This window comes from Haliotis asinina, chromosome 1 (assembly GCF_037392515.1).
Source record: "Haliotis asinina isolate JCU_RB_2024 chromosome 1, JCU_Hal_asi_v2, whole genome shotgun sequence".
Classification (NCBI taxonomy): Eukaryota; Metazoa; Mollusca; class Gastropoda; order Lepetellida; family Haliotidae; genus Haliotis; species Haliotis asinina.
Window position 1 is genome coordinate 56320928 of NC_090280.1, and position 144179 is coordinate 56465106.

Sequence of the window (144179 nt, forward strand, 5' to 3'; positions counted from 1 at the left end):
GCCTCACCACATCCAAACCTACGCATGTATAACATGTACTCATCTCTCCTGGATATGGTTTAAAAAGAAAAAGCTTAATCTCTTGCCCACAATCATGACCTATGTGAGCCAGGGATGGCATCCAGCCCTCGGGAACATACATAATTTTTAATTCTCATCCCGGCCAAAGTGTAAGCCTCACGCTCTGCTGCTCACACTCCGGGCACAGACATGACTAGCCTCGGGCCAGTTGGCTTACACGATGGAACCTTTCAGTAGTCTACAACATATACGGCTTACGTTGATTTACGTGTAAAGGGGATTGTCGAGCTGATGTGCAGCTCGAGAGTGAGACTATAGTGTAACGGGGGAAGGAGGTGTCGATTGTTTGTTGAAGATGAACATATGCTATCATACCTGTGCTAAGTATGTTTGGATGGGTTGAAGGACCAGCGTTTACCGCCTTACTGTAAGTCACCTTGGGGAAGGTTGTCCGACGTTAAACTAACAAACAAAATATTATGTTTACTATTTTTCCCTTCTTGTACAAATGACAGTTTAGGGGTTAATCTAAAAAGTGCACGAATTAGAACACACCGCCTGATTGTGTTGACAATGATTGCGGTTATGATAAACAAAGGGAATTGTGATCCTAACATAAACAGACCATTAGAATCATTTTTGCTACGTTCTGTTTCCAGGCAATGGGGAGATTTATAATGATAACAACTTCTTTATAATTAATGCGAGCGACGTTTCGGTGTGGCAACAAAACCCGTTATCAATATTAAGCAAGTGATCATTCACAGAACAGGGCTGCGGGGTAGCTTAGTGGTTAAAGCGTTCGCTCGATTCACATCCGGGTTCGATTCCCAACATGGATACAATGTGTGAAGCCCATTCTTGTATCCTATCCTTGATATTGCTGTAATATTGATAAAAGCGGCGTAAAATAGAATCACTTATCCACAGAACCCTCCCCGGTGTTCATCACACCGACTTCTCAATGCTACTGAAGATTTCTGTTTCTAGTCATTTTGAGTTATCGAGTCTGGACCAGACAATCCAGCGATCAAAAGCATGAGCAACCACCTACGCTACTGGGATGTGTCCATCAAGTCAGCAAGTCTGACCACCCGGAAAAGTTAATCGCCTCTTACGTCAAGCATCGGCTTCTAAAGACCGGATTGCGGGGGAAACACAACACCTTGGTTGTGTCTTACTCAGTATTAAGGGTGGAATTAACACTTGCTCATTAGTTATTTTAGAATGTTACACAGGATGTCGAGATAGCTGAAGTGCCTGTTGTGCAACATTGCGCCCCTTTGTGTACACCACAGTAGTAAATGTTTTGGCTTCCCGCAGTGAATGGTATTGTAGCGTTTTACTAATCGATGAAACAAACCACCGCATTATGGACACTCATACAACTTATAAAGGGTGTTTGTAATGGTTAAAGCGTTCGCTCGTCGCTCTGAAGACCCGGGTTCGATTCCTCAAGTGTGTGTACATTCTCAATAATCTGTTTGTTCCTGCTGATTAAGTTTTAAAAAAAGCTTTAACTAAAAATATGTTTTTTAGGAAATGTACCTTTCAGACATAGCTAGTCCGACTGGCAAGCCAAATTGGGAAACTAGTTTCGCACACTGTGTGAGAGGAACACAGATTGATACAAGTATTTCCTAGTTTGGTGAAACCCAAGGGTTTGGTTATAGCGCTCACACGCCTGGAATGGCGGACCGGGGTTCGAACCCAGGATCACTGATTTCACCCACGCGTAAGGCACGCGCCATTTCTCAACGAATAGTGTCTATGCCAGCTGAGACACTTAAAGCTAAATGATGCGCGCGACTTTGATATTGTTATAAATGACATACATACTGTGATCAGCAGTGATCGAGTGTCGGTGCCATTATAACGTGGATTATTACAGAGTCAATGTTAGACCACTAACTGTCATAGGCGTCGTGCGAGGTGCGCGTCACTAGACAGAAAGGAAAATGTTTTCAGTGGAGTGAGTATAGTGTTACTCCGCACTCAGCAATATTCCAGCTATATGGTGGCGGTCTGTAAATGAGCGAGTCTGGACCAGACATTCCAGTGATCAACAACAAGAGCATCGATATGCGCAACTAGGAACCGATGACATGTGTCAACCAAGACAGCGAGACTGACCAGCCGATTCCGTTAGTCGCGTCTTACGAGAAGCATAGTCACCTTTTATGCATGGCAAGCATGCATGGGTTGCTGAAGGCCTATTCTGCGGGTACCATTCTACGCCGGAGCTTCACGGGTATGTTATCAGTGGAAAGAGGATCAGTGGGTAAGGTAAGAGAGGGACAGGTGTGGGGCATTGTTGTTGTAAGCACGGTGAAAGGGTCGTCTCGATGGCCTATAGGGCTGTGCGAGTGAAGCCCATTCTTGTGTTCTCAGCCGTGATATTGTTGTTTGAATATTGCTGAAGGCGCCATGAACATGCTTGCATTCAGTCCATAATAGAGAAATTTACCTTTGTTCTTTCAAACTTGCCTTGAAGCCAGAGAAATATACAACATATCCATGCGAATCACAGGTGTGCCTGAGCGTGTGCGTGTGCGTGTGCGAGTGCGTATATGCTATCTTCACTCACCTAATTACTATGATGGACGTTACTTTGTACTGCCTCTGCGTTTCTCTCTCTCTCGATCTCTCTCTCTCTCTCTCTCTCTCCCTCTAACACACACACGCGCGCGCGCGCGCACACACACACAATTGAACGATATATGCTCATTTGAAAGCTTGCCCATGAAGGTGTGAATTGTACCCTTTCACATAATTTCAGATGCATTTTTTCTTTTGTTTTTCTTTTGCCGTGTTCTTTACATACATGTTTCACAAGTTAATCTGACAGGAATTCATTATTAGCTGCGCGTACGAACACATCAACCGATTGTTTGCTTTTTCTGATCAGATTTTACGATTTATTCGCCTAAAATGATTATCGGCTCATTGAATTTATCTCACGAATCTGACTCAATTTTGTTTTCGGTCCATATCTAATATGAATGATCTCTGGGGGTGTGATATCAACCCATAGACTATCTCGATGATGTCATATTGTGAAGAGCCAATCAGAATTCAGAACCTAGAATTAATGCGCATACATTGGAACCGAGCTAGCATGCGTGTGCCGACATTGAGGTTTCAGGCGGAAGAAGAATTATAAGTAATCTTTTCAGCCTACCGGCTACGTGCAGACAATATACCACTTTGAAGAATGAAACCCGAATAATGTGGACGACAGTAAGCACTATATAACGGCGGAGGAATACCAAAACACCTGCTCGCTCTGACCTCGGGGTGATTGTAAACAAAGGTGGATGTCGGTATATTGTTATCCTTCTTTCAGCAAGTGCATATGCAGAGCACGTGACGAATATTATGTAACTAACACAAGCCCTTGATTGATTGATAGTTGGAGCGTCATTCTATTGCTGCCCAATTAACGCAAGCGTCGGGCGACGACGGTCACACCATCGCTAACTCCTGGAGCATACGACCTCACAGAAGCCGTCTCACCACCCATCTTTGATGTATCAGGAGGCCAGGCACTAGATGTAAGTGCATATATCCGTTTTATGTATCGTGCACTCTGTTGTGTAGTTTAGTTGTATGACTATAATCCGATGACCGACATCCAGTTTAAAGGGTTTTGACATTTCCTCTCCTGTGTCCGCCATTATTTATATGATGCGACTGACCCCCGAAATAGCTCTCTCTAGGAAAACACCCTCTCTTGTTTGGAAACCACTGGAGATTATACGGTGTGAGCGATTTCTTGTTTTGAAACAGTGATGCATTATGCGTAGTACTTACACAAGTAAAAGACACATCAGATGTTACTGCTTTGACACAGTGTTACTGTTACAGTATGACAGTCAGACACATAGAAACTGGCAGTCGTTGTATGTCTGTGTATCCGTCTCTTTTTCTTTATAGATATAGTGTGATACAGTGATAATGATCAAACAGTATTGTATACGGATCATGCGATTTGTTGATGCAGAGTTGCATGCATTGTCTTTGTTCATAACTCCTGGTTTTGTATGTTATAAATATGTGTCATGCTGACACACTATGTGTTGGGGCAGATAAGGCCACCACATATACCCCTGCTAGTTTGGGTCAGCTGTTTTGGAGAGGACTATTACAATGTGTGACCTTGGCACACTGACATTATCCCTTAAATATGTATGTTAACCGATAGGGCTAGCAAGGCTTAAGGGGTCGTTGTCGGCACAGGTACTACAGACATGAACTCCAGGTACCTATATGTATACAGAAATGTACCCTAGCCAAAGTACAGAATCGTACCCTAGAACAATCCCATTCTGCATCATGAACAGCAGTGAAACAGTTTCTCGAAAACATGCTTTTATTCCTGCCTTTCGTACTGTGGAAAAAATCAACATGGCAGTGAGTATTAGTCAGGAACACCAATATACCTTCCTTCAGCTGTTAGTTGTAAAATGTCAGCTTCATATTTGATTACATTAGAATACAAGGCGAAAAAAACCCAATTTTTTAAGCCCAGGAAGTCAGGCGATCTGGAACAAAACCACACTCAGGTTTTGGTTTGGGCATGAGACAAGTGGACTGTCTGCATGTACATTTACTTTGGCTAGGGTACATTTCTGTGCACAGAAAAGTACCTGTGCCGATGATCCCTTCAGCGCTGGCAAGCGGATACAATGTATACCTAGTGAGCATTATGCCTCTGTTTGTATTCCTGGTGGCATTATACCAAATGTGTGGTGGTGGAGTAGCCTAGTGGTTGGAGTGTTTGTTCATCACACTGAAGACCCAGGTTTGATTCCTCACATGAGTACCATGTGTGGCATGTGTCAACCAAGTCAGTGAGCCTGACCACCTGATCCTGTTAGTCGCCTCCTACAACAAGCATAGTCGCCTTTTATGGCAAGCATGGGTTGCTGAAGGCCTATTCTACCTCCAGACCTTCATGGATCCCACCATTCAAAAACAGAAGACATTACAGCACAAAATACAAAAGCAAGCAATTCATACTCTCCCTCATCCTCGATATCTCCAGGGTATACGTTCAGAACAGTCTCCACTATACCCTGGACGCATCTACGGCTCTGCCAGATAAATTTATTACCTCCCTTGACTGTCTTTTGATCCAGTCAGATGTCTACGTTGGGAAGTTGAGCGAACCAATCACAACTCACTTTCGTTTTTTTAATTATCTAACCGATTATACTTGGCAACACAAACCATGCAGGGGCTGTCTGGAAGAGGTAGAAGGCGTTCTTGCATAAGTTGTTTTAAAGTTTCGGACCTGTCAGTTTGTTTGTATGATTTCTCTAAAATGTGGGACGCACTGCGAGCAAACCTTTGCAGTTGCGACCGCTGCCTTTGTTGACACTGGCAAGCTCGGTTATAACGGCGGCCTAGCTGATTGGCTGCTGTGTGAAGGCGGAGCCAGCGAAGGGAGGTAATAAATTTATCAGGCAGAGCAATAGATGCGTCTAGGGTATAGTGGAGACTTATCGGAACGTATACCTTGGGGATACCGAGGATGACTCTCCCTGTGAAACAACAAATTTGTGATATAGGTCAACTTCCCCCCCAGCTGAAATTTACAGCCAGGTGCCTGCTCACATGGGAAAACAAATCTTTCACAACATAATGTGAGTTACTTGCAGTTGAGGATTCAGGTTGGAACTGGTCTTTAGCAACCCATGCTTTTCACAAGATGTAAATAACAGGATCGGGTGGTCAGGCTCGCTTAACACATCATTGTATTGTATCCCAATTGTGTTGATACTCATGCTGTTGATCAGTGGATTTTCTTGTCCAGGCGTGATTATGTACAGACCATCACCATATAGCTGGTATATTGGTCAGTGATGTGTTAAACAACCACCCATCCAGGATATTAGGGGTATGCTCTTCATGTATCATAAAACATCATTTGCTCACACTGTTGATTTAGAACAACTTGTGTAAAACAGTTTAACAAGGTCAATGAGTTTTAAAACTTAATTTGTTTTCCAAATGTAAGAGGTTTAATGGACGTGGTTGATAGAAGTCTCTTTAACCAACTTGGTCTGTTATATCTAAGCTAAGATGTACATCAAAAACACAGTTAATCATACAGAGAGACAGGGTCTCATTGCACTAATTGCTGTGTCTAGAATTTGCACCAGCCTTTCGTCATGGGGTCTGGTTATGCTTTGTTGTACAGATTCAAAGGGATGGCATCAGCCCTATGTTTCAGGCACTCCAGTTTTCAGTCTTCATGCACCAACAGGGTGTAGTGATGCTTTGTTATGTGGATGGAAGTTATTTTGGATAAATAGTCAGACAGTTTTTGTTACCATTGCTGTTTTATGATCATAGGGAGGTGAGTCTGTCTGCCCCTGTCCCTGAACTGTATTATGTTTCCTTCAGCCCAGCCCACCCATCCTGTAATTGTATATCCATACATGAAGGAAGTCTAGATTTTGGTTGACACATATCATCACTTCTCAATTGCACAGTTCGATGATCATGCTGTTGATCACTGGATTGTCACATCCAGACTCAGTTACTTATAGACCACTGCCATATAGCTGGAATATTGCTGAGTGCGGTGTAGAACTACACTTACTCAATTCAGATCATTCGTGTAAACCAGTCGGTATGAACATGTAAGGAATTCTGTTCTTGTAAACTGTGTCATGTTTTAACGTATCATTACGATTGAATCTACTATCTAAAAGACATTAAGGATCATGCAGTACTAAGTAAGAATTAGGTCTTCTGTAATTTCGTTGAGTAGTAGTAGATTTTTTGGCTCCAGAGTCATTGTTAACTTTTCTAAATAAAGGGATGCCATCTGCATTAAAAGAGTGTTACCCGGTATATTGATAGTTTGATGCTCAAAGAATTATCTTTAAAAGGATTCTAGGGGCGAGGACAGCTTCCCCCTGGGGATACCTACAGCCAGGAGCTCCTTTTAGATGTAAAAGGAATTATTTGTTTGTGTCAAATTGATGATTATTCAGAAACAAAATATTAATCCATAGACATGGTTCTCAGCTTGTTATTCCATTTGTTTTCTAACCATGATCTCTTTTCCTGTGACCTTGTGCAAACTAATTAGTTTCTAACATGTAATGATGTCTATTTAAGTTTCTCCTGGTGAGCCATTTTTGGCCATGACAGTAATTTTATATATTTACACATGTCAGTGGCACCACCATTTTTTCACAAAATTTAACTTCATGACAGAATGGTGTTGCTGTAGAGATTAAAGTACTGGAGGTTAATGTATGAAGTATTCTACTGCAGTGACGTCGGAGAAATTCTGTTGCTCCCAACACTGACAAGTCACCAAAAAGATATGTTCATAGACTGTACTTTACCCTACAGGTGAGATACAGTTAAGTAGAAAGTTTTAAAATATCTTTATCAAATACTGCCATGACATATTTTATGTGCTTAGGTTCAATGATTATTGGCATTGATGTAAGCAGTTTCAAACATTTGGACCCATATGTCAAATTCTTGAATTTAGTCGGACTCTGAGGTACGTAAGACCATTTGCACACTAAGTGACAATAGTTTGAATGTATTTAAACAATAGTAAATCCCTAGTGAGACACCAGGTGTTCAATCATTTAAATTAGTCTGAGATTCTTAAGACATCTAACTATTTGTACAAGTGACAAGAGTTTAAACCAAACCAAATTTTGCATTAACCAGGGTTAACCCGAGGTAAGACTCCAATTCCTAATGCTCTCAGCTATAATTAGAAAAGAATTAATGTCTATTACAGCCAAGTATGCAGGTGTAATAATCAACCAAGGTAATAATGCATTGTGTAATACAGGTAGCTGAAGGTACAAAAAACAATCAGTGTTAGTGGCTGGTTGTTTCAGTTTTATATGCAGGTGGGATTTGTTAATTGTATGCTGAGGAGAAACTTGTCAGGTATTGATTGTGCAGCCTTTGGACACTTTGACTTGCCTATCAGTTTGCGTGCACTGGTGATGAGGATGATGGTCCAACACTTGTAGGGCAGGTCCTCAGGGATTGAGGAAGACAAGTCAAAGTTAAAAAGGAACGCTTCAGCTGAGAGACATCAAGGAAAAAGGAAGGACTTGTCAAGGGATTCGTAGAGGTAGGGAGGGACACGTCAGGTAGGGAGTGACTCATGTTTGGGATCAATCTCTCAAGGTAGAAATTGACCTATCATGGTAGAGATTGACTTATCAAGGTAGAGAAGCTATGTCAAGGTAGTGAGGTCCATTCCAAGGTAGGGAGGGACTTGTCAAGGTAGAGAATACACGTCAAGGCAGGGAGGGACTTGTCATTATGTCAAGGTAGAGAAGGACACATATATTAAGGTAGAGGAGGACTCATCAATATTGGGACGGACGCTTCAAGTTTGACATGTAGATTTTGCTGTATATGTGAATCAGGATAATCATAACAGTTTTATTTGACAAGTGTGATTTAACCATGTTTCAGTGTAGTAAAAGTTACATTTGGATCAGGCTCACCTCTTTTGTGTATAGTATTAATAGTTGTGCCATTTCATGAACTAAATAACAATACTGTTTGACTTTTTAGTTGACTCTTAAAGATTCTTCAGATCTAATTGTGATTTGGATTGGGTTACATTGCTTCGGAAAAAGTTTCTAATAATTGTATTTGGAGAGGGATATTTATTTTTAATGAATGAAGATTATTTTTTCATCACATCAGGGAATATTTTTTTATAGTGGCTGTGAAAATTGATACGGAAAACTTTGTTATTTCACATAGATTTACCGGTAATTAGCCTCAAGCATTTCACCTAGTGCTGCACAGCGCACATGTATTGCATACACAAGAGACATTACACTGTTTGCATACACATTCCACATCTGACTATTGAAATTGAAAACCTCAGGGCTTTTGGAGAAGGAAAACTTAAAAAATATGACAGCCTTTTGACTACTGTTTCTCTATATATACACTTCATTGTTCATTGTGGACATAGTGTGTGTATCCCATTTCTGTTGTCCCCGTTTGATATTGTTGGAACAGAAGGATGTAAAACTCGCTCACCCATTGCACATTGACTTTTATAACCTCACCATCACTCTTGGTGAAGCTAGATGCAATCTTGGAGAAACCAAAGAGGGAAATATGCAAAACACATCCAGTGTACCAATGTATGTCAGTATGGCCTCTGTTTTCAAATCTCCTCATGTTTAAATTGTACTGGTTGATAGGGTCAGGCCCTGTGAAATGCTGATCACATTCAGTCAATTTGCAGTTTCATGTTTCGTGGTTTCGTTAATAATGTCCACATAGCTTTTGTCACATTTTCTTTGACATCTGTCCTGCTATTGTGGAGATGCAAGGTTCCTTGGTAAGGTATTCGGTGATTGTTCTGGAATTGTAGAATATAAGAGGTGTAATTCATTGAAAATAACAACAATTCTCATTATCATTGTTTTTGTGTGCATGACTACAGATGACAGCTGGAGCAGTCCAATTTTCCACAGGTAGATGAGCCTGGTATCCTTGGTACAGTCCAAGTTTGCTTTATGGGTCGAATTTGAATCACTTTGCTGCCAAACTGCCATGGAGGCACCAACAAATCTTCTGTCCTAGAAAACATAGAATTAGTCAAGTGTTATTCTCATTTATAAAAATTACATTGTTTCACAACTAACTATCAGGAGGACATATTTTAACCATACCTTCCACTAGCACTAGCATGTTCAATAAACACTATTTAGCACATGTAAGTGTCATGTTAAATTGCATCTGCAACTAGTTATAGATCAGGAATAATCTTGTTAGTGTCTCTCTCTGAGGGTATCCTCATGGTTTTAGCGTTCACCCATGATACTGAAGACTGGGTTTGATTCCCTACATTTCATTTCACTTAAAGTTCTCACCTACTACATACACAGAAAATTTATCAGTGATATTGCGAGTTAGTCTTACTCACAAGGTTTTGTTCACAATGGTTGAAGTGAAACATTTATTTAGAGGTATGTTGTTGAGGACCCAAGCCTGACACTGAATAAGGCTGGTGTTTGTGAGCGAGTGGTACTTCAGTGGTAGGAAGATATTGGCAGTGATGGTATGCAGGTCTTGTATGGGTCAAAATGACATGACATGCTCAAGTCGCACTGTGACACTAGGTTCGGTTCATCAGCATTCGTCTTAAAGTACGTCACTCGCGTAGCTGTTGTCAGATGGTAGAGCAAGATCATTTGGCAAATTAGAGCAATAATACTTCTCTTTGTCTTTTATTGTTAAACAAATTAAATGTAATATTCCACGACATTTAATTAGCAAACCATGCTAATGTTTTCATTTGTTGCCTTAAAGTTAAAGCTAGAATACATTCTGTTAGACATTCTCAGAGATTGCATATTCCTGATTTGGTGAATATGGTCTAGGCAGGACCCTTGACTTGTTTTTGCACCAATGTTGTTACTGATTTTTGTAATGCGTACACTGGAAGATATAGTGGACTTGTTTCTATCTCAATAGCAGTAGTATATGAATGGAGGGATAAACATGATATTGATAATGTGAAGAAAGTTTGGATCCTGTGTAACAGCAGTGCATTGTATGGATTTATCAAGCATCTGATCAAGTGTGAATCCATAAATTTTTATGTTTTTGGAATATTGTAAATAAATATATAGTTCAGCATCATATGAGGTTTTATGTAGCAAAATAGATATCCTGTCGGTAGCTTAAAAATTTGTATTTATTCACAGAAATCCGTTTATCCGTATAATCTGAATGTTAATTATTATTTTAAGTTCCAATTTTTACTGTGAAATAACTTTCCCAGAATCAGCTGTATACCGTTTCTCCAAGTTGCCATGGCTACCTTAATTTAAGCGGTAGTTCATTATTCCAATCTGTAATGAATACTGACATCTGTTTTATGGTGTCTATAGTCTGTGATGGCCATTTTTAGCAAGACAGGAAATTAAGTATCTGTTCTGGTAAATCTGTTTTAGCCACCAGATATACTGGAAAATCCATATTTGATTAGCACACACTGCGCTGAACAGATCAAGAAATTATATCTCTCTGGTACATTTTGATATTACTCTACTCCCAGGAAGTGATTACTGTCACTAATCAGACATGTTTATGTACGATAAAGAATCAAAGTAAAACTTTTTTAGATGTTTTTTTTTTTTTTTTAGGAGCTACTTATTTCAGCCTTTATTGTTTGTTGTAAATTTTGACCCAGTTGGCACAGGCGATACAGTTTACTATTTGTGGTGTGATAAAAATTGTTATTCACCTTCTCAAAATTGTCATGACTCATTCACAATTATCATAATGTTATCTTCCTCAAAACTCACTCACTCAATCTTTAATAAGTAACATTAACTCCCCTTCCCTGTGCAGTTGATTAGGTATTTACCCATTTAGCACAGGACTCATTGCAGGCAATATCTTCATGCATGTATGAAAGGTGTGTGAATTTAGTCAGGTACTAGAGAAGAAGTATCTGTGCATGGCACATTTGTAAAGCACTTGTTAGGATATGAAACTGCTCCGACTGTGTGTACACAATCTTACTGTCATTCAAACCTTGCAGGATCTTCACAGGCTTTTGTGTACATACCTTTAACTTAAATACTTCAGTCATTGAAATGCAATCAGCTTGTTTTCAGACCAGACATTTTGTCCATCAGAACATGCAAATAAACCTTTGAGGTTATAGAGAGAAATGAATATTCTCGTGCATGAGCCAGGAAGGTTAGGAATTGTTGTCATTCAGTGTGAACACTTTGATGACTTTGATCAAATTTACTTTGATTAGAAATTGACACCCTGTAATCATCAAGATGGCGTCTACGCCTTCTTGTTAACCAGCTTCAAGCCTACATCCAGACAGCCTTAGCTGGGGCATGACAAACTCGGAAGTGTTTCCAATCATGAAGTAAACAGTTTATAGCCGAATGTTTGAGGACCTGCGAGGTGTGATAACTGAAGCCAATCAGACTGTCTCGGCAGCATCCCACACACTAGAATGTTGACAGGTTGTGAGGACCCATGTTCTAGATTACCCTGGGGTCATCCCTGGGTAAAATAGATGGAAGACCTGGGTTTCATTCCCCATATGGGTACAATGTGTGAAGCCCATTTCTGGTGTCATGATATTGCTTGAATATGGCTAGAATCTGTGTTAAACTAAACTAAACTCACTCACTCACTCACTCACTCACTCACTCACTCATTCACCCACCCATCCACCCATACTCTTTCACTCTATGATAGGGGCGGAGGATGGATACTTAGCATCATGTGCAATTTGATGGATGCATTAAAATAAATGACTTGGTGTGTAGTGTATATTATATTATATTATCCTGCATTTTCCTGTCCATGGTATAAATAATGGATCCAAACATGATGTCTGAAAGGGAGTGCTGTTATAACTGGAATGTACTCATCCTTGATGGTTTCGCAATTCCTGTAGATAGCACCTTTGCAACAATAAGCTATGCAATAATTGTAATTCAAAGTGGATGTAAACTCTGTTTGTCTGGTGGTTAAAGTGTTTGCTCACAACTGATTACCCTGGTTCTTCTCCCAACATGGGCATAATGTGTGAAGCCATTTCTGATGTCTTCTACTGTGATGTTGCCGGAATATTGCTAGAAATAAAAAACACCTCACTCACTCACTCACTCACTCACTCACTCACTCACTCACTCACTCACTCACTCACTCACTCACTCACTCACTCACTCACTCACTCACTCACTCACTCACTCTAATTATATACCTGATTGTTCTCAAGTGATCTGAAACACAACTGAGTGGTTTAATCATAATATCTTTTTGCCGGAAAACATGCCATTCAAATTTTTCATGCAGAGCACTCCAGCTATTTGGAGGTTTATCTAAATTGCCTTTGTGCGTACATGTTGATTTTGCTCTTAGCCGTTTATATTAGGGGTTTATCACCAATGAAGATGTAAGTTGTATGCTCATGGCAGAGGTCACATAGGTCAAGGTAAAGAAAGACACAGTATCCATGGTTACGCTTTGTTAGTGCTTGGTATGTTCTACACAGGGGGTAGTAATGTTTGGGGAGCGCATTCATTGTTACTGTACTAGGTCTAATATACCAGTAAGTATTTAACCTCTTAATTTCTGCCTTAGAGACTTGTGCAAGGCTACAGAGAGGGTTATTGAATCCAGATCTGCAGTGATTGTTGTGGTAAAGTGATTGTGGATTGTGAAAAAGGGCTTTTTGTTGTGGTGAGGGGATTGTTTTTGTAAAGTGATTGATGCAACATTGACTTTCGACTGCTTTGTGGAATCCATTGGCTTAACCCTGGGTTCCCTTTGACAACGCTCTAGTAGGCTCAAGATCTCATAACTTTTTCTTGTAGCATTCGTACATCCTATCTTACAAATATAGGGGTTGCTGAAGATAAATTCCAACTTCATGGGTTTGGTCCAGGTCAGAACAAACATGTAAAGACTGCTATAATTAGGGTGGAATTTTTAAACCCACTGGGAGGGGCACATGACACTGGAAACTGCTGTACAGAATGGCATGGAGGTATGTGCAAGGTGCTGAGATCACAGATTTTCCTCATCAGTGTGAATTGGCAGCTGATATGACTATCAGTTTTCATGGTCGGATGACAAATGTTTTTCATGCAAAAGTGTTTACTTGACCCTTGTTCAAATGAGCTATTAAATATGACTATTACGGTAGGGGGATGACAGTGCCTCATTAAGCAGGGATAGGTGTGGCAGTCTTTTACTCATTACATGGGTAGGTATGAAGCCCATTCAGCTGTTCCCTTCCGTAGTATTGCTGGATTATTGATAAAGGCAGGAAAACACTAAACTCATTAACTCCTAAGGTAGTAAGAAATATTTTCAAAGTAGTTTTAAACCCAACTCATTTCACTCAAATATGCTCCATACAGAAATATCCCTTTTATCTATAATGAGTTATGTATAATAACATTAGGTTTTTAGAATTTATACTTTCTTTAAAGTTTCAATTATATTTTGGCATGGTGAATTTATAGATAGAATGTGCATTAACTGGGCATTGAGGGATCAGCCTGAATATTGATGTCATGAGTTAATGTGTAGACACCATTAGTTAAAGCCAATTTATTTACATTCTTTTTACCTTGGAAGCTGCATATGAGTGAGTGGCTTTTGGGACACTAGTTACCAATTAACTTGCATCTGGGTTTATACCTGGTATAAGAATCAAGTAACCTCTCCAGCACTGCGCCTATGAACCAAACGTAACAAGGCTGTGCTGTGTGGAGCTCAGATCACACATACCGCTGCAAATAGTTCTAGAGCAGTTGTAAGTTTGTGTCAAACTATGAGAGCTGTTGCTGTCATAGCAGTAAGTTCATACATTTAGTGTCAGAGCAATAGGGACCTGTGTGAAGATCCGTGCTGGAATTGATCTTCAACAGCCATGCATCTTTTAAAAGATGACCAATGGGATCAGGTGGTCAGGCTTACTGACTTGATTGACATGTCATCTTATCTCAGATGTGTAGGTCGATGTTCATGCTGTTGACCACTGGGTTATCGGGTCCAGACTCAATTATTTATGGACGAAATGCAATTTTTCTCAAGTTTTTAAATAGAATACATACGCATAACTGCTTTTTACTTTTGCGAGATTTCATTTTTTCAAAACTTGCGTTGCTTTTGCTGTTCAATATACCTGCCAACGATAACACTGGGATTTTAGTGCAGAGGACACTTTACAGAACGTTTCCAGCTGGTCACAGCTGTGAGGAAATATCGATGTGTTTTGTTACTGAACAGGTATGACTGTACATTGAGTTAAGCCGATGTTATGCCCTATTTAATAGATAAAACCAACAAGCATCATTTTTTAGGACCAGCTTTTTTAAGATGAAGGTAGTTTCAACGGCTTGTGTGAAATGTCGATAACATATTTTTGTGACTTTTCGGAGATATGTTCATAAAAAGTGGTGTTTACAGTTCTGAATTTTTTTTTTTGTTCATATGGTTGATTGTCATCAAGACTGTATTAACCTTTTGATTATTTACGTAGATCATAATATATAATAATCTTAGATATATAATTCTGATATAACATACAAACGTATTTAAATTAAAAAGGGATCCAAAGCCGACCAGAGATTGAGAACCTGGGGAAATCTGGACTTGCTTTAAACCTTAGCACTACAAGGAGGGCTAGGCTGTAGGGAAAATAATGAAATATAGCATAAGATGAGGCCTTGATGTTTTGAACTTGATTTTGTGTGAGTTGTTTGCCGCTTTGAACAATATTCCAGCAGTATCACGGCAAGGGACTCCAGAAATGATTTTTAAGTTTTGTAGCCAACCATGGTCTTCAGGGATATGAGCAAGCACTTGAACTACAGGGCCACTCCACCTTCCCAGATTTTAAACTAGAGTCATATGAGACAGAGCCTGCACTGCTATACCTGAACAGGTATTACATGTTCAGTCCTGGAGCTGCCAGAATATTGCTTAACATAGAAATGGCTAATGCATGTACAAGCTATGTAAGGATAAAACCAGTCCTTTGCTTGAGGGCAAACTGTGTTCCAATAGTTGACTTTACCCACAAATCCATGACATTCCAGGTCAGCTTGTGATAAGCTCTCAACCTGCTTGTCCAGAACCAGGAATCATCAGCCCTTGATCATGTATGGAAGGGGAGATAATCTGCTTATGTCAGATGAACTTGATCTAGTAGGCTGTCTGAATCTGTGCCAGTTGTCACATGATATCTGCAAAACCGCTGACTTGTGTCAGGGTCAAGATCTTTGTTCATCAACCAGACTGTAGTTTAATATTCTGCTGTGCCAAGTTATGCCTTTTCACTGTTCCATCTTCAACAGAATGCAGGTGTTCAGACCCCAAATTAGGGACCAGTGAAGATCCAGGTCAGAATGGATCTTCAGTGACCCATGAATGTTGTAACAGGCAACTAAGGTGATCAAATGGTCAGACTCACATACTTCTTCGACACATTCCATCGTGTCCCAGTTGTGTAGATTGATGCTCCTGCTCATGATCATAGGATTTTCCTGCTCCAGGCATGCTTATTTACAGAATGCTGTCATATAGCACAAATATTGTTGAGCAGACCAATTAAGATTGACACTGATTGTGAGGCATGTTCATTTGTCACATTTCCAGGTTTGAAAGCTGTGTTTGTTGTTTACGTCTATCATGTGAGACCACAGGGATATACTAGTTGGAAGAACAATGAATTCAGTAATTTGAACCTGTTAATGATATCTGCCGTATGAAGGGGATGTACTAAGTGGGTGGTGGAAAGAGGAGTTTAGCACATTCAATTGGCTGGGAAAAGCTTATAAGAGTAGACCATGTGCATGAACTCTGCGGCAGGTACTGTCAAGATGTTGTAACAAGCCATGATTGATTTTGGTGTCATATCACACTTATGGTTTCCATACATGTTCCTGGTAACATATTTCTAGAATGCTGTGCATTAGGCTTTAAAAAGAGATTAAAGATAAATTAAACTTGTGAGCACTGCCAGTTTGCCTCAGCTTTGTCTTAAATAATGTCTCCGCAGGGAAACCACAAAGCATCTCACTCAACTTGCGTTTGTCTTGCAAACTGAATAAATAACTGTCAAACATCATCAGTTGTGTCAGTTGCATGTTAAACAAACATTGAGATTAGGAGTTCGTTTGCAGGATTAATAGAAGAGGCCATTATAACTGTTGATACTGCTATGGGACAGAACTTAGTTTCCGTAGCCACATTTCCGTTTAGGTTGCACCAGGACACTCTGTTCGATCTGAGACCTTTAGTTTGGGAGTGTCTGGTGAAGTGTCTGTGCCACATAGCAATGCTAATGGGATGATGAGGCACGTCGAGGGCTTCACACGGGGAAATGGCTTCTAAAACAGAGAGGAAATGACAAGCGGATTGCTACCGAAGTGTTGACAAGCATATTTCAGGTTAAAGTTCATGTGGGTAAATAATTGTGTTTGGTCAGCGGATTTAACCAAGACAGTGGACATAATGCTGAGTCGTTTTTGACATTTGCTTTTGTGTTCAAATCCTGAGAAGTCAAATCAACAAAATCTGATTAAAAAAGAGTTCAAACTTTATTGTATTCTTTAGCTAGTCTAGTTTGAGATGGCTTTCGGATTTTATTGTCACATTACTTAAACAAAAGATATTTTTCTCTAATGGAATATTTTTAAGCATGAAGAGGTAGTGTGTGAAACGGCAAAGCATATCTTGGCTTGCAGTGCATTGTGTGGCAAGCATGTTTTCGTATATGTTCAAGTAATTTAGTAGGTCTACACAGATGATCCTGAGTGCTGCATCATTACCAGCCCTTGTTTGATGTTCTGTTTTGCCATCAGTCACAGCTGTTTAGGAAGTTAAATAGTCTGTGCATGATGTAAAATCATTCAGTTCCAAATAGATTTTTGTTCGCAAAATGTAAGGCTATTTTCCTATCATACAAACAAGCTTTGTTTTCTCCCATTGCCATCTGACACAATCAAGACAACTTATTTTGCCAGTACCCATGATGGTCCGGATTAGAATATTGGCATCAGCAACCACTGCTTGTGGTAAGAGGCGACTAATGGGAGCGAGTGATCAGGCTCGCTGACTTGGTTGATAAATATCATCAGTTCCCATTTGCTCAGATTGATTCTATTGCTGTTGATCACCAGACTCGATTATTTACAGACCATCGACACATATAATATAACTGGAATATTACTGTGTGCAAAGTGAAAGTAAACTGTTTTAGCAGTTATCTCTTTGGTTTTGATCTGTGATGGCATCACAGATGTGATTTTCATCACATGAAACATGTCAATCCATCTGTGTAGTCAGTTGGACAATGGATATCAGCTGTGGCTTACAATTAACCCAGATTCTATAATGAATATCACTTGCTACTATAGTGTTGATCTGAAGTAAATCTGATAAATGCACTAAACAAATAATCCTGTGAGTCATCGGGTTCCACCTGTACAGGTGTGTTGAGGTTGGAAATTAATTCTCATGCAGACAAAGGTCTTTTTATCCTGTTGATCCTGATATTGTCGTGAAATGTCCCAGTTACACACATTCAGCTGATTGGTTCATGGATAGAAATGTCCCAGTTACTCTTCCAGCTGATTGGTTCATCACCAGGACAGAAATGTCACAGTTTCACACATTCAGCTGATTGGTTCATGGATAGTAATGTCCCAGTTACTCTTCCAGCTGATTGGTTCATCACCAGGACAGAAATGTCCCCGTTGCACACATTCAGCTGATTGGTAAATGGACAGAAATATTCCTGTTACACATATTCATGATTCAGCTGATTGGTTCTTGGACAGAAATGTCCCAGGTACTCTTCCAGCTGATTGGTTCATGGACAGACACAACCTATTTACACTTCCAGCTGATAAATTAATGAAAAACATGTCCCAGTTACACTTTCAGCTGATTGGTTTTACAGATTCCTTGTTATGAATAGAATTAATTTTATTGTCTAAAACTCTGTTCTGGGAACAGGAAATATTGCTTTTGTGAGATGTGAACAATATCTCCTAGGAGATTCCGTTGTGACAGACTTCTGTACAAATCCCTACCATCACATGGCACAAAATGCTATGACGTCAAAACCTGATGATGTCACAATGCTATGACATCACTGTACTGCAAGTCATATCGCTCTAATATGTTCTTATTGAACACTACTGAAGAAAGGTTTTTGATGGTAAATATAATCTCAGCCTTTTGTATTCTGATATCAAATTTATCAAGACTTATTGATACAAGTGAAAATATTCTAGGCAAGCCTCAAGTACTGTTAATCACAATTCTTTTGCATCGTGATATTTTTGCGAGTGGTGACCAACAGACGTTTTTACGATATTTTTGCGAGTTGCCTAGTTCTCAAAACATTGTTTAGTATGACAGTTTCAAAGCTTACTTGCATCTGAAAGTTTTATGTGAGGTAAATCCAATCACATATTAAAGTTTGCCACTAATCTTGAACACCATTCAGTGGAGTACTTCCGTATGTATGCATTCAGTGATGTTTTCCTAAATACAACACTTGCTGCAGAGGTCAAATAAGCTTAAAACAGTTCAAAGGGATTAAATTAAATGGAATGACTCTGATAAATTGGCACTGATGAAGGACAATTTTAGTCAGTGTCGGCGAAGCTGTTGATCTCCAGATAAGTGTCATGAAACCTATCCAAGCCCGCCTGTATCCATTGTTTGACATGTGACATGTGAGTACGAGTAATGCTAGTAATTAGTCATTCTTCGCGTTGTTGTCATTGCTTAATATATGTATTGTCTAGATCTTTTGTTAATTATATGAACTGGTGGATAATAAAGTGAAGATAGGACAGGTTGTTTGCTGATTATTCATTGCATTTTACCAGCAAATTGTGTCATCATATTTTTTGCAAGCTCAAGCAATTATTGCAAAAATATCATGCTCACAAAAATTTAATGATTTACAGTATTTGCAACTTTGTCAACTCATGGTGATATATTTGATATCAAAGACTTATGAGAGATTCTCTATGCATACAACTCATAAAAACACATCATTTTAATAATTGTACACAATATCATTATTGTGGCTATGTTAGATTTGTTCAATGACCTCTATTCCAACATTTATGAGTATATCGGTATCATATTTGTTTTATTTTGAAACATTCATGTTGTTTTGTAGTCAGTTTGATGTATCAAGAGGTTATTAACTGTGGCAGTATATCTATTGTCACTGTGTGTGGTCGAGCCCATGAAGGGCCGAGGTAGAAAAGGCCTTCAACAAACCCATACTTGCCATGAAAGGCGACTATGCTTGGCATAGGAGGCAACTAATTGGATCAGATGATTAGGCTGATCATCGGTTCCCATTTCTGCATTTCAATGCTTATGCTGTTGATCACTGGATTGTCTGGTCCAGACTCGATTATTTACAGACCACCGCCATATAGCTTGAGTATTGCTGAGTGCATCATAAAAATAAATTCACTCACTCACTGTGTGTAGTCTGGTTCATTGTTTTATGGTTATACCTTTAAATAGGCATAAACTTTACAATAAGGCCTTTGCCAGTCTGGGTCCAGTGGGGTAGTCGCATGGTTAAGGTGTTTGCTTGTAATTCCCTACAATTTACAAAATATGTGATGCCCATTTTCATGAGTCACCATTGTGATCATGTTGGGTTATTGCTAAAAGTCATGTAAAACTCCACTCACAGAAGTTGACTTACATAAAATTCCCTCCCCTACCCCTCTCAGTTCCCTTTTTTGATATGTGTCATTTCATTTTGTTTATTCCAGTAACCCAAAACAGAGTAAGTCACTATACAACAGTGACAATTGATACGTTAATTGATTGTCAAGTCAAGTATAGGTGACATTTTCTTGAGTGTAGAGTTAACGAAATTATTAATTTTAGTAAGGCCAAAGAATTTGATATAGTCTGCTTGAGTTGCCATGCATTACAGGTTTTGGTCAGCTATATCTTTGCCCCTTTTAGAGCAATGGCTGGTGTGCATCCGCTGACTTGAATCTGTGAATGGCGGGCTGACCATGGTAAAGTACCCCCTGGCAGAAATATAACTGGCAAAATTTAAAGATGGATATGTCCTGAAGAGACTCCGGTTGACCCAGATACTATCCACATACAGAGTGAACAGAAGTACTTCTTGCAGGATGTAACGCATTGTATGTCAAAGTCCCCAGCTTGAACATGACAGAGCACATTTGTCCCGTAGATGGATGATTATGGAGAAGAAATAATGAAGGGGGGGGGAACTGGTTGTCATAGCGATTAGCCTTTTCAATTACTTGGGTACATTTGTGAGCTTACCATTGAAAAGAATTGTAGTTTCAGATATTCACCATGATCATTGAGTGTCTGTTACTGGACAGCTGCTGTTTTGTGAAGATCTGATTAAGAAATTGTTTATTGGATCTTTCATCACATCAAGTATATGTGTTTATGGATTGTTGTTTTCAGTTTTGGGTTGCCCCAGGTAACAAAACTCTGTCAAGTCTCTTCTTACTCTAGCCTGTCATCAATAGATACCTCTGCTACCTCACCATAACCTGACAGCTTGGAATGTGCTTGTGCTATCACCCATGAACATTTTCACCTCTGAGTGCAAACAAAGGCATCTGTGTTTGGTCTTCAGGAGCACATGCTTGTTGTAGGAGGCAGCCACTACTCAGTGGCGTTGCAGTGTAGGACGATGGATGCGTATGTCCATATGACTGTTTGGACAGAGTTGACTATTTACAAACTGCTGATCTAGCCAATCTAGCCATCTAAAATGAAGTCGAGATTGGTATCTTAGATTAATTTACTTTGGGGTTATGGCCTTTTTCAACTTACCGTAAATTGTGTGAAATGGGGACAAGTTTAAGAAAAAACTATTGGAGTTAGATCAAGACCCAAATTTTAACACTCTAATGCTGCTTATCATAATTTATAATGTTTTTCCTGAGGTTTTTGTTTACAGAGTTTTGGTCTTTACTCCATGTTTTGCTCCAATTTGAAGCAGAAGCAGAACTCGGAATGTGATCACACATGATCAAGATCTGCATTCGAACTGAACTGATTTCAAGAATTTCGCATCATTTTAGTCTCAACTGACTAAATTGATACAAAATTCATCAAGTCTGTTTTACAACATGTAGTGCATTCATCTCTAACCAGTCATGGGTGAACAGTATCAAGAGGATATCCTTTAATCTCCTGGCAACTCCATTAAAAGTAACATCTGGTTTTACAACAAAACCACCTCACATCAGGGGAGATAACTACACAATTTCCTTTGTTTGGTAGTGGCCAACGAGCATGTGTTGTCAGCTTTAGTATGGATTCATCCAGTTAGACAACAGATGTGGAGGGTATAGGCAGCAGATGCCTGCTTGATAATATGTATTAAGTAAAATCTATTTTGTTGTAACAGCTTTTAAGGTCATGCTCATATTGCACAGACAACTGTCTTTGTTCCCAGCCATGACAAGTGAAATATGGTATGCCTGCAAACGTTTTATTTGAATTCTGTGGTGAAGATAGTGTTTTAAACCTCAATGAATGGGTCTGTAATATGTATATGAGAAGGTGGCCAGTGTGCTGTGTCAGATGAAACACATTGAATTCAGGGGTAAAGAAGCTGTTTTGTCATCTTCTTCAGAGGGGTGACATAGCCTGGTGGTAAAAGCAACTGCTTTTTACTCCAAAGGTCCAGGTTCAATTCCCCACATGGGTTCTATGTGTGATGCCCCTTTCTGGTGTCTCATGCCATGATATTACTGGAATATTTCTAAAAGTGGAGTTAAACTCACTCACTCGTCTTGTTCATGCTATCTGAATTGATGCACAGTTGTTCGGTGTTGAAGCAGGTGTCAAGGAACCCATATTTGTTCAGTAGTCAGTGAGGATGGTTTTATGCCATTGTTACCAGTATCTAAAGGGACACCAGAAATGGGTTTCACATGATACCCATGTGGGAAATTGACCCAGTGTTATCAAGTGTGATGAGCAAATTCTTTAACCACATGGCTACCCACCTGAACTGGTCATAAGAGGTGACTGAATGGTTGAGTGGAGACTGGGTGTCAACATTGTCAATGGCTTGTGTGAGCAGACGGTGCTCTTTACAGGCTGTCCTAATAAAGCTAGAATATAAATGACATAGCAAACTAGAGTAATGGAACCATTTTGTGACCTATGTTATGAATTGTAGAGGGGAATGTTTTCTGCTCTTCGGGTGAACGTGTCATGCTCCAGTTTGCGCAGAATTATTGACCTGTTTCATCATAAATCAGACGTCCACATGTGACCCACTAGGTCACTTGCATATATACTTCTGTAACTGAGGCAGTGGGATAAGCAAACCGTTACAGCATTCATTTGCCATGCGAAAACATAGGTTTGATTCCTGTCTTCGGTACAATGAGTGAAGCCTGTTTCTGGTGTCCTTGAAGTGATATTACTGCAATATTGTTTTTTAACAACACTCACTCACTCACTCCTGTTGTAACCTTCCAAATTGGTAAATTACGAAAATGACAAATTCTGCAGGTATTATGCATAAAACTGTGTTTTCTACAGAAAGGATGTTTTTTCTGCATCAAAAGATTATTTCCAAGATTTATTCTGCAACCGCGGAATTGTGGAATTCAGGATGTCAGGTTTGCTGATTTGGTTGACACTTGTCATTGTATCCAGTTGTGTAGATTGATGCTGATGCTGTTAATCACTGAATTGTCTGTTTCAATCACAGTTATTTACAACAATATAGCTGGAGTATTTTTGAGTACTGCATTAAAAACAAACAAGAATATATTGGACATGAGTTAAATTGTATTATCAATATTGACAGTCATGCCAATGCAGTTTCTTCCCCTCATGTCTATACAATGAGTGAAGCCCATTTCAGGTGTATTCCACCATGATATTGCTGGAATATTGCTAAAAGCATTGTAAAACCACACTCCCTCACTCATATCATGGACCCGTGAAGGTCAGGGGGTAGAATAGGCCTTCAGCAACCCATGCTTGCCATAAAAGACGATTATGCTTGTCGTAAGAGGCGACTAACAGGATCGGGTGGTCAGGCTCGCTGACTTGGTCGACACATGTCATTGGTTCCCATTTACGCAGATTGATGCTCATGTTGTTGATCACTGGATTGTCTGGTTCAGACCACCGTCATATAGCTGGAATATTGCTGAGTGTGGCGTAAAACTGAACTCACTATTTGCATTAACTGTGCCATAATGGCCATGTTCGTGATTTGTCTGATATATAATTGGGTGATATATGGTATGATTATAATTGATGCTAATGTGGACAACTGGAAAGAACTATCTTTGTTTTAAGGTAAAATTTCTGATTGATTTAGAAAACATACAACTTACTGAAGGATCAATGAATTACAGTATTATATGCCTTCATTGAAACGTGGCAGGTGTCTGTTGCAGTATAATATTGATACGCTGATGCCAATGTTTCAGCATTGAAATTGAGATTAAGATTTTTCTTGCACAACTTTACAAAACCATTAAAATATTTAGCTCTAGCTTTAGGAGCTTTCAAAATGTTGCATTCTTTGCGATATACCTAGTCAGTAAGACCCTGGTGGCGATGAAATTGCCAAGTGGTTAAGGCATTTGCTTGTCATGCTGACAACCTGGGATTGATTCCTTATATGGATACAATGTCTGAAGCCCATTTCTGGTGTCCCCTTCCATGATGTTGCTGGAATATTGCTAAAAGTGATGAAACCCTACTCACTCACAGTCATACAGACCCTGAAACAAATATACAGATTGCAGCCCACACAAGTCTAGAATACTTTGCAAGTCTAAATTACCACAGTTGCAGGCTTGTCCAATATAATGTTACGAAGAAAGTCGCAGGGCTCCTCTTAGTATATTTTGTTTACTTAATTTAGAAAACATTTTTTTTTTTTTTTTGGTTATGGTGAAATAATGTTGATTTCAAACACTAAATGTTTGTCTGTGATATCCTTGTCTATTTACTTGTACTTGCTGTGTGCTGTGATAGCTTCTCGAAGTGGATTCCAGGTTGAGTTAAGTGGTATACCAGATGCCTTGAGGGGTGGGACCGGCATCTTCATTGTGGAAACTACAGTCTTACATATCCTGAAGAAGTGCTACAAATATGCAAGATTTCAAAATTCTTAATGGTAGTTAAGATCACCATGTGATAAACTGTATATTTTAATAGTTCTCCCCAGGTGACAAGTTCAATGACAAGTATAAAACTGGCAGACAAATTCTTGTGTGTATAGCAATCTCTGGTGCAGACTGTCAACCTTGATCTGATAACTTTAGATAATTATCCCCTCTGGGCACTTCACATCTGACCCTTGCTACACACTTACACAAAGACAATTCCTGGACACTGCTTTGGGTGTGCCCCATGCTTTCTAAGGATTGCTGATCATAAATATGTGAATATGCCTTAGGTACTTCACTAATCCATTCCCTTTTGGGGTTCTAGTTAGGAATTAATCAATGGTTTATCGTGCCTGTATATATTCAATGGACAAAAAGGAAGACAAAAATTTTAGTTCACTCATCTCAGCTGTTGCAGAGGACCAGTTCATATAATTTGCAAAAGGGTGGAAGGGAGTTTATCACTTTAACAATCTTACATTTTGAAATAATTCATGTATAGCTGTTTTATCATGGTTAATAAATGTAGTGTCTGTGCTTTTTAGAAGTAACCATATGTTTAAGCTTTATGCATCAAGACTTATTGAAACATTTGTAAATATGCCCTGACACCCCTCTGACTAGTGGACTCAACCTGAGCTAAATATAGATTACCCATAAGCCCCAGACTATGTAGCACATGGAGAGATACAGTGGTCTTTGTTTACCTACTCTGAGTTGGGAATACCTCCATCGTCCAATACATACTTTCAGAGAACACTATTTGGACAATTTGTGGTGAGTTCATGAGTGAGAAAATATTCAAAAAATGATCTGTGTGGAGCTGTGTATTAACTGATTCTCTCTGCCTGACCCATCTCTGACTATTGACAATCTGGTTTTTTTTTACAGTCATATGACTATATTGACCTATTTCTAAGTTGTTGTGACCAAGGAATGTCCCACAGAAGGTGGACAAAGATAGTATGATAGATTGTTGTTGCACTTATCTCTTGTATTTGATGTCTATTTTGTATTGACAATGGCCATTGTCAGTGGTTTGGTTGTAGTAAACAGACATATCTGAAATATAATTTTTTTTACATATGGTGTGCTTTTAGTAATTGTGGACAGCTGGAAAGAGCTATCTTTGTTTCAAAATTAAATGATTTCTGATTGATTTCTAAAACATGTGACAACTCAGTGCAGGACCAGAGCATCACAAAACTTTGTGCCTTTGTTATGATGTTGAGTATTGATTCATGTATATTCAAGGACCACTTGTCATATGAAAATATTTATTAGTTTGCAAGCTGTTATTAGTTAAAAATCACTTCAAATTTTTTCCCATTACATTATTATGATGGAGCTTCGGAAGATTGTATTGTGGATATATTAATATGTAAATATTGTGTCATTTACAGAGTTTCTTATTAAAAATGCTGTTCACATAAAAAATGGCATTTCATCTTAACATTCTGACATTGCTTAATTCAGTAGTATTTCAGCAATAATCTAAAACTCACTTCATTTCTGTAATTGTAAAGTGCCAAGAAAGTCCATTGCTCAATCATTGTCCATATCAGTGAAAAAATTATCTCCTCACAAAGACATATCATTAGTTATAAACATTACCAATGTAACTTAGAAATATTTATTTACAGTTTTGGAAATGTTGATGACATTTGCAGACCAAGGGTGACAGACTGGCCTCTGTTTCACTATCGTCAATGTATACAACCTAGTTGACAGGTATTGATGCTATTTCCAGCGATGACAGATTCAGTAATTCCTAGTCCTGACAAGTTACTTCCTTCTATACTACCAGTAGACAAATAAGTAACTGACACCATTAGTCACTGTTTCAATAATTACCGTCCTTCTTACCTCAGAAACAGGAGTAATGAGTGAAGGTTGGTGGCTAGTCTTGATTTATTTGAATGGAGTATGTACAGTAGTATATACTGGGATATTTACTTGGATATATACTGTGGTATATAATGTTGTATATACTGATATGTATACTGGGATATATAATGTGGTATGCACTGGTATATATTGTGGTATAATCTGGTATATATACTGTGGTATATAATGGGATGTATTCTGGGATATATTATTAGTTACACAGTGTTTTGAAAGGGTAATTCTGTATTTCTTGAGGTATAGCTGAAGAAAATATGGAATTTACAAGGTCTTACAGTCCTGTAGACCTTTTCAAAACACCATGTGATGAAATTATTACCCTTAAAATCTTTTAATTTAGCTTATCTTTAATCAACAACATTCAGCCTGTGGCAGAATAAGCCACAACACGTTTCACCATAATTTTTCCTGAACCATCATAAAGAGAGATAACACGTGATGGGTAAGTTTATGATTAAAGTGATCTAATTTGAGGTTTTGTAAATGAGTAATGAAATACAGAAACATTTTACTTTTTGAATGCATTTATTGACACATCCAAATGGGAAATTATGGCAACGATTTCATTACTCAGCTTATGCTCATGATTGTACATGGCAACTCTAAAATTTCAAAGTGATGAATGGTGTGTTGGTGTTTGGCTTGAGTGCATTCATGGCACATATGCATAGGTTTATGAAACTGATTCGTCAAAAATGATAAGCACTCAGATGTTTTGCTGGCCATTGGTTAGAAACGGTGTCAGCTGGGAAGAGTAGGTAATATCATTGATCTCAGTGGCTTCATAGAAATCCAGCCATCTAGTGATACTGATAGTGATTCTCAGCTTAAATCACACTCTTATGAAGGCACATTGCCTGCCCATAGGGCTACATACATTACTATCCCCCATCACACTAAGACCCTCCACAGCCAGCACATCCTCATGAAAACCCATTTTACAGCTGGATGAACTGTGATGATGTGGATCTAAGTGTCTTGTCCAAGGATATTTTGCAAATGTGCCCACTGCCGGAACTGAACCTAGGTGCCTCGTGTTAAGCTAAATGCCCGGGTTCGATTCCCCACATGGGAACAATGTATGAAGCCGATTTCTGGCGTCTATTTATTGCTAGCAACTCACTATTTCTCATCTTTATATGTGATCAGTAACACATGTTTGCAATCAGTTTCCATCCTGTAAAGAATACAAAAATTGAAATGATAGTTATGAAAGACAAAAGGGACTTGTTTCCTTTTCTGAATCATAATTTAAGGAACATGACAAAGCTATTGGTGATGGCTTAAGATTGTACACATTGTCTGGATAAGCTGGGAAACATTTTGGCCTGAGACTTTCCCTGACATCCAACTTACATAACTAAAAACTACTATGTCAACAGTTGTTTGAGACTTAATACCATATTACAGAATCAAGTCACAGCTATCTAACTCACTGGATAGTTTGTCACGACACAAACCTTTGGCCATAATCTCACCTTGACCTTCCCCATGATGTTTCGGGATCTGTGGGCCTATTATACATGTTCTATTGTGTGTGTGTGTATGTGTATGATGTATATCCTGGTGTATTCATATGTATTTATTCCATGCGTGCTACTAGAACATTATTTACTGATTGCTGACTGAGAAATTAAAGTGGCAATGATTAGCTGAAAATTTAGTATTGTGTTTTTAACCTTTGATAAGAGAATGAAAACAATATAACCAAGGCAAGCTTGCAGCTTACTTTACTGCTAAATTTGTATGAGTTTGGATTAGGAAATAGTACTTCACAATGAATTATTTGTAAGTTTTTGAAAAAAGGCCTTAAATATTATTTTTTAATTTTTTTTTATTAGTTTTTATTTACTTTTTATTCACTTAGACATTCTAATTGCGTCTTTTAAAAGCATATGAAGTTTTAGGGAGAAGAAGTGCGGAATATTCTTTGTTGTCATTATTTGCTCCTTTAGATAGTGTTTTGCATTGTCTTAAGAGCTGGATCTATTTATAAATATGCCACAAACAGGCAGATTTGTTGTGTGTGATTTTTAGAATGGTTAATAGTGATTGTTAAGCGTATATACATTTTACCTTTTTGTTAGACATTAGCTTGTGGGTTTACAACATGCATGATCTTAATGGCCACGTGTGCCCCAGCTGTGTCATTTACAACCTGTCTGATATTTTGTGTGGTGTGCCTGGTTAGAATAAGTCATCAGTAACTTGTTTCGAAGAGGCCTTTAATTGGATTAGGTGCTAGGTCTGACTAGATGGCATGTCATTATCCCCATAGACATAAATTGTTCCTCATATCAGTCACTGGATTGTCTGATCCAATGAGCATCAGGGATGGTAGGGTAGCCAAGTGTTTAAAGCACCTGCTCATCACACTAAACACTGTCATAGGTATTATGTATGAATACCCTGTAGTTTTAGGATTTTGCTGAAAGCAGCATAAAACTCTTTTCACTCACTCATTCACTCACTCGCTCATTTACTTATAGGTAAAATTTCGAAATCAGCTGCAACCTCTTATTGATCTGGGGGCAAACAACAAAGACACTTGATTTGCTGAACATTCTATTGTGCATTCTATTTCCAGTTCAACAAATGTGACTTGAGATTATATTACAATATTGCAGATGTATATCAACCTTTACTCTGGTACTCAAAAGGTCTCAGGCCTATAGTACACTATATACATTTGCTTTATACTCGTTCAAGAAACAATACCTTTTCTGTGTTCAGAGGCATAGAAAATATACATGAAGGGGTTTTCATTGTTTTCAGTATTTGAACTACATACATGCATTGGGGACTAAAATATAAATGTGACTAGAGGTTATATTACAATATCGCTGATGTGATGTTTTGTTGTCAGGCTGGGCGATATGGTCATACAGTAGTTTGTAAAACTCATACAAACCTCACTATTGAGACACTATCATTGAAATACTTTCACTACAAGTAGCACAGGCTGGAGTTTCTACTGGTGGAGATTGCGATTGTATTGATCTATCTATATACATTTTTATTATAATCAAAGTCTCTACCAGTAGAGACTCCCACAGCACTCACTACAGGAAAAAACATAAGTTGTATCACAATTCTATCACAATATTTACCCTGATATATACATGCTTTAAGAAATAGTTACATGGAGACAGTACATTTATCGTTGGCAATAACATTGTGCATTTGTGTTTACAGGAGGTGGGGTCTACCAAGATGGGTGAAGAACAGTTGACTGAGGCAGCCACAATATCGTAAGTTCCCCTATTGACTGGATCCGAGTTGTCTTTCTAACATTTTGCTGAGTAATAGTTCCTCAGCTGTGCTATTCCCTACCACCAATCCAAAGGGCAAAATAAAGCAAATAATTTTTCATGCTCTGAATTTTCCGTCACAACAGTTTCTTATAGGGTTAAATGTAGTTGTTTGTGTTTTGTGAAACATACATATTTTCAGAGACTAAGAATAAGTCTTTGAGCCAGTAATTTTATACTGTAACATGAGAGACTTCACCCACAAAACAGTTAGTTAAATCTATTTTCCACTCAGTACAGTATATTTTTGTGTAGTCAAATGGTTAAAGTATTGGCATGATGTCGTAGGTCCAGATTCAATTCTCCACACTGGGACAATATGTTAAGTCCATGTGTGTTGATCCCCACCAATATGTTGGAATATTGTAACTGGTGTAGAATGTACGTCTCACCCACAGAAACAGTGTCAGTCCTTGTAGATGTGTACCAAGTTCACTCTGGTCTACTGACCATGCTTAGCAGAAGTCTGGATGCTTAAGTATGATCTCGATGAAAGAAGAAAGCAATAAAATATTATTCGTATTGACAGTTTAAAGTGAGTGAGTGAGTGAGTTTAGTTTTACGCCGTACTCAGCAATATTACAACTATATGGCGGCGGTCAGACAATCCTGTGATCAACAACATGAGCATCGATCTGCGCAATTGGGAACCGATGACATGTGTCAACCAAGTCAGCGAGCCTGACCACCCGATCCCGTTAGTCGCCTCTTACGACAAGCTGAGTCACCTTTTATGGCAAGCATGGGTTGCTGAAGGCCTATTCTACCCCGGGACCTTCACGACAGTTTAAAGGATCACAGGGCACATCCATAGGAATATGTCAGCTGATCAATAATATATTTGGCTGATTAAGTGAAACGACCAAGAACTTCAGATCAGTTTTCAGTAGTAACGTGTCCCTTCTTCACATGACCATTACCTTTGGAAATAATTGGCTTCACAGACTGCTTTGTTCATGTATGAGACAAGTTTATACCAGGGATCAATGACCAAGGTCCCATGTCAATCTCAGGACTGATAAACAATAGTCCTAAGTGGTTTGGAGAAATGTGAACGCTTATCAAAGCCACCTTGGGAAACCTTGGGAAACATGCAAATAGGAGAGATCTTTAAGAAATACCTTTTCTAGCCAGTGTGACTCAGATGCATGATTTTCATTTAAATGGTGTTTATATTTGTTTCATTTTGTTAAATACACTGCAGGAAAAAGTTGAGGGATCACATGAAGTGTTTTCCTTAATTTTTTCCAGTTTTTTTCTCAAGTAATTTGATACAAAGCTTATTAAGAAACCATGGGAAAAATGAAGAAACACTTGCCCTTTCATGTGATCCCTACCAATACCAAGTTCTGTATAATTAACTTCTTTATTGTTGATATTGTTGTGATGTACATGGTTGTGTCCCTTAGCTGTTGGGGGATGCAGATCCTTGGTTTCCTCAAATCCTTTTCCTTTCTGTTGTCAATAGCTAAGAGTAAGAAAATGAAATCTCACATTGTGATTGGAGGCACACATTCTGCAGCATTCAAACTGTGTGCCTAATATGATGACAGTAATTGACTCCATCTATTCGTATTAGGGTGTTATGAATGGATATACCCCTTTAGATTTTGTACACATTGTACAACAACAGGGAATATTTGTGTTATAAGCATGACCTCTGTTAATAATAATCCAGACTGAACTGTGAGCGAAATGTTTGAATAGTATCGTATACAGTATTCTTCAAACTAAGCTGGATTTGATTGGATTTAGAATGATTGAAAAGATGAGTGAACATTAGTGAAGGAAAGAAAGAGATATTGTTTTTAGTCAGGAGATATTTCATGCTTAATTCAGTTCCTTAATTATATCAGGATAAGGTCAAAATAATTAAACCAAATATAATGGGTTTTGTCGAGCTGGAACTCTTTGATGCTTGGTAGTGTTGTATATGACCTCACAGCATTCCGTTGATTAACAGCTAAAGCCAGGGTTTGGGTTGAAATGTTATTAGTAGAGTGAAGTCATCAAGGGTTTTAAAGAGGAACACAGAAAATAGAATTTGCAATATTTGTTTCAGATATTTTGTTGAACATTGTTAACTCAGTCAGTGTTAACTAATTTGTAAATTTGTTCAATTTAATTATCTTATCTCAAGAACTGGTCTCTGGATTTTCTTATTCATCACTAAACTTCATCTTGGGAAGGTACATTTAACTTCATCTAAAACTACCACCTTCATTTTCATTACTTTTTAAGTTTAATTTGATAATTTGCTAGTTAAATGATAAAATAAACAGTAACATTCAGTTTAAGTTACATAAGCACATGTTACTTCCCATGGTATTTATTGTTATATTAACAGAGGTCCAGATAAGCTGCATGTCTGGGTAAAATATGCATAGAAAATTTCCAGTCAAACATAAAAAAAATAGTTGTTGCATACCAATTACGCATTTAAAGTGTTAGATACGCAAAAAGTTTAAATATAAGTGTACAGAATATCTTTATTAAAATTGCTTGTGTAATGAAAAAGACATCGGTTGCTATCAAGTTAGTAAAGGAGTAGTGTTGTACTGTCAGTGTAGGATGAGTAATTTTGTATAAAATCATTTCCATTCTCTTTAAGTTTGTTTTGATTAGGTATGAAAAGGCAGTACATACCTGCTTTGTAAACTTACTTAATGGTGTATACTTAGGTGAGTAGAATCACTGAAATACCCACATATTTGAAAGCAGTGGGTAATGAAAAATGACATACCATCTCAACATTCATTATATACAGTAGGTACAGTTCTCACGTGAGCAGAATCTTATCTGGAGCTCTGACATTATCCTGATCATGATGGTAGAACATCCTCCTATAGACCCTCATGACTGACAGCTTAAACCATGATTGACAGTGTATACCATGGCAGGTGGTTAAACACACACCCAGCAATTTACAACAAAAAAATCCATAACATTTGATTTGTTAATAAGCACAGGGTCCATATTGTCAAGTCAGTGGCCTTTTCATATTTTGAACAATTAGGTACAGCAAATTTCATAACAGAATAATTAAATTTTTATTGTGTTCATTAAAATTCTGGCAATCTGATTGGTTAACTGGGAACATTTCTTTTGATTTCATTTCCCAATGAATCTGAAAAAATAAGCCACGCCCACCGAACCGGGCTACTTTCGGACCTGAGGAATGTCGGGGAATACCTTTACACAGCGAGGGAATTCCCTTGCACTCGGGTACCTTAATGAACTTTGAGTAAACATTCAAGTGATACATTGTGGTTAACATAAACAAACAACTCAAGATTATCCGTGAACGTTAATAACGTTGCAACGCCTCGACAGGAGCATGTGCACGTTGGAACATCAGTTCATGGCATCGCAATCCCAGTCACATCACAGCCTCTTTCTACTTAAGCAAATACTACAATCTCAGTTCCACTAACTTCATATCATCGGGCTTCATTTCCATTTCTCACTTTTCAAACTGTCTCTTTCAGTTCGCAGGTAGTAATTCAAACGTTTGAACTTGAAACTTTGCCGATACCGGGACGCGTCACGTTGAGTTGTTCCACTCTGATTCGGCCGACCGATGTTAGCTTGGTTGATTGACAGCTGTTTGGGGGGTGCTCTATGCTGATTGGCTAATGCTTTGGTAGGCGTGTCATTTTATGTAAATGAGTCACCTGAGTCATGTCATGCCATTACCGAATTCTTACACCGAAAATGTTAATCGGTGGTAACAAAGATGTCTGTTTCGATGAATTTGATTATGTTTAAAGAAAATATTGTTAACAGGGTATAGTATTTGTTGCTGAATTTAATTATAAGGATTGAATTTGTATTTCTTTCGTTGCATTGAAGTATGAAACTAAAAACCAATGTGCAAACTTCATAACTTAGTTTCATACTTCAATGCAACGAAAGAAATACACAGTCAATCCTTAAGTGAGTTGCCATATTGATAATCATTCTTAAATGTACAAGTTATCCACACACCTATCCAGAGTAGTTAGAAGGACATTTAATGACTAATGTTATGTTGTATAACTTCACAGTCTGACATAACTGAACAGCATCTCATCAACCTTGTAATATTTACACAATGAGAGGCACAAAGCGTTAAATTTGCGTAACAGAGTAAAGCGCCCCCTGCAGGATCCAATCCATGAAGTCATGTGGTAATCTCTGGAGAACCTGTTTGATGGGAGAAGAGAACAAGCACCTGTTTATCGTTTATCCTGGCTAGGTTGTTTCTGTTGATCTCCACTAGGCTGTAGCCCATTAGGTCCTGCAGTACACACGTGGATGTTTAAACAGGGCTGCCAGTTATTATGGGTTGAGATGATTTTTTTCCATGATGCAAAAATCTGTGACTTCACTTAGCTAAATAACAGACATGCAAAGGTCATTTTGGTGTTTTGTTGAGACATCAGACTGCCATATTAAACTTTTCTTAGTTACCAGTCATATATTACAGGGTTGTAGAACAGACGGCAGGTGCTTTCCAGTATAAAACGCCATTAAGAAATGGATGTTACTTATTAAAGTGTAAAATGTTTCGTCAATTTGGAGAGGGTTGGAGAGGTTTCAAGCAGGGAGGGTTATTCCAAAACTATGACCGGCACGTTGGTGGCATATCTTTTCCATTACATAAGTGCATCAAAAACTTCTACAGACAGCCATCCCTGTATTAAATGAAAAGGTCTGATGGCACTAATATTCTTTAAGGAGCATTATATAATTAATTATCTTTTTGATTTCTTCAATTTTTCTGTCTTCTTTTGAAAAAGGAATGCTGTACAAATGATGTACATATTTAAATAACTGTGTGAAATCTGTTTGTTATTATTTTTGTTATTGAAATATATGTCAGTGGTATTTTCAAGAAACATTTCACATATTGCAAATTAGCCATAGGAAACAGTTGTCTTCTGGCCGTAACAAAGAAGGTCATAGAAGCAAAGCCTGTTTCATTTGATAAACTGAGTATACCCGTGATGGCAGTCAACATATTAAATTTATCCAAGTCACAAGAGCATGTTGATAAAGTATTTTTCATCATTGATAAATATCCCGCTATAAGTCATACAAGTCAGTGATCCAGCTTAATGTATTTCTTTCTAGTCCTTTCAATGTCAAGTTGGTCTTTCTCCACATCCACCTCTGAATACTTGAACACTACCTCTTAACCTGCCTGAATCCTGATTAAATAAATGTCTGCTGTCACTTCTGTGAAGGAGCACCAAAATATGGAAATTTTAAAAATGTTGACAACTTGTCCCTTTATTTAAGCAGGATGTTTGTATGGATAATTGCTTGATGACGTTCACTGTTGGTCCATGATTCTTTGGTAATAAATTCACCGGTTCAGGTGGCTGTGTTGCCATCAGCCTCCATACTGTTTGGAATATTTACTGTCCAGGTATTGTTGTTTCCATGACAACTTGATGCACTGCTGCCTATTTTGTTGATGATGACAAGCTCCATTGATCTTTCGTATAAGTATCTGTAGACAGTGCAGACCCTAATGATTGTTTCACCAGAATGGTGTTCTATGTTTGTCTCACTGTCATACCGTAGTTAGTCTAAAAATATCACCCAATTTATACACACTCTGGAGTATTCACATTTTTCAGATTGGTTGAGTAGCCTGTTAGTTCTGTTTCCCCCCTCCCCATCTCGTCAAACCAAATACCCAAGTTTTGATTTCCCACATGTTTGCAATGTGTGAAGCACATTTCTTGAGTGCCAGTTGTGATATTGCAATTTGCAGGAATACTCACTCACTCACTCACTCACTCACTCACTCACTCACTCACTCACTCACTCACTCACTCACTCACTCACTCACTCACTCACTCACTCACTCACCCACCCACTCACTCACTCACTCACTCACTCACTCACTTTGACTGTTATCATTATTCTAACAATGTAGTGAATCATTAAATCCAACTGTACCATTTATACAATCGAAGAGTGAAAATATGGTTTTGTTAATTGCCAAAAATATATGTATTCTTGAGAGAAATAAATAGTGATTGTCGATAATTAACTGAATTTGTTCATTTTTTCAGTGCCTTTTCAATTGTGGATACATCCCGCCTCTCAACTTTTGTCATCTCTATCCTGCTCATCGTCTATGGCAGTTTCAGGTAAGAGATGATGATGATGATGATGATGATGACGATGATGATGATGATTTCCAAATTAAACAACCTATCAAAGTCTTCCAGTTGAAACAAGCATACATTGCTCCATTCAAGAAATATAATGGAGCAAGCAGACAATGAAATGACATATTTATGTAATTTAATGAGACATTTATTTAGAAAGAGTGTCAGTGTTGTTGTTTTTTTTTGAGTATATATGATTCAAGATTCAAAAGATATACTATTCAAAGCATAATATCACCTGTTTGTCCCTGTTTAAGGTATTAATCATGATCTTGTGTAGCAATTACAGCGTGGTAAAACTTTTGTCCTTATCATGCTGGAAACAAAAAAATATTGCTGCGGAAAGCCTGCTCAAACAGTAGTGTCGTGCAGCTGCTGAAATGTTTCCATGGTATACCACGGTCTGTTGATGCAAAAGGTGCATTGATTTGATATACAGGTTTGACATGCTTTGTTAAGGTATTCCATCATTTCCCTGGCATGTTTAACATTGTAGTAAACTTAATCACTGGATTGTTTGGTCATACAGCTGAGTACAGCACTAAACAACATACATTCACACAGTCCACTGTATTGACAAAAGATCCTGAATATTACCTATATATGTGCAGTGTTTTTTGTTTTGTTTGAATACAGCATATGTCTGCAATGACTATCACTGTCAAGTCTCTGATCCCTCTATGAATCATTAATGCCACACTCTACCAATCAACCTTTACCATAATGTCAGTGTATACAATATTTATACCCCAATGCAAGTCACTATTAAACACCTTGCTATCTGTAAAATCATTTATACAACACTATGCCAGTCAATCATTCTGGAAAATATGTTGTAGTGTCTAATTGATCGGGTCCATTGTTGATGTGTGTTAAACACAGGCTGATATTTTCTGATTTGTGAGAGCATTTGAATTTTGAGTAACTTTACAGTAATGAAGTTTGAAGTGAAAGTTTGCAGTTATACATTTAACATTTGTGCTTGCAATCAGGTTTCATTGTATTGGTTCGAATACCACAGTTAAGCATTCATTGTAGATGTCCGAAAACATTATCCCAATATGTATATTATTAGGAAAATATGGATGTATGGCGAAAGGTAGACTAATGTTTAGTCTCTGAATATATATATATATATTTTTTTGATAGTAACAAATTAAAGCATATAAATTGAACAGTAGCCCCAGGGAGACCAGAGATTCAGAGGAAATCTAGACTTGCTTTATTTAAGGCTATATATATAGCACTGCAGAGAGGGGTTTGAAGTCGGGAAAATTGTGTGGTTCAGGGACTGTAAGACTGACTAGGAGAAATGTGTCTTGCATAATTAGTTAAGAAACAAAACTGCAGTTTATATGTTGCCAAAGTAATGTCAATAGTTCAAATTAGCAGGTGACATGAAAGATTAATTTCAGCCAACCAGAATCTTTCATTCATATAACAGGTAAGATATTATGTTATGATAAGTGAGAAATTATATCAACATCTGGTGGTTTTATATGAGCATGAGCTCATATCTCATGCAAACAGTTTTGATTAATTACCTGTTATAGACTGAAGCAACCCACTACTTGACACATTCACAGTACATGAAGGATTAGTGCTCTTAAGTTTCATGGTGTATATGGAAGGTGTATAATAATGACTGTCAGGGATCTCATTCTCTTTTGTTTTCCATATATAGCACAATATGGCAACAATGTCCAGCATTGCAAGCAAATGCTGGTGGGTGTCATCGAAACAAACTTCATAAAGACAAGATTAAATATTACCTTTTACATGTAAACATGTCACTTTATTATCATTGTCAAATTGTATTTACTTTGTTGATGACATTAGGTGGTTCAGTGTGAAATACAATTCTTCTGAGAACTAAGTCATGAAAGTACACTTTCTTGAGTGGAGAACACAAGGTTAAACAAGTGTGGTGGAGTATTTTCATGCTTACAGAATTATTAGAGAGTAAATCAACATTTGAACTGTAGGATTATCTGTCCCTAGCGAGTTATGTAGTTAATTCCAAACCATGGCTTGTTGAGTTATGTCGTTCATCGTGAACCATGCATCCTCTTAAAGCGTGATGGAGAGATACAGTCCCTCCATACATGATGGAAAAATAGTCCATAAAAGATGATGGAAATTTTTGGAAATTTTAGGGTTTGTGTAGGCCTTATTTGTCATGGATAATTTTATCATGTGTTACTCTATGGTCATCACTCACTTTATTATCCATTATTGGCTCTATTCAAAATGCATCAGCACTGCCAATATTACCATGCTAAAACCAATATTTGTCATCTTTCTTCTATAGGTAATCTAATGTCATTGATGATATTACCCTTTCGGAGAGTGTTGAAAATTGTATGCATAACCCAGTCAAGAAGCAAAAGACAAGGGGAATTGTGACAGCTGCAGTATTGACAGTAAAGAAACTATTGACATTTCATCACTGACTCCACATGAGTTGGGAGTCTCTATAAAGTCTGTCTTTGTTATTCATTTAGAATGTATGACTTGAGGTTCATTTTACATGTATGTTTATTGATAATTGATGTTTACAAAGTAAACAAAGAACGTTTTTTGTAGAGCATGACAACCATGTTTTATAAGTCCGTCTACTTGTTCCACATTTTTGCTGTTAACACATTTCATACAAAATACTGTCTCAAATATGGACAAAGTTTTAGATGTACAATCAAGGACTTGATGTAAATGGCTTGAACAAATTGCCAGGATTACCGATGAGAAATCTCCTGCAAGGGCTTCATTTTGATGGGAACACTGTTTTTGTCCAACACATGACTCAGCAATATTTCAGTTATATGACAACAGTCTACAAATGTTTGAGATTGGAGCATACAGGCATCATTTCTATAGTATGCATTGACATGACTTCAGGTAAAACTGACAGTCTACCAAACCAGGACTGGCACCAGCAAGGTTAAAATGTGTCAAATCCAATTCTACCATGACTTCAGTAAATACTGGATTGTGATTGGCTAATCTAACACATCATGTACTTGTTTAAAATCTGAATAACATGGTTATGGTAGAATGGAGATAAACATATTGTGTTGGAAAATCAGCGGTATATAATGAAATTATAATAGCTCTAAATTTGATTTAAAACTGACTGCGTAATCTCTATTATAATTTCGTTATATACCGCTGATTTCCCAACACAGTATGTTTATCTCCTAAATCTCTCACTCGTATAAAGGGACCATACAAAATGTTTGGATATGGTGATGATCATCATTTCTATGGAAAAGCATGAACGATGTGAACGACACGCATTCCCCTCCCCAATTTATGTGCAACGTATGTAGCCCTAGCTGCAGTTGATGTGCAAAATCAATGGACCCCTCATCCCATACATAAGTATAACTTTTAAATGTATTTATGTTATAAATTACTGATAATATACTGGGTGATCTGTTAATGTTAAATACAATAGGCGATTTATTCCAAGAAAATTTCTACTTATCTTCAGTGTGACAAATCTCCAGTAAGGTAAATCTGAGTGTTTTTCAGTTTGTCATGAACTGAAACAAGCTTCCTGTTGTTGAGGAACTTTTTCTTGTGGAAATTAGCTTTAAAACTTTATTTTGTCATAAATGTGGGGACATATTTTTCCGAGTGTCCTTACCACCATTATGTGCAGCCAGAAATTGTCGTAAGCACATACTGTGTGCGTGCGTGCGTGCGCATGTGTGCATGTTTGTGCACCTTCCCTAATATCCGTTCTCTGTGTATGATTTTAACCCTATGTCATGTTTATGCACTGTGAAATCCAACGACTACCAGTATTGAGTAATCAAAGCACACTGCACGAAGATGAACAAGATGAAGTATCCTGACTAGCAGACTGATAAACACGCTCAGTGAGTTCAACCTGTGTCTTACATCAACAACCATCAGCCAGTGACTGATGCACGTTATTGATGTTTGCCATTGACAGGGGTCACAGGGTGTTTACACAGAGATCTAAGTAGATGTGGGGTCCAGCTTAATTACTGTGTCCGTCACTAATTACCTTGCCACCGGCAGATGTTATAGCTATTTCACAAGACAAGGATATAAGGCTTTCCTGCCCAGGGCATGGTCAATCATTATATTCTCCCTGTACGTGATGCTATGTTCCATCTTTGATGTAGAACATGCAGGATATGCTAGACTACATAGACACTGAATGAGAAATAGTTTATCATGAAGAATTATTTTGAGGGAAGTTTTTATTGAATTGTGTGCTCAGTCTTTACAGTGGAAAATGTCTCCAAATTTTCATGATACCTGACTTTTTTCTGTATGTATTGAAACATTATGTGTTTTATTTTGTATAATAGACAACGCCTTCTTTGGTGTGATTAATACCTTTATTATCTTGAGGGGCATCAACTCATGCTAATGGAGTACATTGTATTTACCATACAAAGTAACCCATGAAGTTCCCGGGGCAGAATAGGCCTTCAGCAACCCATGCTTCCCATAAAAGGCGACTATGCTTGTCATAAGAGGCGACTTACAGGATCGGATGGTCAGGCACACTGACTTGGTTGACACATGTCATCAGTTCCCAGTTGCGCAGATCTGTGCTCATGTTGTTGATCACTGGATTGTCTGGTCCAGACTCCATTATTTACAGACCGCTGCCATTTGGCTGGAATATTGCTGAGTGCGGCGTAAAACTGAAGTCACTCACCCATACAAAGTAAACAAAATATGGACATAAAACCAAAAATTTTAAATAACATTTAATTTGACAGATGTTTTCATTGAATTGTGTTCTCAGTGTTTACAGTAGAAAATGTCTCCAAATTTTCATGATCGCAGACTTTTTTAGTATGTATTGACAGAGTGAAGGAGTGAAGAATGATTTTTTTTGTTTTTGCAATAGTCATCACCTACTTTGGTGTGATTAATACCCATTTTGAGGGGCATAAACATGTACTTATGGAGCACATCATATCTACATACTAAAGAAACAAAATATGGACTGTGACTATTTGAGGCAGATTGTTTTGTAACAAACATAAACATGATTCTTTACCTTTTTGTTCATTTTATGTTACATTTTATGTTTATGTTGTTTGATGTGCTACTCAAAAGAACTTAAGTTTCAAGGTTGTCATGTTGGTCACCTGGTGTGAGTCAAATTTGATTAAGCAGCACCATTTTACCTGCACTGGCCATGCTGTTAATGTTTATTTTTTCATAATTGTGATATTGCCTCTTCAGGTCGCTCAACTTAGAGAAGGAAAATAAAGAAAAAGATAAGGAGAAAGACAAGGCGGGATGCTACGCCAATCCTCCAAATGTCGTGGAGACAGAAAATCGTAAGTGAACCTCCCATCTCCCCTTTAAACCCGTCCCCTAATAACACTATTACCATGGAAACATGGGTAGTACAGCCTTCAATGCAGTTATTTCAGAGGGAGATCTTGTTTGTTCTAGGCTTTGAATCTTGTTAGTAGGCTGGGTGAAATTGATGATTCTAAGATGTGCTTTGTTGTTGCAGAAATCAAATACAAAGTTAATTGATTTGTTTTCGATAAATTTGTTGGGAATGAGTGATTCATGTGCTTACCTTCATTATGTAGGGGTATTTGTAAGAGGACAGTGTAGTGAACATGTGATAAATCAGTTTAATCTGATATTAATTACTGCTTGCCGTGAATTACTTGTGCATGAACTAACCTTGTTGCTTTAAGGCTGTTGGTTCAGATAGCAAGTACCCGCACTTCTCTTATTTTGTTGGGACGGTGGTGTAGATCCGTGATGAACCGGTTTCGATTCCCCAAATGGGTACAGTATGTGACGCCCATTTCTGGTGTTCCTTAACAGATATTGCTGGAATATTGCCTTTAAAAAAAGGCGTAGAACTATTGCTCACTCATCACTCAAACTTTGTTATTTCAGTAGTTTTTCTGTTTTGGGTTTTTATCCCCCCGGCATGTAATGCGGAGGGATATAGTAGACGCCTCGTCCGTCCGTCCGTAATCATTTTGTTTCCAGAGCATAACTCAGAAACCGTTCAATATTTTTAGACCAAACTTGATAGACATAATGATCTCAACCTTTAGTTGTGCCTTTTGCTATTTACAGAGTTTTGGCATTTTTGTTTGTTTGTTTTTTTTCCATGGAACATTTTGGTGTTAGTCTAGTGGTGGGGCGGGCTTTGTTTCCGGAGCATAACTAAAAAAATGTTCAATATTTTTCTGCAAAACTTGGTAGATATATGTGGCAGACCCCAAAGTGGTGCCTTTTGCAATTTACAGGTTTTTGTGATGTATTATTTTCTTGGTTTCCATGGAAATGTTTCGGACTTCGTTTCTGGAGCACAGCTCGAAAACCATTTCATACCTTTCAAAAGATCTTGGCAGATAAACAAGACAGATCTTGAAATGGTGACTTTTTCTGATTACAGATATGTGGCATTTATATTTTTCATGAATTCCATGGAAACAATTCAGTCTAAAAACACAATAAGAAACTGTCGGATGATTTGTCCTTTCAAATATGTGGGGGCCGGGGGATATGTTATCTTCTGATGACTTTTGTTTTATTTTCATAAGACTATCTGATGAGCATTGCAGGTATAAAGAACCGGTTCTTTGATTAACATTGCTGCTATTGATCCTTACTGACAAATGTCCATGTGTGATGCCTGATATACCTAGCTGACCCATCAATAAAGATGCTGAGTCAGGGGCTCTATCATTATGTTTATTGATCCAGCAGTCATGGAAATCAGGTGGGGTAGCCTTTTGGTTAAAGCGTTCACTCATAACACTCCAGACCTGGGTCCAGTTCTCCATCATGGGAATTTATGTAATAGAAATGAACTGTAGAGTAGAGTAAAGCGAGTGAGTTCGATGGGCTAGGGCTAAAAATGTTTCCCATTTTTGCTGTCCCTCACCATGATATCACTGGAATGGTACTAAAAGCGTAAAACAAAATTTACTATTTTGAATTTCTTTTTCATTACATCTGAGTATGAGAAGCATATATAGTAATGAAAAATATCAGAAATTGTTTTCATGCATGTCCTCATGCTGACAACTACACCACAGCATGACTCTTATTCTGGATTTTCATCATCACGACGTTGAATGATAGTGGTAATGATAATGAATAAAGTATCTTTAGTCTGTATGTAGGATTGGGTTCCTATATTCACACTAAAGATATTTTATTTACTTCTATGTATCAGAGGCCTAGCAATTAATGTGTCTGCTTGTCATATCGAAGCCCCGAGTTCCATTTCACACATGTGTAGAATTTGTGAAGCCCATTTCTGACATATTATTGCAGTCTAGATTAAGAAACAAGCAGTCATGAAACAGAACTCTACTTTGTCCTCATTCAAACATGTATCATTCTTAACAGAGATGCAGACGATCGACACATGTCAAGCCATGTTCCTGCCTCTGGGGGCGTCTGCTTCATTGCTCATCATGTTCCTCTTCTTTGACTCTCTACAGATGGTGTTCGCCATCTTTACTGCCAGTAAGTAGTTCCTGTATACGGTTTCCCTAAGGATCCTACAGAGCTGGCTAGCTATTCTCGAAACGTTCGTAGTGCTACGAACTTCTTAAGCCCATTCTTAACACATTGGCTACGATCAAAGTTAAGAATTCTTAGGACTACAAACGCTTCGAGAATAAGGCCCCAGGGTGGCAGAATTGGCACCCGTATTCCAACAGAGGCATCCACTGACAGATGTCCAAATATTATAATAAGGTGTACATGCTTATGGTTGTGAAAGGCTGAAAGAGCACAGTTGTTTCTTGCAACTTCAACATGATGTGGAAACTAAACTACTCTACAGATGATGTTTGTCAATAACATGTACATCATAAGGTATTTGGGGTTAACTGTTTCTTAGTCATGGCTAAAATGCCTTGTCACAAAACAAGACTGCAGTTACAGTCTGAAGGCAATGAAAACGTACTGATAAATTTCACTTTCAACAAAAAAGTACATAAAAAACAGTGAAATTAAGATTGCGAATCCTCAGAATTTTAGCTTGCCAATTGCACTTGCAAATTTGAGAATTTTATTCAGCTTAGGATAAAAGTTGTTTAACAAATGATCATAGTTTCAAATCATTATTATTGGTAGCCCAGTGGTTGAAGCATTCATCATGCGGAAGACCCAGGTTCAGTTCCCACAGTGTGTGAAACCCATTTCTTGTGACTTGTCACATTGCTAAGAACAACGTAAAACCCACACTAGCTCACTCTTAATTCTTTTTACAAGGAACACAGCCCAACAATTATTGAAGTTGATGGGCATTGCTCTCCTGTGTTCTAATGAATAGTTTGTATTTTACTATAGCTTGTAATTAACACTGAGCTGTCTACAGCAATAAGGTTGGGGAGTGGGTCGGGTGTTTGATCCCTCCTAATCTCACCTTTTTTTTGTTTGTTCCAGTCCTTGCCACGGTAGCCTTTGCTTTCTTGCTGCTGCCGATGTGTCAGTATATCATCCAACCCTGCTCCAGTGGTCAAAAGTAAGTACAGAAACTCTGACAAACAGATGGAATATTGCTGGCTCCTTTGAGTCATCTTGCCATTGTGTTACGATATTTACATCCTGGACACGTAACCATGAATCCATTGTTCTGGAATTGCTTTGGGATAAAAGAAATAGCATAGATGTTTATTCCCATGTAGCCCATATTCTCCATTGTGCCATGATATTTACACGTTAGCCATCAATCTCTTTTTAAGTTGATGCTAGTTGGCATACATCACGTAATCATGGCTTCAGGATAAAAGAAATAGGATGAATATTTATTCCCCTGTAGAGCATATTCACTCGCTCAAATCACCCAATGTATTGGAATGATCTTGTAAAATCTAAACAATAAATAGGTTAGTTGTCATTACATTTCTATGAAGTTTCATTTGATTAGCTTTCAAAATATGCAGTAGGTCAAAAGGAGGCAAATGGTGAAACAGTTCCTGATTATAGATTAAGCATGATCTGTCTGCCTTCAGAATTTCCTTTGGTTGTTGTGGGCGGTTCACCGCAGCAGAGATCGTATCCTTCTGTATGTCCTTCTTCATTGTGTGTGTCTGGATCCTCACTGGGCACTGGCTACTCATGGACGGTCAGTACTTCAGCCCTTGTAACTCCTACACCAGTACAATCATGTTTCTGTCAAAAGAACTTTTTTTATTTGTTAAAACAATGTCAGTGATAAATTAGGAAGATAGATTTGTATTTTGAGTTCACCCTCAAATTTAGAAGTATTTCCATTTGTATTAAACTCACTGGGTTAGAGCATTCGTTCATCATGCTGAAGACAATACCTGCACAGTGAAATGACCTGTTGTAAATATCATGATGTATCCCATGTTGCAGCACTTGGTATGGGTCTGTGCGTGGCTTTCATTGCGCTGGTGAGGCTACCAAGTCTCAAGGTGTCTACGCTGCTGCTCGTTGGTCTTCTAGTTTATGATGTATTTTGGGTAGGTAGAAGCACTAAAGTGTTTGGGATCCTTCAGTCACCGTGTGCCTTAGGCAGCAATCTCCACCTGCCTATATCAAAATGCAACCTTACAACGTCAAGCCTAATTTTTTCTTGGCTCAATTGTGGTACAACCAGGTGTGTAACATGACATCCCGAGGAATCCAAGCCAATTGATGTACCTGTTTTTTAATGGTTTCACAAAGATATTACCATACCTAGTGAGCAGTTAATGAGATAGGGCAGAATTTTGACTCAGTGGTGTTTGAAGAACAAGAAAAGCAGAATGTGACTATGAGTAGCTAACAGTTCAATTCCCAAGCACATGATCTTGAATTATTCCTGAGTATACGATCATGAAGTACTCCCAATTATGTGATCATGAGTATTCCTCAGTATTGTTTCTTGTTTCAGGTATTCTTCTCTTCCTATATATTTAGTGCCAATGTTATGGTCAAAGTGGCAACCAGACCTGCTGAAAACCCAGTAAGTATGCTGAGAGATTTCCTCAGAATGGCCCTTCTTGGGATTCTGTCACAGAAGGTGTAGCAGCAGTTGTAGTAATACTAGAATATAGAGAGAATAGTAACAATAATGGTAGTAAAGTAGGGATTCTGGCTTAAAAACATTTTGGCTTGTTGCAGCTGCCTGTGTTGTATAAGGTGTGAAAAAGAGGTGTTAGATGCTGACATTTCATATCTCATCAGGGGCACACCATGTGAGGATTCTGACTTAGAAGATGTTCCCATGCATCCTGATCTTGTCTTTAAAGAGGACTGATTTGATCGTGTGGTCAGGCTTCAACACTTGGTCGATTATGTGTACCTGGACCCGTTCGACAACGCCTTAAAACGCAAAAACTGTAGTCTAACTTTGTCAAAGTTAGGCTCACCGTCATGCTGTAATTGCTTTGTGAAAGAGATCTCTGGGTATCTGGAAAAATACATGCATCATGCTCAGAGTGCATGTTTCTGAGGAAAGCACACATGTCGTTGAATGTAGGTTCTATTCATTGTAGTCGCTTTTGCTATGTTTTAATTGGCCATGAACCTAGTTATTCAACTGTGATTCTGTTTTCAGGTGGGCCTATTTGCCAAGAAGCTTCACTTATCAGGCCTAGTTCGAGACGCTCCTAAATTGTCATTGCCTGCCAAATTAGTGTTTCCAAGGTATAACCACTGACTGGCTCAATTTTTCATAATAATATAATAATATACTGCTCCAAAGAAGATACGAACACTCACACCTGGAAATCAGTGAGGTGTCAGGTAACCTGAAGTCATGTCGAAATCTCAGGTGTTACCAAACTTCTTTTGAGTAGGGGGCGATGGAGAAGCCTAGTGGTTAAAGCGTTCGCTCGTGACGCCGAAGACCCGGGTTCGATTCCCCACATGGGTACAATGTGTGAAGCCCATTTTCTGGTGTCCCCCGCCGTGATATAGCTGGAATATTGCTAAAAGCAGCGTAAAACCAAACTCACTCACTCACTCACTCACTCTTTTGAGTAGTATATGAACTTGTCTCAAACACAATGCAGATGGAAAACTAGAATTTAAAACATTGTTTCCGTAGCCGTGGAAACACCCCTGTATATTTTCTGAGATGTATTGATTGTGTCAAACATATTTGTATTTATCATGTAGTTAGATGTGTTACAAGAAGCATTTACTATCAACATCAAAGTTTACATGTCAACATTTTTTTTTTTCAGCACACAAAATTCTAGTCACTTTTCAATGCTCGGCCTTGGAGACATTGTAAGTATTGTGTGAAAGTACATACAAATCTGACCTAGTATATTCTGATAAGGGCTTTGGCCAAAGTGAATCATGCAGTACTTTCTCAACAGTTTTTATCTTAGCTAGGATGGGGTAGCTTGATGGCTGGAATGTGGCTAAAAGTGGTGTAAAATCATACTCTCTCTCTCTCTCTCTCTCTCTCTCTCTCTCTCTCTCTCTCTCTCTCTCTCTCTCTCTCTCTCTCTCTCTCTCTCTCTCTCTCTCTCTCTCTCTCTCTCTCTCTCTCTCTCTCTCTCTCTCTCTCTCTCTCTCTCTCTTTTGACAGAAATTTGTGGGATGTTGCAAAATGATCTGTTGTTGCAGGTGATGCCTGGCTTGCTGCTGTGTTTTGTCCTTCGCTACGATGCATACAAGAAATCCCAGACTAGTTCGGCAGAGGCAGGCGTGCCACCCCCACCCACTTATGTGCAGAAGATCACCTACTTTCACTGCTCCCTTTTAGGTTACTTCTTAGGTGAGGCATCTCCCAACTAATGCAGATGCACCTTTCAGTTGTATTTTTGGAATTTACCAAGCTGTGTGAAACCTCAGTCACTCACTGGTGTAGAACTTCATTGTACAGAAATTCTTCCCTTTGCCAGCCTCCAGCAATTACACGTTCATACTATGATTCATGTGTTTGTGAGACGTCATGCTTCACAAAGTGATATATCTAGGGTAGATGTAACTGTTTGGGAAAATACTTCCCTTTGCCAGCTTCCAGCAATTATAAGTTTATACTATGATTCATGTGTTTGTGAGATGTCATGCTTCACCAAGTGATATATCTAGGGTAGATGTAACTGTTTGAGGAGTATAGATCAACTGTGTATGTGTATTATATGTTATGTTTGTGTACATTCAGGACTGTTGACAGCCACCGTGTCCTCTGAGTTATTTAAGGCTGCCCAGCCAGCTCTGTTGTACCTGGTGCCGTTCACTCTGCTTCCACTACTGTGCATGGCATACTTGAAGGTAAATACCTTGCAGATACGCTGCAATGCATGATGGGTGAATTCAGGGTGGAATAAAACTCAGGACGTCTGCCAGTTGAATGTTTGGGTGGGGGAGTAGATTCATACTTTCACTAAATCACATGGTTTTATGCAACATGGGACAACAAAGACAGTTAAAACAATATTAATTAATAATATAATGTCAAGCAGTGAGGATGGGGATTGGAATTATGGTCAGCAAGCTTGTTGTAAGAGGTGACTATTGGGATCAGGTAGTCTGGTTCGCTTACTTGACTTACACATGTCATCGTATCCCATTTTAATAGATCGATGGTCATGATGTTGATTACTGGATTGTCTTGTCCTGACTCAGTTATTTGCAGACAGCTGCCATATAACCAAGATAGTTGTATGGATTTAAGCTTCTTTATTCCTTCCCATATTATGTTTCGGGATGAAGGGATCTGTAATGATCCCGAAGCGTGTGGGAAAGAATTAAGAAGTTTAAATCCATAAAATATCTTGGTCATCTAAGGAACTTCTAAATGCCACTAAAAGACATCAACTGCTGTATAGCTGAAATATTGCTGATGTCATTGTTAAACAACACACAAAAACACTGCTTTTGATGCCACCGACTCAAGTTCAATTTTTTCTTTGGTGTAATGTGTGAAGCCTATTTCTTAGGTCCCTGGTTATAGTGTTGCTGAAATATTGGAAAAAATGGCATAAAACAATATTAACGTGCAGCGTGGTGGGTGAACAGGCGAAAGCTCCAGGTTAGTGATCCACTGAGCTTGAGGTGTCAGGATTGAGCCCACATGTGACTGGGTGTAAAAACCATGCTGTGCACTTTAAACAACCCGCAGATCTGTTGTATGATAGCCACATGTATACAGGCAAACACCTAGTTGCAGGTTGGACAAATCACTGTGACTATATGTCCCAGTCCAACCAGCTGTGAGTGGGTGCCTAGTAAGGACTGTAATACTGCAAGAACTCAGTGCACCTTGTAGCAGCAAGAGTTTTATGATTCTCAAAGAGTTGAGATTGATAATAAGATGTAAAATTGAGATTGATCGTGAGAAGATTATCTGCTCCTTGAGCTTGTACTTGTGTGTGAATATGTGTGCTATATAAACATCTGACTAACCAAAACAAAGATAGTTCAAATAACACATACACAGGGAGTTGTATGTGTGCTATATTAATATCTGACTAACCAAAACAAAGATAGTTCAAATAACACATACACAGTGAGTTGTCTGGTAATTCAAGGTCTTACTTTTGCAGAAGGCTCTAGTCATGGGCTCTTCACCATGGCTGAAAAGGTTCTGTGGTCTGTTGAGTCCTGTAAGGAAAACTTTTATCTTTAATTTTTTCTTCCATTTCAGGGGGACCTACGAAGGATGTGGCACGAACCCTTCATCGTGTCTGTGCAACCAAAAAACATTGAGGTATAGCGTGAAAACAAGCTGATCATAATAAAACAATTCATGAATGGCTGTCACCAACATGCTGGAGGTGACTTTCAGAACGAATACCTTTAAAACAAGGATTGTTGAAGAATGAAAAATGGTGAGACACATGTGATGAAACACTGGAGTGGCCAGAAATCAAATGGTAGAAAATGCAAAGGGAGACGACTCAAAGGAGGAGGAGTAACTCTTGCATTGGATGTGAAAATAACCACAGAAATACCTAAATGATCTGCGTTGTCATGCCAACTCATATTGTCTTTTAATGGAGACATATATGTCATACATCATCCTCTCATACCATCATCATGTGAAACAAGCATTTTACAAAGATAATATTTTAGAGAGGTTTTTTTTCACATTGAGATCATTCACAGTCCTAGTTCATGATGTCATATTTCACTGTGGGCATTTTGAAGAGAAGAAAAATCCATTTGAGAGTTGGATTTTAAGATTTTAAGGATGATACCAACATTGTGTGTGCTTGACTTGACAGAGATCAGTGGTCAAGACTGAAGTCACTTCATTGGACATCAAGTGAAATATGTAAATGAAAGACCATGTGGTGAGAAGAGCCGAATGGAGACCGCATGTGTGGTTGTCATACAGTGCTGAGGGACTGCCTGGAATAGATGGGGATTTTTTGTTTATTTATAATTATACAACTCACATCATGACTGTGAGAGAGCCTGGACTCTTAATGGAGTTGTTTCTTCCAGTTGACATTCAGTGTTTTGTGTTGTGGCCAGTTGATAAGTTTATTTATTTATGTACCTGAACCCCATACTACAGAAGTGGAACAGTCCTATCACTGTGTGAGATAGACATCGGAAGATTCCATATTTTTTTTGTTTGTTTCAGGGAGGTTGTCGGGTCTTTAAATCATGTAAAATGGCATGACCCTTGTCTTTGGACGATTCCATCAAAATGTCAATGACAAAACAGTCGCTTGATTTGTTAGCAAGATGTCTTCCTTAAAAGTGAAATGGTTTGTCTGTTTATAAGATATGTCTGGAAGATTCCATTCAATACTGAGGGGTGTCGGCATACTTCAGAAGATTTCATTTCATTAACAAAAAGGTTATTTATGACAATGCACAATCTTCTCAATGGAATATGGGCAGGGAAGAGACAAATTATGATTGTTTTGCCCAGAAAGACCAGACAGCAGAAATGTGTTGGAAGATTCCACTCAGTGTAAAGTGGGACAGCTTACCAGCTATGGTAATAATTCAGTTGTATCTTGATGCTGTGACTTTTGTTAAAGACTTCCAGAATGTGACAATTCATCAAGCAACATGGGTGGACATTTCATTGTGTGTAGACTACTCTGGATGGGGTCAACATTACAGCCTGTATGTACTCGAGTTGGCCCACTGAGCAGGCCCTGAACATGGATTGGAGGGAGCACATGACTGTCTTGTGATAACATTGACATCCTGTTGCAAGCAGTCAATATTTATTACGATGAATTCTAAGCATTTGAATTTTATGATCTTTTGTCAAATGAAATTTAACATAGCTCCAGGCACATTGAAAAATCCTTTGATATTAACAATGGAATTGAAGATCGTAAAATATTTAAGTTTAAAAGAACAGATCACAAGTAAACTGTGAATCTGCTTTCTAGTGTTATGGGAAAAAAACCATACATTTGGGGGGAAACATACGGCTGTTCCACGATTCTCATCAACCAGAATACTGCTGATCGTAAGAGAATACAAGGCTGACCAGTTATCAACATACTTTATGAATCTGCTGCTAAACCAGTTTTAAATCAGAAATAGATAAACGAACAGTTGGGGTTTTTGGCAATCAGAAATAGGTGAAGTATAATCCTCAATGAATGTTTTCAAATGAAGAAAAATGAAAGCCAAAGTTTTTGGATCCAGGCAAAGCATAACTATTGAGTAAATACGGCCTGTTTAGGCCCTCAGTTTTGTTTATCTACAGCTGTATATGGTATGTGGACCTTCACATGCCGGCCGCGATGTATGTACGTGTGCTCCCTCCTCAACACACCAGCTTTCTTCAATGAAGGATGGTTCTTTTCTTAGGTGTGTAACTAGTTGTGAATGCTGATGGTTTGTGGGAACTCTGGACTAACTGATTCATCCCCCCCCCCCCCCCGTATCTCATATATCTCAACTCACTTACAGAAATAACAAGCAATGTAAATTCCTTCATCTTTATTATTTATTTATATCAGATGCTATAACAAGACAGATATATCCCAAATACTACCATGTAATCATGGCAAGGAATTATAAAAAAAAATAAATAAAATAAATCGTGTGCACTTTTACTCTAACCTCGTAAGGTACGTAAATAGCATGTGTCATAATAGAACTAAAACACTCTGAAAGGTTCGATTCATTTTGTTGGCAAGAAAGTATTTCAGATATGTAGTTGAGCAGGGGAGGCGACTCTTTAAGTTCAGAGAAGCAGGTGATTGACTAGCTGTTTGTATGGATGTATTCAGTAATTATACTAAAATTTCAAGCTACTCTGCATTTCCAGATAATTTGGCCATGTTTAATCCAAAATAATAAATATATGGTCTAGTGGGACCTCATTTTAGTATTTTACACCGGTAATTCTGCAGACATAGCTGTTTTGCCTCAAGTATACAGAAATGAAATTTTCTAAATAGAGGAAATTTTTATATAATTACTGTCATTACTGAAATCAGTGTCTTTTCGTGAATGTCGATGGATCAGTGTTTTTACTTAATGTCATGGAAACAACATATTTTATAGCAAATATACAAACTTCACAAGATTTTTTAAGAACTAGTGAAAAACATACATGTAGTTTTTATGTTGAAACAAAACAAGTGCATTTTGGTATGTGATATGTTTCGTTGCTCAAGTGTTATGAAAGTAGAAAAGTAGTGCTTTAGCAACGTTCACAGCTGATGACTTGGTTCATTAATATATGGGGAAACAGTTGGCCTGTGATGGTCCACAGAATAACTAAATATTTAATATTTCCAAATACATTTTCTTTCTGGAATTAGGAGAGTAATTTCAGTCTTTTCTGGCCAACAAACAACAGTGTTAGATCAAGAGAAATCTTTGGTTGTGAATGCCTCAGATTTTATAAATATGATGTGAAGTACCATCTGAAAAGAATGAAGTACTCGTGTGGTTAGAAACATTACATGAAGGAGTGACGAATTAGCTTCCTATGATTACCAACTGGACTCATACTTGAAAAGTCTGAGAAACTGCAAATAATATAAAATTCCTTAATGAAATATTTATTTTAACTGAAATACCACTTTGATTGAAATCTTTACAGATTTGGGGGACTGATATCCAGAGTTAGCGCCCTCTGAGACCAGCCATATTTGATTCTTCGTGTCAGCAGTTATTGAAGGAGGTGATGCACCCCCATTCAGCTTTAATTAATATATCAGCAAAGAAATAAATCTACACAAATGTGATCGCAGAATGTTTTAGCCTGTTTATTGTGTTTAGTCTCGCTCTAGTTTTACCTCTTTAGATAAGTGTTATTGATGTATATATTTGTAACATTTATTGCATATGACACCCTGGTATATTTAAGATTATACTTTCTATATATTGTATGAATGAGAAAGATGGACGTTCTGCAAGAGGCCATGTTCAGGGGATGCCGTGTCGGCCACTGGAAAAATAAAATTAATTTTTTTCAATCAGTGTGTTCAGTGATTTGTTTTGTGATGATGGATGTTGTGCAGTAAATCATGTCTGCACAGATTGGACTAGGCAAAACTGAGGTGTGTTAAACAGAATGAATACTCACAAGTATTCATACATATCCGCTGATGAATGAAAAGCAGTCAAGCCAAGAGATTTAACATGGCGTCCAGTGTTGCTAGGTGATATTTCAAATGGCGCCTCTGGGAAGAACGGGGGTTTTTTGAAAATTTTCATTTGATTCAGTGAAGCATTTACAAAAGTGTATAACTGTGCTTTTATGACAAAACAATGTTGGCATAATAGACTAGCATAACAAGTACGGTTGGTGTTGTGAGTTCTCCCAAGGACAGTTACCGTTTAGCTGCCATTTGCTTGCTAAACAAATATTCGTTCTGTTGACCACGCCTCAGGTTTCAATATCAGCAGACGGACTGATGTAAATTTACTTACGTGAGCAAATGCGTTCACACGACCATATTTGCTTATGTAAGTATACAATGTACTTATGTGAGTAAACATGGTCGTGTAAACAGGGCTTAAGACCTCCACATCTTTCAGCAACTGCTCATGTGGCAGTGGTATGGCCTATTGGCTAAAAAGTTAGCCCATCATGCTGAAAGTCTGTGTTCAATTCCCCACATGGGTACAATGAATGTCTGGTGTCCCTGCTGTGGCATTTGTGGAATATTGCTACTAACGGCGTACAGCTAAACTAAAATCACTCTTGACCACGAGGGACATTTGACTGGATGAATACGACAGCCTCATTCTGAACCCAAATCAAAGCCCTCACAGCACATTGGAACAAGGCAATTATTGTAGGATGGTGATAGAATTATATGTTTCCAAGATACACATAAATGATTTTGATGTGTAACATGAATATTCAAATACACCTGACATATTTATCCAAATCATAAGGTAGGAAGTATAAACTTGATAATCAAGGATGATAGGGAACAAACAGGGGAAACTGTCAGTACCAACAAGTTTCATCAACCATTATATTTCCAACTCAGGTTGGACATAACAGCTGACCATTTCTCAAATGCAATGTCTTCAATCCCATGAATTCTAAAAATGAAACTGTCAGGACCTACACCATCAAATAAGTCCCCATAATCCTTGTTCGACAGATCATTTCTTTATTAACACTTTTTTTGTGGAACAAGATTACACACACTCCTATGTGACTGCAGCTTGTGACCAACGTAAGGACCGAACAGACAATGACCCGCCCAGTCAAGGTACAATATATCGAACAATACATTAAGACAAGGGAATATTTGTTACTACCACTTTCAGATATGCATAGAAAAATTCCAGGCCAAAAAGGTGGCTACATGGGCTTCTCAGGGACACACACATAAATCAAAGTCTGTAATGAACAAACATCGCTGAGGCTGTGTCACTATGCCAAGTGAATGTACACAAGAATCCCGATTCCATTCAGAAAGTGACCTTCGCACTACGATGATCATCACAAACTTAGAGGTTTTATAGGCTTTCAACAATCTCTTAGCTAAGATTGCTTGGAGTAATGGTTGGTAGGTTGTTAAATGACTCAAACAGCATTACTCCAGTTATATGATGGCGGTCTGTAAATAATCGAATCTGTACCTGACAACCCAGTGATCAACATCATGAACATATGATGAGTCTGTAAATAATTGAACCTGGACCAGACAAACCAGTGATCAACATCAGGAGCATCATTCTATGCCATTGGGATGTGATGACATCTGTCAGCAAACCTGACCACCTGTTCACTGCTAGTCATACACAGATATGTAACATGTAGTTCAACACAATAATTCCACAATCAACAGAGTGTAAGCCAAGATATGTAGTGGTTGACACCAGCCCTATATCCCTTTAAACTTAGTAAATAGTGAGTTGTATACAACATATGACTTGTACTGAAATCAGTGTCTTTTCGTGAATGTCGATGGATCAGTGTTTTTACTTAATGTCATGGAAACAACATGTCTCAGCTGTACTGGGTACTGTCTCAGCAGCACCAACATGGCTCCAAATTTACTGTTGTGATTGTGTGTATTATTCTGAAAATCTTCCCCTGCTCAAGTTTCTGCCTCGCCTCATCTTGTCTTGTAAGTTGGATCAGCCTTGGCTTATAGATGGAGGTGTATATGACAGCAGAGCCTGCTGATGCTGTCTTGCCTTGTGTGCTTTCTGAACACCTTCCTCTTTGGAATAGCCACAAATTTTAATTGGGGTCTTCACTCCTCATCTTCCCCTGCTGAACGGCCGCACATGTCGATGGGATCTGCGCTGTCTCAACTTCTCTTGGAGTTTGGATCCAGGCTTAGCATGTAGGTGGAGACGGACCTCACAGCGGAACACATTCATTATTTCCTGTCTTGCCTGTGCTGTGATGAGTTTGATTGTCTCCCCTCCTCTTCCCACCAGGGTGCGCTGCACAGAACAGATCACTTTAGCATCTCAGTCAAGCAAGTATGGCAATGGTTTGGGTTTCTGAAATTGTTTAAACTACGGGCAGTCTAAAAAACATGGTGCCATTGAGCTTGCCTAAACATTTGGCCATCAGTTTGCATGTCAACAGGCCAGCCAAACCATTAAAATATTAATATATTTTCAGAACTTAAAAACAATAATTGTAATGATTTTAACACAATATGATTTCAGATAGCGTTCAAACTTAACATCGATCCTTAGGCCTGAAGCTGACTGAAAACCACACGGACCTGCAGCTGTTGTTTTCTGCAGGTCCTTTTGGCTGAAAGCTTTTTCATCCCCTATGACTGCTCTGACATATCCCTGTCTAAACATTCTGATTTAGACTTTTCAGAAGACATGGATCTTGACATGCATGTTGATTTTGCTGTAAATGAAGACTAGTCAGTCACTAGGGTCAAACCTTTCACTCAGTTTGTTAGCTGTCACATTTTTTGTTTCCTGGGAATTACTTATACAGGGCCTACACATTCTGATCAGGACCCACAACTTTTTAATGGTCCATAGGGATTGCAGCTTATCAGGGTAAGAGCAAACACTGGTGTCTGAGTCACACATGCAAAGTTTGTCTTCCTCAGTTTAAAGATACTCATTTAAATGTAAGAACATGAAAAACAAACATTAACAACAAAATATATCATACCGGTATAACAAAAATGAGGCCAGAAAAAACATTCAACCACCTTTACTGTACATGTCCTGAAACTCTTCCTATACCATTTTTGCATTTTGAATTCTTTCTATAAATACTACAATGGAGTAGATAAAACTAGTTCAACATACCAGGTGATATGGCCTCTCACTCACGATGTCCATCACTATGTCCAAATTGTCATCTTCATCCACATCCCACAAGATGACCTCCTGTAGGAAGTACAAACACTGAGTCAGGACATCGTGTTGTATGCAGAAATTCAATTTAAGTCAATATAAGTGTGACTTGCAACATATGTCATATCTGGGATTTCACTTTCTTGGTAAACATGACATATGTTGCATTTGATCACTTTCTAAATGGCATCGAGTAATCATATGTCAGACTTACTGCATTAGTGTCAGCTCTATTCCATTCAAGTTGTCGAAGCAGCTTTTAAATAATTACATCTGGATAAGGCAAATCTGTTACTGAAAACGTGAGCAATGATGCATTTCATATGGCAGCTTGGGATCAGTCGTGTTGCAAAGTCTGTCTCCCTGATCACTATTTTAGTTGATCTCATGACAAGTATCTGTTTCTGTAAGTAATCAAGTAGTGAAGTCCAGAAAATCTTGTGATCAACTGCATGAGCATCAATCTATGCAACTGGGGTATGATGACGTAATGAAGTTTTGCCTGGACATTAGCCCGAACGCAACTGTTCCAGTGATAAACGTTCCCGTAAAATCTTTGTGCATGTTCGACCGAATACATTAGTTGGTTCTGGGTACAAAGCTCGCTCATGAAACGTGCTGACTTCGTATGTGTCACAGAGGCCTATGGGAAAAACTTGTGCAGCCCGGGAATTTGCATTGAAACCCTTATTTAAGCCACAAGTATACTGTAAATCATCAGTGGGAAGAAAAGCCATCAATCGGACATTTTGGCGCACACAGCTCCAGGTAAAAATGCTTTATTTTTCGTGTCAGTCACTGCAATAGGTTTTGGTTGGGATGTTCTGTGAACGTATAGAATATTTTGTATCAGGTTAGTTTGTCATTAGTGTGTTCTAGTGCACAAGTCATGATACGGGTTTGTCGGTTGGCATGTTGTGAATTTGAACATATAATTTTCTCGTAGATTCATGACCGCACTTGTAAATCTTTGTATCTAACTTGACATAAGTTTTGTACATGTGAAGACATTATTGTCTTAGGGTCATCAGGACCATATCGTCATAAACTTGGTACATATGAGTGTTCTCACCTAGTGTGAGTGCGATTGACTTGTTATGGTTTCTGTTGAACGAGTTTTCTGTGTACTGTCTTGTGAGGGCCACTTTGGTCATTTGTCACATACGTGAGTGTGAGTCTGAACTTGAGATCTGACATTGTTTGGACATCTGCTTGTACGAAAAAGGTGTTTTGCTATGGAGGGGCTATGTGGCTATGTGTAAAATCAGCATGAACATGTCATCACGCGACATGTCTGTTTATACTGTTTCCGGTTAAAAACTTTGCAGGGAGGAAACTTTGCAGTGTAATATATTTTCGGATGGTGTGTGAAAGAAACCTGTCACCAGTGGCAAGGATATCTGTGGCCATTTGGTATGTTGTGCCTGACTTCATGTATCACAGAATGAACATGTATTGACAGAACTTCCATGTAAGTTGTTTTTGCATGTGCATGAGTTTTGTTATGATAAGAATTTAGGTGTGTTATAAAACCATGAGCCAGTCCAGTTCCGCCTAACTGTCTGAGAACATTTACATACGCATTCAAGGTTAACTCCCTGAGGCGCACGAACAACAGCAGCGTTTAAGCAAAACAAAATTTGGTTTACAATGACATGTCAACCAAGTCTGAGAGTCTGACCACCCGATAACGTTAGTCATCTTTTACGATAAGCATGGATTGCTAAAGACCAATTCCAACCCAGACCAACTTGGGTTCCCTGGTTTGACCCTGCATTGACCATTATCAGCCACAATAAAGGATGAGTCTTTTAAATATTCCTTCGAGCTATTGAGATGATACAAACTGGTTTGAGCAAGTTCAAACCAGATGGAACTGGCACATACTAGGTAGAGCAGGTACAGACAAGGAAACTGGTACAAGCTGCATGGAGGCAATTCACAACTTGTTACTACATGCCAAACCAAATACAAATATAACAAGTGAATACTGAATAGAACTAGTAAACAACACGTAGAACTGTTATATAAACACAAAAGCTGATTGGTATAAACAAACTAAAACTGGTACTAACCGGGTAGAGCTGGTAAGGTATTTCATTAGGAAGATTATCCAGCATCTTCTCCCAGACACATGTCCTGGCGATGTGGAATGAGTCATCCTCGGTGACGATGCTGCTGTGGTAGTCCCAGTCTCCAGGGGCTGCGCATGACATCAGGTAGTTCTGGACAAACACACATGCAACATCAGCTACAACGAACATCAGCTACAACGACTGTTCACTGTTATATACAGACAGTCATCATTACCCTAAGTCAATAATTAAGTACTGCATATTACAACAATCAACACTAAAGTGGGGCACTATAACAATTACTGTGTGTGAACTATACTTGTACAGTACTTCACTAATAACAATTATTGTGCATCAATGCTAAATTAAGATAATTGCTGCTAATGGCTATTGCAGCTACCGCAGGGATGATACTCTATGTCACAATACGACATGTATTGCGATATTTTACCTGCGATACGATACATATCACAATACATTCACCTTGAAAGAATGACACAGCATTAACACTTAAAATGATTATTTCAAGGTATTTGTGTATGACATAAACATATTGTTATAAACATGTAACCCTATCATACTTGCATACTTTTCTATAAATAAGTACTTTAACATGTTTAAGATAATACTGTTATTAAAGAAAGTTGTGCATCGCTTTGTATTGATACACCAGTCGCCGATACGATAGCTGTATCAAACTTAAATGTATCACTATGTATTGGTATATCGGTGAATAAGCCTAGCTCTAATAACAGCACACTAATTTCAAAAACTGTACATCTATATTTTGTCTGGTCTTTCTGTTTGAAGTTTTCATGCTGCAATTTCACACTGATACTTCACTTGGACACAATATCTCTCTGACTTAGCTTGTCCTTGTCTTTCTTCCTTTAATGAAGTGGGAAGGAAGGGTATCAATATGTTTCGTCTTTTAATATACTTTGGTACAGGGTCGAACCACTGACCTTCCACAAGGTGGGAAGATGCTGTAACCCAGCAGACCATGCTGTAGTCAGACATCAGCCTACTGACCCTCATACTACTGCTGCTGCTGAGAAATACCAGCTTCACCATTGCCCTACCTTGACCTCCTGAACACCGTCCCCAGTCTGGGCGGACACCATAAACACACGGTCAAAGTGAGGCCAGCCTCGAGACTGATGAATCTTCTGTCGTATTGCCTTATTTGGTAATGTGTCACTGTCCTGGACATCTGACCCTAGAGGCAAGATATGACGTTTCTTGAACTGTTCAGACCTTGTTTCTGCATCACTATCCCCAATGGACTTTCTCCTAATGTCCATGTCCACGTTTTTAATCTCCCCATGAGAGAAGTCACCCATCTCTGATGCGTCTGCTCCACTGCCCTTGGTACTACGTTCATATAGTTTGAACATCTCCTTCAAATTTATTTCCTGCTTCTTGTGTTGTCTCATTGGTGTTGCTTTGATCGAAGTACCATTCACGATCCCCTCTGTCAAACATCGCGTACACTGGAGCAGTGCTTCCTTCTCCTGGACACTGTCAATCTGGGAAACAAAACTTCAAACTAAAAGCTTGATGAAACTTTTCTGTAGCACTGATCAAGTGGAAAATAAGATTTTATTTGCTGATTTAACAAGCACTTAATACTAAAATGGAGTAGATCTCAATTCTACATAACTAGAAAACATTCTGATAAACTGAGCATAACAAATTATTTAGCCCATTAGTCTTGTCCCTGTTATTCAGAAACCTGTTATTCTGGTCCCTGTTACTATGGAAACCGTTATTCTGGACAATGTTACTCCAGACCCTGTTAATCCTGCTATTCTTGTCCATGCTATTCTAGCCCATGTTACACTGGACCCTGTTACTCTGGACCATGCTATTCTGGCTCATGTTACACTGGAATCTGTTACTCTGGACCATGCTATTCTAGCCCATGTTACCCTGGAACCTGTTACTCTGGACCATGCTATTCTGGACCATGTTACTCCAGACCCTGTTTCTCTGGACTATGCTATTCTGGTCCATGTTACACTGGACCCTGTTACTTTGGACCATGCTACTATTCTGGCCCATGTTACACTGGACCCTGTTACTCCGGACCATGCTATTCTGGTCCATGTTACTTTGGATTCTGCTATTCTGGTCCATGTTACTCTGAACCCTGTTACTCTGGGCCTTGTTATTCTAGACCATATAACTCTGGATCCTGTTATTTTGGTCCATGCTAATCTAGTCCATATCACTCCCCTGCTATTCTGGTCTATGTTACTCTGGACTATGCTATTCCGGTCCATGTTACTCTGGATCCTGTTACTCTGGGCCCTGTTATTCTGGACTATGCTATTCTGGCCCATGTTACACTGGACCATGCTATTCTGGTCCATGTTACTCTGGATCCTGTTACTCTGGGCCCTGTTACTCTTGACCATGCTATTCTGGTCCATGTTACACTGGACCCTGTTACTCTGGACCATGCCATTCTGGACCATGTTACTCTGAACCCTGTTACTCTGGACCATGTTATTCTAGTTCCTGTTATTCAGAACCTTGTTATTCTTTTCCAAGTTACTCCCATTCTATTCTGGATCCTGTTACTCTGAATCCTGTTATTCTGAACCCTGTTACTCTGCCCTGCTATTCAACACCATACTCCTAGGCCAAATGTAGAAAAACCATCAAAATCAGGAAATATGATACCCCGAGCCTTATCACCCACACTGCATAGCTGGTGTGTGTAGGACACCAGTGCCTGTCACACTCCATTAGACAATGTGCTTTATATATGTTAAGCAGATGGTCAGTGCACAGGCTGAGCTCTACTGTAAGTTGGGAGGGGAAGAGAGGAGCAGCATACCAGTTACGGGAAATATTCACAAAACTGAATTAACACTGTTAGTCGTTTCCCAAACACTGTTTAATAAAAGTTTAATCATATCATATACATGTTCTTTTCAAAACATGAATTGTTTGATATAAGTGACATGTTTCTTTTAAATGTACATACTTAGCTCATACTTAAGAGCAAACATATTCTCACTCCATGTATAAACAGTAGCTACATATACGCAGTACAAACATACAAAGAACACAATAGACAATGACACTTAGTGTATGAAAGGGTGTTAAAAAATTGTTGGGTTATGATAAACGTAATATGTACATTGTTTGCAAACATGCTGAAAAACCTCAGTCGTAAAATCAAAGATAAGCAGAATATGCAAATAAGAGGAGAACTTGAAATATAGGCTTATGAAATCATTATTTTTCACAGTCCAGATTAACATAAACATAAACATGTTGTACTTTACCAGCAGGATAATTGATGCTAAACTTAAGCATATAAATTCTTATCAATACTAGCCGGCAGAAAAGGGAATAGATTGATGGGCTCTTGAAGTGAAGGCGTTATTATTTCATATTTGGTTTGTCTTTGATACTGCAAGATGATTTTGTAACATGTTCAAATAATCATGTATGGGTATTCATAAATTCTAAGTCTACATTTTATACACACACAAAACAATTTCATATGTATGAAAACTACTTATCATCGGAAAATGTTTATGCTTGTCACATTGTTCTTTTTAAATTCCATTGCCCAAATCATAATCTAATGATTAAAGTTGGTAGAAAATATAATAAACATGTAATACCTGGTAAGGTAGAGGACTATGCCTATTCTGTACTGTAGCCATGATGCCAGAATTTGAGTTTCATTTTTTGACAGTGTCAGTTATACTCAGATCTGAGTAAATTCTTAGCTGTAATCTGCCTTGCAACGTATGTTTTCTTAGGATTTAAATACAAGCCATGTTTTCTTCATATGATATTAACTTACTATTGTGAAGTTATACCTCCTGAATAAACCATAACCATGATCAAGTAATCACGTAAACAACTTATGGTCTCATACAGACACATTTACTCACGTATGAAAGCAGATTCGAAACATCAAGAGTACTTAAGCACAACTATTTTACTGGCACAAGGTTTAGTCTAAAGTTAGTTAGTGTGCCCTTTTTTTGCAATATTCTACCAGTATGACAAAAGGCACACAAAATGGTCTATACATATTTTACCCATGGGTTGAATCAAACCTGTGTCTATCTACAAGTGGACACTTTAAACATTAGGCTAGGTATAAAGTGTGTCACACTTAAATCTAAAGCAACAAAAAGAATGTCAAACCATGCTCCTCAGAAGTCATCTTTGAGTCCACAAACTGTTTCATACATTGTGAAACGATTCTACAGCAGTACATCACTTACTTGCATACATACTAGCAACATAGTGTGTAGCTTATGTTTGACTTGAAATACTTCACAGCCATATTGGTTTAAATAACTGCTGCATCATTGATGCACCCCAGGTAAGCTGTTCTGACTTGAAAACCTTGTCTTGTGAAAGTACTTGTGTTTGTTAGAATTTTACTTCCAGATCTAGGTATCAGCATCAGGAATCGGCTCGATATCAGAAAGGTCTTCACTGATATGCTCCACAGGAATGAGTGTTCGTTTTCTTCTGAAAAAAAGGAAATAAGTATTATTTTCACATGAACTGATATCAGTAAGCATTAAACAAAAAGTGTGGTGTCCTTAAAAACAGAAATACTATCAATCATTTGATGAGTTATTCGTTAAGAATGCCATAATTAATAAACAACACGCAGTGTCAATCTTTTTCGATTTAGAAAGGGCATATGACACTGGGTGGCGCAATATCACATGTGACATATATTTACATATACATAGTTGCTTTTCAGTTATGTTTGTTTTTGTTTCTTTCAATGTGCTTTGAAAATACATAACTACGCACATTTACATGCAGTCATTATGATTTTAGCTAATATGGGATGACATTTAGCATTAAATATTTCAATGCATTTAATAGGTAGTGTAAGTTGAGACTGTTCTCACCTTGGAGTAGATACAAGGGGTCTTTTCCTTGCTTGCTTGTCAGGTGTTTCGGGACATGAGCGCTTGTTTCTTTGTTTCCTTGCATCTCTCATCACTCGTTCCATTTCCCGCTCACTCTTCCCAAGTAGCTTTTCTACTTCATTACAGTGGACATCGGGACCAAGGTTGTATTCAATAGCCCCCTCTTTGTGCTTTGTAAGGCATCCACTTGCAATGAAGTCAGGAAGGTCAGTCTCATGATTCCAAACTGTCATCAGGTACTGGATATGACAGTTAATCAGCTTCACAATTTTCTGTAGTGCTGTTTTGGGTGGCATCCACAGGTTTGGGTTTCGGAAATCCTTTCGAGGCATTTTTATTGAAAGCTGTCTGACATCTTCCAAACTGAGCTTGTCTGCATTAAGAGTTGGTGGACAATATATGTTCTTAATTAGTTGTATGTAAAGGCATTCATCAATATGCATCTGTCCATCCTCTGATTTGAGTATGCCAGTCAAACATCCAGGTACATTTAGTATAGTCTCAATCCATTTCTTGTGTGAAACTCCATTGAATTTTGGCAAAAAGTCATTTCCACCTAAACAGAGAGACACAGCAACAGTCGTTCCAATAGACATATTTTGAAAATGAGATTCCATCAGCTCCAGGATTCCAGTTATGTTGTACATCTCTGGTTTAGGCTTTTGCAGCAGGACAAAGACTTGATTCTTATATCTTCCTTCATCATCCCTTGGCCAGTGTTGGGAAAGTGCAAAGAGGTGTATGACAACACTGTCAAAATCTCCTGAAGTGATAACACTTATGGTAGATTCTCTGTCTGACAGATGCACTTCTTTCAACCAGTCTACTTGGGACATTTCTGCCTCTCCTTTCCTCTGTTTGATATCAAGGAGGAGTTCTCTTCTGAAGCCATCATTGTCAAACACCGCTCTCAGTGGCTTTGTGAAAACCCTACACCTGCATTCCTGATCATCCTCACAGCATTCACATCCTTCAAGAAGGCATTCACTGTCAATGTCTAAAGTAAGGTTTGTCAGCTTTAACTGTTTTACATTTCGTGCAAGGAAACTATTGATTAGCCTTTTACCAGTACTTGTCTGCAAAACAGCTGGCTTTGACATTTTGTGTTGACTAATAATGTCATCTCCAAGTTTTAAGTGACTAATTCCAGATTTCACCTTCTTCTGTCTATTTGCCCTCGTAGCAGCCTTGAAGTCATCAGGTGTAAATCTGTACTTCTCTTCACAAATTATCAGTCGTTTCAAGTGTGGCAGTTGTTTTTGCAAAGGTTTGATCAAACCATTTTCAATTTGCAACAAATACTGATGTCCAGATGTAGCTGTTGTCTTGAACTTGATGCCAGCAAATTCCACTGTTGCAACAGAAATAGTTCTTGCCACGTCCATTGGTATTGTTTTGAAGTTTGACCACATAAGACCTTTTCCTGTCAATATTGCTTCAATGGTATCTTCAGATGATGGCACACATTGTTGAAGTACTGTTAGAAGGCCCTTGCGTATACCGGATGCCTTCTGAACACTAGCTTTATTGCAGTCAGGCTTGACTACAGCTTGACAAGTGTTCATTTCTGAACTCCAACAATCAACAATCTTTGAGCATCTTCTGACATGCTGTTGTCGTTTCATTTCTCGTTTCTGTTTTTCCGTCATGTGCAGTGAAGATTTCTTGCAGCTGGTTCTCTTGATTGTTACGCCTTTTGACTGCTTCAGTTTTTGTATGAGTTCAGAAGGTCCATCCACTTTATTGATGTCTGGTTGTCTGTGCAAGCCAAAGAGGTTCTGACTGTGACAATATTTCTCAATGAGAAACTTCCCAGTTTCATATGAGTGCCTGTCCAAGAGTGCTTCAGGTAATATCGAATTATCTGATTGATACACATTGTGTGGAACGTTGTCATCTTCGTTGCTTAGACCATTTCGCCTGAGAATGAGTTCCGCTGTAGGGAGAACATGTTTTATATCTGTTGATGTGCATTCCATTTGATAAACATACTGAGAGTCTTGATTTTGATTCGCATAACCAAATGAACTCTCTGTACCATCAGCTGACATTGTTTCTTTCCGATTGCTCCTCCTGGCATCATGTATTTCAGTCATTGTATCAACGATTGCCATTTTTGGTATGACTGATGACAAAGTTGCTCCTGGTCGGAAAGCCTTCAGAGCATCCCTGTGGTCCATCTCACGTTGAGTGTCAAGTGCAATATTGACGTTGCTTCCATGGTGAGGAGTGCTGAAAAGTGTTGTTTTCATATGCTGATGATAAAAACCTGCTGCATAATGTTCGTGCAGAAGTTCAACACAAAATGCTGCATACGAGCTTGCACCATTGAGAAATGAAAAAGGCAGTGATTCTTTCAAGGCACTCAACATCAGGTCATAGCCACAAGGTCCACCAAGGCGCTCTGCTAGGCAAATGGCCACAATTTCATCACAGTGGTCCATCATATCACGATGAAGAGCAAATGTAGAATTTCTGTTTGAATGAGTTGTCAGAAATGACTGATAAAGAAGTCCCCATTTTGACTCAAGAGTGCCCAGTGATTTTCTTTTGATGTCTTGGAGTATTTGTATCTTGTTCTCTTCAGTTAGACTCTGGAGAAAAGTTGCTAGAAATGCCAAATGGAATGCCATGGAAAGACGTTTGATATTCCTTGCTGCTGTTTCAATATTTGACAAAGTTACAAGTTTTTTCCAATCTTTTTCTTGCTCATCATCTTTCATATACTTCAAGAGCTCATGAACACCAGCATCCTTATATGCACTGAAGATGTTCGCAATCTTTGACTTTTTCAAATGTAGGACCGGAAATTCTGGTAGAAACTGTTGGAAGATTTTGTGTTCTTTCATCAGCTGAATCAGATTTTTGGACAGTTTGTGGTCAGGAGCCAATAAAATTCTGTCATACTTTTGAGAATCAGACTGACGATCCAAGCCTTGAAGTATGCCTACAAGTACCTCTCGTAGTTTCGCCTTGTCATCGTCTCTACCGACAGCTGGTGTTGGATGTCTGGTTAACAAGGGCGGTACTGTGAAGAATGGAAACTTGTAATAAGTGTTGTCGTCATTATGGGTACCTTTGGTCGTTTCTTGTTCGTTCTGCATTTTGTCTTGTGCCGAGTCTTCTAAATCCTGGTCAAACGTCATGAAAGATTCCTCGTTTTGGTCAGGTAGAACATTGGCTTCATCAAGATGTAGTGAATCTAGAGTCTGATTCAAATGTTCAAATTCCTCTGAATTGAAATGATCCAGTTGTTCAGGTCTGATATGACACTGAATGAAATCGTCAAGTCCATGCCCTATAAGACATAATCCCCAAACACTCTGCACATAAAAAATGTGCTTCATTTCTTGTTCAGCTGGCAAGAGTACAGAGAGCAGATGGTAACTATCTTCACCAAGCTTGGTCTTCATTTTGCATGGGCAGTTCTCTTCCTTAGTGGCAGAACATGATGCTAAATGCCATGAAGTTGTTATCTCATGGTCCCTTGGCAACCCTTTCAATGTCATTGGCAAAGTGCACAATTGGGAGGTCCTATTTTCACCTGGATCAGGATCCGTGTGAACTGTAAGTCTGACCAGGTTATCAAGGCCCAGGATAACATGGCAATCCCTCATACTGACTTTCGACATTGATAAACCTTCTGCTGATGCCTTTGCATAGAACAAATGGTACTGCTTGATGAAGGTTTGATAGAAGCATTTGTCTGCATCAGCTTCAGTTTGCAGCCACCTGGCAGCTGAACGTATGCTCTGTGAAATACCACTCTCGCTGGTTATTGAAAAAACTGCAGAAGTGGACTGATGACTGATGATTAGTTCAGCAGTGTTCATTTCTGCTATGATGCCGACATGTTTCTGACTCAAGGTACTGAGACCAATGTCGTTTAGACAGTACAATCTTTGCAACTTCTTTAGATAGAGCTGTGGCGTATTTTCTGACCGTCCAACTCTGTCCTTGTTGATAAACAATTGGCAAAGCAATAATTGAACAGGAAGAGGTACGAAAAGATGCCACTCTCTGAGGAGGTTGAAGTTTTTCCATTGCAATGGATGATGAATCCACTTTTGTACATCCTTGATACATTCTTCGCAATACCTGTCACCGTTAACCTGAATTGTTGATCCCTCGTCGATGTCGTCTTCATCATAGTTGATATTTGAAACTTTTGAGATAGAGGATCCCAGATTCCCACCATAGAAATCATATGATAATTTGTACCTGTGGAATCCATTTTCTGAACAGTTTGGGCATCTATATTTGTCTAGTGCTTTGGAATGAAGAAAAATAATCTGTGTAACTGTCACATTATGCTTGACATTTATGCTTCTTTGAAGAAGAAAGACCACATCTTCTAACTCTGTTGATGAGGACGTTTCATCAGACAACTCTATGAACAAATGTATCCCTCTTTTGTGTTTGCACGTATCTGTGCATGGTACACAAACTGCTCTAACATTTCCAAAAGTTATGTCGTTAACCAATTCTGATACAGATGCTTCAAAACTCTGAACAAAATGTGTGACGCCAGATATATCACAACTGATACTGTTCATATATGATGATGTTATTCTCCGCTGTTTGTGTCTTTCAATGGCCTTTTGACAAGACACTTGTAATTTTGAACATAATTCTGAAGTATGGTTGCACTGGTCATAGAATGCCCATCTTGCTTTGACAGCTTCAAAAATGTCATCAGAAACTTGAGGATGTTGTAGATGAAAGTGCCATTCAAACAGACATATTTTTTGCCAAGAATGTAACTGAAAGGTATCCTTGTAGCAGCTAAACAGTGATGGAATGTCTAACTCAGATACGCTCAACTCCTGAAAGATGTGAGCACTGTAATTGTCACAAAACAGTTTACCATTAGCAATTGTTTCATACAATCCTAGTATAGTAGTTCTTGGTTGAATGTCTTGCATTAGTGGTGAACTGTTTTTATCAGAGAGCAAGGCATCAGTCACTTGTTTACAAATAGTTCCACAAACTTCATTACCAGTAATGTGATTGAATGAAAATCTGATGATGGATTCAAAAGATACATATTTCACTGCATTCTCCACACGTGAACAGGGGTAATTGTAGCGTTTTATTTCATTCCATATATTGTCCTTCCGTACCACTTTGTCTTCAGGGCTGTTACTTGCTTTAAGTAAGGTTACAAATTCATCAAGGGGGAAATATAGTGTGTCTGTATCACTAACACATGTCAGTGTCTGTAGAGCATGAATTGAAGTAGGTACCCTCATTGTGTTATCCTCTATCCATTCAGGAGACCTGCAGTGGATTAAGAGAAATTTGTTAAAGGTTTTGAAAGTTTTTTAAAGCAATCTGTTAACTCGTGTCATTCTCAACCCTACCGTAATATGGGACATTTAATGAAACTGGCCATCGTCACCTCAAATGTTTCTAAATTTCCAGAAATAGTCAACATTAAACTATAACATTAGCATCCTGTCTTATACTGTATCATTCCATTCTTGAATTTTACGTCATTACATTATGTAACTCATACCACATAATGACCATAATTAAGAAACAGGAATTAATGGGTAACAGAGACTGATGACATGTCCCAAGATCTATGTTTATGGCAGAATGGAAATTTACAGTGAATTATGCAAAGATAGTTCTATTAAATTCTCACTTAACAGCACTCTATGAAAATGTTTAGAGTTCATACACAATCAACATGTATTCCAGTCTTTCCAACACATAAACACTACACAGGTGTTGCTCCTAAGTGCCTTTATAAAGACATTCCTATGATTTCATACAGAAAATGCACAATTTCATCACCTATAACGCATTATATTATCTGTTTACTTTCCCATACATTCTTTCACCTCACCTTAACATACATATATTCAAATATTCTCACAGTTTAATTTCAGGAGAAAGTCATATATGAAAATGAACATAATTCATGCCCTATACTGACATTTTGCGCACTGTTGTCCTCAAACAAACTATTATTATACTGTTATCTCTGAACCTCATGAAATAAATTCTGTATCAAAGTGTGGCACTTTCTGTCATATTTCTATGAGAACTAGCTACTTTACTACTAATACAACCATACATTAAAGGACATGTCTGTTACTACAATGGGTAGTAAGCACAAATACAGTACAATATACTTCCAAACTTACCTTCTAATCTTGATCAAGTGAAGTCACTCTCCATCTTCTGGGTTTTGTTTGCCGCTTTCTGTGTGACAGTACTACATAACACTATATATCACGTATATAAACTGTTGAAATTTACAACTGCGCTGTTTTCATGGCACTAAGATATTTGGTTGAGTCAGGATACCTATAACCCTACACCCAGCATGTGATGCTGTATCTGAGCTAGAGGGGCTGTGCGGGTCAAGCAGTGGGGAACATCTTGTTTGCTTATAGTAACCTGATACAATCTGTTGCCACGATGAATTCCTGGAGGGTGGCATGTGTCATACCAATTACTGGATGACACTTTTGGAGCAAATGTGAGATCCTAAAGATAGGCACATTTCTTACATTTGGCCTAGGACTAACCAGTACCAACAGAACCCCACAACTACTGGCGCTACAGACATGTTTCCCACCTTATTGAGGATGAGGACGGATGGTATGTGGGGGTTCAGATGGAGATGCCTCAACACTACAGGGTCCAGGCGGTCCCTCTTCCAGGGGTCTGATACGTCCACCAACACACCCACTGAAACACAGACAACTCACTGAAACATGGACTGCAGTTTGGACTGGTTGGTCCAGAAAATAAGCACAAATGAAAACGAAAAGAATTACAATTTGTAAAGTACACACTTTCTGTATTAATATATGTTTATGTCAGAAAACAATCTTGATGTTTCAAGTGTGTAAATCTAACTTTCTATAGTCAGTAGCGATAACCAACACTTCATTTCTACAATATCAACTGATGTTCCCTGTCGGCTAAAGCCACACTGACTCAACTGCTGCGTACTTGACATCCATTTGCATGTTTTTACAACTGTCCACAAAGTAATTAATGTGTGTTTGCACACACAGCAACTAACAGGAATGACTTGTCCACAAACATACTGGGACAGACCTAGTGTTGACAATTCTTGTATTAAATGACATTCTGAAACATCTATTTGAAGAGTAACAGAAACTGGGAGCTTTATAAATAGAATATTATCATTATTGTATTTCATGCTGTTTACCTAAGTGAGCCTGGTCCAGACTTCGAGCAGGGTCCAGGAAGTGGCTCTTCTCCAGGCCATGTCTGAAACAAAAATACAATCCTACTTCCAAGACTGCATTCATTGGTGTCCATAGTCCAGCTCCTGTCTTCATATGTTCAACGCCCATGAGTGAGTGAGAGTGTGAGAGGGAGAGAGAGACAAAGAGACAGATAAACGGCTGTGAAAGAGAGAAGTCCTTCTACCACCTGATCTTTGTCATTTCCAGCCAACTATATATTGGATACATATTTAAAGACCCCCCAAAAGTCTGGCATCATCCTACAAAGATTCCATAACAGAGACATCTGTTTCTACACTTTTACATTAAAAACACAGTGTCATGCACTCACTCTAACTTCCTACTGATTCAGTAAAAGATTTATTATCCCTTACGACTTGCCTGAATCAACAATTGAAACTTTGAGGCAAACGCGTACGCCTTCAAAACACAGAACACTTGCCATACATGGAATAATTGCTCTGTATATCAAAAACTGCAGCATGTGGTGTTTTCAAAAGTTGTGAGTAGCGCTTCACAAATAGCACTCAAAGGGACATAACTCTATTGGGCTTGCTTGAAATAATGTTCAGCAAGTAGCGAGCATGAAGTCGATTTAATGCAACATTGCATTATTTCATTTCAACGTTTTAATTTAATACTGTAATCTAAATATGTAGTTTGTTTTGGATTAAATTATATGGTAGTTTTCCTGAGAGCTGATAGTTAGTATTATTTAAAGAAATGCATTATTTACTTGCAGAAGAGTAGTGTGATATAGTGCCTTAAATACAGCACAAGGAACAGTATTTCTGCTACAATGTATTTGACTGTTTAAACTGCCAAAACATTTAAAACTATGTATTTGGAGAGATGTTATTGATTACTCACTGATCTTGAGTGGGCATTTACTGATTACTCTATATAGTTTTGTATGTTCCAATTACTGTTTATATTTGCCTGTTGATTTACAAATTACTTGGTAAGAAAAGCTTTTCACTTTCACGTGTTACTCTTTCATGTTACATTGCTGAATTTACATACCTTTTCTTCTCCATCGGATGCATGATGCCAGGTGTGTCGATGAACACCTGTAGTCAAATAAACAAGAACATTTACAACGAATGCAGTGACAGGTTTGTCAGACATTATAACATCTTATACTGAACTCATGAACCAAGGCATACTTTAACACTTTCTCAAAACATGTTTCTGAATTGTTTCATAAGAACTTCTATATCAAACAGATTGAAACCTTTATGTATGGGGGCATGTTATTGTTTTATACAGGTGACTGCCTATTGCCTCACTCTATTCAACCAGATCTCACCCTTCTGGTTTCCCACTAGAATACTCGTTACTTACAATCTGTGTATTTCCTTCTGTGTGGACAGCCATTGAATTCTGTCTTGTTGTGTGAACCTTCTTGGAAACAGCAGCTACCTGAATACCACCAATGAATGAACAACAGAAGTTTGTATCCAGTAAAGATAGGTAAAAGAAATATATTCTTCATGCAAAATTTTGTCATTCACTGTTACGCTGTGTTAAAAGAGAATAACCAAATTAGAAGAAACACAACTTCAAAACAGTGTTTGGAGTTTTCAAGGTTAACAAACTGACTGTCTACTCCTGTTATCAAACACATCAGAATTTGCCACTACAAGTTATCTCACAGCAACACCAGAGGTATTTTAAAACTAATTTCACATGTTGACAAAATAGCCACAAGAAGCAATTGCTTCCTGGCGGTAACAAGTTGTTTTAAAATAACACTGATGTAGCTATGAGATAACTTGTACTGTGGTGCCAAAGTCTGTTACATTAGCTAACATGAGTATACATGTCGAGTAGGTTGGGCAGTCAGTGTGTTAATGTTAAGCAGCTTTCAGTAGAGGCATAATGACAACCACCATTCTTCACATTTGGTATCTAGGAGTTGATTGGGTTCTACTCCAATTTTTCGTCAGCACCACTTCCAGTCTTTGAACTAAAACCTATTGCCAGACTGCCAGTCAGGGCCCACAGACTTCAGAAGTTGCAGGCACTGAAAGAATCCTTCAGACCCTTTTCAAAACAACTATGGCTTTTTGGGACATCTAAAAAGACATGGAAATTTACTGCAGATGCTACAAATTTGAAACTATGGGCCCAACACAAAAGCTACCTGCCACAGACCTCAGTGACCTTGTTCAGTCACCTTCACGCATCACACACTCACTTGATACACTCTCATGCTGACTCTCAAGTTCAGTAGCTCACCTTCCAGCCCATGAGTCTGTTAGTAAGTGTGGACTTCCCTGAGTTGGGGATGCCAATGATGGCCACCCTCAGCACCCGGGCATCCGGTGGCTGGTCTGGCTTCATGAGGAGACGCCATTGCTGGCCATCTGTACAAGGCACATGGAGGAGTCTTATTAGCAAGTCAAACACAGCTCGTGGTGAGATAAATGATGTTCAAATTAACTATCGCAGCTCCCATCGTCCCTAAACCTTCCTGAACTTTGGCTTTATCTATCACTGCTTCATTCTGTACCCAGAAGAAACACCTAATCCTTGGCAATTTCCTTGGAAAGTGTTAAGCACTGTTTTTGATCATTTTGACTTCTCCCTTATGCAAACTTTGCTTGCTTAAAGAACTACATTACTAGCCCTGGTAATGTATCACGATGCACTCAATGAACATTCTCAGCTTCCTGGGGATCACACCAAGAAGGCTGTCTGTTTAGCATTAGAAGGTTATCAGTGACTATTATTATCCTACTGGGTACCCATTCATTGCTGGCACTTGTTACTTCATACCTTTCGTCATGCTAACATTCCTTTGTGGTTCTCCCGATGTCATGTGACCATCACCTAGCTGTTTATCTGGAATGCTCCTTGGCCCTTTTGACAGACTTGACGAAGGTGAAACTGAAGAATTGGCTGACTCGGCTATACTTGAAGGAGAGCCTGCATTAGTTGTGACATGCCTCCGTGTATAATGGTACAGCATACAGCACCATGTCATGGCTGAAAAAGAAAGTGAGTGAGTGGGTGGGTAAGCAGGTGAGTATGTGGGTGAGTGGGTGGGTGAGTGAGTGAGTGAGTGAGTGAGTGGGGTTTTACATCCCCACTCAGCATTATTCCAGCTATATGGCAGTGGTCTGTAAATAATCAAGTCTGGACCAGACAATCCAGTGATCAACAGCATGAGTATCAATCTGCACTATATGGGAACCTATGACATGTGTCAACCAAGTCAGCGAGCCTGACCACCCACAATCCCATAAGTTGCTTGTTATGACAAGCATAGTCGCCTTTTATGGCAAGCATAAGTTGTTGAATATGTCGGTTCCAAATGTATTCCCGTGCTTCAAATATTCAATAACACCCAGAATTGGGCCATCACATAATGTTTATCTCCTAAGAATGGGATTCAGAACTTTTAGAGCCACGACAAAAACAAGAGTAAGGTTTTGATACTGTTCTGGCATGTGGGAATTCCAGGTCAGAAATGGCCAGCAACTCATATCAGACCTGGCTGACTGACCCTGTCTGTCTGATTACAGGCAAATGGAGGCAAAGATATACTGAAATACCATGAGTGGTGCTTAAAATGTTGAATAAAACATATTTCTTGTGAGTAATTAGTCAACATGGGACTGGAAATCTGAGAGCACAACTAAGTGCGAAAATGGGAGTGTCCCTTTACTGGTGGCAATATTTCACTTTGACATGAAAAACATTTTCGGAACCAAAGCGAGGGAGGTATGTTGCCAGCCCTTGCTCACTTCACAAACATTTGAGAAGACTGGTCATATTCTCTACGCTGCGCAACCCCATCTGCACTACAGTTTGCCTGTGGTCTGATGGTGTGTATCTGATCCAGCGCTGGTCATTTCTGGGTGGTGTTGTGGGCATGTCCAGGAGAAATACAGGACATTCAATTCTATGCTGTCACATTTTCAATGTCGACATTCAGAAAAGGTTGATGTGGGTACAATATATCCATCTCTGTCTAATGTATATATGTGTCTATGTGCATCTGTATGTGTCTGTGTGTCTATATGTAAGTGTATATGTGTACCTGTGTGCCTTTATGTGTATGTTACAGAGAGTGTCTATAACTGTGTGTGAGATTTTTGACTGGATATGATACAGTCATATGACAAGTATGACTTAGTTTACACAGAGACCATATATATGATCTCTAGTTCACAATTTCATCATTGGGAGCAGTAAAATTTGTGTAACCACATTTGCGTAATTACTTGGAAGGAATACACAGATGTTCAGAATAATTTCAGTATTTGCATTTCACAATTCCAATACGAAGTTACAACTGGATCCTTCGTGAAGCGACTATTTTGGCGATGATGATATAATTTTACGAGCGCTTCCTCAATTATATTCTTTCGTATAACGTATTTTGTTTCGTCCTTTGTATTACGGTATCCCCATGCTATTTCAAAGCAAAATATTGATTGAAATTACATAGTTGATAATGTGAGGAAAGAGTTCCTCCCGTTCTTTCATATTCTTTTATGGTGAGTTACCTATGTTATGAACACAACTGACCTTACAAATTCCTATCCATGTTTAATTCTCACACTGCTTGTCTCTTCGTTGTGCCTTTCTACAAGATTTAAATTAAAAACAAAGCTTTGTCAGCTATAATGAGGTAACGAAGTCGGTTACTTACATTGTTTTATACACGTCGCAGTTTCAAATACAGCATATATACTTGTCAAACTACTTCGTGACATCATGCTTCGCATGGGCGCCGCCATCTTGAAGTAACGTCCATTTGAGTGACTTCCCTTTGACCACAACGAACCACTGCATTACTGTAGGACACGAGAGACCGAATAATGCCACCGAACGCTCCAAACATTCGTGGCACAATCGTCGTACATATCAATCGATGATTCGCTGACCTTATATTTTATTCATTATTGGACACGTGTGTGGAATCGGCCAGCTAAGCTCTTCCTGAACCGTTGTCATGAAACGAAGAGGCTTAAATACATCATCTCGACATATGACATGAATATTCTTGAAGTCATTCATCGCTGCTTATTTCCTGTGTATTTAGTTCAGTGAAACAACATAATTTCCTACAGTGTACAGTGTACCAAATGGTACAAGAACAAACATTAGTTAGATGAATAAACAAAAAGAGTTTGTGAGTGGCGCGTCGGTGCCTCACACTGAAGGTGTGGGTTCAAATCCCAGATGGTACGCAGTTATCCATAGTAATAGAAACTGACTTTGTATATAACCAAAACAGTGTTTTATATAACATATTCCAAATATAACATATGTTGGAATAATTAGCCAATTTGAAAATGCGTAAAAAATGAGTGAGTGAGTGTTTTTTGCAATACTCCAGCAATATAAAGGTGACAATGTTTGATATTGATTACAAAAAAGGCAAACCACAGACTATTACGTGAACAAAGACCCCCGTCACCGGGAAGTATAAAACCGAATAAAATTTTAGATCTAACTTACCCTGGGTTCACGCAGAGTATCGTGATCCGTTTACAAAATGCCATCATACCTTACATTGTGGGTTGTTTTATGAGGCCGACTCCGAAATACTCCGACCGAACTCCTGAAATCCTAAAAAATACACAGTCTTTCTTACAATATGCTTTGGCTGGCTGTGTTGCTGCAAGGTAAAATGAAAACACATACAACATCTATGACAGATGTCCAAACGAAACGGTGATAACACATGCATAAATCCATATTCCTCTAAAACAATTCCTGTAAAATCCTAAAAAATATATTTCGGGATCGTTCTTTGCTTCTTTGATAATCTCCTGTTATGTATCTCATTCTTTAAACAAAGTATCAACATAAAAGATATTGGGGTTGTTTTTTTTGTCTTCCTACATTAGATTTAAGGTACGTTTGTTTAGTACACTAACCATTAAAATAACTATCCATAGAAAGAGTGCAATACACTCACTGGTCGGACGAAAAGTCATTCCGACGTGACTCGGAAAGAGAATGAGTGAGTTTAGTTTTACGCCGCTTTTAGCAACACTACAGCAATATCACGGCCGGGGATACCAGAAATGAGCTTCTACACTCATTACTCACTCATGGGGATCTAACTCTACCCATCCGAACCCGTGCAGTTAAGAAGCAAACCATTTTGGAACAAGACTATCAAACCAGGTGGGAGCGCCCCTATGTCTTTCTTCTAGTGAGTTAGTGAGGTTCATTTTCGCCGGTTTCAGCAATATTCCATCAATATCGGAGAGAACATTAGGAGTCACGAGAAATGGGCTTCACACACTTGGGAATCGAACCCGGGTCTTTGGCTTATCGAGCGGACACTTTAAACAACTAGACCACCCTACTGCCCCTAGACATTATGTCTGAGACGGTGTCTCTGTTCTACTCGTATATAACAGAAGTAGGAAACTTTCAAATTCTGATGAATATGTCCAGATCTTTTCCCATCAAGCAATGCACGTGAACTTGCTTTTAAATATTTGTTTCGTCAAGCGAATTCGTTAACTAATGGCAGTTTAAAAAACCCGGAGATTGATATGATGACATAAACTTGTGAGATCTCTCTCTTTCCATCGTCACACAGTACTCCATCAGTGTAAAAACCACGCCAGTTCGTAGTTTTTATGTATATTTCAGCTACTGATCATACTTTCAACAGATATTGTAAATAAGGGCAATCTATCAGTAAAGAGAGCTTCTAAAAAAGAAAATATCATCAACTAAGTATGCATATGGATGTAGTATATGAACTGTATGTATGGTCATACATATTGCTTCCATGTTCTTCAGCACCCTTACACCAGTCTACACTTATAACCAAGGGCTCCTTGTGAACAAGCTCCCGGGTGCTTCATGGCGAATTGCGTATAAATCTGAAGCCCAGAGCTAAATCGAAACAATATCAAAACCGCAAATGTTTTTTATTCTGTGCCCGTCCTTCATTTATTCCGTTTTTTACAGTTGCATCAAGTCTTTCCGCATCACTGAAGGATTCATGTCTGACTTCTGAGTCCACTTGTTTTTCTCATTTTTTATACCAATCAGCTTATTAGTTTTGAGTAATTCGGGGACACTTCATAAGGGAATAATTTTGTGTTTCTTTGCACAAAGATATTTATTTGATTTTTTTCTGATGAGTCTCTTGAGTCTTTGTCAAGACTCTTGAAGGGAGGTATTCCACAGTTATTTGGAGCCCACGTTGTTTGACAGAATGTCAACGATGATGTTGATTTGAGTGAAGGTGAAGTCATTCACCACGTCATCCCAGAGTCAATGAAAGAGTAGCTTTGTGGGAAACCACTTCACCTCTTCGACCGACTGCTTTGCCTGGATGAAGTCGGTTTGGTTTTAAAAGTGGAAAAGGACTTAAGACTTTTTTAGCTGTCCACGACCAGTCACGTCCTGCTCGCAATCATCAAAACGAGTTTGCGCGTGAGAATGCCGTACTGTCAGCTATCTAATGAATTCTATGAGAATGTTGAACACGTTGTCAGTAGACGTACTTCATCTTAAGCGACGCTTCATCTTAAACGACGCCTTCATCTTATACGGCGCGATTGCCTCAAGATCCACCATGGCACTACCTTGAACCATTCCAGAGCCACATGTAAGATGTTCTTTTAAACTTCTTTGGGAAAGACTCATATAGAGCCTTAGAAACATGTATTCTTCCTTTCTCACAAAGCCAGTGAAATTAGTATGTTATTGAATTTTCTTTCAGCTCTGACTAACATTGAGATTTGCAAGACAGGGGAAAGTAGGGTATAAATGTTACGCCCGCATCCCATGTACACTACTGTCCAACTAGCCATTGTTCCGATTAGCCCGATTTGGTACCTCTCTAACGTTCGGTTCTCCGCCCTAGAGCACAGCCATTCTGAAACTCAGGGTACCGCAGTGGGTTGCAGCGTTGGGCAGTCTCCATATTCCCCAAGAATGTCTTGGCAGGCTCAATTTTGCAGTACTTCCTGAGAGATGTCATGTGCTGTTTGGGCTGCGTGAAGAAGGGTCAAGGGCCCTTGGCTGATGATGAATCTTACCAGCCAGACTGTACCAGGCCCACCACCTTGCTTTATTTGCTCGGAAACTGTTGAAAACATATAAGCTAAATTTGTTGCAAAGATGGACTGAAAATAACTACAACCATCAACCACATCATAACCTAAAAAAAATATCCGAAAGACGACAGGTTTCCTGTGACGATTTGCATAAAGGTCAACACCTTGCACCTAATCACGTGACAATCAAATGAGTGACAGTTGCATGCTGATTAATTACAGGTAAATTAACATTCAGGTGTTAAATTATCTTCTCCGAGGGTTAGAAATGTCGGCACAGCATTAAACATCAAAGATCCCCGCCCTTGTCAAGAAACCTGAATAACCGACGATGTAGCTACATGGAAATCACGACCTCTGATGACGATGAACCAGAGACTGTTACCGAACAGCCGAACAGAAACTGTGATTTGTTTGAAGTTAATACTGTGGTACTTTGATACGTTTGGACCGGCTTCACGAAGCGTGTTTAGCGGTAATACTGCGAGGAGGTTTATGTATCCGAGTCACTTTCTACACTTTCCACACTTGAGTTTAGTGTAAGTCACATTGTCAGCTGTATTGTGTCTTTCTGTAGACATTGGTAGTCCCTATCAGGACTTAACGCAAAGATTTGCCCAAGTTCTCTAAGCAGTTACGCCCCCTTCAGATTCAGGATCTGCTGTTGTAGGGTTGAACAGCACTTACAGACTTGCCTTTTTGGGCGCGATCCTGGTGCTGCTTGGTCAAGATTCAACATTACCATCTACTTTTCCCGCCCGTTCTTGACAAACGTTTCTTGCTTGTAGATATATTTCTTATTTATTGCTTTAATATCAGAAAATATTCAGTTGGCGATTCCGCTAAAATGATACTTAATCATGATTGTGGAGATGAAAACAACACCCCCAAATTATGTCTAGCTAAATAGCCTTCAAGTGCATGTGACGAATTGTTTAAAACATCACTTACAACAAAATGTTGCAAATAGTTTCAGCAATGATAGTTCCACAGCGATTTTTGTCCTCTGAAAAGCTTTAAATCCTGAAAAAGAATATCAAAACCATTTAGTTGTGTCAAGAAGGATTATAACTAATCCTTAACCTAAGGGAGACAACTGCTGACCCGTCACAACAAATCCCTTGGCTATCGTGAGTGCTACTCTTCAAATTTCTTATCGGGGCCATCTAAACCTAGATGAGCCACGGTACAGGTATTCCAAAACATAAATGAGCAACAAACCAACGATACGTGTATATCAAAGGGAGGCAACTGCTAATGACTACTTCTGTTTTTTCAGAACTTATGTTCAGGTGGTCGTGGCGATGCTGGACTCGGACCTGATTTCACCCCGAGCTGATTTGAATACTCGAAAAACTGTCATAGCCTTCTGTAGGTGTTTGATTAGACTCTGAATGAATGGGGAAAATAACGAAAGCATTGTTATTTCATCAAATGCTTTCCGATAGGAGGCTCAGACTTGACGACAAGAAGCCGACATTAATCTCAAGCTCTCGTAGATAATGTTTGATAAGATCAGTGGTATAATTGATTTATTAACCTTCTCAATCAGGTCAAATCCCGCTTCAGTTCACTGTTTTATTTCCTTGTTTTATTTTAGTAATCTGAGACTGGAGCTTTAATAATTTACTTTTATTCTCGATAAGACTTCTTCGAGAGCGTCAGCTGATTGGATAGGGTGAAAACAGCAGTGATTCGCGATGAGAAATTTTTCAATCATTTTTATTCGTTGTATTCTCTGCTCGCTGGTATTATTCATTGATAATAAGGACACGGGTTTACCTGTCTCCTAAGATCTTGTTTGTGGTTATTTCGGCGCCATGCGTTCTCTCAAGTTAAATCTTAATTCAAAATGTTGACATGAGCCCGTGAATGAAGCTCGTTTTAATTTTATTTGGAGACGGTTGCATCTCTATGACTGTCTTCGGAAAACATTCTGGTTAAGGGTAGGAGCCTTTCTTCTTACAAGTACTGGTTATTTGTTGGTTGTACTGCCAACAGGTATAATATTCCATTTTATTATGTATTCCATACGTATTTTGCAAATAACGAGTGTAGATTTTATTCCGAGGATTAGGCTGAGCTGTGGTCTTATTTGAAAGAAAGAAGAAGGTTTATATTCAGTCAGTTTAGTTGTCAATTTACAGTAGATAAACATTAAAAACCTGATTTGATAAATTTAGCACAGTTGAATAAAAGTAGCATTTCATTACAAGTAAATAACTTATTTCGTACTTTTACATATTTATAACATTGAAACAGGAAGTGGACTTCATCTTCAATTTTATTATCACGCTTCTTACAAATTACATCAGAGTTTATAGTATTCTTTCATAAAATATCACGACGAGCGCGCAGGCGTACGTGTCTGTGTGTGTCTATGTGCCCCCCACCCCCCCACCCCCCACCCCCCGCCACCCCCTCTGTCTCTGTGTGTGTGTGTGTGTGTGTGTGTGTGTGTGTGTGTGTGTGTGTGTGTGTGTGTGTGTGTGTGTGTGTGTGTGTGTGTGTGTGTGTGTGTGTGTGTGTGTGTGTGTGTGTGTGTGTTCGCGCGTGCCTGGTTAGGAGACTTGAAACTAACACGCTAACATTGCTGTTGAGAGTGTGATAAAAGTTTTCACACATTTTCGCCTTTCAACAGTTTTCGTGAGTGTTTTTGAACCTATCCATTCACATAGCGCTTAAGTGTTCACTTTCGTTTTGACGTAAGGAAGTTGTTTCAAACACCGCTCATCAGTCTACAGAAACAGAACTGGAGGACTTGTACAACGTACAAGATTTGATACAAGTGAATGTTAAAAATCGTTCACTTCAAATACGCGATGCCATTTCCACATAACATATGAAATCTACTCGAATCTCAAAACTTGTCGGTACGAAAATCTGTTGAGTGTAACTAAATACTCCTAGGCCAAATGTAGAGATATCATGAAAATCAGGTAATATGATACACCCAGCCTTATCACCCATACTGCACATCTTGACCATGTTGAACACCAGTGCTTGTCACCACACATTAGACAATGTGATCAATTCTCAAGCAGTTTGTATATGAACATGTGGACACTGTTTCAACAGTGGACTGAACCCAGTTAGTTTTTAGTAACCTGATACCTCCTGTAGCTAGTTCCACATCAACAAGAATTTTTGGCGGGTGGGAAGTGTCATACTAATTACTGAATAACACGTTTACTGCTGCTGAGAGATCCTAAAAGATAGGGACTTTTCTAACATTTGGCCTAGGACTATAAAAAGGTACTTTTTTGTTTTTGTATTTTAAATTGATTTACCCCAGTTACTTATATAGCGGATATATCTTTTAATTATATTGAATTACGTGCTTTTACACCGCACACTGAATAAGGACGAACCAGTGATCTTAGTCGCAGCCATATCGTATAGAGTTAGTTCGCTTGGCAGTTCCAGGATCCGCTGTTCTTTGGTTCGATGCCATTGTGATCACTGCTTTTGGCCCTCCTTATCACTAGCTAAAAGGCTATCGTAAAAATGAAAACTTATTAAACGGCTTTTCAAATCACTTGCTAAAATATATTCCCTTGCATCAACGTGTTTAAGATGTTTTAAAAAGTGCCCACAAGCGTCAATCTGGCCACTTTTAGAAGTCACTTTTTTATAACTAATACCGCTTTCAATCCATAAACTGTGACGCCGGTGACTTTTAGAAAGTTAAGACTTCAAGATCAATTACACACGAGATGACATCACCAAACGTATACGCCAGCATACAGCGAGACAGGTTTTTATCGCGTCGTCTCGCGAGCACGTTTAAGAAGTGACAATTTGTAAGCGAGGGCGGAAACACCTCTAAATTGCAACAATTACTCCGAACATTTCAGCCGAGGGCCATCATTAAACAAACGTAAATTATATGGGTTAAATTCGCAAATAATACAGAACTACAGAGTGAAAAGAAAGATTAATCACATTTTTTAATCAAGTAAATCTTTTACAAATTACGTAATGATTGACAAGCTAAAATAGCTAATTATCATCTTTCTTGACCAATTATATCAAGAATGTAACTCCAACAATGTCCGCCGGGAAAGCCTCGAAACCAATTTGTTAAGGAAAGTCTAAATTAGCAATTTCCCCCTGTTTTATTGTTGTGCGACAGTATCGGTTTCCTTACCGAAATCTGTTGTTTACATTCTCTTAACAAAATCATTAAATTTACCTTAAACGGCCGTATTCAATTCAATTTTTTCAAGTAATGAATTCGAGCGGAGTTGAATTTTCGTCAAATCGACAGGGTAGTGAATGTTATCAAACCACACATCACTGAAGTTAACAGTAGAGAAATAAAGCTACGAGATTTGATCAGGTTTTTACCGCACAGACTCTAATACAAATACCTAGGTGTTATTATTTCTTTGTGATACTGCAAATTTTTAACAGATGTTGCGCATATTTTGAAATTAGTCACGTGCATCGGAAGTGACCACAGCTTGGTGAATTTCTTCATGGCCTAAATTCCACATTTTAATGTTTAAAAAACTTTTCTTTTTTAAAATTGTTATTATTATTAGTTGTGTGTGTGTATGTGTGTGTGGTATATGTTTTGTTTTGTTTTTTGTTGCATTTTTTTTTAAAATTAAGCCTCAATTTGTATTTACCACATAAAAGCCGTATCATGTCTCATGGCTGAACGATCATAATGCAGAAAATGACTTTGTTGAATTAAATTCGTTTTACATGTGTTGTAGAAGAGCAGACAGCATGGACGAGAAGGTTGTTAGCATCCGCCATTGTTGGAACTAACATATTCGTCTGAAAAAAAAAAACAACAGAAAAGATAGTTTTGTTCCACATCATTCACAATAATGGTCGAAAAAGCCGATATGACTGTGTTAATTACAAACAGCACGCACGCACGCACGCACGCACGCGCTCCTCTGCACACACGCACGCACAATAGATTAAACAATCTATGATTGCATTATTAATTTACAAAATAGCACACATACACACACAATACAGTTATCCTGTTTATGGAAATGTGTAATATGATTCGGGATGTTTGGAACTGTATATTTTCGCGATTTAAGGCGTGTCCCCAGGACTTCATTGTAGAGGCAGTTAAATTTGGAACACATGAGGATAGGAGTTCGAACTTGTCTTTATAGAAGACATGCCTGTCTTGTGAGGAAAATTCGCGGATCGTTTGATCAAACTGGGTGGCCCTTGAAAATTGCGTTTGTATTGATGCTCAGATATCAATCACGTTGAAGTCCACGAAACTATAAAAAACACATCTACACATCAAATTCGTGTAAAATAAAGTCACACCACCACGTGGTCCTCGGATTCCTAGGAACAAGGTTTGAATCCCAGGCACGCTCTCATTACATACATGATGATATAGGTAGTCTGTTCACAGTCTCTATGCAATGCTGAGACTCTAACTGAAACAAGTCTAGATTTCCTCAGGTTCGGAAGCTCCGATCTGGCTCGGCTCGTTTTTACGTTACATGGAATTGTTTGTTACTGTCAAAAGTGTGTACATTCAGAGACTAACTGATAATCTAAACATAAGTGCTCATAAGTGGGTTTCGTCTAAACGACAAACATCTTAGATCGACATGACTTCTGCTGTTCTTCCTCAAAAGGCTTTCATGACATGGTATAGATATGATATACCGGTTATTAAAATTATTAAATTATTAAATTCACTTCCCTTTTTCACAATGGTGGTTCGTCGTTTTGTATTATCAGTGATTTCGACTTGGTATAGTTTCTTTTGCCCCTACAAACAAGATCACGTCCACCTTTGCTACCTAAACGAACTAGTCAACACGGGCGACGCTTGCCGCCTACAGCCAGGATGTGAAACATCGATGCTTTGCTCTGTGGTTAAAGGGTGAGACAGTGGGCGAAAACATTTTTGAAAATTCAAGTTACAGTACAAAGGCGTCAATGAAAATTAATAAAATATTTCGTGTTCCGTAATTGAGAAAAAAAGGATATCCAGTAATAAAAGTGGATATTCAGTTATACTAATGTACACACAATAATAATGGATACTAAGTAATAACAATGGTTTCTATAATAACCATGGATATCCAGTAATAACAATAGATATCCAATGATAACAATGGATACTCAGTAATAACAATAGATATCAGTAAAAACAATGGATGTACAATGGATATCCAGAAGAAAAACAATGGATATCCAATAATAACTGCGGATATCCAGTAATAGCAATAGATATCCAGTGTAAACAATGGGTGTATAATGGATATCCCGTAATAACAATGTAAATCCAGTAATAACAATGGATATCCAGTACTGACAATGGATATACAATAGCTGCCCATTGATAACAACGGATATCCAGTAATAACACGATCATCCAAGTCAGCGAGCCTACAACAACCGGATCCTTTCAGTCACCCATCACCGTGTTATTTTGTTCTTCAACCCCGCATTATTCCAGCTATATGGCGACTGTTGAGTTTGGATCAGATATCATCAGAATCGATCGACTAAAAGTATTGTAAGTATATACACGAGGATAATATTACACGCAGCGATGATAAGCCATATTCATTCAACATCCCTTCAAGTGAAATGTTTAGCCCGTGCCAGGTTCTGCAGGAAAGAAAAAAACACATTGCACAGTAGACTATGCACCGGAAACCAAATTGTAGTCGGTCACAAATTGTTGGAGACACTGAACTAAGGATAGAAGCTCAAACTGGTTATGTGTGTTGGGTGCGTGGGGGATCAAGGACATTCAAGGATTCAAGGACATCGTGTGTGCAACTGGTGTCGAACTCCATACAGTGTCGATAACGGTGTCTTGAGTGGGGTGCCTTAAATGGAGTCAGTCGCGCTATAAACAAATCGATCATCAGGTCAATGTTTAAATATATGGCTACCTACGATGCGCGAGCCGTTACATTAACGCCCCTCCCCACTCTGCGCTGCGTCAGCGCCCACACCCGTTCCGTCGGCACCATCATGGCCGGCCTAGCAGGACTACCGTTACAAAAAATCTGAAGCCCTTAACAATATCCACATACATTCAGCTCTTTTATGAGAGAATAAATGAGTTAAGAATGTAAAATTAGATTTAGATTATCCGCTAAAACTAGGATTACACAATGCAATTCTAGTACCTTTTTTTTGAGGGGGGGGGGGGGGGGGGGGGGCTCATCCGGGATTCGAGGATTCGAACCCGCACCCTCAGCGTCAGGCATCTAATCGCCAGCGCACAAAGTCAGCCGCCTAGCCCGTTCAGCCACCGCGACTAGAACTAGATCAAGGAAAATTAAAATATAAAAATAGGCTAAGCGTTGACTATATATTGGCAAGAAATCGCATGCAACGGAAGTTAGGCCACCATCTTTGGAACCATGCTTCTATTTCCTGCACGGTTCCAAAAAAGGATTTACACCAGCCCTTCTCCTCTATGTGAGCCCCACTTTCGTGAAATTAGTGTTGTTACAACACCAAATCTTTCAAATTTATCCCAACTTCAAGAAAGTCAGCACTTCTACAATTTACACCAAACTGTCCAAGATTACATGACAGACTACACCGTCTTCCCCATCTCCGATCCTTACGTCAATATTCAAAAATTAATTCTTCAAAAATAGAGTATATCAGCACGGGCGATCTCAATAGCGAATGAATCAATCCGTGCTCTGTCTCATTTTCTCCTGAGGGGATTCCGAACCTATGAAATATTGACAGCCTTATCCGTGGCCATCTCGGGGACCCATGAACAGATTAACTTGTAGACAGCGATCGCCTAATATGCTATGCCGTTTGAAGTCCTTTTTTTTGGCACTCGAGATTTTGGTCTTTCGACACGAGCTTAGAGTTCGGGCAATCACCGAAAGTCAAATTAAACGCTCTTGTGCGCAAATCTGGAACGCAGGGTGAAGAATTTTACCTAATTCCTCTCACCTTCCAGGGAATATTCCTCTTCCGGCGTAATTAATATATACGAGGAAAATTACCCCGTAGTCCCGACCTCATTATCTCCCTTGGTTTAGCACGTGAGGCGGCAAGGAGCCCGGATGGTGTGAATGAACCGGCCGCACTTTCGACATTGTCACCGTGAGCGCGCGTCGAGGCTCACCAATTCTGGCAATCGGTGACGGTGCTTACTGGGTTCAACACTGTGATATGTAATTTTCATCGGATTGAGCGATCGGATCAATGTTATCCGACACGGACACAGATTAGCTCAGATTAGGCAAGTTAAATCCATGAACGTTCATTACTCTTTATCAAGTTTCCAAAACACGGTTGTACCGCTTTAGGCATGCTTGGCTCCGCTTGAAGACACAAGGACTAGCAGTTATTTCAACATCCACTCGACTACCCGTCCATTTCAACATCCAAACGACTAGGCCTTTATTTCAATATACACACGACTGGCCGTGAATTCAACTTTTAAACGGCTAGATGTCGATTTCAATACCCCGTCGACTTACCGTCGTTTTCCACATATACAAGACTTTTCACACGCATGGTCATTGATTTCAACACCCAACACTTCAACATCTACACGACTAGCAGTTTACTGCGACATACACAGGATTTCCCACGATTTCAATATGCAAACGACTAGCCATGAAATTAACGCGACTAGCTACAAATTTCAAGGTTTCAAGATCTAAATGTCTGCACGTCGATTTCAACACCCATGTGACTAGTCGTGAATTTCAATAACCCGTCGGCTTTCTGTCGATTTTGAAATCCAAACGACTAGTGGTTTATTTTAACATCGAAATGACTAGTCGTTGATCTCAACAAAACAACGAGTTGGCTAGCTGTTCATTTCCACTTACATAAAACAAAACATCTATTTCAACATCCTTGCGACTTAAGCAATCGATTCTGTTGAACGCCCGTGACTTGACATCGACCACATGAGACACGGACGACTAACTATTGATTTCGTCTTCGAAGCCAAAGACGAACCCCTGACTCTGTTCAAGACACCTTCGACTAGCCATTAATTTCTCCGCAAATCCCAACAACAATAGGTTTTGTCACGGTCACCAACCACAAGTCAAACATTTCGTCAGAGACACCTTGTCTCCGATTCCATCCAACACTCCCGACCAACCATTAATTTTATCAGATAACCAACTGATTTCGAATCGCACATGCCTCTGATTCGGTCAGAGACGGGTACGGGTAGCGTCTGTATGTCAAATAAATATCCGAACTAAAAGATAATAAATAGTACTCACGGAAAAAGAAATAAAATGTTTTGGACGTTTATCTGTTTATTGCTTCATTGAAATAGGCAGTTTTAACAAATATTGAAATAACTGTTTATCCCAACCAAGCCTTTTAATTTGGTCCTCTAATAACCAACCAACAGGTAAAAATAACACAAATTTGCATATTTTCATCAGGTTGAGAAACATCTTATAGTTTACATCACAATCAACAAAGGAGGGTAACAACTCCCCGCAGCACTGGTCAGATAGGAAGATTCATATACACGTGCGATTGTGCAATGGACAACCAAAGCTACAAATATGGGTGAAACAAGCAACCTTCAACAAAAGTACAGGCATAAAAAACGTACTGAAAAGATCCCTATATCAATTATTCTGTGTATCAATTATGACTAAAGATATAAAGGATGAATTGTATGTGAAGTTTTTCATAAAATATATTATGGAGAGTCCATCTCATTTACTACAGCTGGCATCAGAAATTTCAAGGTGTAAAATGATTTGGTTTCCTGTAACCTTATTTCGGCTGAATTACAAAAAAAGTGTTAAAAACAAAAGTAAGAAAAAAAACTTAGTCATAAAATATTTAATAATCAAACTTAAGTTGTGTTCAGAACTACGAAAGTACATGCATTTCTATTTCCGTGGCAACTAATCCGTGGTTTCGAAAGTCCGGCCGTTAAAATGTCACAGACAAATTTGCTGCAGCAACGAAAACATAGTGGTTCATATGGTTACCGCGGTTACACAATACAGCAATTCGTCATTTGGAACAAACAAGAAAGGATGCAAGACAATCGTTTGTATGGAAACCAGAAAGGACATTGCAAAAACCTATCAAAGCACCAGTTAAACAAGTGGCTGATAGTATTACTCCGGTACCAATCTATCACTTCGTAAATTGTAATAAGACAAGAATGGATGCAAGATAATCTTAATAAATGTCGCGAATCCCCAAAAGGACGTATCAAAAAGCTATCGATGCGCTACCTAAACAAGTGGCTGATGGTATTACTCCGGTACCAATCTATCAGTTCGTAAATTGTAATAAGACAAGAATGGATGCAAGATAATCTTAATAAATGTCGCGAATCCCCAAAAGGACGTTTCAAAAAGCTATCGATGCGCTACCTAAACAAGTGGCTGATGATATTACTCCGGTACTAATCTATCAATTCGTAAATTGTAATAAGACAAGAATGAATGCAAGATAATGTTCTGTCCGAAATTCCCTAAAGGGCGTTCTAAGCTGTATTAAGACTAAGCAACAGCTGTTGTAGTGACCTACAAGTACACAGAGCCAGGGATATAGCATCATCACCACTAACGTGATTGGTTAGAAATGTCTTTTACAGCTGCACGTGCACATCAGGCTGGTGGATGCATTGGACGTATACATTTCTTTACCTTAATTAAACTTACTAAAGGCTGAAATGATCAATTTGGTTTAGTATCGTTGCAAATTAAGATAAATTGCTGCTCGTTGAAATTAAACCGACTCTATACTCATAAAATACCCAAGGTGCCAGTGAAATATTACACTACAAAAACACAATTAGACTAAATATTATGTTTAGTAAATTTAAATCATTCGGAAAATTTATGAACCGGGAACAATGCTATCCGCCAAGCATCTAAATTAATATTGCTAATTTTAAACGTTATCTTGTTTGGTATCGCCGCGTTGCTAATTTTTATCATGAGTTTATTTAGGACAGGTCACAATTTCTTTTGAAGTTGGCCGCCGCGAAGGTGATGGTCTATTTGGTAACATGCGAAAAGTTTTTGCAGGTGATGTTTAAAAAAGAATAAATCGACTAGCAAGTTTACATCAGTGTAAAATAACGTCATTAAGTTCGTAAAGACACTACTGCGCATGTCTCGCTTGACTAAAGCAGCCTCGTAGAAGGACGTCTCAAAGAATACACGTGTCCATTGTCAAAAACACATAACTCGGCACAAACAGGTAGACATACATACTTTTTGAGGGTTAACTTAAAGATGGTCAGACTAAAATATCCGTTTAATATTTTAAGCACATAAGTTGAAGGATTCCTCCATCTATTGCTGCCGAACGTTTTAAAATATAGAGAGACTTTATGACACAGACCCTTACAGGTGAGTGATTTTAATTACACCATTAGTGTGAGGAGGGTTGGGGATCACTTAAAATCGGCGCATATGCTATGTTTGGTCTCTCAGTCTCGTTTGTCCACGAAATCGCTGGAGCGTTTCCATGGATACAATATCTTTGGCCTTTACATATGTCGACAGAAATTTATGATAATTAGGTCCACAAAGTGTCGGGGTTTTTTTTGTCATGTAAATTTTGTGCAAAACGCAAAGATGTGTTCCCCGTGTTTGAATTATCTGCTAACCTTGGGTCAGGGCAGGCTAACTTTCCATGGAGCGTCGCAAAAGTTTAATTGACTCCGAGATCCCTATACTTGAGTACTGAGAGATAGTTGTTTTGATTTTGAAAACGTTCAATTTAAATGCATATTGTTATTGATTTTAACAAAAGAAAATATGATTCGAACTTTGATTATGTATTTTTCAGGGTGACAGTGTCGCCTCGCTTTATGATGGAAACATGTGGCCATCACTTTAGGGCCTTGTGTATCAGATTGTGTTCGCTTCGCTTGTGGTTATTAAATGTCAAAATTGGGCAAAACGCAGCTTTTTTGTAATTGTGATGTAATTGCATGTTCCTGTTATTACCAATATTTGGAATCTCGCCTACCTGGGTCACAACATGTTACCAAACTGTTGTTTACATTTTGAACAGTGGCCCGTCAATCCGGACTGTTCCGAGCCAACTGAAATTATACGTGTTAACATATTCCGGATAAAGTAAATCGTTGTTAACTGTGCACCAGTGTCAATTTCGAAAGCAACCGACTCCCCGATAATGACGACAGTTGTCGTTGTTGTTGCTGCTTCTGTTGTTGATAAATTATACATTATTTTAGCTATACGACTATGGCCTCGGAATAGACTGGATCAGACAAAACAGTGATTAATTTTAACAACACGCTAAAACACCAAATTTTGACCACTGTTTTCGGCTGCCCTTTATGACTAGTTTAGGGTCCTCAATGTTGTTTTTTTTTACTTTATTTATTTATGATTTTTTATTTATTCATGTATTCATTTTTTGCTGCTAGACAACGTACAGGTGATAACAGCTGACGGTAAGGTTAGGTGAGTGATTTTAATTGCAACAATAGTGGGAAGTGGGTTTGGGAACACATAAATCGGTGCATATACTATAACTGGTCTCTCGGTTTCTCTTGCCAATGAAATCGCTGGGGCGTTTCCATGGATACAATATCTCTGGCCCATACACATGTCGACAAACATTTATGATAATTAGATCCGTTCAGCGTCGTTTTCTCTGTCACGTGAATTTGGTGCAAAATGTACAGACTAAGCACAGACGATAATACAGTGTATAAAATAGCGTCTACCCGGCGGCCCACTGCTTGCTTGTTATATGATGGGCTGACAACTTTACTTTATAGTCCTGTGGACCAATCCATTTTCCATGGGTATATATTTCCATGTCACTTACTACAGGTGAAATTTTGAAAATAGTTTACAGTTGTGGTAGCTAGACTACGTCTGTGTGTAGAGTTCATGATCAATCAAACCGTAACTTCCACAGATCAGTTTACCCTTTTATCTAACACTAAACGTGAATGGTTTAAAGAAAGCTTTCAGTGACTAAGTTGTTTTTGTTAAATTTGCTGTTGCGCATGTTTACTTTTCACAAGGAGAGTTACAAATCCCCTGTGCTAAATACATGAAGAACATGTAGAGACCATTCTGGCTAAAGATACTGACCAGTCTGACTTTTGCCTGTTTGTCTCATTCACATGGCAGTGGCACCAAATGAATCAACAGGGACCACCAAGCTATACACTGTAAAATTGGCTTTTGTATATGTGTCAGTTTACCTCACAATAAGTAGTTCTTTGGTAACAATGTTTTAACACCTTACCTCAGCTTCCTGTTTTTAATACAGGGCTGATTACATGTTCACAGGGCCAGCAACCCTTTTCAGTTATCAGCCCAATGGGCTTCCTGGTTTTTTAGGAGTTTCATACGTTGCCGATAACTGCTGAGGGTTTAGTGATTTTTAGACACATAGCGTAACTATAGATGTCAATCAGAAAACATTTGGTTTTGTACGTCATGCAACTGCGTTGTCTCCCTTCCCTCTGACCGGTGAAGATCCGGGTTAGAACTGGTCTTCAGCAACCAATGCTCGTCTTAAGAGGCGACCAACGGGATCGGGTGGTCAGGATCGCAATCTTGGTTGACAGATGTCATCGTAAACCCAAATGCATAGCTCGTGTTGTCCGGTCCAGACTCGATCATATACAGACCGCCGCCATATAGCTGGAATATTGCTGGGTGCGGCGTAAAACGTAATTCACTCTCTCACTCGCTCAAGCCAAGCTTCAGGTCATGTATATTAGCATTGTGTCGAAATCAACCATGTTTCAGGATGTGCAGTTAAACTTGCTTATAACTTACATCACCCCCGATGCCGAGGACCTTCAAAGTCAGTAATGAAAACTTACATAAAGTTTTTTCTCAAAGTCGTTCCCCAAAGCGCGACCAGTCCAGGTCAGACGTCCAATACCACGGGCCACTGATAAAACAACCAGTCATAACTATCAGTCACAATCACAATAAACACACCATAAAAGTATACCAATGCTTTTGTAATTTTCTTTAACGATCTATCAGTAACTGAACTTACTCAAGGGATGACCAGGGGCTAATTATAATTATGAAAGCCAAACTGTACATATCTAAGCGGCAGTTTGGGCGATCTCCAAATGCGAAATGTCATCATAAATAGCCTGCCCCCTAACTGCATTCGGACTTCAGTTTTGATGAACGGTCAGTAATTCTTGCCCCTCTACACGCCAAGCCCACATATAATTACACCCAATACTCCCAGACCCCTCGGTAGTAATGAAGCGCAGCACGGTAACTGCTAAAATAGCTACTTTGGGTATTGGCAATAATTAAAGGGTGGGTGTACGTTTCAAGCGATGGCTTGAAGCTTGAAAGGGAGAAAGTTTAATCGACAAAATGTCCACATTATGGGAAATATTATACTTTAGTTGTGAAGTATTTAATATGAGGGAAAGAATATTTGAAGTTTGGTTGCGCAATCTCAAAACTGACTTTGTAATGGTTGACTGGGGCGGCCCTCTTTGTTCCTGTAACCTCAAAAGCTAAGCCAGAGAAAGTGATTGACGTGTGTACATGTTGAAGATCATGTGCTAGTGTATTTCAAGTGTCAGTCGTGTTCCGGTGTGAGATAAAGGCGAAAACGGATTCGGTACTCTACACCAAAGAATATTAAAATTTGGTTGTTATCTAGCAGATTTGTATTTCTATACGCTTTTAGAGAAAAGAATGCATTTCAAAGAATCCGTCCAAACGGAACCGTCCAAATTTTGCCAGATATTGACAAAAGCAGAATAAGACCTCACTCGCTCACTCACGTACTCACTATATCAAGTAAGTCCTTATGAGAGGGTCAAGGAGAGCAGCAGCATCTCTCTTAATGACGACGTTTCCTGCACTAATCGCCCGCGACGCTGGAATCCGTACTAAGATGTCCGCTTTAAATGGTGTCCGTACTAACGGGTTTCCGGACTACTACTCATGTTGGTAATAAGCTTGTTAACAGTGAATGTTACTGAACGTTATCCTACACTATGCTTCCCTTCAACGGTGGGATAAGGTAGCCTAGTGGTTAAAGCGTTCGCTCGTCGCGCGGAAGACCCGGGTTCGTATCCCCACATGGCTAGAATGCGTGAAGCCAATGTGTTACAAAACAAAGATTTGTTTACAACGACGTTGCACATGTAGACTTACTGGGTCGGGAAGTAGGGGGTAGGATTCCGGTGTTGGCCTTCAGCAATCCATGATGGCCGGAAGAGGCGAGTAGTGGGATCGGGTGGTCAGACTCGCTGACTTCGATGATGCATCTGAGTGTAGCTTACGTGCGTAGATCGATGTTCTAGCGCTATGATCATCGCAACTAACATACCATATTTTAACATGGACTTATGAGAGTTGTAACGCTGTGATAGTTTCGTGCACGCAGAACCTGGAATACTGTGGTATAAGCGAAACACCCAGATGAAAGACGTACCCTTTGTGTTCAATCATTTGTATATGATTGTTTGGGGTTAGAAATAAGCGCCACATGCTGGTCTTTATTTGAGCCAAGATCTACTGCTGGATCCGAATCCAAGAATGAACAATTCTCGGAATAAGATCTTTAGCCAACATCTTACCATAGTGTTGGGTTTCAGAAAATGTAAGAGTGACGTAAAAAAAAATAAATATGACTCACAAGCCTTTCAGATAGCATAAAAACAATCGCATCCCTGTTTTTGACTGCCATTCAGTTTGCCCATACGTTTCTCCTTTTAGAACTACCTCACAAACATGACCGTTTTTTAAAATCTCCAAGAAGGTTCTGTCATATTTCAGTTTTCTGTTGTGTCCTTTCTACAAAGCAATCCTAACGGTAAAGATAAATAATACAAAAAATAAATAATTATTACAGACTGTTTCAAGGTATAATTTTCCAAGAACATGTAGAAATAGAGAACTCATCTAAAATATGAAATTGGATCTTAACAAGATGTTACGATACTGCTGCAATAAACGTAAAGAACAGCAAATGATTTTGTGTGTACAGCATGTGTCCGAATTTTTGCTCATGCTCGCTTTTTGATCTTAAGCAAATTGAGCAACATCTTGATTTAGGAAGCTATAAAATGTGATTACTGAATTATATCATTAACAAAAGAACAGAACTGCAGCATATACATCTATTGTAGTCGAACTTCGCAGTGAGCATGCGCATAAAGTAGGGCGAGGTCTGCTTTGAAGGGGATTATTATACATTAAAACACTAAACAGAGACCCTTTCAGCAAACATAATTAACCACATTGTTCCCATAGCATTATATCGGAGTTTTAAAAAAATCAGACAACAAAAGCCCTGTTGAGCTCCAAGCCAGTATTTACAAAACATATTTCCGTACCTTGTAGTGAGTGGGTGAGTTTTTGGTTTTACGTCCCATTTAGCAATATTCCAGCAATATTCCAGCAATATCACGGCGGGAACACCAGAAATGGGCTTCACACAATGTACCCATGTGAAGAATCGTAACCGGGTATTCGGCGTGATCAGAGAAGGCTTTAACCACTAAGCTATGCCACCGCCCACAGTACCTTGTAATATATAACAGTGTTCGCAGTGGGTTTTGTACGAGTGCGTGCAGAAATAAGATTGTAAATATGTACCCGTGAAATGTTCATTACAATATTGAATAATTTCAAAAAGATTTTTTTTTCTAGATCTTGGTATTTTAAGGTACTTTTTTTATAATCAAGTACATCAGAATCTGTACGTGCAAAACACGCACGCAAAATATTGTTTGCGTGAAAACCGCAGGTTTCTGCTTAACGCGAACACGATAAACGATAGACTCAAATTAGCTGTTTCTGTTTCTGTCTCGACCAAAGCATATTCTGATTCCTGCGGCTACCTGGTTATATGGTCACTGTGTTTTTGACACATGACCTAGTGAGGGGGCGAGTTTACTTTTACGTCGCACTCAGTAATATCCCCGCTATATGGCGGCGGTCTGTATATAATCGAGTCTGGAGCAGACAATCCAGTGCTCATCAGCAAGACCATCGATCTGAGCAATTGGCATATGATGACGTGTCAACCAAGTCAGCGAGTCTGACGTCCCTCTCCAGTCGCCTGTTACGAGAAACACCGATTGCTGAAGATCAGTTCTAACCCGGATCTTCACGGGTGACACATGACTGGCACATGGTTATATTAGTGTTGGTATGTTCACCGTGTGTTAAATATATGTCAGGTACACACGTTTCATATATTTCAAGCTCCAGTGTGCGAGATGTATCTCAACGTGCGTGATATCTTTGAGGTAAATACGTTTTGGAGGTTACATACTGTGATATTGCATCCAGGTTACATTTTGTAAGTTTTTTTAGGATAGCAATATCAAGACGGGGGACACCAGAAATGGACTTCATATGTTGTTCCTTTGTGGGGGAATCGAAAGCGGGTCTTCGGCATGACGAGCGAAGGTTTCAGTCACTAGGCTAGCACACCGCCCAGAAAGATATTTTACGGATTTCATGAGATTATGAGGTTATATGGTGTTAGCTATTTATGAGGTTACACTGTTACAGATGTTGTTGAAATAACCATATTTATTATATCTTTATATATGTTTATACGGTAACATTTCGGAATTTATAGTGAGCTGATATTTATTTAAGATAGTTTTGGGTCATCAGATTGTGAAATATAATGAGATTTCAGCGTGTGTGATATTCTTGACATAAGTATGTGTGTTTGGTGTGGTCTGTTTGGCATATTGTGTGTAAGTAGTTAAAGATATCAACGTGTCTGGTAGGCCCGGGGTATTCTGTGAGTAACAGTTGTTGCTACCCTGTGTGGAGTTCGTTCGGTTGATAGTTTGTTATTTAAATATGTGGACGGATCGCCTAGGTAACCAGTTAAGATACACTTGGGATAAGCATCGTATTTCAAGACAACCATTGCATTAAGCCACGCATAAAAACATGTGTGTGTTTGTGTTTATTTTATTCTTTATCGTTTAGTGCCGCAGTATTATTTCGGTCATGTGAGAGCGATCCGTAAATAACAGGTTCTGTACGGGAGACAATCCAGTCAGCATGAGCTTCGATTACCACAATTCACATGATCAACTTAGTCCTCGAAAATGACCACCTGATCCCATTAGTCGCCTCTTAAAACAAGCATGCCTTACTGAACACAAGTTCCAACCCGAGTGTTCAGGGGAGACAAGCATGGCTTACCGAAGACCAATTCCAACCCGAGTGTTCACGGCACGTGGTTCGAAGCGAGCATATGTCTGGGTGTGAAATGAAATAAAAACTCATTGCTAAACACAAATAAGATATCATCATTATTTACGTGAATTAAAAAAATGTTTTAAAGGACAACAACAGTCAATTAAAAATATTCACTTCTTACATCATCGATGCATCTCACATCAGTTTTCACTGTTAGGATCTTAAGGGCTTTCTTTCCTGTAGAAAGTATGATCACACAAATAATTCTTGAGCTTAATACGGTTAAGTTGAATGTTGTAATACCAGCAGAGAGTTTATTTTTCCTTTCTGAGGGGCCTTTTTGCCCAAATGCATTTAAACAAAATGTAACGCCATTCTTTTTTTTAGCATTTGAGATTATGAGATATTTTTGTTACGTGCTTTTGAACGTTCTGTGTCAACAATATTCAGGACAGCATTGATAACTTAAACCACCGACATTTTACACGGCTACGCACTATTTCATATAAATGCTGTGAAATATTTCCTTTCCACGAACATTAGTTTTGTGTGAGAATAATCATATTTTACATTTCGTGGTGGTTTAGTGAAAAAACATACAAACACAATATGCTGATGTGTAGATGTATACGCTCTGTCACGTCATAACCCAAAACTAAAAATATTTAGAAAGCTTTCACTGAAGTCCAGTTAATTCTTAGAATAGACATGAATTATAGATTGCAGATACCTATCCACTATCTACACTCAGATCAACATGTTTAACGGACACGCTTTTAAAAGGGTCTAAGCTTTAAACTTTAAACGTTGCTTTGTTTTATTTGGTTTGGAGTCTTTCGGTCGGGTTTAAACATTTTAGACCTCAGTGAAAGCGAGGACTGGTCCTAAAGCTCTGGCCATCTGTCCATTGAAGCTACAAATTTGGCGTCGATTGACTGTCGAAGATTTAAAACGCCGCATAACATCCAACGATATAACGCGTTTAAATGGATTTTTGAAGTTGCAATATTCCCCGCGGAAAGTGAAAAACTGGCTAATGGAGCAAAAACCTCAGAGCTTTTGAAAAATTCAAAATCCCGGTAGATCAGGTTTCCGAATTATCATAGTTAGCGGGGAAAATCCAAACATACGGTTTTACGATAAAATCTTCTAAGTAACAAGTTGGCTGTTTGGCTACCCGCAGACTAGGCAGCGTTACTTGACCAAGTCACACGAGATTTGGCAGTAATGGCGGTTTGTCAAGTGCCCGGATATAACCCATCTCGCGCAAAGAGCCGCGATCCCACGAGAGTTCAAGAAGTGGGAATCCGAGGCATTGCTACATCAAGAAACAATTAAGGCTAAGTGCGGTACACTTCGATTCTATGTTTTCCCTTCTAAATATCCTATCGCCAGAGATCTCGGGAGATCTCAAGAGAACTGGGGACCACATGCGCAATGAAATTAGCTTCTGTTAATGACTTTAAATGTATCGTCAAAACAGTACATATTGTAGTCTCGAACAGATTTACGCAGTGAATCTCCACTTTCGTCCTTCTTTGTTGTCTCCGTGTTTTTAAGCGTGTCTATTATACATCTTCACGAGCGGACACGACTCGCATATCTCGCGGCATCGCGAATCGGGCGACGGCAGAGAAATTAACTTCGTAAATTTCATCATTAGCCAAACTTCGAAGGCGCGAGGTTTTTTCTCCTTCGCGTTTTGGGTGTGAAAGTGGCCTATCCGTGTTTCATAACCTTTAAAATGAGAATGCCAGTGCCTCTTTAATGTCTGTTTGGAGTGTTTAATGTCTTGGATCCATATGGTAAGCCTAACGTGGCATTAACGTCTGTCGCTGATCATCTGGAGCTGTCATGATAAACTCGTGCGTGTAGTGTTTTTTGCCAGATAAGAATTCTCCCCAGAGTGAGAAAAGGAACAGATCCATGGCCGTTTACAAGTCCCCTTGTTGACTTCTTTAAAGGTTATGGTATCATAAGGCAATCTTCGCATTACGGTGGGTGGTAATTAGATTCCGTTTTATTCCTAATTTTTGTATTGACCGTTTGTATTTTAAGTTATGCAGTTTCCGTAAAAGGGGATGAATCTTAAACGGTTGTAAGTTTAAAACAGCAAAACTTAGCAAAGACAGCAACACAGCAAAGACGTTTCCTTGATCATTTACATCACAAAAGGACTTTGAAAGGTAACACAAGAGGTGTATACCAACTGTTGTGTCACTGAAAATAATCACATCATCTTAAAACAATTCCGTTAACAAAACATTGATCAGGTGACAGGAGACAGGAGTGAGTTTTCGCTGCTCTAATATTTCAGCAATATCGCTGATGGGGACACCAGAAATGGGCTTCACACATTGTACCCATGTGGAGAATAGAACCAGAATCACACTACCCAGCCGCCTCATAGGAAGCAGGAGACAGAGCAACACGCCTTAAGAGAATGGTCGGGTAACAAGTAGAACCTAGATTTTCGAAGCTCGTAAGGCAATGTCAATGTACCGTACTTACGATTATCTTAGTGCTAAGAGAGCTTCGAAAATCTAGGTCCTGGTTATCATTGTCAATAACGGCTGTGACCACCATTTGCGTCGCTACGGCGAAGGCAGCGTTGAAGACACCGGATACTTGACAGTGGGTGAGTGAATGAGTTTAGTTTTACGTCACTTTAAGCAATATTCCAGCAATATAACGGTGGATACACCTGAAATGGGCTTCACGCATTGTAACCGTGTGAGGAATCGAACCCGGGCCTTCCAAGTGACGAGCGAACTCCTTAACTACTAAATTATCCCACCGCCCCAAAACGGCTAGATGGTGTTGACACAAACGTCAAATAAAGATTGGCTGGCTGAGCTAAATCGTCTAGTTCTGGTCCTGTCGTAGGTGTCGCTCTACATCATCCAAGACATGTTTATGCTACAGGACGTCTGTACGACCGTGGAGCAGCCCATATGAAATCTGAACCGATAATATTGCCTTGTCTTCTGAACCACAGGTGTCTTCTTCAACTAGCCGTATGTGACGGTGTCGTCTCAGCAACGTCTGTGGTTGGGATTGGATGCTGTACTCCTTCAGCTAGTTACGATAGTCTTAAACCCGGAAGTGTCCATGCTGATAATTTGGATGGTACGTATTCCATTGAAGCAACAAAGGAATATGATTGTTGGCGTGACGTCACACATGAATGACCCGTCGGTGGGAAGTCCGGAATGAGCGTTACTTGTACTCACTCACTCACTCACTCACTCACTCACTCACTCCGCATAATGACTCAGGATGCGTAGCTTGGTTGAAACCACCATTACATTTCAAGTTCCCACATGCTGTTATGACAACACTTCCGGGTATGCGCACAAAGGGTCTGACTAAAACTAAGACAAACACTACCAAACGTAATATGGCTCAAAACAGACGCCGAAACATTGCGAACCAGTCGAAAGTGCAAGCAAATACAGTCTCCTTGTTTTATGTGTCATCCTCGTCCAACATTGAGGTATGCCAGCATAATCGTGCCAGAAGATATAATTTTGTAATTCATAATTATACTCAAGATCAAAATGTACGTAATTGTAGCCATGCCATTGTAGCCCCAAAAATGTGTTCCTTTATCAACTTAGATGTTTGTTGTGGCTCTAGTATGGGTCTGTTTGAGCCCAATCACCGCCAAGACCGTTGAGGAATGGAACCAGAGACTTCATTATGACGAGTTAGTGAGTATGGTTTTACGCTGCTTTTCGCGATGTTCCAACAATGTCATGGAGGATGATAGCTGGACTGGGCTTCACGATTTGCACCTATGCGGTGAATCGGACCTCGGCGTGACGAGCGAACGCTTTAACCACTTGGCTACCCCACCGCCCCCGTCAGCGTGACGAGTCAGTATGGGTTACGCCGCATTTAGCAATATTCCAGCAATATCATGGAGGATGATAGCATAAATGGGCTTCAGGCTTTGCCATCATGTGGGGAATCGATCCGGATTTTCCGACCTGACGAGCGAACGCTTTAACCTGTTGGCTACTCCAGTGCGCCTTTCAGCATGGCCAACCAAAGCGTGCACCACTAAGCTGCACCCACACTCCCCTGCTCGAGGACCTTTGTCGAAATAATTCTTGCAACCTCATTTTCAAATTCTTTTTTGACCCATTTAACTTCACCACGCCCATTTTACTCACGAAGCTGTCCACCTCCGCTTAACCCCTTGCTACCACTGGAACTGAACAAACAATAACTCACAAAAAAAAACCCCAAAACAAAGTTATTGAGTTCTGCACGTCACAATCGCCGATCTCATGATTATCGTATTCCGCGACAAATGAAACAAAACGACTTCAACCAGGAAGTTAAGATTTTTAATATTTTTCTTATTCGTGTTTTCTTTATAGACAATTGTATAGTCCTTTTATATCTTTTTAACCACAACCCGGAATAAGTACTTATGTGGTGTAACATGTGCTCTTTCGTGATGGTTTGATAACATGAACAATGCGTTTTGTACCTTTTTATTGAAATGCACGGATACGACAAAGCTTGTGATTCTCGATTCCTTTATAAATAATCCAGTCAATTCTTTTCAGCCTATGAGAGGCATAAAAGCGCATTTCTCGAACCCGTGTAGCAGGCTTTTTTGTTGCCCGAATTATAGTCGGGGAAAACTAATAATTGTATAACCGAAACACACATTCTCCTTTTGAAATCAATACCACTATTAGCAGTCACGTGCAAAAACGACCGACAGGCGTGCCTGCGGCTAAATATGGAGAACTTCTCACCTAACTCGATGAAAATGAATTCTCCCACGACGAAGCAAAAATGACGTCATTCTTTAAGAAACAACATGAACAATTACGGGTGTTTTGACAGTGATATATGCGGTCGTCATTATGTCGTCGGATAACTCTCAGGGAAATTGCCAACTGATATGGTGATAATTGCAAATTTCATAACTCGGTTATTTCACGTGGTCAGAGGCGACACACGTGACCACCACGTGACCAAGGTCCAGCAAGCAGCGATCATTATGCCGCCGTGACAAATTAGGTACCACGTTACGCGTGGACGTGTCAAATTAGAACGATGGTGGGGGGTTAAACAAGTTTACCGCCGCCGGCACAGGGACCTGAGGTTATGAAAATTGTTTATAACAGACAAATCAATGATACTAGGGGTATCCCTGGATGCGAACATCAATGGACAGCTGACAAGGTGTACATTTCCACAGACCATACACCTGGCGATGTAGATTTCAGTGTGATTATGACGTACCATACAATGGACAGTGACACCTGTCCTGCTGCCTAGGGGCCCTCGAATAACAAAACAGGCGTCAGACTAGCTAATTGTTGTCATTTTACAAAACTAATGCTGACAATGGTAATTCTGATTAAAAACGTGAAGGTCTTAAAATTAGTTTAGGCCAAACCTGTGATTCGCTTTTTGTTATGCAACTGTTATGTGAAGCAATCAGTCGTGTATTGAAGATGGTTCTGAAGGGGCGAACCCAGTCAGAAACATCAGCAATCCAAATGCGACTAACACAATCGGATGGTTAGGCTTCGCCAACGTGACTGACACATGTCATCGTATCTCAGCTGTATAGATGATGCTTCTGATGTTGATCACTGGACTGGCTCGTCCGGATTCGAATATTTACGAACCACCTTCATATGATGTAATATATTGCTTAATGGGTGCGGCCTGGTAGCATAAAGGCTATTTAGTCCGCAAAAGGACCGGGTTCGATTTCCAAGATGGGTACCATGCGGCCTGGTGTCCTTTGCCGTATAAAGTCTTGCTCTAATATGAGTGAGCGAGTATAGTTTTTCGCCGCACTTAGCGAATGAGTATAGGCTTACGCCCCAATTAGCAAAACTTCCGAGCAATATCACAGCGGGAGACACCAGAAATGGGCTTCTCACATTGTACCCACAGGTGGGCTAATCTAGTAGTTAAACAGTTCGCTCATCACGCCAAGGACCCGGGTTCGATTCTTCACATGGGCACAATTCGTGAAGCCCATTTCTGGTGTCTCCGGCCGTGATAATGCTGTAATATTGTTCAAAGGGTCAATGGTCGAATATACAAAGCAGGTAGACAAACAGAATAAAGGTAAAAGAGTGAACACAATGTTCTGTGAAAAATGTACGGTTTGATTGAAACGCACTTTGAAATAGTCTGGCTGTCCGTTTTTTATCAGGTTTCTTGGGTGGCGAGTGTCACCCCTTCTGTTATTTATGTAATGAGTATAGCTGTAGAATTTTCTAAAACATTCATTTCTTCACCTATTTCATTTAAATTTGAAACGCATCTCCGAAAAGAGATTCAAACCCCTGTGAATGTACCCATGTGAGGAATCGAACACTGCTTTTCGGCGAGACGAGCGAACACTTTAACTACTTGACTACCTACCTTGTTGCTCTGTTACTAAAATCGAGGAATAAACATACACACTTATTAAATACCGTTTGGAAAATCAATAGTAATGGGAAAACAGTAGCTCTAGCTCTAGATGAGTCTTACGTGTGAAGGTTCGGGGGAGAATAGGCCTTCAGCAACCCACTCTTGTCATAAAGGTGTGACCAACGGGTTCGGATTTTCAGGCTCGCTGACTTGGTTGACATCGGTTCACAATTGCACATATCGATGCTCATTTTGTTGATCACTGGACTGTCTGGTCCAGACTCGACTTTTTACAGACCGTCGCCATATACCTGGAATATTGCTGATATACTCACTCACTCACTCACTCACTCACTCACTCACTCACTCACTCACTCACTCACTCACTCACTCACTCACTCACTCACTCACTCACTCACTCACTCACTCACTCACTCACTCACTCACTCACTCACTCTAGAGGAGACTAGTTATTCTCATCCAATCATCCGCATCACCGCTTGTTTTCCCCATCACATCCACCTAAAACGGAAATACCGTCGTTCAAACCAGGTCAAAACCAATCTGGTTCCCCGGATCTGCTGCGCAAACGCTTCGACACATACCCGGCAAACCAGGATGCGTTAAAGCGCAAATCAAGCTTTCACAAAAATCTCTTTTTTTCATACATTTATGACATAATGATCCTTTGATAGAGCAATAATATATCCTCGTTAATATATAACTGTCGGTGTTAACAGTATCTGTGTTCCAAAGATCAATTATATACGACTTTTGCGTTTTATTACAGCAATAAAACATAAAACTTGATCCATACCTATAATCTTAGGTCCATTACATGTTGATGTTTTGTTCAAGGTTACTGGATACTCAATATCACTAAAGGTAATTAGATACCTGTGTGTCCGAGTCCTGTAATCTGACACACCTTCAAAGAAGCCCATATTTTGAATGTCGATTTAATCCGAGTCTTGGGTTACCCAAGCTTACGAATTGTGATAACTATTGAATGTATGTGGACATGTTATAAATATGAGATAATTTATGGCGCAAATGTGTGAAAGTCAGGCTACCTCGTTAATGCATTTGGTTTCGTTTAATTCGGCAATAAAAGTCACGAGGATAATTAATTTGATGCTACAAGCATCCTTTGTATCACGATATGAAAAAATGAAAACAGTTCCCTGCTCGGGGATATTGTATTTACTGATAACGATTGCTCGTCAAGTGACTGTTCCAGTAATCAAATCTAAATCATACCCATGGTTTGCGTGGAGTTGGAATGTATTTGTTGTTGCTTTAGAAGCCCGGATTTGGTTAAAAAGACAGCATGGATCCCAGTCTTATTCTGTTATTGATATGGAATCTGTAGAGCAAGAATCGTGGTTATTAGTAAGAACCAACTTAGTGGCATATGTAAGATTGGTTTAGGCGCCATTCAAGCTCAACCAAACTTAAAGCCATTCAAGCCCATTCATAGAGCCTGCTCTAAATAGGTGTGGATATGCAGGTATTTGGGGGCCTTAGCGTCTAATAAAATAAGTGAGTGAATTGGATTTTGCGCAAGTCGTAACAATAATTTTGCGCTTTCACTGTTGGTGGGGGAAGGGGGTGGGAGGTGTGTGTGTTGATATGAGCCTCGGCAAACTTCTTACCCACTCCGTTGCCGTCTTACCCACTACTGCTTTATAATCGAGACTGGACCAGACATTCCAGTGATCAACAACATGAGCATTGATCTGCGCATTTGGGAAACAATTTCATGTGTCAACCAAGTCGGCGAGACTGACCACCGGATCCCGTTACTCGCGCCTGACGACTGAAGACGTAAACTAAACCGGGTCTTTCAGTACAGTGTTTTGCAAGTCTTCCGCTTGACAGTGAAATATTAGGTTTACTTAGCACCAAGTTTCTTTGAATGAAAGAGTTTCTGACCGTGTACGAGATAAGCCAAAAGCCAGACAGACATTAGTGCTGGAAACTTCAAAATGTTACCGACCCCAAAAGGACCAGATGTGGTGAATTTACCCAGATGAATGGAACATTTAAAAATTTTACCAGACCATCAGGCTGGCTGGCTGTAAATTTAGACCGGCACGGCGCGCGGGCCTTCATTTCAATCTGCTTTGAGGCAGATTCAAGATTAAGCTCTTGGTTTGTCATTGAATATGTGGCCTTTAGAAAGAAAAAACTCAAAACACACAAAAAACATCATTAGCCGTGCTAGTTAAGGTCTATCAGATCCTCCCGGGTACCCATATAATGATGGGTCGAGTCAACAGAGGCAAACATGAACAACAGCGTTTCACGTGTTTCGCTACGGGGGGTGAGGGACTTCTAGGGTTCGCAGGAATCATGTTTGGTATTCCGGGAGCTCTCCGCGACCAACTTCTACTTGATTGTGGCAAGTGAACAGGATGACAAACCGCCATTGTGTCAACGTGTATTTTATGTTTTATACAACACTTTAACTAATATACATTCACTTATACATTCTACTCCACGTACATTGACGATATGTTGGTTGGAGTTGTGTTCCACTATCTCATCGTGGGCTAAATATTTACATTATGTACATTAGGAAAGTGTTGACGTGCAAACAAAAACGATTAGAAACAACTAAATTCCAAACTGTGGTTTATTCACTTACACTTGTGGTAATCTTCATTTTTCAAATCTGAATGTCTTTCTACTTTTGCAATGCACAATTCATTTTTTGGGAAAATATACGTCACATGTTCTACTTAGGATTGCACTTTTTCCGTAATGAACAGATTTATTGCAGAATTTCCAGGATACGATCCCACTCTAAATATTAGTATGTTTTTTCAATTACAAACCATTCGACATATCATTTTGTAATCCGAAGGCTATATACGACGTTGAAGATATGGTGGATTTACTGACAACTTGGGACACATATGGTGGATTTACTGACAACTTGGGACACATATGGTGGATTTACTGACAACTTGGTACAGATATGGTGGATTTACTGACAACTTGGTACAGATATGGTGGATTTACTGACAACTTGGGACACATATGGTGGATTTACTGACAACTTGGGACACATATGGTGGATTTACTGACAACTTGGGACACATATGGTGGATTTACTGACAACTTGGTACAGATATGGTGGATTTACTGACAACTTGGTCATGTGTACCTTACCTTCTTGTTTCAATCCCTGAAATGAAATAAATTCGAGAATAACAAATTCATCTTCAATGCTACAGGATCGAACTTTTACTGCGTCTGAGAAACCCAGCAGGATTGCATGTCCCCTAAAACTGTTTATGATCTTCACGAATAGAAAGTCGGCGTGTAACTAAATATACGTGAATATTTAACCGACAGGCTCCATCTCTTTGAAGTTGCCGCCTACCAGGTAACAGGTTTTGTCATCTAATAGGATTACTCCTTGTAGTAAGCACTCTTGAATTTTAACAGGTAAACTACTTCATCTTGAGTTCCGACTGTTCAGCATGTAAGATATAAAGTTAGGGATTGACCCAGCTGTTAATGTGCGCTAACAGTGAAACTATATTGGCTATGAGGAGAAACAGAATGCTTTTGTTATATGTGGAATAAGAAATTACATTAGATATTCACTGTTCATTGTAAGAATATCATCAAAAGCCGCGGGGTTCCGATATAAAAACGTGATCCGAACGCTGCGATGATCGTATAATTCCCATACTCTAACATAGAGGTACGATCGCTTTGTTAACTTGGCCCTGTCTAATACGACGTATTGTGTGATACAAGTAAATCAAAGTCGAAAGTGAATTCATTTCATGGTTTGATGTAATTTCTACTCTAACTATAGAAATGACGCTACCTCTAAGAAATAACTGAAAGAAAGATGCAATACTGCGGCACAGTGGGTTTCCTAAGGGTGTACTGAAAGTTTTAGGTCCGAAACTCCCCGGTAATAGTGTCACGTTCAAAACTGTTTACATGTATCATTTTAGATATCATGCACATTACAGTTACCATTTAATATATATGCCCATCTATATACAGTAAGTCAGTCGTCCACGGGGTATCACGTCGCTCAGCAGAGTTGTCTCCCTTTGGTGTGACAGAAGCCTATTACCCTCATCCTAATTCGTCCTGATTATGTGTCTAGGTTTTGTGGCACCATACCCGTGATCCTGAGTTTCACCAAAGTGGTTATGGGGTAGCCTGATGGTTAACGCATCTGCACTTCGAGCTGAAGACCCGGGTTCGATTCCCAACATGGGTACTTTGTATGAAGCCCATTCCTGGCGCCTAACTGATATTCCCGGAATATTGATAAAAGCGACGTAAAAACACCCTCACACATCCAAACTGATCAGCTATACATACAGTCTCCCCTCCCACACTCCTCACCACCCTACACAGGTAGCTGTTGTACCGAGAAAGTGATTTTGACATATGCTGACGACAGTCGTGCGCTGATGACGCTTTCAGAATGAGACAGTGTTGCGTTACAGTCGCTATGTAGAGAGGTAAGGTATAATATTACATTTAAAACCCGTCCTTTAAATATAGCTTCATACCTGTTCAAGATTTCCAGGAATACTTACACGATACCGACTAGCTATAATGCATTTAACTCGGTAATTGTGAAAGCAGGGAAGCTGTGTTAATCACATTATTAATTACTTCATACACGCTGCTCATATCACGTGTCATGAATACCCCAGGAAAGATATTATTTCAGTTTAATATCCCCAAATTGTCAATTACCGTAAACAGGATTAGCTTACGTGTTAACCAAAAACTAGTTAACAAGGATACGACAAACTATCCCTTACTGTGCAATATACAACGCACACGAAAAATGCTATTGTTTACAAATAATATTTTAGGAACTCTTTCAAAAAACTCTCGTGAAAATCACGAACATTTGTGACAACATAAGTTTATCGTTATGAGACGTGTTATGAAAGAAAATTGATAGTGAGATATTATTCAAATAAAGGCCCATTTGTAGTTTTTATAAAATCACATTTGCATGTTATGTCCTAAAATCCATAACCATCAACCGAAAATAAATCGTTTTCGGTGACTGAATCTGTTACTAATTAAAAAAAACCAAACATATTTCAGAGATATGAAGACATGCAGGTCTATGGTGGAGAAATTGACCCGGAACACAAAACCCTTGATAAAGAAGCATACCCTGGTAGCAGCACCTCGACTTAAACTTGTGGCGAACTTAGCGTTAGGATAATGGCTCAGCGTTAACAACATATGGAAGGGGTTAAGGCTAGGTGCGTTCTGGCCATATATAACGACACATCGCTACTCCGCTGACTGGGGGTGGGGGAGAGCTGGTGAATCTCCACATTCATTCGTCCGACCGTGAAGCATGCAAGGCGATATCCTGAACCCGCATGGCTTTCAGCCCGCGGGACAATTTTCTCAAATTTGGGCGAGTCGCTTTACCGTCAACTTCCCCGTCTGGCCACTTTGAAATCTCCGTGTTCTGTCCGCGCGGCAGATGTTTGTCTAATTCACCATATCTGCCGATAGAATAAAGTGCCCGGCCATGATATTACGCTGACGACAAGTCAGCCACGTTCTATTCATCTAATTTAAGGTGTGGATAGACACTTCTGTCTGAGGATACATCATCATTCTCGGGAGAGTTATCGTCCCTGATGGGCGTGAAACCACGCCCTTCAGTTGTCATTTTGCCGCCCACGTTTGATGCCCGTTCAAATGAAATAGTTGCTAATTACAATATGATTCAATGTTCCAGTATCAAATTTTTGAAATTGAATTAACAGGATTTATTGTAAAGTGATTTAGTGTAAATCTTCAGAGCGGACGGGACAATTGCCTGTGTCCATTAATCCTACGATTAGGAGGGATTTCAGTGGTTCTGTAATTAGCCCAAGATTGATTACATTTGTATCAATAATAAGTAACGGGTTCAAGAGTATGCTAATGCTGTACCCTCCCCTTACTCTTGGTCACACAAAGCATCGACATATGGGCCGACTTGTCCACCGTTATTCACCGTTATGTGTATTCCACTCTTTCAACCTATACATAACTAGCTTTACGTTTGTGTTTCACTCGCGAAATAATAGAAGTTGTTATCCACAGAGTTTGTTTAAGATCATAAGATTCATAAATGTCTAAAATACCACTTAAAGGAGAAGAAGTCACTTTTTCAAATCGATCAAATAATACGAAGCAGTTCGCGAGTTTCTTTAATTCAATGGGACGTGGTGGCCCATCGGACTTATTAAACAGTACGGAATCTCGGTTCGAATGCCATTTCGTTTTCATAATCATAATCCTTTGCCATACAGCACCATACAAAATCCTGTATTTTGATACAAACAGTTCGTGTAGTAATGTTCAGACTAGAGTTGAACACATCTGAGTTTCTGGGCCTCACAGAGCTCGTTCCACAAAGTTTAAGTTGATTATAAAACGCATTCAGAAAGAACTGAAAGTGGCCTCTCGCGCATTACCAACACTGCATTGGTATTTTAGTGTGTTTCAGATACAAACTTCACATTGTCTCTTGGACTATTGGACATTTTTCAATCCCTAACAATACCTTGTGGAAAGAAAGGAAACGAATACAATCAACGTGCCAGGTAAAACACGTGTTTAGAACGTTATTATGATTTAATATGAAAACGTTTGTGTTGAAAAGTTTATATAGTAGTATTTAAATTTTCATGGGTACCAACACTGTCCCATTTGTCCGGAACTGTGGAGATGAACTCCAAGGCAGCTGAATATCACTATCGGGGGAGTCAATTATGACAGGTTGTCCATTTCACGCTGCAGTCAATTTGCTATTGACTAGGATGGGCTCTATGTCCACACGACAGAGAGTGCCTTCTGTGCTAGTGGCCCATCAATTCGAACTCATTAATTGTATACAAGGCGTGTAATTAAGACAATCACCGCCATGAGTCAACAGCGAAGCGAGGGGGAGATTTACGGGTCACGGGAGGATACTTGGGGTCGACCAGGGTCGGGGTAGGGGGGTCGGGATTTACGGTCACGGGAGGCTGCGTCTGGGTTGGGGTAGGGGTAGTTTTACGGGCTGGGAGGCTCCATTACATCGAGTCGGGTTTAGGGTGGGGGCTTAATTATGTGTTGGGGTGGGGGACACGCCAGCCATAGGACACGGTAGCATATGCTATTCTGCCATGTATAAAGCCTGTGAATAACGGAAATCTAAACATTGTGAAGGGTATGGTGTAAGGAAGGAGTAAGGATGAGGGGTTGTTGGTAGTGGTAAGGGTGAAGACGAGTACATTTCTCCGATCGGGATGCTAAAATGTTAAAATGGCCTTTCCGCTACGAATGCAGAAAGTCGAGTTAAGGTGTCGGAATCAAGATCACGTTAGTGCTTTGTAAAACGGCATGGTAAGTAGGTTACAGGGGAAAGGGGGGCGTGTCAATGGAGGGTTGAAGTTGGGGTGGACGTGTTACAAAAGGCTACTTAAGTCCATACAGGGTTGAAGGGATAAGGTTGAAGGTTATTCTGGGGACGCGTGACTACATTTGGTGGACCAAGGCAGATGATATACAATTTCCAGAGTGGGATTCGAGTAAAAACTCTCGGCTCCTGGTGAAGGTGTTATCACCACTCTGTCGCGAGAGTTAGCACCTGTATAAAGGCACGGCATAGTTGTTGATGTCTTGTATCCTGCGCGTCCAGTTCAGACAGTCACACATTTTAGGACAAAAGCCCTGGTCCTCCTGTCAAGAAGCAACCTTTACCAAGGTTAACCTTTACTCCACTTCTTTAACGCTGCACTAAGGTTACCTACGTGCAAGGTAACCATAGTGCAATGTTAAAGAATGTCAGTTAAGGTTAACCTTAGTAAAGGTTGTATTGTGAAAGGAGACCCTGGTCAGATATCTCCGTATCCATATCCGTAAAAACCATACGAGTTTGTGTTAACACTTGTCCAGTTATATTCACGCGCATCATCACGTAGGGGTGGGTCTCAGACCACAATTACCCCCCTTGAGTGACTCGGAAGGAAAATAGGAGATTATAGGTCCTGGTTTTAAGTGGGCTGTTCAGTCTGTACTAATTTTTCTACGGTGACCTGTACTAGCCTAAATGAAAGAGCAGACATTGCACATTCCTGTAAATGTTATTTGTGCACAATCTGCACTTAGTACTAAAACTAGTACTTAGTATTGACACCAGTTTTCCATGATTTTGATCAAAAGCTTGAGGGTGTTTAGTGCGTTTCGGCTTGAAATTAGAATTCGTATATATGTAAATGTGTAGAATTACAACATGAAATCACACACAATGAATAATGATATAACAATCAAGGCAAATACATACATGTAGATCTATATTCCAATTCATACATACAACCAGTACTCATTTGCGTCCACGTCAGTATGTCCTAATGTCGTTCTAATGAAATACTAATTGCATAAAAAATAAACCATTAGTTCTCGTCACCTTCGAAAATCTGTAAAACCTTTCCACGAATAACGAACGCCAGTGAGCAAATGTCCTTATGAATTATTTGTGTGAGTGCAGGTTCAGTTTACCCTTACGCAATTAGCTAAATATTAGCCTCGTTTTGACCGTCGTTGCAACATTTGGCCGACTATTCAGTTTCATTTGACATTACAGCTCAATTACCTACGCATAAGCGGCCATATTGCTAAAAGTAAACAGCATTCAATGGGTAATGATCGCCGTCAAATTACCTGTCTTGATTTATTAGTGCCTAATTTGTCCACGGGGTGGCGCACCCCGATTACCCTACATGCATAACGCCTACCGATTCCTCCACCCGCTGTTGGCTGGTTGTAATTTTGGCATTTGGCTTAAAAATATTTTACCGATTACGTCTAAAATCTGTTAATCGCGTACAAAAACACATGTGTCGGCCCTTAGATTTTCATCAAAATTAATTCAAATTGCAATCAAAATAAAGGACAAACACTTACAGCAATGGGGGGACTTGCACATACCCTTGAAATTGCAGTTATCAAATTAGTAATTCATTGGGAGTTGAAAGAGATACTTAGACTGCCGTAAACGGTAAGGCTGACAGTCCGCATGCTAGCAAGCCGCCATGACACCTCCCTTGCACGTGCTGCACACGCGTGCACGTGGAGCTCGTGCCGCAAATCTGTCATCTCTTCTGGCAGAGGAGCGAGCGGTGGCTCACGTGTATCGCAAGCGCACCCAACTTGTAGCAATTTGTCGTTTGTGGTTTCAACAAGTTGAGCCCAATACAAACAATGCTGGCAGCCAGACTGGGTTCTTTCTCCACATATTGAACCGCGAAGATATCGACCTTCAATAAGGGCTACTACAAAGTACCATTATGGGCGTCGATGATATTACCATGTTCGCCGAGGGAGGTCTTTTGAATACGGGAAGGGTTTCATATTGTTGTTTTTCTCAGCAGTCCTTCTGAGCGATGTAAATGTATTCTTGTTGTAAATGAAACAGTTTTATTTCAAGGTTCAAGTTCGACCGATGTTAATTCTAGTTGTACTTTGTTTTGTGTCTTAAGAAAACAGAGTTACATTACCGCATGCTTTCATGAACAAAAGAGGGATCCCGCTCGCTGCATGTCGATTTCAAAGCCAGCTTGAATGAGTGCATCTATAATTAAATATCTAATCATATTTTCAATCTAAAAACCAAACTGACTAATCCTAAACATGAAAAATACAGTTTCAATATGGCGGAAAGGTATTTTCCATATCGAAGATGGTTGCCTCACAATTAGCTCCGAGGTACGTTTCTATGATATTGTATGTCCCGAATCATCCCGTCCGACAGCATTCATCAATCGTAACAGAGTGTTCACGTTTAACATCGACTAAAAATACAATGGATAACATGAATAAGTCGGAGGCAAGTCGGAAGCTGTTTTAGGGAAGCATTACCAACGATCGCAATATCTTTATACTGCAATTCCCTATTCAAAGACCCTTAAACACAATAATAAAACTATCCATGTATTAGACTTTATTGGTCGATTGTGCAAAGCTTATGGTTCATTCCAGTGGAAAATTGGTATGAGGATTTTGTTCAAGCATTGACTAACTTAATGAGTTAGTTTCATGTCGAGTAACATACGTGCACGTGCCAACTAGTAGAGTGGATGAAGTGGGATTAATTTTACGCTGCTTTTAGCAATATTTCAGCAATATCACGACTGGCGACACCAGACATGAACTTCACGCATTGTACCCATGTGGGGCATCGAACCTGGATCTTCGAAGTGACGTGAGAACGTTTTAGTCACTGGGCTGCTCCACTGCCCGCCCAAGTAGTAAAAACGCGGGCGATATCACGATTTATCACTGACTTTGGTGCAGACGAAGTTGTATACTAAATCTTTTCCTATTTCTATTTTTCCTTCATGAACTTGCATTACAAAAACATGGTAACTGTGAAACTTATATACTGTTAGACCCAAACTCTTTACCTTTATACCTGTTATCAGGTGTTGCTGATCATAATATTAATCTGTTAATATAAAAGCAATATTTCTGGTTTACAAATAGACCTAATCAGTATTTTACTGTGCTGAGTGGAAGCTGTCAATCGTTGTATAACAAAATGTTTTCTTTTCGAAAAGGGCACAACTCATCATGAAATGAAAAAAAAACATCTTCAAAGGGGAAATTTTCTAAATGATATAAGTTGTACATAATTATATAAAAAATAAACGGTAACGATGCACTATGCATCATGTGCTGCAACTCTAGTAATGTTTGTGAGTATTACAAATATTCAAGCTTAAATACGTTATTGGAGAACTGGGCTAGACAGCATCAGTTATTTCAAGTAAGTAAGTATGTTATTTGAAATTGTATCTAATCTCAGTAAATGGGTCAGAATTATGGGGTCAATGCAAATCTAAGAAGGTTGAAAGGGTACATTTGTATAATGTTATAGGTTTCTTGGTGTTGAACCAACGAAAGTAAATGGTAAATGGTTGATGTAGAAGTATTATGTATACATTTGCTTTCATTTTGAGGTCATACACTAGATTTAACTTAGTCTTTACATTGATGCTATATTGAGGTTATACGCTAGTTTTACATTTAAGTTAAACAACAGCTTGTATATTGAGGTTATATACTGGACAAAATAAGTTAGGGATATTGGTATTTTTATGATCGATGTGCCATAAGTGTGTCAATGAGTAGACAGATCATTATTCATTACTTCAAAATTTACATATATCCCTAACTATTTTTGTCCAACATATAATTGAATGAATTGAGTTGAGTTGGACTCTACATCACATCGGTATTGTTCCAGCCATAAAGTGACGAGATCAAGTTTGCACACATTGCCGTTCTAGGTCCATAGTCCAAAAACGTTTTGATTGTAAAGCGTATATTTTCATTTCACTACCATTTCCAAAACAGAAAATTCCATAGCACCAAATATAAAAGCAAAGTAATTTGTTATTCTCTTTACAAAACTACACTTTATGATACAGGTCAACTTTCCTCAGGTAAGTTACGATCAGACGTCCGCCGCTCACACAGAAAACAGATCTTTCAGATTTCTAGCAACGCAAAATCGAATGGAACATGGGACATTAGTGTCTGATGGAAATGGCAAATTTGGGTTACAAATGTAACACAGCTATAGCCATCATTACATATTTCTATGGCTACGTTTAAAAAGCATGAAATTTAATTCTCGGTTTATAAGCTCTTTCAATCTAATATCAAAGGGTATCTATTCGTGTCCTTATATAACTTCATTAAATAAGTAAGTTTCTGTCTCACAAAATGTTATATGCAATTATAGAGTCAGATTGATATTTAGGTGAAAGATCAATAAGATCTCTTGGAATTTAGGTCTACTTAAGTGAAGTTAAATTTGAAGTTGGACGACATGCTGATGTCCTTGAATACGAGAATATGTAAATTGTGAGTTAAAGATAATTGTCTGCGTGAATATCCTCTTTAATATCAATCCAGAATTAGCTAAAAACCATCTTAAGACATTGCCCATACTATACCCTTATTTGTATAGGCATTTACATGTACACATCGCAATAGTCCATCCATCCCATCAACATCCATGCTGAAAGTACTAAAGACATGTTACATTATCTACATTTCCCAACTATGAATTTAAAGTAAGAAAACTATTCATTGATATTTCGAGAACCGCTCACTGTATTCGTCATGAAAATAGTAAATCAAGACCACTTGTCATTTGGAATAGACCTTATTCACAAACCTCAAAGGAAGGAAGCCATCTTTGTATAAACATATTCATTTTTTTTAAAATATCGAGGCCATTTAATACCAAGGTCGATACCCGTAAAGATCAGGGTGAGATTGGGTCTTCTAAACCTATGCTTTTCTCAAGAGGCGACTAACGCTACTCACGGCTCAAGACCCATCCAAAATGTGCAAATTGGTGCTCATGATGTCAGTCACAGGAATCGATTACTAACATCCCGCCCTCATATATCTAGAATATTCCAGAATCCATTTAAAAACAGACTGAATATTTCAATAACATGAGTTCGTTATGTTCTCTAGTCAAGTATAAACTAAAGTAGAACGTGGTTGTAATGAGTTGTCATGTACATTCCGTAATTCTAAAGTCAAAAACTCAACCCCAACTTATACGCTCAGTCGACAGCTCGTCTCTAACATGTAAATTCTTCAATTGAGGAGAAATGCCACGTATATGTAAAAAGTTGATTAGGTGTTAGGAATAATTTTAAGAGTCAAACGAAAATTACGTATCCTGGTCTTTCGTGTGTTTTATAACCGCTGATAATACATTGATAAAGTGCTTGTCAAAAAGCCTCGAAAATAACGAACCCGATCGTCAATTGAAAATGATGGACAGAAATATATTACCATAAATTTCACCCCAAATTTTATGTTGACAGATTAATCAACCCAAAGTTGGTAGAAAAAGTTCAACGCGAGACTTACGAACACGCAAACAATTTATCACTTCCGTGATGACGAACCGTAATTGTATGCAAAGGGGCCCGGTTTTCGCGCCTTCTACAGAATAGCTGTCTTTATTTGACCCTTGATGCTCTCGCACAACCTTATCTCGTTATTTTTCTACACTTTATGATCAAAATATGAGAAGGGAATAAATAACATGCAAATTTCATCGCAAAATGTCCCACGCGCGAGTCTTAAAGGCAAGCCTTTGAGACCAAGCCGAGACTGGTGGCCCCGCTCTCCACGATTGTTGCGATTCAAGGTGCTACTTTGCCAGAGCCTTCGACCTCTTCAAGATCTTTAAGAAGAAGCATGGCCAATCGGATCGTCCGCCTCGACCAAGGCACTTAGCTCAGTCTATTAATAATTTCTTAGCTGACACTTTTAAAGTGTATCGCTTTGCTAAAGAAAATGGAATCAAGTCCAAGTAATGACGCCCGTCGCCAATGTTTGGCCCAACGGTGTCGTCTTAACACTCGTCTAGCTCACAACCTTAGGAACAATGCACTTCTTTACGAATAATGAAAGCCTAATTCCAAATCCGTCGCTTCTTTTATCGTACACAACGCGAGGGTGCACGCGTGCAAGCGACGAGGCATGAATTCTGACCGACTCACTTCCACTGTCTAATCCATTCATTCGTTAAAACAATAAATTCCGGGCTCTCTTTCCTCTTCAGTAATTCATTGATTTTCGTGTTTATTTTCTGGAGTGATAATCTCGCGTCTTCTTAGCTTTACTTCCTTATGACGTCATCGTTGATTCAATCAGCTTTCAACATCGTCTTCCGAATACCTGACATCACGTGAAGAAAATGCATTTAGCAAGGTTGGAATTTTTACGCAAATAATCAACATGTTCTCCTCTGATCGCGATGGTAAACCTCGCATGTTTGTTTTAATGTTTAATGTTTCAGTCGACGGGTTATTGACAGTTAGGTCTGAGGTCGTTACAGCTAGGTTTGAGTGAGATAAACATTTCATGTTTCCTAAAGATAGTATCCGTGTTATGTCAATTTTTTTCGTCTATCTACGATTACCATTTCCAAAGAATAATCATGAAACACGGAGATAGAAACAACGCTGTGAGAACGTACAAGCTGAGAACAGAGAGCTCCAATAACTGTGGTGACGAAATCTGCAGCTTCAGACCTACGTTATTAAAAAGCTTGTTAGCAATGTATCTTATGAAAAATATGGCGTTTCATCTGATGCACGATAGTTTCTTTTTAATCCCCAAAGTGACATAATTATTACTGCAGTCCAAACACTTATTCACATATCGACGGCGAATATTGTCATGTTCACAATGCAAGAGTATTTAACTAGTTTATGGTAAAATCTGTATATAGTCTTCCGTAATTTCACAGGAGAAGTTTGTGTTTTCCTATCTGTGTATTAAAGAATATAAATTGTTGTACATATTGTGAAACGTTAAATAAAACATCTATTTGTCTCGGGTACCCAATATGAAAGCTAGGTGCATGCTGTTTAAAAGGAACCGTAATCCGCCATCTCCACAAGATATGCTGTATACACCTCACAAAGCAAAACAAAATATCATTCAGCGTACAGTTATTTTTATCTAACTGAAATGAAACCAACGTCAATTAAATAATGCATAGAGATATATTCAAATTTGTCTGAAGTAAAGTATGTTGCACGTACATTTAACGTTGACCCCGACATTTCTATATTGAATTGACCAACGTCACACGATACTAAACTTACTAACAACCAGTCTTAGAAATGATTCACTATACAACACACACAATCCCTATTTCTGGTATTTTGAGAGAGAAAAAAAACACTCAAAACTCATACCCCGCGAACTATCTAGATTATTCTTCCGATTAAGGCAAAAGTCTTGTCTAGCATTGCATAAAACCCATGTCCTTTTGTTGGAAGTATATTTGGCGCCAATTGTGCATGATCTTACAAATACGAACATACATTTACATAGTGTTTATACTGAATGAAGAGTCGACTGTTTCTTTCACGCAAAATCATTAGTATATATGTAATATAAATATATTTGCTCAAACGCATTATCATATATTTGCTAAGACTGTAATAGCGCAAATTTCTTTAAAATGGAATATATTTAAATTGTATAACATAAGAACTTTTTAAAAAAATAAAGATATGTTAAGAGACTTGTCGATTGTTCCTTATATATGACCTTCATAACTATTGTTTTTGTAATTGGAATACTTGCAAATAAACAAGTGTACTGTTGTGATTTGGCTTCTATAAATCACGCCATCCTTCATTATTTACCCATAATGCTATGCGTTTTCCTGTGGCCGAAAAAATAACATAATTAAAGACAGAATCGAAATTTTGACACTTGGTGTAAAAGTGACTTATTTTATAGTTTGTTTTTTTAATTACTCACTGATTATTTATTTGCGCTACGCTGCGCATCTGTGACCAGACCGAGAAGTACCCAATAAAACATCATCCACTTGCAGTAACAGTTGCTGCCTGGCGCTGTCTCACACGACGTGTCCACATCTAAACATTGTCATATTGTTTGATGACGATGAAGCCTGATGTATCTATCGTGGTTATTCTCCGTAATCAATTTTTTCCGTTACTTGGTATCAAACAAAATTTGTGTACCTTTGTGGTATTATCATATATCCATATATGTATAAATATGTTTTTAATGTAGGCATCTTGAATCTAATAACTTCTAGCCCAGATTTTGTGAATTATTTCAAAATGGTTGTCTTTATGTCGGTTATTGTTATGTTCTGGAAAATTTCAGTTGTGCATCAAATTTTATCTTTTAAATTCCATTTCCACATTGTCGTTGTAACATTGACATATAAAACAGTCTGATTAACTGACAAATAGTCAGTATTTACTATTTTAAAAGTATAGTTATATGATGTGAAGACCTATTTATTTATTTATTTATTTATTTATTTATTTATTTATTTATTTATAAAGGCAATGATCTTTAATAGTTAAACTTTCATCTTATTTTAATCTAATCAGAACTATTTTAAATTGAAACGCATGTGATTGAAGACTATGATAATCATGAACAACAAACACTAACCATTTCTCTCATGTCTGACTTAAACAGTGGATCGCTTTGATTCAACCAGCTTCCCCACGCTTTCTCACAATTGACATGTATTCCGTTTGTCGGCAACGCTTCATCAAATGAATCTAACGGTAAACTCGGTTTGAACAAACGCCCACAGTAAACTATAAACAGTGATGAAGATGGTATCAGGAGATCCTGTTCGAATTAATCCTCCAGTGTCCGTAACGATGGTGAAGTCATTTATCATAAACAATCGGCATCTGTGCTCACATCAATATTGTCAAGCGAACAATTTTCTGGTCCTTTCATGCAAACGTTCTATCCTCCGGTGAATCTATCTATTCAATCTGGTCATGTAGTTTCAAACGTGCAAACTTTTCCACAGCTGGCGGGGGTAGAGGTACTTGATGTGACAGCCTGCCTTGACGCCGAGACGGGTCGTATTTTCCGAGTCACCTGGAGATACCTGTTGGTGTTAATGCCACGTGCACCTGTTGAACGTAGCGTATTTGCATGGGGTCGAGGAGACGAGCACTGAATAATTACCTCGGATTTAATTCATGATAGTACTTGAAGCAGGTTTGAGAGGCACACGAGCAGCAAGCCATCAAAACATATATAGTCGTTTAACTCATTGTCACGCGTGCGTGTATGTGCAATGCTATAACTGCTGATCCTTCAGGTGTGTATCGGATATCTTAATCGGTCGCGTGTCATTCCTCTTTAAGTTTGTTTATCAATAACATGAAATTGTATATAATGTTACTATTGAATGGCTAAAAACGTTACTTTGTTTTGAAATTCTAAATCTAAATTTAGATATCAATTTTGGAGGTTATTAAAGAGGAGTTCATTGTTTGTTGACATAATATAAGTGTTTTGCTCTTGTGACCTCAAAAATCAAAACGTTGATGCACCCTCTGATTCTAAAACTTAAAACAAGCACAGAGAAAATCACAGAAAAAAACTTCAAATAATACGAGAACTTAGCTCTTGTGGACAAACAATCAAAACCTGACTGATTCTTAAACGTAAAGGTGTGTTACAACTGAAGGCGAAACAAGCACAGACAAAACCGAGGACATATCGGCAACAAAAATATGTTTATATCTGCCATATGTTTATATCAGTGATATGTTCTGTATCAAATTTCTAACAGTTATTCGGAGTAGACAGATAAATAAAGATAGATATATGTTTTTTCTTTAAGTCTCACCTCACTTAACATATACATAAAATATAAGCATATACAATGCACAGAACACGTGAGCTGCCCGTCCTGGGCTATGAGTGACTACAAAACATTATAAAACATCCTTTTTTGTAAAACGTACGAAATACATTTTTATTTTAAAAATCATGTTTGTTTTTCGGAGAATACATAGTTTCCCAGATCCCAGATCTTCCCGCCATTTACATAAGCGACGACTGCTGTTGGTAGCGCGCAAATAAATTAAAGCACATTACTATGCCATCTCACCATTTTTTCATTAAAAACATTTGTTACTCCTGACCGGTATATCGGGTTTTACTGATAAGTTTGTTTGTTGTATAATTCCGCGCTAAGCAATATTCCAGCTGTAAATGATGGCGCTTTGTAACTAATAGAACCTGGACCAGACAATCCAGTGTTTTGCGTCCTGGGCACAGATTTATCCAACTGGAATACTATGACACTCATCAACCGAGTCAGCGAGACTGATCATGACCAATTCTAACTTGGATCTTCAAGGGGACACTGAAAAGATATTTTTCAGCGAAGTCTCAGTAGTAGAAACGAATTTGCATTATTTACTGTTAAGGTCAAAGATTTAGTCTTGTTTGAATTTAATCAAGTTGATTCCAGATTCGTTTCTTTGGGGTTAATCTGACGATTTTGTCATTGATATATGAAAACAATGTATTGTATATACTGTTCATAGCTTCTTTGCATTGCACACATATATAAACTACATATAAGGAATTTTCTTGGAAGAAATACTATTTTCCCCATTCAGGATGCACACCAAGACCGACTGCAAGCTAGCTCAAATCGATAATATATCACCCTCTCTTCTCAAACAAGACATGCATATCACTCATCTCACTTAACACATATTGATTACTGGACATATATTCCGGCCCACCTGTTATTGTTTACGTGTGAATTTCGTGTTTCTGTTGATTTTGTCTTTGTCCATGAGTGTGTTAAATCCTCTTCACCAGCAAGTCCGTTGTTCTTTGCACTCGACAATACGAGTTCTGTAAACAATGGACCCTGAACCAGAAAAAAATTTCTTACGCTTCGCCTAAGTCTGCAAGCGTGACCTCCCAAGTCCGTGCGTCACCTCTTTCAATAAATCATGGGTTGCTGAAGACCAGTTTTAACATGTATCTACACGGGAAAAAAAGCATGGGATGCTGAAGACCAGTTCTAACATGTATCTACACGGGAAAAAAAGCATGGGATGCTGAAGACCAGTTCTAACTCAGATCTTCATGGGAAACAAGCATGGGTTGCAGAAGAACAGTTCTAACACATGCCTTCACGGGAAATAGGCATGGCTTGCTGAAGATCAGTTCTAACTGGGACCTTCACGGGAGACAAACATGGGTAGTTGTAGACCAGATCTAACTCGGATCTTCACGAGAGACAAGCATGAGTAGTTGAAGACCAGTTCTAACTCGGATCTTCACGGGAAACAAGCATGGGTGGTTGAAGATCAGTTCTAACTCGGATCTTCAAAAGTGATATTATATAGCAGTGAGAGAAACATCACCCGTACGTTCATTCCTGGTATACCGAGGGAAACATACCCGTACGTTCATTCCTGGTATACCGAGAGAAACAGCACCCGTACGTTCATTCCTGGTATACCGAGAGAAACAGCACCCGTACGTTCATTCCTGGTATACCGAGAGAAACATCACCCGTACGTTCATTCCTGGTATACTGAAAGAAACAGCACCCGTACGTTCCTTCCTGGTATACCGAGAGAAACATCACCCGTACGTTCATTCCCGGTATACTGAGGGAAACAGCACCCGTACCTGGTATACCGAGAGAAACATCACCCGTACGTTCATTCCTGGTATACCGAGAGAAACATCACCCGTACGTTCATTCCTGATATACCGAGAGAAACAGCACCCGTACGTTCATTCCTGGTATACCGAGAGAAACAGCACCCGTACGTTCATTCCTGTTATACCGAGGGAAACAGCACCCGTACGTCCATTCCTGGTATACCGAGAGAAACATCACCCGTACGTTCATTCCTGGTATACTGAGGGAAACATCACCCGTACGTTCATTCCTGGTATACCGAGGGAAACATACCTGTACGTTCATTCCTGGTATACTGAGAGAAACAGCACCCGTACGTTCATTCCTGGTATACCGAGAGAAACAACACCCGTACGTTCATTCCTGGTATACTGAGAGAAACAGCACCCGTACGTTCCTTCCTGGTATACTGAGAGAAACAACACCCGTACGTTCATTCCTGGTATACTGAGAGAAACATCACCCGTACGTTCATTCCTGGTATACTGAAAGAACCAGCACCCGTACGTTCATTCCTGGTATACTGAGAGAAACATCACACGTACGTTCATTCCTGGTATACTGAGAGAAACAGCACCCGTACGTTCATTCCTGGTATACCGAGAGAAACAGCACCTGTACGTTCCTTCCTGGTATACTGAGGGAAACATCACCCGTACGTTCATTCCTGGTATACTGAGAGAAACAGCACCCGTACGTTCATTCCTGGTATACTGAGGGAAACAGCACCCGTACGTTCATTCCTGGTATACCGAGAGAAACAGCACCCGTACGTTCATTCCGGGTTTACTGAGGGAAACGGAAAACAAGTCCTTTCTTTCAAATTGATCAAAGAAAAGGAACCCCAGTGAGAAGGGATGTTCCTGAGGGAATCTGACCTTGTTTCATTTAGGACTTGAGCGCTGCAGAAAATTTAAGATACAGAATCCTAGACAAGGAGTGAGTGAATATATTAATACAGGTCTGGCAGAAGTTGCCAACAGTATCAGTGTCCCTGTAAAGTGACAAGACTAGAAGATTTCTCACAGAGAAAATGTACATCGTACCCTCACTCGCCTCTCGTTGTGTAGTGTACCTCGACTGAGTAAATGAGTGTATGTTTAAGCCGCTCTTAGAAATACTCTAGCAAATATCAAGGGGGCGGCAGAAATGGGCTTGACATTGTACCTATATCGGGATTTTCCAGCTATATTGCTGCGGTCTGTAAACAACCAAGTGTCAACCAGACAACGCAGTGATCGGCGGCAGCATGAGCATCGATCAACGCAGTTGGAATTCGATGCCATGTGTCAGCCACATCAGCGAGCCTGCCCACCCTATCCTTTTAGTCACTCTTTTGACAAGCATGGATTGTTGGACATCAACTCTAACCCTGACCGTTAGAATGAGTGAGTGAGTGAAATGTGATGTGTTAGCGATGTACAGCTAAGTACTTTTACAATTAATAAAGCTAATCAAGGAACGCCGCTTTAAACAGTGTGTCATTTATGGCAAGTCATGTTAGGTTGTTGTGCCCAACGTCCACAAACGGTCGGCGACACAAACTTGCTTCAAAAAAGTATACGTATCACATTAGGACCTTTATTTAGAAATCTGTGAGAAATATATTCCTCAAAGCCGCATGATCCAGAGAGTCGAAGATGACCGGGGTCACCAGTTGAATTATTGAACTTGAGATTGTTATTTCCTAAACAAAACAAATCATCTTCAATTGTGGATAGTGCCAGTACACACATCACAGCCACGTGCCTCGCAGACACTGATGTCTCCAAATGAGGTGAGCCTCGCATGAAGTGTCTCTTTGATGTTTTTTAACCATTACGCAGTAAAAAGGATATTACGTTTACAAAACTAGATTGCAGAATACTGAATCACCGATGAAAAAATTCACTATCTGTGTATCGTTTTAGTTAAAAATTGTAAAACCTATTGTCATTTCTTCAACTCGACTAGCATGCCCCCTTCCCCCCCCCCCCCCCCCCCAGGAAACTTTACGCTCGAGTGTCCTATCATTCCTGACGCTGTACTCAATGCACTGTTTGAAACTGTAATTAACTGTCGTTTTGCAATTAGGTTAATTATATATTGTATGATTGGTCAAGATAAGATTTATTATACGTCAGCAATTAGAGATGTGCGCATTACGTAAACAGTTATGTGGTCCACGTGGGATTACTCCAATGTGTGTTATGTGTACACGTTTTTTCATCATTCCAGTTTTATTGAAACTTATTATTTTAATTGGGAGCATTTACCAGTGATCGTTTTGATCACTGATCACAAATTTGATAAGTTATACTCATTGTTCGTGCACCGTGTTGAATCCCTATAGTACATATGTCTGATACATTCGGTCTCCCTTCCCCCGTAACGTCGGCATGACGTATGTTTGCTAACCAAAGTGTAAAACCGCTACCCTTCACTCGGCGAATCGTCACATGTCACCTACACACATAGGTAACAAGGCAATCGATGGTTCCACACCCAGAACCCAGCCGTCCGCACCGGTTGATACCAATCGAAGGGACCACGGCGAGAGGTGCGGAGTGATTTGTTACAAATCGCGGATGAATACGCGACCAAGAGTGTTACAGGCAGGCACTGTTGACGGACTAATCTCCGCGCGTCTGATAATGATATTTCGTCTCTGTGTTCACCCGGCGTTCGCACATTTAGCCGGAATGGGGACACAGCTTGCTATGGCTGCACGTTTCATGGACGCGAGATTTGACAAACATTAGCCATATTTCAACACAACAGGATGTGTTACAGCAAACACACCTGTTTGCCAGCCAGCTGTGGCACCGCGCAGTCACCTGACACTGCCAAGATTTAGTATTGTTAACTGTCATGTCGATATTTGTATTCTCACAGTCGCTGTTCAAATAATATTTCAAACAAATGACGTAAGATCATATTTCCGCACAAGCTAAAGGAGGGTTAATTTTGCGACGACCTTTGGTTTTCCTAAATGCAATATCATCTTTATTGGGGTGTTATTGGTGATGCCAAGGTTCCATTAAAAGGTAAAACGCTCAAACACCCTGCCTTTAATATCCGGTATTGACGCTGGGTTGCTCAATACAGGAATTACAGGGAAATGCATTTTTTTCGAAATAGTCACGATATTAATGAAATTGTTTTACTTAAAATAGTCCACACTATCTAGCTGAAGTATTAACTTGCAACTTCCTCAGTTTTGGGAACAATCCTTTTTTGATATACATGGTTTACAAAGAAGTTCCTACATTTTCAAGTGACCCTGTGTAAGCTGGTGTTCTGTGTGGGTATAACATATGTTATGTCCGTCCTGTATAGTTGTGTTCAGTTGAGAGTGGGTGGAATAGTTGTGTGCAGTGTGTGAACTGGTGGAAAACTAGTAGTTGTGTGCAGTGTGAGAGTGGGTGGATTAGTTGTGTTCAGTGTGTGATTGGGTGGAATGGTCGTGTGCAGTTTGCGAGCGGGTAAAATTGTAGTGTCCAGTGTGAGAGCTGGTGGAATAGTTGTGTCCAGTGGAAGATTGGGTGGAATAGCGGTGTTCAGTGTGAGGGTGGGTGGAATCGATGTGTGCAGTATAAGGTTGGGTGGAATTGTGTGTTGTGTGAGAGTTTGTGGAATAGTTGTGTGCAGTGTGAGAGTTGGTGAAATAGTTGTGTGCAGTGTGAGAGTTGGTGAAATAGTTGTTGTGCAGTGTGAGAGTTGGTGAAATAGTGGTGTGCAGTGTGGGAGTTGGTGAAATAGTTGTGTGCAGTGTGAGAGTTGGTGAAATAGTTGTGTGCAGTGTGAGAGTGGGTAGAATAGTGGTGTGCAGTGTGAGAGTTTGTGGAATAGTTGTGTGCAGTGTGAGAGTTGGTAGAATAGTTGTGTGCAGTGTGAGGTTGGGTGGAATCGTTGTGTGCAGTATGAGGTTGGGTGGAATTGTGTGCTGTGTGAGAGTTTGTGGAATAGTTGTGTGCAGTGTGAGAGTTGGTGAAATAGTGGTGTGCAGTGTGGGAGTGGGTAGAATAGTGGTGTGCAGTGTGAGAGTTTGTGGAATAGTTGTGTGCAGTGTGAGAGTTGGTAGAATAGTTGTGTGCAGTGTGAGGTTGGGTGGAATCGTTGTGTGCAGTATGAGGTTGGGTGGAATTGTGTGCTGTGTGAGAGTTTGTGGAATAGTTGTGTGCAGTGTGAGAGCAGGTGGAATAGTTGTGTGCAGTGTGAGAGTGGGTAGAAAAGTTGTGTGCAGTGTGAGAGTGGCTGGAATAGTGTGCAGTGTTAGAGTGGGTGGAATAGGTGTGTGCAGTGTGAGGTTGGGTGGAATTGTTGTGTGCAGTGTGAGGTTGGGTGGAATCGTTGTGTGCAGTATGAGGTTGGATGGAATTGTGTGCTGTGTGAGAGTTTGTGGAATAGTTGTGTGCAGTGTGAGAGCAGGTGGAATAGTTGTGTGCAGTGTGAGAGTGGGTAGAAAAGTTGTGTGCAGTGTGAGAGTGGCTGGAATAGTGTGCAGTGTTAGAGTGGGTGGAATAGGTGTGTGCAGTGTGAGGTTGGGTGGAATTGTTGTGTGCAGTGTGAGGTTGGGTGGAATCGTTGTGTGCAGTATGAGGTTGGATGGAATTGTGTGCTGTGTGAGAGTTTGTGGAATAGTTGTGTGCAGTGTGAAAGCAGGTGGAATAGTTGTGTGCAGTGTAAGAGTGGGTAGAATAGTGGTGTGCAGTGTGAGAGTGGGTAGAATAGTTGTGTGCAGTGTTGAGAGTTGGTGAAATAGGTGTGTGCAGTGTGAGAGTGGGTAGAATAGTGGTGTGCAGTGAGAGAGTGGGTAGAATAGTGGTGTTCAGTGTGAGAGTGGGTGGAATAATGGTGTTCTGTGTAAGAGCGGGTGGAATAGTTGTGTTCAGTGTGAGAGCGGGTGGAGTAGGTCCGCGGCTTTTGGAACACACGTCTACAACCTTCAACAATGTCAGTTGTGTGGTTCTTTTAATCACATTAAATATAACACAGTATTTCATAATTTGACATTCTGCCGACGTATTTGCGTAGCAACTGTCACGGTTAGGTCGTTAATGCCATAGAAAATACTTTGCTAAAATGCAATTTGCAAAATATGATAACCCACTTTATGAATCGTAAACCCGTACAAACACCCCTAAACCAAAACACTAAACAAAGTCATGTATGGAATGAATATAATACTATATTACTATAATACAGTAAATGATTGATATATTTAGGGATACGCTTGTGGAAACTGTGCGTCCAGTCTTCACTACAAAACTAATCGTCCAAACTATCCATGTTCTATATAAACTCCTTATGCACTCCTTGGCACTCTAGATCACGGGAGCGGTTATATTAAGGTGGAATAAGGGATTTGGGGTATACTAGTGGTTATTTATATCTTTCTCTCGTCACGCCGAAGAGACGTGGCCGCTACACCCTATGTGTACTATGTATGAAGCCCATTTCAATGTATAAAGCCCATTGCTGGAATATTGCTAAAATGGCGTAAAGCCAAATTCACTCACTCGGTTCATTCACTCAACAGAGTACTATTGAATGTTACCATAGTTCTAAAGAAGTTAAACGCGGGAATCCATGTGTGCCATTTTAGTGCGAGAAACGTTCATGTTTCCATGAAATAATTTTTATGACACTTCGAAATCATCAGATTACGCTTGAAACGAAAACATAACTCTTGGCACGTTGAACAAAAAACGAGTTTTATGACGAAATGAAAAATGACAAGATTTACTTTGATCCATATACACAATTGGTAGAGAGTAATTCTGACCGCTTAAAATAACAAAGTATTTTCAAAAGTTGATATTTTAGAAGCGGATTTGCTGATTGTGTAATTACAATTCCTGGCGCGTCTGACAACTTCCAGGAACCGAACCACTTTTCGTACTACCCGGCGTTACTGCCATGAAGAATTCATGGCATCATAAAGACATTTACCCTCGATTTCCCCGTGTAATCAAACATACGTTTCGCCTGCTAGGAAATAAAAGTGATTATCATATAGAGAAATTCCCAACTTCAAGGCAATAAGAACCGTTGGTAGACATTGCGGTGCCCAGTTGCAGGATACCAAAATATTTGGCTATCATGTTTAATTTGACACCTCTGCAGTCATAATGGTTCGATTGACAGACAGCAATGTATATGCATTTGACGTTTAGCGGGGAAAATTGTGTTAGTTTATACGGTTTGGGGAACTTTTAGAGATGTGCCAATTCCGTATGAAGCTAGGGTGTGGATGTCCCGTGAATATTTAACATGTTCACGCCGACCCGGCGATGCCGGATAATTTCTAGTGATCTGTTTATCGGCGGAATGGCCGTTTTCTTCATTCCGCCCGTGAAATCAGGCATCCAGTAGTGCTAACGCCACGTCCGGAGGTCTCTTAGACTCTTTGATTTCCGGTTGTGCCACGTCACTCTGCTGCCAAGATCTTCCGCATGGTGTTTTAAGAGTTAACTGTCTAAACTCAATCAGAAATAATTAGGATGAAATCTAAGTTCTTTTACAATCTATATTTAATGGGATCTGTAAAAACGTGGATCTTAGCCATTCCTGTGTCATGACTGAAACGGAATGTGTTTGATCATTGTTCGTTTTAGGTGAAATGACAGTTCCATCGTTTTTAGGTTTACGCGTTCAAAATTAAAGAAAACATATAGAAATTCTTATTTTAATCAAATCAACACGGAAACTTTCCACAGTGACTCCCTCGATAAACATCTCCACAGATCTTTCTGGGTTATTAAGTGGAATTGTGGTAATTGTTGAAGGAAAGTAGCAGATCAAACATTTTAGTATTTCAAACATTTTAGTATTTCAAACATTTTAGTATTTCAAACATTTTAGTATTTCAAACATTTTAGTATTTCAATGTGTAGATCCTCATTATACATGACTGCATCCGGAAAATAGCAGGTCCAACTTTTTTTTCAATTCAACGTCTAGTTTATCTGTATAAACGCACGTGGAAGTACTTCAGTAGATCAGTGCAATAGATTACGTAATAGTACATGAATGAGTACATGCTCTATGCTTTATATTTACATGTTGCCCATTGCGTAGTAAGTTCAACATCACAGGCCCCGATTTCTCGAAACAAAGTTTTTACTCAAATTTCAAACTGAGTTTGACAAAATGAAACAGCTGAATTTTAACTCAACTGTATTTTTTAGATAAAAAAACATACATAATTAATTAATCTATCCACCAAACTCAAATTGTCTACTGTGTTTGCGTTTAATATTGATTTCAGTCCATTCTGGGAAATGAATTTTCCCGTGTTTACTCAAATTTGATTAAGAACTCAAACCTAAGCCAAAACTTCGAGAAATCGGGGCCTGATCTCGTAATTTAAAGCTATTCAAAGAAGACTATTTTTCAACTGTCCTCACTGACGAATGTTTAATTTTGGAAATTATTTAAAAAAGATCAATGCCTCAGTTATTTGATTTGAGTAATAATCCCCTAAAGTATATTAATTCTGTGACTAAATTGTCATTTCGTTAAATTCGTTAAAGAACCCAATGCTCTATGTGTCATAAAATCGTACTCACCAGTCTTTTGAAACTGAAGCCTTGTAATAAATGACAGGACGTTTTACCGCGAACCTATTTAATCAATTAAAACAATAACTGTTTAATTAAAACAAAGTTGTAATACCGACTCAGATGGCAAAATCCTCCGCTCCCAAAGCGGCGTAATTTCACTTTTAACATTTAGTAAGTTTCAGTATCTAGCACATTTTATTTTCCTTTTATTTTAAAAATAAATGAACAACAAATTACTGTTTGATCGATGTGACAATGAGTTCAGTCTTTCGCCGCTTTTAGCAATATTCCAGCAATATATACTGTAGGGTACACCACATATATACAGTAGAAATTGTGACGTCAGTTCTTGTGCACTCTGAACTGTGTACATACTGTCAGGGTGCAGATATCTTTGTTCTTTGTGAATATTTAGTTATTTCCATTCATTGAAAAGCAGATCGTGATGTTATTGCTTATAAACCTTTAAAAGTGGATATTAAAAAAATTAAATCAGACGTAGATATATCGTTTGTTAGACAAGGAAAACAATTATTCTTAAGCCGAAGTTTTTAGTAACACAAGACAACAGTGAACCCCTGAAGATAAGACAGAATCACTGTAAATAGTTCTGTTAAAACTGATAATAACAAATAGTATTTCACATATATTTCGGAAGTATCTATCTCAACAACTACACGTCAATATTCGTTTAGTGCTTTGACACATAAGCATCCCCACTCCCTACAAGACTAAATGTAATAAAATATTTTATCCTAACTTTGTACAAGACAGATTAGGTGTAATGAATTTAAACTATCTCATTGGCGATTAACCGAAAAGGTTTTCAGTTTTCCAGGGTCGGATGACGTTTGCAGTATTCTGCCATAACAGAACTGTCTGAGCTAAACAATGGGTATCTGTAACGCTTAGCTCCAATTATCTGTACAACTAGTCACACAAAGCTTTCTCGTATGGATCCATTTGAAGGCTATTAGCAAACGACTCCTACGAGGGTCGTAAGGAGGGGCTGTAACGCCTCGCCAGTCTAATTTATAACGTGTGCAGTCACCGCGGAGGGTCTAGAGGGATGGACTTGTGAAATTATTTTTAACCCCATAAAGTATATTCTTTCTGTACTCAGCCATTGGTAGTGTTCATGTTGATTTATGAAAGTGATGTCATTGGAAGACAGTTTTGTTTGTTTCAAAATTATGGTTAGTTTTCTAACAGGGTTGGATGAACTATATGGCATGAAGTTTTGAAATTTGAGACACGGAGAACATTTGAAAATAGAAGTGTACAACATGTTGTTGAGTGAGATGTGTTCATGAGGCATTGGGCAGTGTTTACGTTTATGAAAGAATTGTCAAGCCAATGCGAATGGCGGAGATAGTTACCAGTTGCTGAAATCCATGAGCACGAGTTTGTTGCGCACAGACTAATGGTCGAATCTAGGATTCATGTCTACGGCAAGCAGATCTTGGCACGTAAAGGGACGCCACTCTGCAAAGTGAATCACGCAGTTTAAGATAACTGAAGATAACAGCCGACAGTATACTTATCTCTTGTATATTTAATATCCAGTTTTCAAAATAGTTTTTTAAATATAATTCGACATGTGAGAAACACTTTTGAATCGTGCTCATTTAATATTCATAATTTAAATATCAGAGAATTCTCATAGTCAGTTTCCAGCCCAAACACCAAAACAACCAAAGCATAAAACAATGTCATCTTGGCACTTTCTCATAACAAGACTTATCGGTGACTGAAACGAAGTTAACCATTACATTTGGAAAGAATTTGATTGGCTGTCATTTCATGACAAGTTAAAACCATTGTAGTTTATATTTCAGACACGAGACCCTGTAAAGAGACACGCCATTACCACCAAGCTGGAATATAGTTTTCCCTTCAGACACACCTTACCAACATAATTGTCATGATCATGTCCCCCACGATCGATATCCTGCTTCTGTGAAACACAAAGGGTTAACTGAACATGACGGTTGGCCAGGCAGAGCTGGCCTTCTCCCAGCCTCCAAGAAGAGGGGTGCGAAATACAGAATTGGTCTAACCGTTATCACGTGAAATAGGACTTGCCTTTAATGGACCAAAGAAAGTGGCCTCACAATGGTTCCGTTAAACTCATTTTCTTTCTTAACTGGCGGACTGGGAGCTGAGCGGAGACGCCGAGGAAGAGAACGTTGGTGGTATTTCGTACCTTCTCCGACTACAGACGAACAACTAACACTTTCTAGTGCCACGAACTTCGGTAATGTACGAAACAACGCCACTTCCGGTTTGAAATAGCCTCGAAGACAAACACTTTTAGTTTCCAGAAAAGAAGTACCACGGGACTCCGCTTGTATTGTATACGGTCTGGGAATTGGTAACATGAATAAAGAATAAGTTGAAAACGTAACATGTTACGCACTTTACTGAAGTTTTGCTGCAAAACTGCAGTTTTAGTGAATAAAGATGGCATCATCGGAACTCAAGTTTTTGTATCGTTTCTACCTTTTTGTGCCCCCACACATTTATGCGTTACATTATTTTGTTTGGGGCATGACCAACGTATTTTAATGGAGTCCGTGAACAGTAAGATTAGTGATCAATTATTTCCCATTTCTTTCAGTTTAAATGGTGCGATCTTAAGGGTGAAAGCCAAGGTCACGGTCACGGTTACGGTCAACGTCAAGGACATGCTATCTCCACACGGTTTACAGCTGTGTCAAATATATATCTTTGAATTACTTAAACGTACACGTGACATAATAAACGGCGTTGTCGCAGCGAGAATGGCTGATTGTTAGTGATGGCACCATTTGTTCGCGACGCATGTATTGTTAGATTCGCATTGCGTATATTACACCCTTTCTTGATCAGTACCATCAGGGACAACTGAAAGGTACGTTCAAGAGCCAATCGTTTCTTGGTTCGCGCACACGGAATTCATCCTCGATTTTCAGGGGGTAATATACATCAGTGCTATTGGGTTTAAACCCGTAGCGCAGCTATAATGGGAGTTATCATCGCTGTAGCTGGGTGACTGTTGTGTGGAAGGGGTATTTGGTGCTGTGCCGCAAAGCCATCGTAGCGCATGTATTTTAGTTATTGTAATAGTTATGTGAAATATATCGAGTTAGTGAGCATGGTTTAATGTCGCTTTTAGCAATATTCCAGCAATACGAGAACACCAAAAATGGACCTCACACGTTGTAGCCATGTGAAGAATCAAACCGGGTCTTCAGTGTTACGAGGGGACGCTTTAACCGTTAAGCTACTTCACCTCACTGTTAAAGTATTGGAGCTAAGTGAATGTGTGAGAAGTTAGTTTTACGTCGCTTTTGGCAACATTCCAACCATATCACGGCGGGGGACACCAGCAATGGACGTCACACGAACCCGGTGACCAGCGAATGCTTTGACCACTAGGCTACCCCACGGTCCATAGGTGTGAAGTTTTGGAGCTGTGATAGCCTTGTATAAAGGGATCCTGGACCTATTTGCTATCGTAACTCGAAGAATAATCGTCCAATCAAATTACTCCCGAAAGCGAAAGAAGTTCTGTGTTCAATCTGAGATAGGAGCGAGAGAGGTGATAACGTCACTTCCGGATTGTATCTGTGGTAAGATCCGGGTATTTATCGTAACGCGGAACAGTCAAATAAGACTAGAATACGGATGCTGGTGTAACTGCACGCGACACATGTGGCTAAACGTGACTTTATTCCAACGTTTCTGTGACGTTGCACATATGTTTATCTCACTACTGACAGATCCACCACCGATTATTCTCAACCATCAACAACGTAACGCTTGGTAAGGGCCATGACGAATATTCCCGTAGCCCCAAACCTGTTTTCTCAAATCCATTTTAATGATATATTTAAAACATACCCCTAAACCTTTAATAACAATTTCGTCAAGACAATTCGCATCCAGGGCCCGGTGGGTTAGACGTGTGGCCCTCAACACGAATATGAGACCTTCTCACCATAATTATCAACAGCGTCCCATGACGCTGGATAAGAATATCCTTCACAAAGGCAACGGTGTCTCACATATTAGCCCCGAATGTGTATATTTCCACCATGTATTAACACAGACTGTGTCGGTGCGTCATGCTTACCGCAACCTGTGCATCCCTCTCTGTCATATGCAAGTAACAACACTCCCTGTTGCTGATAACATCGGGTTGTGGTGCTGCTCGTGACTGATTATTGTGTGAAGTGTGAGAAACAGTCACCGGTAAAAACATCGCATCACACCTTTCTCCAAACCAATTTTCCGAAACGCAGCATTTTCGATCGATTTCGTAATGTAGGTTAAAAATCGGCTGGTAATTTTCAATCCGATCCAACTTGGAGTGTCTAGCTCAACACCGATGTAAACAGTCGTCCAACTTTATTTGACACAAGTTGAAGCGAGGGGCAAAAACTAACGCGTTTTATTCCTAGATCAGAGCGTTCGTTAAGAAACGGCAACGTCGTTGACAACGGCAGCGAGCGACAATGAACTGCTTTAAGTCCAGTGAGGGACGTTTTTCAAAATCTGGCCAATTAAGATTGACATTTCGCTGGTCTTAAAAATCGCTTTCTAACTTCGTTTACCAACAACAGAGACCTGTTTTTCATTATCCAAAGTGCTTTGGGGACAACAAGCCAGTATAACTCCTTACAGCGGTATGCATTGAATTTCCTGCACGAAGGCTAAAATATATATTTTCAGTTGCCATAAAACCTGCTACATGAACTGCTCTGAGTTTAGCTGCTAAAAGTCAGGCGCTGAAATTGGAATGAGATTTCCTTTTCCGTTAAAAAACGATTTAACTTTTCATAAATATATCACAAAACGTGAAAATATGCAAACCTAGGATCCACAGTTACGAATTATGATTAGAGACCATATACAATAAACTGTTGGCAGTTTTCTTTTCAAACACAGCTGTCTCAAATAAAGTTTGATAATACAAATTATATTAATTATGTCGGTGTATTAATGCGTGTGATATCGGAGCTTCTGTGGCTCGCTTGCCTTTGTAGTCTGGATCTGCCCATGGAAGTTTGTCCAGTGCCTAAAACAGCATCGCCATCTCGCTCTCTCCCGTCTCGGAATAAACGTTTCCTCGTTATCCCCTCTGGTAAGAATTCTACATATGATGAAAGGTCCTTCTCTTTAAATTCGTAACAGTCCTTACGAGGTCGTTATGGGGTCGACTAAGGTCGAGTAGTTTGCGAGATCGAGTCGGTAGACCTCCCGCGATCGCCACTGGGACCACACCATTATAAAGCATCTATACCTGGAACCAGTCACCTCAGTATCTAAGTGACTACTTTTAAATCCTCAAATTAGCTTTTAAGTACAAAAAATAATCCACTGAGGTGAGTTCCAATCTCTTGGTGCCTGTATTGATATACCTCTATGTGTTGCGCTTTGAACACGTTGTACAAGGAAAACAGCGCATTACAAGCATGCTGTTATTATCTGTCAGGAATGGGGCCCATGCATTTGCCACGTGCATGTATAGGGTCTACACATGGTATTCCTCGTGACGTTGCTGCCAAAAATTGGGGATATTCCAAGCGTTCATGTGTTCAGAGCATCTTGTGTCAAAGCAGGTGCTGTCACGCCAACCCAAATCAAGGCCTCCTTTCAGTATGCACAAAGGTGATCGTGAAAGCACGTCATTTTCACGACTGCCATCCGTACATGGATTTGGTTGGAATCACCAGAAGGAACAGCCACTTAGAAAAAGCAAATCCTCTTAAGGAATCGTGTAATGAATTCTACATTTTATGTCATATTTCTGCATTTTGCGTAACAATGCACCCAAGAACATTGATCCGTGGAACCATGTGCAGATATTTGGAGAGTTGCGGTTAGGAAGATGGTTCTGTCTACCTATGGACATGGTGCATTTGCACTGTTCACTTGTGTTGATCTCATCGCATTTGCACTGTTCACTTGTGTTGATCTCATCGCTTTTTTATCCGAGCGGTTCCATGCTGTCTGTGCGTGTCATTTACACAAAACATTAACATGTTGTCGGGATAACTGCATTTCAGTATAGTCTACTTTTGCTCCGATGTTGTCTGACTACAATATTGTCAGACTGTGATAACTGCACTTAGATGTTGCCTATATGTGATAATTGCACTTAAATATTGTCTTTATGTGATAATTGCTCTGAAATTTTGTCTATATGTGATAGCTGCGCTTAATGTCTTATATGTGATAACTGTACTAAATGTTGCCTATGTGTGACAACTACAATTGAATGTGGTCTGTACGTGATAACTGCACTTAAATGCTGTCTATATATGATAACTGCACTTTGGCGTTTTCTGTCTGTGATAACTGAACTTAGATGCTGCCTTTCCGTAAAGTAAAGCTTCTGCTGCCAGGTACTGTGACATGCCTCTTTTAGCAGTATTCCATAACGCCACGCTGTCACGCTAGGAAAGCTTCACATATTGTACCCATCTGAGGAATCAAATCCAACCCTTCAGCGTGACGTAAAAATGCTTTAATAACAAAGCTATCCAAGCGTCCCTCGGTTACTCACGAATCGCCAAAACCTGCATGGTCAATCCGGAAATCCCTTCTTGTGACCATCATTTTGGAATTCACTGACATTTAAACAAAAGAACGTCACGACTGGACTGTCCCATCATTAGAACTGTGTTATGCAGGGCGGATTTGTATGAATCCCAGGGGCTACCGTCCGATATAACATGAAACCGTCATAGATGATATCATTACGGCTCCTAATGATAATGATGAAGATGGTGGTAACGTTGATGATGCCGCAAATTTTGACAATGTAAATATTTGGAAACCAATCATGCTACTCAGAAACATCCCATAGCTCACTTCGCTCATCAATCACTAAAACGTATTGAAGACGTGTTTGTTTCATATCCTCACCGACAAATGGCACGGTAATTCGACACGACTGTCCTTCTAAATGCACTAATGTCCTTTCGGACATAATTTTTCAGCACGTTTTCTGACGATTAAATTAAGATATCCCTTGGTATTCAACAAGTACATTTAGAATAACTCTTTTCAGTTTTATCTCTTATTAAAAAAATCCCCCGCGTTCAGAAAACGGTTTCAATATCTGTAACAGGATCCTTCTCCCATTGTAACTGGGCACTATCTGACGATGCGCTGCCGCAGTCAGCAGAAAGTGCCGACCGCAAATAGAAATATTTCAATAAAGGCAAACAGACTAAGCGTATTGTAATACGAGGAAACCTCGCTAATGAAACCCGGTTGCTACTAAAATGAGCGCAGGCTATCCCAAACCGAGAGGTAACGGCGCGTATCACTTCCTCAAACCCGTCGAACGGTAAATTGAACAGCGGCCTATAATTACCAAAATTAATTTATAATTGTGATAAAATCTTAGTCGGGAACAGCGATGGCTTCCGAGCGTTGACAAAAAGTGCTACGTTTGAATTTAACGAATACGAAACATTTTCGACCATCTGGCGATTTAAAAATGGAATTTTTAAAGCGAAACGAAACTTCACTGCACCCTCTTCATGTACAGATGCAGTTGATTCAAATATTTTTAAAATTATTCAATTCAAATACGATCAACTGTCATGTAGTAAGTTCCTCTGTTTTTAACAAAGTAAGGCTTAATTTTAGATAACCGTACTCCGTAAAGCTATTGTAGCAACACATAGGGGCTTGTACAATGGAATAAAATGAATTTCAGAAAATTCCCTTTTTAATAAGATTATGTAAACAGGACAAACGGTTGTACAATTGCAGTTCCTGAATTTTCTACAAGATATTTACCCATTACTATACCGCTCCGATTAAGGGTTCCGACATTGATAAATGGACACAAAATACTGGTTTTAATTTTACCATGGCATATAAACAATCAAGATGGGGATTCCTATAAGGGTCTGTTTGAGTCCTTGTTGTCATAAATCTTCACCATAATACACCATAGGGGATTATGTCATCAATTACTGGTATCAGCGAGAGTCTGTTCATCACAAAACTCGCATATTGAATATAAAAGAAGGAAGACGATAATTAATCATTGCCAAGTAGCGTGCATACGTCCCATCTTAGTGTAAGTGAACCAGTGAGTAGGTGAGTGGTGGTGAGCGACGAGTTGTTGTTGTTGTTGGTGGTGGTGGTGGTGTGTGTGAGAGAGAGAGAGAGAGATAGAGAAAGAGAGGAGGGGGGAGAGGGAGGGGAGGTGGGGGAGTTTTACGTCGCTTCTAGTGATATTTCGGTCATAGGGAACTACCAGAAACGAACTCGAACTGTATAGAATGCAACGATGTGGGGAATCGAACCCGGAGCAATAGCGGCGTGGTGAACGACGGTTTTTAACCCCTTGGCCATAAGTTAGACTGCATACAGTGTAAACAATACTACATCTGTGCCACCCTGAGATTCCCTGGCATAAAATTACGAAAGTGGATAATGAACAGGGAATTACAGACATAAAAAGTACATCTTATAACCCCATCTTCTACGACATAACTGCTTGCCATACGACAACACTCATGCATAATGTTCGTTTCAACATATCGAACGCTTTTCCTTTGTCCTACCGATGGAGTTTGAATCTGACGCACTGAAAGATGGCATCTCTGAACCTCCTCCCTAGGAAACAAAACCCATTTCAAAGTCAAGTACGTGTTGGTAGATTTAGATCAGCTGTGTTCGTAGTAGCACGTATGCTCATAACATCAGTCACTGGTTCGGATGGTGATGTTTCTACAGGTTGTCGTGATGCCACCAAAACACGACTGCAGTTCTAAACACCTTTCTACTCCTAGGCCAAATGTAGAGATATCATGAAAATCAGGTAATATGATACACCCAGCCTTATCACCCATACTGCATATCTTGACCATGTTGAACACCAGTGCTTATCACCACACATTAGACAATGTGATCATTCTCAAGCAGTTTGTTTATGAACATGTGGACACTGTTTCAACAGTGGACTGAACCCAGCTAGTTTTTAGTAACCTGATACCTCCTGTTGCTAGTTCCACATCAACAAGAATTTTTGGCGGGTGGGAAGTGTCATACTAATTACTGAATAACACGTTTACTGCTGCTGAGAGATCCTAAAAGATAGGGACTTTTCTAACATTTGGTCTAGGACTATTTCACTCAGTACACTGTTTCAATGGGACAGTTCACAGACACGTGAGTCGCCATGTAGTCACGCATTTCGCACTGAATTGAGTCGTTCGGAACGAACCCTACATGTACTTGTCTACCTCTTGAATTTGGCATTAAACCATGAAATCGTTCCGTAAATATAATTTCATCGAAAATCCATGGAACTATGTTTTGCTGTGTCTATAAACAAAAACGGAATTTCACCTAATGATTATTTGCTTCTAAATGTTGATTGTGAGTACAAAATACGATTATATTCTGGTCTCGCTTACGAACTGAGCACCGAATACCCTCTAAATAGATACGAAAAACCCGCCCCCTAAACCAGAGTTGATAGCCTTTCGTAGTGTTGATAACTTTGAAACATAGAACCCGAATTATCTCAAAATCTAACGTATGCTATTGAGACGTAGCATTTGTAATTTTAACTAAATCTTGAAATGTGTTAAATCACCGAAAAGGGGCTGCAGAGCCTCACTGAATCTCATCAGGGAGGCCAGTATATCGTCAGCGTAAACTAGGGATTGTGTTGAAAAATCAATACATATACTAAGAGAGTACTTGGAGCATTAACAAAAAGTAACTTTGATATCGTTTAGACTCTGAAACAAAGGTTTGTGTTTGAGAGTGAGCATAAACATCCATTTTTCATGACTTGGTATGGAAGATGTAGATACTATTCATGATACCATAGCCAGGAATTTTGAAAGGAATGGGTTCAGGGGGTTCGAATCCTCTGAAACACCCACTGGCTCCGCCATGCAAAAAAAAACAACTTCAATGTGATCATAAGTCATTTTCAAAAAGGAGAGAGGGGTAGATTCTACGTGTGGAGTATCGGCTTATAAACGGATTGCCCACGTTTGGAATTACTTCTTCGGCAGTTGCCCGACTCAAAAGACGGATCACTGCACTCAGTCCCGCTGGCTATCAAGACTCAACAAATAGTGTAATTAAATGAAGAATGTTTGTCCGTAAATTTGAGATAATAACACGATAGGGCTTAAAATGATTTATTTTAATCGTTTGCTAATAGAGAAGCGAATCTTCTTTTGTTTCGGCAGAGAAAATATTCCCCTGTCGGCGCGCATGTTCCGTCTCTCTTCTCGCGTTACTTGGCGCGATCTCGTCTCCCGACATATGTCATCGGCCTCGCATTCAGCGGCGCTGCTGTGAAGTTTGTCGCCTTCAGCGATATAATATTTGTCTCTCGTTTACAATCCTCCATGACGGGAGAAATATATAGAATCGGGTTCGATTCCGTTTTTCACTTCACGATCCAAACATTTTACGCAACCCATCCCCTCAAACGGACTTAATTTGTCTCGTTTCGCGGGCCACGGCTCGGTTTTACTCGTCTGCAGAGAACGTACATTCATCATATCGATGTTTATTGAATTAAGCGGATTTATATTTCTAATTTACGGAAAATCACACAACACTGATGTAATTTTGGAGGAAAACTTACACAAATTGAAAGGCTCACGTTCCCCCGTGGCCCTTTAGAATGAGTGCCTTAAGAGAAAAGTGAAGTTAATTATTGACGCAGTATGAGAGAGTTATGAAATATCACAAAATCAAACCATATAGACGGAAGATGATTGGATTATTTTAACACACCACGGGACGGCACGATAGTGCTAGAAACGTCCAAGTCTTTAAAAGCATATCATATGTCTGTCCCCTAGCGGGCAGTGTTTCACAATTATCGACATCTATCAAGTTGTGTTGTTTTGCTTTCAGTAGAGTCAAAATGCTCAGTTAAAACGTTGGAATGTTCGAGGTTTTTTCACCAGATCGCGGCTCGTTTCAAACCAGTAGGCTGTCAACTCTGATTGACATTTTGGCAACGTGATACACATTTCAAAAGACCAGGCTTTCAGCTCGTGGCGTGGTTGAGCGGACCGCACAATTATCAGAGCACGAGCGTGTTTGGTTTTCTTCGTGTGTCTGGTCTTGTTGAGAGGGACTCTATATTTATTAGCCTTTCCTTTGTATTTACTGAAATTCTGTGTCTAAAAATGCATTTAGATTTCACATGGGTTGTTAGCACACAAGAATAATGTTAACGATATTTGCAAAAATAATTAAAACTGCTAGTGATTTAGAATTGTTGCAAAACATTCCTTTCTGAAATTGTCGTTTTAACGGATAACGTCTGAAGAACTGAGTTTAATTTTCGACAAACCCTAATTTCAAAAAGGGTAATTACTGCCACTGTCATCTACCAATAAATGTTGCTATGGCGACTGACTAGTACACGCCATCACTATGTCACGAATGACCTCAATTAAGAGCAAGATTTCACAACTAAACGTTTTTTCTAATGACACCATAAAATAAAAGATTCTGAAAAATAACTCCATCGCAAGAAACACGTGGTTTACACCAAACAAAACTCAAGCAAGATAACATACTGCCTGATGGATTTGTTAATGCTGTTTCCCTCAGTCAGTTCAAAACAATGATAAACCCAACAAACTCATAACTACTTTGCTTTGAATGCTGGAACGAGATTTTGTCAAATCATCCACTGTCGCCTCAAGCTCGGCTGTAGTGATCTAAACGCGGACAGATATAAGGGGTACATATCGGAAACATCCAAGTGTTCATGCGGTCATTAACTGTCAGAACTACACGAACGGAAGATCAACTATGTGTTTTTATACTCAAGGATATGATGTTAAAACAACTTTATACGGCAATGGTAAATTGAATAACGTAATAAATAGTGATATTCTCAACTCATTACACCACTTCATTTAAAAAAGTAACCGTTTTCAGTGATTATATATTGAATGTAACAGAAGCTAGATGTAACACGATCTTCTGCAGCAGCTGACTTGGATACTAGGCATAACCAACACTTACCAGCAGTTGTATGTTATTTGGTCCTACTATTGATCTTTGTCGTCGAACTACTTAAACTATATTTCCACCTATCGGAACACTTCAGTGTACTGTGGCGGCGTTAATATAAGCTTCTTAGCTTGTTCGCCTATCCAGATTTCATCACATTTTGAAATAAAAATATGTATAAACCATCATACTGAAAAGAATTTTCGATTGTGCCATATGATAATAGTCGATAGCAAGAGGGTTTTGCGACACATGAAGCTGCAACGCAGAACACAACTTGGCAGATTCTGATACCTTCCGGAATAGATTTACAGAATCAAATTGTGAAAAATGTTAATTCAACTTATAAAGTTGAAAAAAGCGATGAAAAAAAACACATGAAATAGCAGTTGAAACAATTCACTACTTTTCTCCCTGCGTTGGGGTAGAAAGTGGTTTCACCAGCTGTGCTGCGCTGCGCTCATAGCACATGCGCAGTGAATATTTTCGTGTGCATTGAACCGGGAAGCCGACTGGTACAAACACAGGAAGTGATACGTGCAAGGATTATCGCTACGGTCGAAGCTGGGGAACAAGAGATGTTTCTTGTGATTACCATCGTCTTGGATTTGCAGTAATGCTTGGTTGCAGATTTGTCAAGAAAGTGTAGCATTAGAAACACTCATTTCATTGTTAAGAATTTCTCAGCTGTAAAAATGAAATGTTTTAATGCATGTCTATGGTAGAAAAAGATGTTGGTTGTGGCGAGCAGTCTCTGTCACAGACAAAACTCAATATCTGTTTTATTGACACCTATGTGTCTGCCTGCCTGTCTGGTGAGGACACTGTGCAGTACACAACTTCAGTCATTGACCACATGCAATTTGAACTTAACACCTATCAGACTATACCCCATAAACAAAATACACTGATTTATGTCTAGTGCACCTGTCGCTGACACATTATGTAATTATATAGACAGGCAGGTGTGGTACTTGTACACATGACCTGTTATTATGTGTGGGGGTTGCAAACAAACTGCATCCATTTTTCTCGGATGACTGGATCAAACGGAAACCGGTGGAAATTCAGACTGTCAGTTTCAAGTCCTGCTTTGTACCTGGACGAACGACATTTTCCAGCCATGCTCCAGTTCGCCATCTCAGCATTTGTTGATTGGAACGAACGTAAATACAGACAGCATGTAACCCAACATTTCTATAAACCTTCTTCATGGATAACAACTTCTTCGTGGATAACAACTTCTTCGTGGATAACAACTTCTTCATGGATAACAACTTCTTCTGTTGCGTATGATGCAACGTTTCGGTATGGATTTTTATACTGTTGTCATTCCTGTTTGTCAGCGTGAATACATACCGAAACCTAGCATCATAAACAATAAAATAAGTTGTTATCCATAAAGAATCATACTTCCTATTACTCACCATACTACTAAAATGCCAGTCACACATATCATGTATGTATACGCACAGTCAACCTTCAGCGTATCGACAGATGAACCAGCCAATGAAAGACTTCGTTACACTTGACTGGGTTTTTTTCACAACCCGCAATGTATATTATACGTCATGAAAAAGTGATAATTGTCTTTTAATTATGTTTATTTGTTTTTTCTTCTTTCTTACTTTTGTTCTGTTTTTGTTTTGACTTTTTTGTTTTGTTTTGTTTTTCTGGGTTTTTTGTTTGTTTGTGGGGGTTGCATGTGAGCTTTGCATTTAAACAGTTATCTCACTCGACTGAATCGTATTCATTTATTGTTTGTTATTTGATGCTACACACAACAATATTTTCTTTGACATGTAAGTCTGTCTGTCTGTCTGTAAGTAATGGTGTCTGGACGAGACAATCCAGTGGCCAGCAAAGTGCC

At 39.2% G+C, this 144179-nt stretch overlaps 2 protein-coding genes across 3 annotated transcripts; one reads left to right on the top strand and one right to left on the bottom strand.

Annotated features, from left to right (window-relative positions):
* The first annotated feature begins 3114 nt into the window (after positions 1-3114).
* Positions 3115-53492, top strand: LOC137294578 (signal peptide peptidase-like 3). Its single transcript, XM_067825626.1, has 16 exons — positions 3115-3334; positions 3416-3575; positions 29841-29896; positions 36025-36102; positions 41362-41459; positions 43513-43632; positions 44560-44638; positions 45129-45241; positions 45496-45602; positions 46016-46087; positions 46682-46770; positions 47313-47358; positions 47704-47854; positions 48245-48354; positions 49730-49792; positions 50310-53492. Exons 3-16 carry the CDS (start codon positions 29859-29861, stop codon positions 50352-50354), a joined length of 1209 nt encoding a protein of 402 aa, XP_067681727.1. The 5' UTR covers positions 3115-3334; positions 3416-3575; positions 29841-29858; the 3' UTR covers positions 50355-53492.
* LOC137294561 (GTPase Era, mitochondrial-like) lies at positions 53447-112772 on the bottom strand. Of its 2 annotated transcripts, none has more exons than XM_067825615.1 (13): positions 112625-112772; positions 76589-76650; positions 75728-75872; positions 73846-74055; positions 73306-73433; positions 72409-72486; positions 72088-72134; positions 71025-71086; positions 70422-70534; positions 59984-60430; positions 58902-59051; positions 56779-56859; positions 53447-55935 (listed from the first exon to the last, which is right to left on the bottom strand). In XM_067825615.1, exons 3-13 carry the CDS (start codon positions 75813-75815, stop codon positions 55747-55749), a joined length of 1593 nt encoding a protein of 530 aa, XP_067681716.1. In that variant the 5' UTR covers positions 75816-75872; positions 76589-76650; positions 112625-112772; the 3' UTR covers positions 53447-55746. The 2 variants fall into 2 exon arrangements, with proteins under 2 accessions (XP_067681716.1, XP_067681710.1); XM_067825609.1 differs by having other exon boundaries at positions 76540-76650; positions 112625-112690.
* Between the last annotated feature and the right edge of the window lie 31407 nt (positions 112773-144179).

What these genes read in the sequence shown, in the direction of transcription:
- LOC137294578 (XM_067825626.1), top strand. Translation starts at nt 29,859, where the DNA reads ATGGGTGAAGAACAGTTGACTGAGGCAGCCACAATATC. An exon ending in TAGTTTATGATGTATTTTGG is followed by an intron (nt 45,603 to 46,015) that starts GTAGGTAGAAGC and finishes TTCTTGTTTCAG; the next exon opens with GTATTCTTCTCTTCCTATAT. An exon ending in TGCAACCAAAAAACATTGAG is followed by an intron (nt 49,793 to 50,309) that starts GTATAGCGTGAA and finishes TTGACTTGACAG; the next exon opens with AGATCAGTGGTCAAGACTGA.
- LOC137294561 (XM_067825615.1), bottom strand. Translation starts at nt 75,815, where the DNA reads ATGGCGGCGCCCATGCGAAGCATGATGTCACGAAGTAGTTTGACAAGT. An exon ending in CAGAAGGAAATACACAGATT is followed by an intron (nt 72,135 to 72,408) that starts GTAAGTAACGAG and finishes ATTTGACTACAG; the next exon opens with GTGTTCATCGACACACCTGG. An exon ending in ACGGTGTTCAGGAGGTCAAG is followed by an intron (nt 59,052 to 59,983) that starts GTAGGGCAATGG and finishes GTGTTTGTCCAG; the next exon opens with AACTACCTGATGTCATGCGC.